Consider the following 144,179-nt stretch of genomic DNA (forward strand, 5'->3'; position numbering starts at 1 on the left):
TACACTATAATGTGTTCATTCTACCAGGTGTGCCACCACCCAGCCCTTACGAAACCCGTATTTTCATCTGAACATATGAATAATGACACAGTCCATCTACTCTCGCCACTCTCCGTCCCAGCCCCCCATGGTCTTCCCTGCTGTCCATTTTTCACTCTCTTGCCAACGTTATTTCTGTCCTGCTATTTCTGAAATTATAAATGAACTCCCTGATTCCTCTAGTCAGAAACCGCAAGGATTTTCTCTGGGTCAGATTCAGACTTATAATTATGCTTTAAGTTACAGCCCCTAGGTGCTCCTTACTTTTTGCCCATGTCTGCTACAAATCACTAGATTAATCACCTCCCTTTGCTCTGTTCCACCCATATCGTTCTTGTCATGATTTTGTCCAAGGTCCCCACTCAGCCTGGTATGGTTCCATGATTCCAACACTGCTGTCAAAACTCCCCAAGACTCTTCCATGCCCACTACCTAAATGCAATTTAGATTTGACTGGCCTTTTCAAACGGATGAGATGTGACTGACTATTCAAGTGGAGATCCGGCTTAAAGAAACGTGAACACCATTACTGGGGTGGTTGGTGTGTTACACCAATGCAAAGGACTCTGGGGAAGGAGGGTAGGGAGGACAGGAAGGGGTCTTGGGGAGGCTTTGTGGGCCCGGTGCATGATGGTAGAAAAGCATCTGAGTCGGGAATGTTCTGCAGACACCTATCATGGAGAGATGAGAAATGGTACCCCTGTGTCTACAACTGTTCTGTAAACCAGTAACCACCCTCCCCACCCCATGCCCACCCCTATAAAATGGTAAAAACAAAAGGAATGCAAGGAGGCTTTGCTCGAAACATTCATTGCCAACTCTTTACTAAGTTCTCTGATGTCCTCACATTCCATCATTGAGAAAGTCATTGTCCACTACAGGACTTCTCCTAGTGGATGTTCCTGACGTCTAGAAACCACAGCCTTAGGCCTATGGGCTCACTGCTAGGGGATTGGCCAAAGGGCAATCTTCCAAATCTTCTTCAGAGGGCTGGTGAAATAGCTCATTTAGCTAGTGCTCTGCTTTGCCATGTGTGTGACCCAGGTTTGAGCCCTGCTTCCATGGCACTGAAGGAAGCTTAGCTGCTGTGGTCTCTCTGCCTCTATCAGAGTATCTTTTATATGATGGTTAATATTATACTTAAGAACCAAGTGCCTTGGTCTGGGAGATGGCATAGTGGATCCAGTGATGGACTGTCAAGCATTGGGTCTTGAGTTCAGTTCCCAACATTGCATGTACTAGAGTGATACTTTGGTTCTCTCTTTTAATGTTTATTTATTTTGGATACAGACAGAGGAATTGAGAGGGATTGGGAAGAGAGGGAGGAAAGGGAGAGAGACAGACACCTGCAGCACTGCTACACTGCTAGTGAAGCCTCTGCCCTCCCCCCATGTGGGGACCAGGGACTTGAATGCCAGTCCTTGCAGACTCTAATGCATATGTTCAAATATGTGTACCGGGAGTCGGGCGGTAGCACACTGCTTAAGCACAGGTGGCACAAAGCACAAGGACTGGCGTAAGGAGCCCGGTTCGAGCGTCTGGCTCCCCACCTGCAGGGGAATCGATTCACAGGCGGTGAAGCAGGTCTGCAGGTGTCTATCTTTCTCTCCCCCTCTCGGTCTTCCCCTCCTCTCTCCATTTCTCTCTGCCCTATCCAACAACGATGACATCAATAACAACAACAATAATTACTACAACAGTAAAACAACAAGGGAAACAAAAAGGGAAAATGAATAAATAAATATTAAAACAAAACAAAATAAATATGTGTACCACTGCCCAGCCCTCTGGTTCTCTTTTAAATAAATAAAAGCTGAGTGGCCTTTCATTAGTTTCATAAATAATTGAGTTATATTGTGTTTGTCCCTACCTGTCTGTGAAGAATGCCTCAAGATACCTGAAATGTGAGCTACACAACAGATGAAATGCTTTCTCTGGTCAGAATTGTTTTAGGAATGATTTCACACATGCCCCTCCCTGTGACCCTCACTCAGAGAAGTGAACCAACAGTCTGGAGAGAAAAACCAAGAGCCTAGAGAATGCTGCAGAGGGCCTAGGGAAATCATCTCTGAACCCTGACACCTAATAGACTTGGCTCAACTGCATGGTTAAATGGGTTTGGACTAATAACTCCTTTGTAGGGCTCACACACCTCATTTTTAAAAACTGAAATGTCAGGGGCCAGGAGGCAGTACAGCGGGTTAAGTGCATATGACAAAAAGCGTGAGGACCTGCATAAGGATCCTGGTTTGAGCCCGCGGCTCCCCACCTGCAGGGAGGTCACTTCGCAAGCAGTGAAGCAGGTCTGCAGGTGTCTGTCTTTCTCTCTCCCTCTCTGTCTTCCCCTCCTCTCTCGATTTCTCTCTGTCCTGTCCAACAATAGCAACCAAAATAAACACAACAATAATAAGCACAACAAAGATAAAACAACGAGGGCAACAAAAGGAAAACAAAAAAACAAGGTCTCCAGGAGCAGTGGATTCATGGTGCAAGCACCGAGCCCCAGCAATAACCCTGGAGACAAATAAAATAAAATAATGTCTATAATTCTCATCTTCGGCCTCTCCCACCACTGCATACTGGAATTGTGAAAGCTGATGTTGTGTCTTTGGTTTCACAGGTCCACAACTAGAGAGCTATGTCGAGAATTAGCTATTCCTAGGAGCATCTATGTATACACACACACACACACACACACACACACACACACACACACACACACACACACACACACACACAAGCTTGGGTGTACGCGCAGGCTGGCTGCTCCAGTTCCCCCATGCCTCCTAGCCAGCAGAAGCGAGGATCAGAGCGGGCCCTTCTGGGAGTCCTGGGGTAACTGCGTATCAGGGGCGATGTGTGTGGAGAGAATCACAGACTCATTCAGCTCTGAGAGCAGCCTCGGAAAGGTGGGCAACTTGTTTATTGAAAGAAAAGGCAGGCAAATATACCCATAACTCAGGGGGGACAGTTGAGGTAGCCATTAACCCAAACACAGAGCAATACAATGCATAGTCACAGAGTATTTGATCACAAGTAAAAGGTTACCATACAAGGTTTGGTCACAAGCTTTACAATGTGCATTTTTCCAGAGGTAGATTGCAGATACTTTAGGGCGGGGGGGGGGGGGGGGAAGGGAGCGAGGCAGCTGAGTAATCAGGATGTTTGCTGGCAGTTTTCAAGTTAACCACAAACAGTAATCCATGGTTTTTAATTAAGGAAGGAAAGGGGAGAGGTGTGGCATGTGTAGAAAGGCACCCATATCCAGGGGTCCAGCCATCATAAATTCTAGAGGTCAGGGGGGACCTGCCATATCTCAACTGTCGGGGGGAAGGTTTGGGGTCTGACCCTCTCAGACGTTGTGGAAACTACAGCCTGGACTTTCACAGGCAATGAGTCCAGCTACACACACACACACACACACACACACACACACACACACACACACACACACACTTTTGTTGGAAAAGTCACAACACATTTTTTGCATAGAAAAATACTTCATAGGGGCCAGGTGTTGGTGCATCTGGTTAAATGTACATGTTACAATGCTCAAGGACCAGGTTTTGAGTCCCTAGTCCCCATCTGTAGGGGGAAAGCTTTGCGAGTGGTGAAGCAGTGCTGCAGGTGTCTCTCTGACTCTCTCCTTTTCTATCATCCCCTTGCCTCTTGATTTCTGGCTGTCTCTATCCAATAAATAAATAATTTAAAAAATATTTATTCCCTTTTTTATTTAAGAAAGGAGACATTAACGAAACCGTAGGATAGGAGGGGTACAACTCCACACAATTTCCACCACCCGATCTCCATATCCCATCCCCTCCCCTGATAGCTTTCCCATTCTCTATCCCTCTGGGAGTATGGACCCAGGGTCGTTGTGGGTTGCAGAAGGTGGAAGGTCTGGCTTCTGTAACTGCTTCCCCGCTGAACATGGGCGTTGACTGGTCTATCCATACTCCCAGTCTATCTCTTTCTTTCCCTAGTAGGGTGGGTCTCTGGGGAAGTGGGGCTCCAGGACACATTGGTGGGGTCATCAGTCCAGGGAAGTCTGGTTGGCATCAAGCTGGCATCCGGAACCTGGTGGCTGAAAAGAGAGTTAACATACAAAACCAAACAAATTGTTGAACAATCATGGACCTAAAGGCTGGCATAGTGCAGATGAAGTGTTGGGGGGTACTCATTGCAGACTCTTGTGTACTTCTGCTTTGAGGTATATAATTTTCCCTGATTTATGGACATATGTGAACATATGCACTCTCTCAGGGGACCTGGTCTATATCTAGGTTTGGGGACTTTATTGGGGAGTGGACCACCTGGAATGGAATTAGAGAATATTATGAAAGGAAAGATCTCACCTGAGTGATGAAGCTGAAGGGTTGTCATTCCACACCTGAAGTCTCTGGTCACAGTCTGAAGTGAAGCATGCTGGGGTGGCACTCGTTGCGTTGATTTATTCCCTTTTGTTGCCCTTGATGTCGTCACTGTTGCATAGGACAGGGAGAAATGGAGAGAGGAGGGGAAGACAGAGAGGGGGAGAGAAAGATAGACACCTGCAGACCTGCTTCACCGCTTGTGAAGCAACTCCCCTGCAGGCGGGGAGCCCGAGGCTTGAACCGGGATCCTTCTGCCAGTCCTTGCACTTTGTGCCACCTGCACTTAACCTGCTGTGCTACTGCCTGACTCCCTATAAATAAAGATTTTTTTAAAAAATAAAAAAATAATGACTTTCTTGACTACATATAGTGTATGTATATCTATATGCATATATACACTCTTTAATAAGGAATTTATTATTATCTTTATTTATTGGATAGAGACAGTCAGAAATCGAGAGGGAAAAGAGAGATAAGGAGAGAGACAGAGAGACACCTGTGACACTACTTCACCACTCACAAAGCTTTCACCTTGCAGGTGGGGACTGGGGCCTCAAACCTGGGTCCTTGTGCATCATAACATGTGCGCTTAACCACCCAGCCCTGTATGTATACTTTAAACATTTTATTTATTTATTATTTATTATTGGATAGCGTCAGAGATAAGTTGAGATGGGGAAGGGAGATAAAGAGAGAGAGAGAGAAAGACAGAGAGATATCGGCAGTCTTGCTTCACCACTCATGAAGCTTTCCTCCTGCAGGTGGGAATTAGGGGCTTGAACCCTGGTCCTTGTGCTTAACCACATATGCCACTACCTGGCCCCTATGTATATGTTTTATAAATATATATTTCTACATTTTTTCTTTTTTTTTTTTGCCTCAAGGGTTATCTTTGGAACTTGGTGCCTGCATTATGAATCCATTGCTCTGAAGGCCATTTTTTCCATTGTTATTGTTGCAGTTGCTGTTGCTGTTGTTGTTGGATAGGACACAGAGAAATTGAGCAAGAAGGAGGAGACAGGGAGAGAGAAAGACACTTACAGACCTGCTTCACCGCTTGTGAAGCTTTCCCCCTGCATGTTGGGAACTGGGGGCTCAAACTGAGATCCTCGCGCTGGTCCTTGTGCTCGTGCCCTATGCACTTAACCCAGTGCACTACCGCCTGGCCCCCAACTTTTTTCCTTTTTAAATGTATTTATTTATTTAGGAGGGGAAGAGAGAGACACACACCTGCAGTACTACTTCATCACTCATGAATCTTCCTCCCTGCAAGTGGGGACCAGGGGTTTTGAACCTGGGTTGTTTCACACTAAAAAGTGTGCACTCAACCAGGTGTGCCACCACCTAGCTTCCTATATCCTTTTTTTTTTCTCCCCCAAAGCACTGTTTAGCTCTGTTTTGTGGTGGTGCAATGATTAAAACTGGGACCCTTGGTGCCTCAAGCATGAAAGTCTTTTTGCATAACCTTTATCTCTACCCAGCCATTGGCAGCAGATTTAAATGATAATATTTGGATTTAGGGGATGATCATATAAATGTGAGATTTTGAGACTTTGCAAGGATGCTGTGAAGTAATGAAGGCACTAGGCACCTTTAAGGAAGGGAAATGAGGGCAGATGTGGCTCACTGGAAGGCAAGAGTGACTGTAACATGCAGAATTCTACTCCTGTGTCCCTGAGCCTCATGTAGTCTCCTCCCCCATGAATGTGGGTAGCAACTATGAAGAAGAACTAGCACTCCCATGATTAGATTATATTAAATGCTCAAAGAGAGATTATCCAGGGACCAGATGATAGCTTAAAGAAAGAGCACTAGGGGGAGTCGGGCTGTAGTGCAGTGGGCTAAGCGCAGGTGGCTCAAAGCACAAGGACAGGCATAAGGATCCCGGTTCGAACCCCGGCTCCCCACCTGCAGGGGAGTCGCTTCACAGGCGGTGAAGCAGGTCTGCAGGTGTCTATCTTTCTCTCCTCCTCTCTGTCTTCCCCTCCCTCTCTCGATTTCTTTCTGTCCTATCCAACAACAACAACAATAATAACTACAACAATAAAACAACAAGGGCAACAAAAGGGAATAAATAAATAAAATAAATATAAAAAAATTAAAAAAGAAAGAAAGAGCACTGGGGGTGGATTGCATAATGATTATGCAAAGAGACTCTTATGCCTGAGGCTCCAACATACCAGGTTCAATCCCCCACACCACCATAAGCCAGAGCTGAGCAGTACTCTGGTTTAAAGAGAAAGAGGGAGAGGGAGAGGGAGAGGGAGAGGGAGAGGGAGAGGGAGAGGGAGAGGGAGAGGGAGAGGGAGAGGGAGAGGGAGAGGGAGAGGGAGAGGGAGAGGGAGAGGGAGAGGGAGAGGGAGAGGGAGAGGGAGAGGGAAAGGGAGAGGAGTCGGGCGGTAGCGCAACTGGTTAAGCGCACATGGCTGGCGCAAAGTGCAAGGACCAGCATAAGGATCCCAGTTAGAGCCACAGGCTCCCCACCTGCAGGGGAGTCGCTTCACAGGCGGTAAAGCAAGTCTGCAGATGTCTGTCTTTCTCTCCCCCCTCTGTCTTCCCCTCCTCTCTCCATTTCTCTCTGTCCTATCTAACGTTGACATCAACAACAATAATAACCACAACAATAAAAACAACAAGGGCAACAAAAGGGAATAAATATTTATTTATTTATTTATTTATTAAAAGAGAGACAGAGAACGTGCCTCAGGTATGAAAATCTTTTTTTTTCTTCCAGAGTTATTGCTGGGTCTCTGTGCCTGCATTATGAATCCACTGTTCCTGGAGGCTGTTTTTTTTTTTTTTTTTCCATTTTGTTGCCATTGTTGTTATTGGATAGGACAGAGAGAAACATAGAGAGAAGTCAGAGAAGGGGAGAGACAGACACCTGCAGATCTGCTTCAGCACCTGTGAAGCGACCCCCCTGCAGGTGGGGAGCCAGGATCCTTATGCTGGTTCTTGAGCATCGCGCCATGTGTGCTCAGCCCACTGAGCTACACCCGGCCCCCAGGTATGAAAATCTTTCTTTCTTTCTTTCTTTCTTTCTTTCTTTCTTTCTTTCTTTCTTTCTTTTTTTTTTTTTTGCCTCCAGGGTTACTGCTGGGGCTCGGTGCCTGCACCATGAATCCACTGCTCCTGGAGGCCTTTTTTTTTTTTCTCCTTTGTTGCCCTTGTTGTTTTATCATTATTGTGGTTGTTATTGTTGTTGTTATTGCTGTTGTTGGATGGGACAGAGAGAAATGGAGAGAGGAGGGGGAGACAGAAAGGGGAGAAAAAGAAAGACACCTGCAGGCCTCTTCACTGCTCGTGAAGTGACCCCCCCCTTGAAAAAAGAATGTGTGGCCTCGGGTAGAGAGGGTTTCTGAAGGTAGGGGTGGAGGGCAGCTGTGGTGCACCTGATTAAGCGTACATATTACCAAGTGCAAGGACCTGGGTTCAGGCTCCCCTCCATCTGCAGGGGCGGGTCTCTTCACAAGTGGTGAAGCATATCTACAGGTGTTATCTTTCTCTTGCTTTGTCTGTCTCCCCATTCTCTCTCAATTTCTTTCAGTCCTATCTAATAAAAATTAGAAAGAAAAAGAAAAACTGGCCACCAAAAGCCATGGATTCAAAGTCCAGACACTGAGCCCCAGTGATAATCCTGGTGGCAAAAAAAAAAGAAAAAGAAAAAGAAAGAAAAGAAAAGAAAAAAGAAAAAAAGAAAGAGAGGAAGAGAGAGAGACAGAGAAAGTTTCTGGGATAGCAATTAAATAAGGTACCTCAGTTCTCTGATGAGAAGTAAAGGTTTTGGTTTTATAATTGGGTGAGCTTGGTTTCTGTAGTGCAGCCTCCAGAAATGAATGCCAGTAGCTGACTATCTGATCCCGCCCTTGGTCCTCCAAGCAGTGAGTCAGACTCTGCCAGACAGGCCTGTGAGCTCACACCTCCATGTTCCTCTATGGCACAGAGTTTCTGGTCATTCATGAAGCAGCAAGCCAATACAATGCAATCTTAAATCCACAGCGACGACAGGCAGCTGTAAGCATGTCTTTGTGCACTTAGAGTCCATTGTTCCTGGAATCTTCCCCTAAAGATTACTCATCGTCTCTCTCAGTGATGTTGACTTGATGGCTAACAGTCACATGCCTCTGCTCTCCAACCCCATCAAATCACATATTTCCACTTCTCTCAAACCTCCCAGGGGGAATTCTAACGCATTACACTAGTCACAACAACGGTAACTGAGCCAAATCAGAATTCGATGTGATGAGTTCAAGGAGGCACGTAGGCAGTAACAGAACACAGACCGTGAGGCTTAGACAACAGGAGTCTGGGTGCAATGGGCAGTTTGTAGAAAGGACCAAGAAAGATGTTTCAAAGATCCAACACTCAGAATAAGACAGTAGAGAAGCACAGAGCTGGGGAGACACATAATGGTTTTTGCAAAAGACTTTCTTTTAAAAAAATATTTATTTACTCCCTTTTGTTGCCCTTGTTTTATTGTTGTAGTTATTGTTGTTGTTGTTGATGTTGTTGTTATTGTTGGATAGGACAGAGAGAAATGGTGAGGGGAGAGAAAGATAGACATCTGCAGACCTGCTTCACTGCCTGTGAAGAAACTCCCCAGCAGGTGGGGAGTCCAGGGCTCAAACTGGCATCCTTACAGCAGTCCTTGTACTTTGCACCAAGTGCGCTTAACCCGCTGCGTTACTGCCTGACTCTCTGCAAAAGACTTTTACACCTGAGGCTTCAAGGACCCAGATACAAAGAGAAACCAAAGCTACTTAAAGATTATTTTTAAAAAATTAAAAAATAAACACTGAATTAAACAAAAATGATAACTGGGATTTACTGATCTAAAATATGTGAGGATGACTAAAGTATAAAGCAGATTTTTTTTTTAAATCTTTGTATCAGGATAAGAGATAATGCTAATCTCAGAGTCCACCCTCTGAAGAAGTGTGTGTGTGTGTGTGTGTGTGTGTGTGCGCGCGCGCACACGCGCACAGCATAGGATATTCTCAGTCTAACTTCCTTAAATCAGTCACACAGAATAATAGATTCTCGTGGTCCAGGAGGTGGTGCAATGGGTAAAGCACTGAATGTTCAAGCATGAGGTCCTGAGTTTGATCCCCAGCAGCACATGTACCAGAGTGATGTCTGGTTCTTTCTCTCTCCTCCTATCTTTCTCATTCATAAGTAAATAAATAAAAAAGATTTTAAAAAGATTTAAAAATAACCCAGAATAGTAGATTTTCTCCCCGAATGAACCATTAATAGGAATAACAACCTTTTCTCTCTTCATATTAAAGTGCCACCACCTATTGATTTAAGTTCTGAGTTAGAGCATGAGGGACAAACAGGCATGCACATGTTCATATTACATCACTGCACTCTACACTCAGAAAGAGAACAAGAATGAAAGTCCCTTGGCCTAGGAGTGGCACAGTAGATAAAACACTGGACTTGCAAGCTTGAGGTCCTGAGTTCAATCCCCAGCATAGTATGTGCCACAGTGAGACTCTAATTCTTTCTCTCTGCTTCTCTTTCACAAATAAGTAAACAAACATATAGCAAATGAGAGCCCTTGACATTCACAAGATTGTCTTTCTTTTTTAACTCCTTTTTTTATTACTAGCTTTATTTGACAGAGACAGCCAGATATTGAGAGGGAAGGGGGAGGTAGAGAATAAGAGAGACAGAGAGACACCTGCAGCCCTGATTCACCACTTGTGAAGCTTTCCCCATCCAGGTGGGGGCTGGGGGGCTTGAACTCAGGTCCTCGTGCATTGTAACACATGCGTTCAACCAGATGCTCTACCACGCAGCCCCAGATTGTCCTATTATCACATGTGGCTGTGCTGTTCTCTTATTAGACACAAACTATTTCAAAGAACATCAACCACAGGCAAATCCAAGACTAAGACAAAATGACACACAGTAAGGCCCCTCCATTAATTCTCTCTCTCTTTTTAAAGATGTTTATTTATTATTGGATAAAGACAGAGAGGAATTGAGAGGGGAGATAGAGAGACGGAGAGACACCTGCAGCTCTACTTCTCTTATGAAGCTTCTCCCCTGCAGGTGGGGACCAGGTCCTTGTGCACTATAATGTCAGCGCTTGGCCCCATAGACTTCAGTCACCCATAAAATATCAAACATCTCTTCACCTGGCCAAAATGACTGACGGCTACTTAGCAGCCATTTACAACTTTAACCTTATTTGAATCCTCCCTATTCATCCAGAAGACATTTTTTTGTTCACCCAAGTGTAGAATTCTTTCTACTTTATTCCTACTAGCTATCTACAAAAATGGAGCCCCCCCCAACTCTTCATCTGCACTATTCCAGCCTTTAAATTCATGATTGATCAATAATTTGTTTGGCTTTGTATGTTAACTCTCTTTCCAACCTCCAGGTTCCAGATGCTAGCATGATGCTGACCAGACTTCCTTGGACAGACAACCCCACCAATGTGTCCTGGAGCTCTGCTTCCCCAGAGCCCTTCCCCACTAGGGAAAGAAAGAGGCAGGCTGGGAGTATGGATTGACCTGTCAATGCCCACATTCAGCAGGGAAGCAATTACAGAAGCCAGACCTTCCACCTTCTGCATCCCACAATGACCTTGGGTCCATACTCCCAGAGGAATAAAGAACAGGAAAGCTAGGGAGTCGGGCAGTGGTGCAGTGGGTTAAGTGCACGTGGCGCAAAGCACCAGGACTGGCATAAGGATCCCAGTTTGAGCTCCTGGCTCCCCCCCTGCAGGGGAGTGTTTTCACAAGTGGTGAAAAAGGTCTGCAGGTGTCTGTCTTTCTCTCCCACTCTGTCTTCCCCTCCTCTTTCCATTTCTCTCTGTCCCATACAACAACAATAACATCAATAACTAGAATAATGTTAAACAACAAGGGCAACAAAAGGGAAAATAAATAAATAAATAAATAAATATTAAGAAAAATTTTAAAAGAGAATAGGAAAGCTATCAGGGGAGGGGATGGGATACAGAGTTCTGGTGGTGGGAATTGTGTGGAGTTGTACCCCTCTTATCTTATGGTTTAGTCAATGTTTCCTTTTTATAAATAAAAAAAATTTTTTTAAACACTTTTTTTTTAAAATATTTATTTTATTTATTTATTCCCTTTTGTTGCCCTTGTTGTTTTATTGTTGTAGTTATTATTGTTGTTGTCGTTGTTGGATAGGACAGAGAGAAATGGAGAGAAGAGGGGAAGACAGAGGAGGAGAGATAGATAGACACCTGCAGACCTGCTTCACCGCTTGTGAAGCGACTCCCCTGCAGGTGGGGAGCCGGGTTCGAACCGGGATCCTTATACCAGTCCTTGTGCTTTGCGCCACCTGTGCTTAACCCGCTGCGCTACAGCCCGACTCGCATAAAAATTTTTTTAAATGAAGTCCTCTCTCACAAGGGTATCTATGATGCTTCTCCACTGTACATGGACATTGGCAGGTGGATGTCCTGTCTCACACGCATATCTATGATGCTTCTCCACTGGACATTGTCATTGGCAGGTTGATTCATATATACCGCCAGCCTGTTTCTCTCTTTGGCTAGTGGGCTAGAGCTCTGGAGAGGTGAGACTTCAGGACATGTTGCCCAAGGTACAAGAACCAATTCCTTTGCTTTTCTCTCTTTCTTTCCTTTTTTATTTTTTTTTTTATTATAAATGACAAGTCCATTGGATAAGAGGAGTACAATTTCCACTGCCAGACAAGTATCATTTTTTCAAATTTTATTTATAAAAAGGAAACACTGGCAAAACCATAGGATAAGAGAGGTACAATTCCACACAATTCCCACCACCAGAACTCCATATCCCATCCCCTCCCCTTGATAACTTTCCTATTCTTTAGCCCTCTGAGACTATGGACCCAAGGTCATTATGGGATGCAGAAGGTGGGAGGTCTGGCTTCTGTAATTGCTTCCCCGCTGAACATGGGCGTTGCCAGGTCGATCCATACTCCCAGCCTGCCTCTCTCTTTCCCTAATGAGGTGGGGTTCTGGGGTTATCTCTCCATGATAGGTGCCTACATATTGCTCTGACCACCAATCCAAATCTGTCTTCACTATTATGTAGGAATGGCATGTTAACACTCAGCACTCAAACACTGGAATAAGAGGGAAAGAACTTTTAGAAATAGTTTCAAGCCAAGCCTAAGGAAAACGTTTCTGACTGAACATTAATTTTAAGGTCCTCATGCTTCCCTGTGTCTGAGGTGAAGAGACAGGACTCATCAGCATAGTGAGAGACCAGACAGCATCTAACATTCACACTGAGACCACATAAACACACCCTGGGAAACAGATACTGCTTAGCAGCTAGTAAGTATTTCAGGGGCAGGACAAACAGGGCAGACATATTGGTGTCTTTACCTGCCCGTGCTACCCTTTGCCATCATATCATTAACTTCTTTCTCTTTCTCAGTTTACAGTTGACTACCATCGTCTTCTGAGAATAATACTGCAACAAGGGTTGATATTCTTTATGGCTTTGTAAGAAGTGGATAGTCGAACTATAGGCAAATAATAAAACTGTCTAATGATTACTTCTCATTCTAATTATGCACAATCTTTCACTACTGTGTTTCTTTAAAAAAATAAATTTTTTTCCCTAAAGCTCTGTTTTACCAGAGCACTGCTCACCTCTGGCTTATGGTAATGTGGGGGATTGAACCTGAGACCTGAAAGACTCAGGCATGAGAGTCTCTTTGCATAACAATTATGTTATCTACCCCTGCCCCAAAGCACTGCTTTTAAAGCTATATTTTTACATACCAGTGATTTGCTGATGGAACCACATTGTCAAGAAACGTCTCTCAGGAGGTGTAGTCATGTTATAAATAAAGGAGGAACACTCAGCATTTATAGATGATCTAATTTTGAAAAATAGTCTTCAAACACTATGCTTGCTATTCAGATGCCTTGTTATGCAAGGTAATTGTTCAGACCTTTCATTAACAGCTACACTATCTCATGGTTATTACAGAATAATAGTATATCTTTTAGAAAAGTTAGAAAATACCAGGGATCACAGGGAGGAAAAAAAATCACCCACTTCACAATCTGGTAGATACCTTTTTTTTTTTTCCTTAATTAATGAGGAGAGGAGGACTAGGAGAGAGAGAACCAGAGTATCATTCTGGCACAAGCAATGCCAGGGACTGAACTTGGGACCTCATATTTGAAGTCCAGTGCCTTATCCACTGCACCATCTCTCAGGCCAATGTTACTGTCTTTTTTTAAATTTAAGTATTTTATTTATTTATTGAATAAAGACAGAGAGAAATTGACAGGGAAGGGGTAGACAGAGAAGGAGAGAGACATACCTGCATAGCTGCTCCACCATCCACAGAGCTTTCCCCCTGCAAGTGGGGCCTGGGGGTCCCAAACCCGGGTCCTTGCACATTGTAACGTGCACTCAACTAGGTGTGCCATCAACTAGCCTCTTTACTGTCTTTTTTCAAAGTAATATATACATATTGAATTTATAAAAAAACAAATAAAAATCATGCAAAAACTTTCTCACACCTTTACTTAAAAGTATAACTGAAATTTTCTGCTAAAAATCTTTACTGGAAGAAAAATTTGAACTTCTGAAAGGTATTCCAAGATAAGGTTTATTATGGCTTAATCAAATTCCTATTGATTTGTATTATAGCATTTCTTACTTTTGTTTTTGTACAAAGCCTATATTAAGCATTTTTACATAGAACATTTTCTCTTAAAAAATATTTTTAAGTATTTATTTATTCCCTTTTGTTGCCTTTATTTAAATTTTTGTAGTTATTATTGTTGTCATTGTTGGATAGGACAGAGAGAAATGGAGAGAGGAGGGGAAGACGGGGGAGGGGGGGCAAAAGATAGACACCTGCAGACCTGCTTCATCCCTATGAAGCGACTCCCCTGCAGGTGGGGAGCCTGGGCTCCAGCTGGGATCCTTAAGCCGGTCTTTGTTCTTTGTGCCACCTGCACTTAATCCACTGTGCTACTGTCTGCCTTCATTTTCTTTTCTTTTCTTTATTTTTTGCTTCCAGGGCTATCATTAGGGCTTGGTGACTGCACTTTAAATCCCATTTGCCATTTTCAATTTTTTTCTTTTAATTTTTTTGATAGGACAGAGAGAAAGTGAGAGGGGAATAGAAGAGAAGAATAGATAGACACCTGCATCTTTTTTTTTTTTTTTTTTTGCCTCCAGGGTTATTGCTGGGACTCAGCGCCTGCACTATGAATCCACTGCTCCTGGAGGCTATTTTTTCATTTTTGTTGTTAACCTTCTTGTTTATTGTTGTTGTTATTATCATTTTGTCATTGCTGTCCCTGTTGTTGGATGGGACAGAGAGAAATCGAGGGAGGAGGGGAAGATAGAGAGGGGGAGAGAAAGACAGACACCTGAAGACCTGCTTCACCGCTTGTGAGGTGACCCACCAGCAAGTGGGGAGCCGGGGGCTCCAACCAGATTTCTTGCGTAGTTCCTTGTGCTTCACACTAGGGACACTTAACCTGGTGCGTTACCGACCAGTCCCCTACAATATTTTCTACATATTATTGAGTCTTTTCTTGATTTTGGAAAGCAATTATTGAAATACAAATTTTAAGGTTCTTAGTGCGTAGCTCAAAATAAAAATGCTTGCAATTATTTTTATTTTATTTGTCTAACCATTTTTAAATTTGTAATTTATAGTGGTTTGCCATAATAGATTTTGTTTTTTAAATATTATACCTGTTTTACTGGATAGAATCAGAGAGAAATCAATAATCAATAGGGAAGGGTTAGATAGAGGCCCAGGTTCCACTAGCAGAAGCCAGAGCTGAACTGTTCTTTGATCCTTCTCAAATATGTGAAGTGACTCCCCCCCCCACAGGTGGGGAGCACGGGGCTCAAACCGGTATCCTTACACCGGTCCTTGGCTTAGCACCATGTGTGCTTAACCCACTGAGCCACCACCCAGACCCCTGTTTTGTTTTGTTTTTTTTTTTACTCTTCCTTGCAGTTGGGTCTGTATTGGATGTGAGGGTGACCTGGCTGTGACATTTGTCTCTGCATTAATTGCCAGGGTTGATTTGGCTGATCTGGCTGGCTAGACGGGTGTCCCCTTCCTCCTTCATCACTCCATGTGTGTCTCTCCCAAAGCTGCGTTCTCGTTCTCGGTAGAAGAGGATGGCCTTCCCTGAACAGAGACAGACCTGTTTTCGGTGGAGGGGAAACAAGTAGCTGTACTCCCCTGCTTCTTCTTCTAGCGTTTGCCCTTCTTCCGCAGCCAGTCAACAGCGTCAGGTTGAGCCTGATGTAAAGTTTCGAGACCTCCTTTGAATCTGGAGAGGTGGCAGTCGTTGACTATGTGGGTCATAGTCTGTCTGGAGCCGCAGGGGCAGTGCGGGTCGTCTCTGGCTCCCCAGCGATGGAACATAGCGGCGCACCGGCCATGGCCTGTTCGATAGTGATTGAGGAGGGCCCAATCATAATGTGCTAGGTCACTCCCCTGCTAGAACCTACAAACAATTGGGTCTCCACCAGGTTCCAGATGCCAGCATGTTGCCAACCAGATTTCCCTGGACAGATGCCCACACCAATGTGTCCTGGAGCTCCACTTCCCCAGACCCCCATCCTACTAGGGAAAGAGAGAGACAGGCTGGGAGTATGGATCAAACTGCCAACACCCATGATTAGCAGGGAAGCAATTACAGAAGCCAGACCTTCCACCTTCTGCATCCCCCAATGACCTTAGGAGCATACTCCCAGAGGGATAAAGAATAAGAAAGCTATCAGGGGAGAGGATGGGATACAGAATTCTGGTGGTGGGAATTGTGTGGAGTTGTACCCCTCTTATCCTATGGTTTTTGTCAGTGTTTCCTTTCTATAAATAAAAATAAAATAAAAAATAGTAGTAGTAGAATCATTATTCCGCCTTCCCAGGCCTTTTGCTTTGTTTCTCAGATTTCACCTACTAGTGAGACTGGCTGTTTTTATCTTTCTCCTGCTGTCTAGTTTCACTCAACGTGATTCCCTCCAGTTCCATCCATGTTTTATGGAGCAAAAAAGACGACCCCAATCATTTCTTACAGCAGAGTAATAATCCATAGTATAAATAGGCCTTGGCTTCCTTGGCTACTCATTTGTTGTTGAGTACTTGTGCTGTTTGCAATTTGGGGCTATTACAAATAGTACTACCATGAACATAGGTGCAGAGAGCTCTTCAGATAAATGTTTTTGTCCTTTGGGTAGATGCCTAGGAGAGGAATGGCCAGATCATATGCTTAATCTTTTTTTTTTTTATGGGAACTGGAACAACTTACACTCCCACCAGTAGATTAAAAAATAGTTCCTTTATCCCCACATCCTTGTCAGCACTTGTTTCTGCCCTTTGTGAAGTAGGTTATTGTCACCTGTATGAATTGGTATCTCCTTATTGTGCTGATTTGCACTTCTCTGATAATCAGTGACTATGAACATTTTTTTTCTATGCCTGTTGACCATCTGGAACTTTTATTTGGTGTAGAGTCTGAAGGGCGGGCAGTGGCACACCTGATTAAGCTCACACATTACAATGTGCTAGGACACAGGTTCAAGCAACTGGTCCCCACCTACATGGGGGAAAGATTCACGAGTGGTGAAGAAGGGCTGCAAGTGTCTGTCTGTCTATCTCCCCCACTTTTCTCAATTTCTGTCTCTAACCAATAATAAATAATTTTTTAAAAAGTCATCAGTTATAATATAAATGAATCATCACCAGTTTCACTGCTCCAGGTTGACCTTTTGAGAGAGACAGAGAGAGAGAGAGAGAGAGAGAGAGGCCACAGCATTAAAGCTCCTTCATTGCTGTGGGGGCCAGGCTCAAACCTGGGTTGCACACATGTTAAGGCAGCTACACTATCCAAATGAGCTATTTTGCTGATCATCTTTCCCTATTTTTAAATGGGGCTGTTTGATTGTTTTTTCTGTAGCTAAGTCTTGTGAGTTCTTTATATATTTTAATTATAAGCCTTTTGTCTGATGCGTGGCATGTAAATATCTTCTCCAGCTTAGTAGGGTTTCTTTTTGTGTTTAGTGATGGTTCCTTGTGTTCTGCAAAAGCTTTTCAATTTTCAAAAAATATTTATTTCATTTTAATGAGAGGGAGATACACAGAATGAGAGATCAGAGCACTGCTCAGCTCTGATTTATGGTGGTTGTTGTTAAAATTCGGAGGCTTCAGCTGGCCGGACTAGCTTCACGGGCAGGTAACAGAGACGACCAGAGACATATGGCTGGGCAGGGAAGCTGTATTTCTTTATTCAGGAACAACGATTCATAAACTAACCCAAACTAATCACCAAACAGAACTCTGTTGCCTCTTTCCCCTGCGGCGGCGCCAAGCACTCTCAAACTCTGGAACTCTGGAACTCTCTTGGGGTTCCTTGGGGCGGGGACAAGCGGGCCTGTGAAAACTAGCAGGACTGAACCAATTTTCTTGGCAGGGGGAGAGCTAAAACAACCCAATGTAAAGCATACAACAATTCCCCCTTTTCTTTTTAACTAAATGACTACAGTATCAAGGGTGTGGGGTGAACAGAAACCTATATCATACAGGCATTTAAAAAAAAAAAACTGGCACAAACATGGAGAAATATGTAAGCAAGTAACAAGAACCAGTGTGCTGCCCAGGGAAGGCCTGAGGGGGCTATCTTTTTGCCTCTGTGGGCAAAACTTTATCAGCTTAAAAAAAACATTTCTTGCCTCTGGGGGGCGTACTTGCCTCGACAGGCATTTGCATGGGGGTGGGGAACGGCCTAGAGTCCCAAAGGCAGCTGGCTGCAATTTACTTACTATGAAACAAAACTTGTTATTAGCATAACCACAGCACAATCTAAAATTTCTAATAGAGAAGGAATTTGAGACTTTTACATATCAACAACGTCTTTTTAACCTTTTGTTACACCCATTCAAGATGGAGACACACCCTAGGTGTGCGCAGGAAAGGAAACCTCAGGCATGAGAATAATTAGCATAGCCATTGTGCGATCTACCATTTCTAATAGAGAAGGTAATCGAGAGTTTTACATATCAACAAGTCTATTTAACCTTTTGTTATACCCATTCAAGATGGAGACACACCCTAGGTGTGCGCAGGTCTTTAGACCAACTTAGTTAAAATATATTGATTGTTGACTAATTTTTACCTCACTTTAAATGTAAGTTAATTTTATCTTTATGAGAATTACGTTGAAAACCTTTTTCATTTAACTTTGACTAGTAAGAATTTAGCCTTAAAGTTACTGTTTACCAAACTTTAAACATACACATAAACATGGTCATTAATGCACAAGGAGAGAAACCTTTGTTACGAAGACATGTCATTTCAAACACGAATTTAGATATGTACTGTCTTAGTTGTTGGGGGGGTGCGTTGTCCAGTGGTGGTCTCTTGGGCAGCTTCACTTCTAGGAATTGCAGGTTGCGATCTCTGGATGAATCTCTGCGTATTTTAGCTCCTCTGCCTTCAGACCCAAGCTGGAGATCTCGGCCAGTGTGCCCAGTTTTGGCAGGCGGCCCGGGGGGTCTGGGAGGTCCGGGATCATTCCAGAATTCATAGCACGAGGGTGGGCGGGCCAGCCTTGTAGAAGGCTCGGGCCGAGTTGCCCAGGGGTGGCGGCCATGATAGTCTGCTGCGGCCCTGCCCCATGGCCCTGTCATATCTGCTGCCCTGCTCGCAGTGGCTGAGCAGCATGGAGGGATCCCTTGTCCAGTGCCCTGCACCACACAGTGGAGAGCCGGCTCTGTGGGCTGGCCTCAGGCTCTTGCGTGTTGGCATCAGGCTCTTGCATGTTGGCATCGGGCTCTAGTGTGTTGGCACTGGGCTCCTGTGTGGTGGCATCGGGCTCTTGTGTGTTGGCGTCGGGCTCCTGCGGGCTGATGTCAGGCTCCTGTGTGCTGGTGTCAGGCTCTTGTGTGCTGGTGTCGGGCTCCTGTGTGCTGGTGTCGGCCTCCTGCGGGCTGCAGGGCTGCGGGGCTGAGGGTGCGGTGCGCGGGGTTGTCTGGGCGCAGCTGGCTGACTGGATGTTCCACCAGGTGGAAAAGGCAGCTCTGTGCCTCGCCTCTTGCCCGCTGGCTCTTCCCGACTCCTCTGGCTATTTTGAGTGCGCCCAAGCGAGTGGAAACCACAGAGTGGTCAAGAGATAAATGTTCTAGAAACAGCAAAACAGCCTCGTGAAGAAAGAGCAGAGGCCTTTGGAGATCTCTTCACAAGCAGAAGAGAAGGCCATAGTACATAGGTAGCCAAATTGTCTTCACTTATCTGAGAGATGCGCAGGTCAGCCCCACGTTGGGCGCCATTTGTTGTTAAAATTTGGAGGCTCCAGCTGGCCGGGCTAGCTTCACAGGCGGGTAAGAGAGATGACCAGAGACATACAGCTGGGCAGGGAAGTTGTATTTATTTATTCAGGAACAACGATTTATAAACTAAGACAAACTAATCACCAAACAGAACTCTGTTGCCTCTTTCCCCCGTGGCGGCGCCAAGCACTCTCGAACTCTGGAACTCTGGAACTCTCTCAGGGTTCCTTGGGGCGGGGACAAGCGGGCCCGTGAAAACTAGAAGGACTGAACCAATTTTCTTGGCAGGGGGAGAGCTAGAACAACCCAATGTAAAGCATACAACAGGTGGTGCTGGGGACTGAACCTGAGACCTCAGCGTCTCAGGCATGAGATTCTTTTGCATCATCATTATGCTATCTTCCCAGCCCAGAAGTTTTTCAATTTGATATAATCCCACTGCTTTATTTTGACTTTTGTTTTCCCAAGCTGTTGGTCTCGAGTCACCAAAGTCATTTCCAAAGCAGACATCATGTAGTCTTCTGCCGTTGTTGTTGTTTGTTTGTTTGCTTGTTTTTCTATGTGTCCTATGGCTTCTGGTATAACATCTAAATCTTGGATTCATTTAGAGTTGAGCTCCATGCATGGTGACAGGTGAAGACTCCGTTTCATCCTTTCAGGTATAGCGCCCCAGTTTCCCCAGTAACATTTGTTGAAAATCTCTATTCTATGTGATGTTCTGGGCCCCTTTGTTGTGACGTAGTATACCAGCCCACGACAGGGATTTGGGCACAGCACACAGCTGATGTCAGCCTGGCGACAGAGCAAATGCACAAGGGATTGTGGGTACAAGGGGACTATATAAGCAAGAGCCTGGGGCTGTTCGGGCTCTTCAGGGTCATCTCCTTCTCGGTGTTCTCCCACTGGCTTATCTGCTGACCTCCTCGTCATCTCTCTTAGACTCTCTTAACCTTCGCTCACTTTAACGCTGATTTTATGAATAAACCTCTCACTTGTTTAACGCGAAACGGAGCCACGAGTTGATTTTCAACACCTTTTATCATAAATTGATTGTCTATATACTGTGAGGGTTTATTTCTGGGCTCTCGATTCTATTCCATTGATCCGAGTGTCTGTTTTTTGTTCCAGTACCACGTGGTTTTAACTACACTATTTCCGGAATACAGCTGGAAATCAGAAAGCACCGCTTCCAGTCTTGTCTTGTTCTTTTATCTCATAATTGCTTTGGCAATTCTGGGTCTTTTGTGGTTCCAGATTAACTTCTGTAGCATTTGTTCTATTCCTCTTCTTCTCCTTCCTATTCTTATTCTTCATTTATTTATTTATTCCCTTTTGTTGCCCTTGTTTTATTGTTGTTATTATTGTTGTTGCCATTGTTAGGACAGACAATGGAGAGAGGAGGGGAAGACAGAGAGGGGGAGAGAAAGACAGACACCTGCAGACCTGCTTCACCTCCTATGAAGCGACTCCTCTGCAGATGGGGAGTCAGGGGCTCGAACGGGGATCCTTACACTGGTCCATGCACTTCCCGCCACCTGCGCTTAACCCACTGTGCTACCTCCGGACTCCCTCCCTTTCTTTTTTTTAGGTGGAAACAGAAGGGCAGAGAATTGATGAAAGAGAACACAGCACAAAAGCTTCCTTCAATGTAGTGGGGGTTGGGCTCGAACCTGGGTCCTGCTCATCCAGATGAGCTATTCTGCTGGCTCCATTTGTTCTATTCCTTTAAAGAAGTTCCATGGGATTTGGATTGGGAAGTCCTACATAGTACTTTTGGTAAGAGGGTCATATTGGTGATACTGTTTTTTCCCCCTAGGGCAGAGAGAATTTGAGAGGGAAGGGGGAGATACTGAGGGAGAGAGAAAGACAGACACTTGTAGACCTGCTTCACAGCTTGTGAAACATCCTTCCTGCAGATGGGAGCCACTGGCTTAAACCCGGATCCTTGCACCAGTCCTTGCGCTTAGTACTATGTGCTCTTAGTACTATGTGCACTTAACCGTGTGTGCTACCATCCGGCCCCAGTTATGTTATTCTTTATGCTAAGTCCATGGACAAGACAGCATGGATATCTTGTTTCTCCTTTCTTCTCCTTCTTCTTAATAAAGGATAAGCTTCTCTCTTTTAAAATTTTTTGATTATCTTTATTTATTGGATAGAGACTGCCAAAAATTGAGAAGGAAAGGGCTGATAAGAGAGGGAGAGAGAGGGAGTCCGGCAGTAGTGCAGCGGGTGAAGCACACATGGTGCAAAGCGCAAGGACCGGTGTAAGGATCCCGGTTCGAGCCCCCTGCTCCCCACCTGCAGGGGGCTCGAGAGTCCTTTCACAGGCAGTGAAGCAGGTCTGCAGGTGTCTATCTTTCTCTCCCCCTCTCTGTCTTTCTTTCCCTCCCCTCTCCATTTCTCTCTGTCCTATCCAACAACAACGACATCAATAACTACAACAATAAAACAAAGGCAACAGAAGTGAATGAATAAATAAATATTTAAAAAAAAAGAGAGAGGGAGAGAGACAGAGAGACAGCTTTAACACTGCTTCACCACTCATAAAGCTTTCCCCCTGCAGGTAGAGACCAGGGGCTCAAACTTGGGTCCTTGAGCTTTATAACATGTGGGCTCAACCATGTGTAGCCCCTCCTGTGTCTTCTTTGACTTCCTTCTCAGTGATAGTTTTCAGTGTACAAGTCCTTTGCCTCCCTTGTTAAATGTAGTCCTAGGGGCCTAATACTTTTTGAATGTCATGGTCAGTATTTCTTTCCTGATTTCTTCTTCAAGAACAAAGAAGATTGCACTGGCCACCCTCTCCACAAATACATGCCTCTTTGGGTCTGCACGGAAGAGTCTCGCTAGGGTACAAAACCCAGAGGAGAGGGATTATTAGGCTCACCATTTATGCTCATCGTCATCGTCATTGGACACTGCCAAATTGTGTTCCAAATCACCGTGGCATCTTGTTGTCATACTTGCAAGTCCTTCTTTACTGGCATATGTTTTACATATGCTATCACATGCCATGTAGTTTACATATCATCAACACATTTATTTTTCATACCATCAATGCACGCTTCTTGCATATCATCCAGTGCGTGCATTTAAAATGTACCAGCTCTAAGTCGATGTGCAGAATTATCCAACCACCACTGCCATCTAATTTTAGCTTCATCGGCGAGCGCTCTCATTCAGGATACTGAGACATATGTAAAGCTGCTGGTGTGTTCTGTCCACTGTAACCATGGAAATCTTCCTGAGAGGAGCTGGTCTGTGGAGTTTTCCTGGTTTTAAACCTGTTGTTTGAGTTGGTAGCTGGAAGGAACATTCCTAATTAGATTATGAAGATACTTAAAAGCAGGTTCCTTTTACTTGCTAAAAACAAAACAAAACAAAACAAAAAAAGAAGCATTGCTATTTATTCACCTCAGAGTAACATGACTCAGAGCTAACTCTATTTGCAGAGGGAAGAAGGAGTGCTCTCCCAAAGAAAAGACTTATTTTCTCCCAGAACAATTCTCCTTCATGCCAGCAAGGGAGGGAGGTGTGAAAGAGTATGGATGGTGGAGTAAATAGTTGGGAGAGCCAAGCACAAGCAGAGGAGAAGAAAGAGGAGAGAAAGGAAGAGAAAGCAACAGTCTGAATGATACTTCCCCACTCTTGGCAGGTTAACTTGAGCTTTTTTTTTTTAAAGTATATATATATATATATATATATATATATATATATATTTGGATAGAGACAGAAAGAAATTGAGAAGGAAGGGGAGATAGAGAAGGAGAGAGGAGAGTGATGGGGGGATGGTGGTGCGGTGGATGAAGTGTTGGACTCTCAAGCGTGAGGTCCAGAGTTCAATCCCCAGCAGCACATGTGCCAGAGCAATACCTGGTTCTTTCTCTCTCTATCATTCTTCATGAATAAATAAATAAAATATTTTAAAAAGAGAGAAGAAGCGAGGAGAGGCACCTGCAGTCCTGTTTCACTGCTTGTTAAGCTTCCCTCCTCCACCCCACCCCGCTGCAGGTGGGAACTGGGGGCTTGAACCTGTGTCCTCATGAGCAGTATTATGTGTACTTTACTGGGTATGCTGCCATCCGGCCCTGAGTACTATATTTAGGGCGCCATTATTTCTGCTGATTTCATTAGTATTTATGAGTCTCTCAGCCATCACCCAGCTGAATTTGCTGAGCTTTTTTTTTTCAAGTCCTGTTCATGTGCTGAGGTTCTGAATTAAAGACACTCTCAAGCACTGTTCACTTCAGGTGTGTGCATTCGTCAGGAAGACTGCCAAGCAGGACTGAACAATACACACTTACACACGTTGGGGGTGCATGCGGTGGGCTAGAACATATTTTGGGGAGGTGCGAAGTGGTCCCCCTGAGATAACAACAGACTTCTAAAACATTTTCTCATTAAAAAAAGAGGTGTATGGATGGGAGTATGGATCGACCTGCCAATGCCCACATTCAGTGGGGAAGCAATTACAGAAGCCAGACCTTCCACCTTCTGCACCCCATAATGACCCTGGGTCCACACTCCGAGAGGGATAAAGAATAGGAAAGCTACCAGGGGAGGGGATGGGATACTGAGCTTTGGTGGTGGGAACTATACCTCTCTTATCCTATCTTGTCAGTGTTTCCATTTTATAGATAATTTTTTTTAAAAAGTGTGTGTGTGTGTTCCCAGAGAACTGCTCAGCTCTAATTTATGGCAGCTGGTGTGTAGGATTTAACTTGTAACTTTGGAGTCTAGCTTCACAGGTGGGAGACAGACGACCAGGGACTCACGGCTGAGCTGGGCAGCAGTATCTCTTTGTTCATGTGGAGCGCAGCACAATCTAAGCCATGCTAAACTAAACTAAACTATAATCACAATCCTGTCCTATATATATACTTGCCAAGTAGGGTGTAAACAGGATGTGATGTAGAGAGGGTGGAGCGAAAAGTGACTGGTGCAAATCAGGGTGTACTACAAGAGGGGGCAGAGCAAAAAGACATCATGAACCAGTGGGGATTAAACCAATGCCCTGCAGGCAGGGTGGTGCTTAGTTAACAGCGGTTATGTAAATAGAATACAGTGTTAAGCAGGGGGGATTAAACCAATGAAACAGAAGTGGTTTTTAGAAGCAGAATTAGAAGCATACCAACTCTCTCTCTCTCTCTCCTTTCTCTCCTCTACAGGGTTATCGCTGGAACTCAGTGCTAGCACTATGAATCCACTCCTCCTGGTGTCCCCCCCCATTTTATTGGATAGGATAGAAAGGAATTGAGAGAGGAGAAGATAAAAAGGAGGAGGAGAAAGAGAGACACCTGCAGACCTTGTGAATCGAGTCCCCTGCAGGTAGGAAGCCAGGGGCTCAAACTGGAATCTTTGCATGTGCCCTTGAGCTTTGTACTACGTGCACTTAACCTGGGGTGCTAATGCCACACCACCCCTGCAACCCTGCATTTTCAAGTAAGGAACTGATTTAAGAGGTGCTGAGCCCCAGAAGATGGTCAAGTTAAATGGTTTACCTGAACTCCCCCCCCACCCCCCACTCAAACATGGACAAATGTGTCTACTGTTTCTGAGTGTAAGAGGCAAAAATACACAATGAGACAGCCAAGCCCGGGCCAGTATCCTGAGCAAGCCCTGAGCTGACACTAGCAGACCCTGCCTTCCTCCTTCTTTTGCTCATGGCCTACCTGCCCTAACCTGTCATAGTCACCAAGTCCCTCAGAGCAGGATCGTGTTAGTAGGGTTATCCCCTATTTTTTGTCCCCATGGGAGTATGGACCCAGGGTCATTATGGGGTGCAGAAGGTGGAAGGTCTGGCTTCTGTCATTGCTTCCCTGCTAAATATGGGCTTTGGCAGGTCGATCCATACTCCCAGCCTGTCTCTCTCTTTCCCTAGTGGGGCAGGGTCTTGGGGAGGCAGGTCTCCAAGACACGTGGTGGATGCCTCTGCCCAAGGAAGTCAGGATGACATCATGGTATCATCTGAAACCTGGTGGCCTCACCTGAGATCCCCAGGTTGAAAGAAGCTTCCTTGCAGAACTTACACCAGGTGTTGTCTCCAAGCTGCCATCTTGGCTCCCTCGTCCATACCAAAGTCTCCATTTTTAATAACTGAGTTGTATTCCATTATGTATATAGACCACAATTTACTCAGTGACTCATCTGTTGTTGGGCACCTAGGTAGCTTCTATTATTTTTTTAAAGAATTATTTATTTATTTATTCCCTTTTGTTGCTTTTGTTGTTTTCTTGTTGTTGTTATTGATGTCGTTGTGGTTGGATAGGACAGAAAGAAATAGAGAGAAGAGGGGAAGACAGAGAGGGGGAGAGAAAGACACCTGCAGACCTGCTTCACGGCCTGTGAAGCGACTCCCCTGCAGGTGGGGAGTTGGGGGCTCGAACCGGGATCCTTATGCCGGTTCTCCAAGGGACATTTCAGTTCTTCAGTGTGAAGTGGTAGGCTGCAGGAAGACAGGAGACCTAGGTCTAGTAGGAGATACAGAAAAGTAGGGGTAAGGAGAAAGAAAAACAAGCCAGGGTGCCCCTAAAACACATGTTGAAAGAATCTGAGTAAGTATGTATTATGATGCTTTTCTGTGGCCACAAAAACAGAAAGGACCGTGGTTGCAATCTATGCTGTAAACATGTTCAGTAGAGAGAGTGCCCGTTGAAACCTTCATATTGTATGTGACATTATAAAATTCTGTCTTAGGGGATGAAAGTTCACCTGGCAGAACATGCATTAAACCACATGCCAGGACTTAGGTTCAAGACCCTGGCCACCACATGGAAGCACCATACAAAGGGGAGGAGCTTCACAAGTGGGTGAGTAGTACTGTGCTGTCTCTGCTCCTCTCTCTCTCTCTCTCTCTCTCTCTCTCTCCCTCTCTCTCTGCCTCTCAACCTCTACCAGGAAAAAAAAAAGTCTGCCTGGCATGGTGAAACCATGTAGGTATGAAGCCTCAGAAAGGCTCTGGCAGCAACAGCAGCAGCAGAAAAATAAATGAAATTAAAATTCTGTTCTTTGGCTTGTTCCCTTTCCCAGGCTCCTCCTTATTCACAATCCAGGAGAAGACAAAGGCCTTCAGAGACCCATCAATCCCATCCTTTCATGGCACAGATAAAGGATAAGGAGCTGGCCTCAGTCACATTCATCCTCAGTGGCAGAGAAGGGACTAGAACCAGATCTCCTGACTTCTCCCCTCCCCACACGCCAAACTGGGTGTTTTTCTCATTACAACATAACAGGAGTCACAGTGCACCCCTGCCCCATCTGTAGTGAATGATTGATGGCTCTCCCTCAACCCCCATTGGGTCAGAAAGGCTGTAAGGGGGAGGCAGAGGTCTGTTTGGGGGCTCCCTGGTAAACTTGGGGTGTGAGGCACTAGAGAAGGAGACAATGGGAAACATCTCCTACTCCATCCCGAGTCCAGGAGTGTGAAGGTCACTACAGGAGAGGTTACTGATGTCACAAGGGAACCCTCGCTCCCCGCCTTGGCTAGGGACACACACCATCACACGCCTCTCAGAAGCAGCAGGCAAAGACCCAGTGGCAAAAGATAACATCTTCACTTCTCTCCCTTGAGTCTCCAGACTGCACCACTCTTCAGCGGGGGAAACCATCCTTCAGTCATGTAGATTCCAGGAGGTGCGAGACCACATCCGCCTGGATGCTTTGAAAAGCAGCCACTATCACATCTGTTGTGACTGGAGCACAGCCGCCAGCACTTAGCTGCAGATCCCTATTCCCACAACAGGAATGCAATTTCTGTGGGGGTGTCTGATCTCATGGGGCCATGTTCTTCTGTGTGCCCTTTGAGAACAAAATCCAGGACATCAAAGGATTATCCTTCTTTTTGTTGTTGTTCTGTTTTGTTTTGTTTTTAGTGCTGGGAGGGATAAACCCAGGACCATTGCACTGCTAAACTATCATATATATATATATATATATATATATATATATATATATATATATATATATCATATAATAGTATATATTATATATTATTGGATAGAGATAGAAATTGAGAGGGGAGGAGGAGATAGAGAAGGAGAGAGAGAGAGAGAGAGACCTGCAGCCCTGCTTCACCACTCGTGAAGCTTTCCCCCTGCAGGTGGGGATGAGGGGCTTGAACCTTGCACATTGTGATGTGAGCACTTAACCAGGTGTGCCACCACCTGGTCCCATCTACTCTTTATTACATATTTATTTCAGAGATGAGAGAGGGAGAGAGAGAGAGACTAGAATCTTGCCACTCCATCATCTCCTGAGCTCCGTCTACCTCTGTCATTGATGCTCCCTTCTGATGCCAGGAATGGAACCCAAAACCTTACACACCCACTCTATCTGGTGAACCCCCCATCCAGAAAATCTTATATTAAAAATATTTTATTTTAATTAGAGAGAGAGAGAGAGGGAAAGACAGACAGAGAGAGACCTGCTGAGCTCTGGCTTATGATGATGCAGAAAATTAAACCTGGCACCTCAGAGCCTTATGCATGAAAATCTTTTGCAGAACCATTCTGCCACCTCCCTGCATTTTATGATTAAGAGTTCTTTGGGAGTCAGGTGGTAGCGTTGCGGGTTAAGCGCACATGGTGCAAAGTGCAAGGACCAGAGTGTAAGGATCCCGGTTCGAGCCCCCCGCTCCCCACCTGCAGGGGAGTCACTTCACAGGTGGTGAAGCAGGTCTGCAGGTGTCTGTCTTTCTCTCTCCCTCTCTGTCTTCCCCTCCTCTCTCCATTTCTCTCTGTCCTATCCAACAAAGACATCAATAATAACTACAACAATAAAACAACCAGGGCAACAAAAAAAGAAAGAAATATAAAAGAAACTTTAAAAAAGAGTTCTTTATTTATTAATGAACTAGAGAACCACAGCATCACTTTGGCACATGTGATACCAGGGACCGAACTCAGAACTTCACACTCATCAGCCCAATATTTTATCCACTGTGCTGCCTGCTGCCAGTTTTGTCTTACTCTGGAAGTGTCTGTCATTCATGTTTTCATTCATAAGGCTCAGCACAAGGAATACATATTGAGCTTTTTGCCGCCTTCTAGGACAACAGCAATGGACAATCTCGAGTTTTTAACATATCATGTTAAATGAGATAAGTCAGAAACAAAAGGATGAATATGGGATGATCTTACTCATAGACAAAAGTTGAAACACCAGATCCGAAGGGAAAAACACAGCAGAACTTGGACTGGAGTTGGATTATTGCACCAAAGTAAAGGACTCTGGGGTGGGTGGGGAAGGTTCAGGTCCTGAAACATGATGGCAGAGGAGGACCTAGTGGGGGTTGAATTATTATGTGGAAAACTGGGAAATGCTTTTTTTTATTTATAAAAAGGAAGCATTGACAAAACCATAGGATAAGAGGGGTACAACTCCACACAGTTCCCACCACCAGATCTCCATATCCCATCCCCTCCCCTGATAGATTTCCTATTTTTTAACCCTCTGGGAGTATGGACCCAGGGTCATTGTGGGATGCAGAAGGTGGAAGGTCTGGCTTCTGTAATTGCTTCCCTGATGAACATGGGTGTTGACAGGTCATTCCATACTCCCAGCCTGTCTCTCTCTTTCCCTAGTAGGGTGGGGCTCTGGGGAAGCCAGATTGGTGGGGTTGTCTGTCCAGGGAAGTCTGTTTGGCATCATGCTAGCATCTGGACCTGGTGGCTGAAAAGAGAGTTAACATACAAAGCCAAACAAATTGTTGAACAATCATGAACCTAAAGGCTATAATAGTGTAGATGAAGATATGGGGGGGGGGGTTCCTCCATTTTGTAGATAGCTAGTAGGCATATTTTAGTTATATTCCAAAGGGCCTGTGACTATACTAGGGTTTTTTTTTTTCTTTTTTTTTCTTTTTTCCCCTGAGCCTGAAATCTGATATGCAAGTGGATCCAAGTTACTGTCTGGGGAGATGATGTCATGGCTGGAAAGGAACAGAAAGCTGGATTAGGGAAGAGAGTAGCTTCCTAATATGGGAAAGGGGTATAAATATTGTTGACTGGGGAAATGTTACACATGTAGAAACTACTGTATTTTACTATTGACTGTAAACCATTAATACCCCCAATAAAGAAATAAATAATAAAAAAAGGACATCAGGTAATCACCAAGATTCTATGAATTGTTCTGCAGAGATTGACCATTTGGGGGCTGTGAGTTTTCTTGAGTTTAAAGATCCTAAAGACCCTGGGTGAGATCCCCAACATAGCATAAAAATTAGAGAGACAAACACAAATAGGACATAGTGGGTAGGGGCTGGGTGGTGATGCACCCAGCAGAGTGCACACATTATTGTGCACACGGACCCAGGTTCAAGTCCCTTCCCAGACCCCACCTGCAGGAGGTAAGCTTAACATGCTGGGAATATGAACTGTAGTTTTCTCTCTTTCTTTCTCCCTGTTCACCTCTCCTTTCTCTCTCAATTTCTGTTTCTATCAACAAAACAAAAATTAAAAAAGAAGAAAAATGGCCTCTGAGAGCAATGGATTCATGCACTGAGCACCAGTGATAACCCTCATGACAATAAGGGTGCACCTGGTTATATCACCATGTGTAAGGAAGGACCCAGGTTCAAGCCTCTGCTCCCCACCTACAGGGGGAATGCTTCACGAGGGGCGAAACAGGTATGCAGGTGTGTATCTTTCTCTCTCCCTCCCAATCTCCCCTCCTCTTTAAATTTCTCTCTGCCCTATCAAATAAAAAAACAGAAAGAAGAAACACAGGGGAAAAATGGCTGCCTGGAATGGTGGGTTTGTAGTGCTGAGACCAAGCCCCAGCAATAATCCTGGCAGCAATTTAAAAAAAAAAAAAGAAAGAAAGAAAGAAAAAGTGAATAGGTTGGAGCCCTGGCTCTCCACCTGTGGGGGGTGGGGTCACTTCATGAGCGGTGAAGCAGGTCTGCAGGTGTCTGTCTTTCTCTCTGTCTTCCCCTCCTCTCTCTGTTTCTCTCTGTCCTATCCAGCAGTAACAACAACAATAATAACCACAACAATGATAAAAAACAACAAGGGCAACAAAAGGGGAAAAAATAGCCTCCAGGAGCAGTGGATTCTTGGTACAGGCACCAAAAGCCCCAGCAGTAACCCTGGAAGCAAAAAAAAAAAAAAGTGAGCAATAAATAAATGTCTCCTAGAAATGGCTCTAAGAACAGAGAGGAGAATCACAAAATGAAGCCTGGACTTGGTGTCTTTCACCAAAGAAAAGGATTCTGGGGAAGAAGGGCAGGAAGGGGGCCTGGGTTTTAGATCCTGGTGCACGATAGTGGAAAAGGACCAGAATTGAGAGTGAGAGTGTTTTGTGGACACCTGTCATTGGGGAGATGAGAAATGATACCCAAGTGTCAACAACAACTCACCTCTCAATAAAATGATAAAGAAAAAAAAAGGCTTTATTGATATAAACAGTCTGGGTATATGGATTGACCAGCCAATGCCCATGTCCAGTAGAGAAGCAATTATAGAAGCCAGAACTCCCGCCTTATGCATCCCCAAAAAAGAGTTTTGGCCCATACTCCCAGAGGGGTAAGTGATAGGGGAAGTAAACCAGAGGGCACGGCACCTCCATTCCACCTGCTTGAAGTGTTAGTCACCAGGAATCTTGTTTTCATACCAGCAGTGAAAATTAAGCAAATCTGGAAAACAGCTGAAGAAGCCAGGCACAGTTTCCCTTACCTGAGAGATAAGAAGGGGAAACAAAAAGTAAAGACACCCGAAAGTAGTAATAAGTGTAGGGGTCACTTAGGAAGGAAATGAAAGCAGAACTGTTGAAAAAATGGGGGAAAATATATACTTATTAGCTACATATAGATCTAGATCATCATAAAATCAGCCCATATAGGTGACCTTGGAAGAACTACCGCAGTTTTCAGTGGAGGGGATGGGGGACACAGAATTCTGACGGTGGGAACCATATAGAATTATACCCCTAGTGGTCCGGGGGGTGACGCAGTGGATGGGGCATTGGACTCTTAAGCATGAGGTCCTGAGTTCGATCCCCGGCAGCACATGTACCAGAGTGATGTCTGGTTCTTTCTCTCTCTCCTATCATTTCTCATGAATCAATAAATATATATATATATATATACCCCTATTATCTTACATCTTTTTTTGTTGCCCTTGTTTTAACATTGTCATTGTTGCTATTATTGCTGTTGTTGTTGTTGAATAGGACAGAGAGAAATTGAGAGAGACGGGGAAGACAGAGAGGGGGAGAGAAAGATAGACACCTGCAGACCTGCTTCACCGCTTGTGAAGCACCTCCCCTGCAGGTGGGAAGCCGGGAGGGGGGGGGGGCTCCAACCGTGATCCTTAGGGGGGTCCTTGCACTTTGCGTCATGTGCGCTTAACCTGCTGCACCACAGCCCGGCTCCCTTACCTTACAATTTTGTAAATCAGTATTAAATCACTAATAAAAATAGTAATTGAAAAGACTTTCTCAATGATCCGTGTCACAAAGCAGGAGAAGGCTGTGTGGCCACCGTCCCCACCCCCCTCAAACAGCTGGCGGCCCGGATGGGGCCCCTCTGGTCTCCCTCCAGATGTTCTGCTGGGTCTGGTAGACGGAGTCCCGGAAGATGCGCTGCACCTGCGTGGCGAAGCCCTGGCTCTGCTCCTCCAGCGCGTTGATGGTGCGCAGCGGGAAGGGTGTCCGCTCCCGGGGCAGGGGTCGGTTGAGGGGCCGCATGGGGATGACCGAGTTGTACTTGTGCTGCCGGTTCACCGAGTTCATGAGGGACGTGTGGAACTGGAAGTGGCACCAGGTGTCTCGGAGAAAGTTCTCGGTCAGCAGCAGGATGGTCCAGGCCGAGCCGTTGACGGCGTGGTCCAGGTTCTGCAGGTGCTGGCGGCCTCCGGGCATCTCGGCAAAGATGATGCCAGGCTGGATGCCAAAACGGCTCTGCAGCAGGTGCTGGACTCGCAGGGCCTCCTGGGTGTCATCCTCTGAGTGCAGGATGACGAATTTCAGGAAGACGTCGTCCTCGTCCTCTTCCTCCCTAGGCATCTCCTCGGGGCCCTCCTGCCCGTCTTCTGCGGTCACTGTGGCATTGCACAGGGAGATGTCTCCAGGTCTCTGGCCACCGGACTCCAGGTGAGTCTGGTTCCTATCCGCCCTAGGGCTCTTCCCCCAAAAGCATGGAAAAGGGCAGGGGTGAATTCTTGACTTTCCAACGCCCATCCTCAACATCCATGTGGGGAAGGGGTGAGCTTTATTTACTTTCCTGCATTGCTTTTCATTCTATAGGAAGGAAGTGAAAAGCAGAAGAAATGGTAAATTTTTTAATATTTAATTTTTTTAAAAAAAAAACCAGAACACTGCTCAGGGGATTGAACCTGGGACTTAAGAGCCTCAGGCATGAGAGTCTCTTCATATAACCTTTATGCTATTTACCTCTGCCCAATTTTTTTAAAGCTTTTTTAAAAAAGATTTTTTTAAAAAAAGAATTTAATTGGGAGTCTGGCGGTAGTGCAGCGGGTGAAGCACATGTGGCACAAAGCACAAAGACCGGCTTATGGATCCTGGTTCGAGCCCCCGGCTCCCCACCTGCAGGGGAGTTGCTTCACAGGCAGTGAAGCAGGTCTGCAGGTGTCCATCTTTCTCTCTCCCTCTCTCTCCTTCCCTCATCTCTCCATTTCTCTCTGTCCTATCCAACAATGACATCAATAACAATAATAATAACTACAACAATGAAAGAACAACAAGGGCAACAAAAGGGAATAAATAAATATTTTTAAAAAATCTTTAAAATGATTTAATTAATTTATTTATTGGACAGAGACAGAGAGAAATCCAGAGTGAAGGGGAGATAGAAAGGGAGACAGACTCCTGCAGCTCTACTTCACCACTTGGGAAGCTTTGCAGGTGGGGGGCAGGGACCTGAACCTGGGTCCTTGCGCATTGTAACATATGTGCTCAACCAAGTGTGCCACTGCCTAGTCCCTAATTTTAAATTTTTTTAATGTATGTATTTTGGATACAGACAGAGAGAAATTATGAGGGAAGGAGGAGAGAGAAAGAGAGAAAGAGAGAGAGAGAGACCTGTAGCCCTGCTTCACCATTTATGAAGCTTCCCCTCTGCAGGTGGGGACAGAGGACTTGAACCTGGGTTACTCAACCAGGTGCACCACCACTTGGTCCCTAGAAGACAGTAAATTTGATGAAGACGGTCAACCCAGGAAACTTCAATCAGCCTGAAAATCTCAGAGATTTAAATCTAAGAAAGATTTAGGTTCTAAGAAAGAAATGCAGGGCCAAGTGGTGGTGTACCTGGTTGGGCGCACATGTTACAGTGCACAAGGACCCAGGTTCGAGCCCCTGGTCCCCACCTGCAGAGGGAAAGCTTCATAAGTGGTTAAACAGGGCTGCAGGTGTCTCTCTCTGTGTCTCTCTCCTCTATCTCCCCCTTCCCTCTCAATTTCTGGCTGCTTCTATCCAATAAATAAATAAATAAAGATAATAAAAAAAAATTTAAAAAGAAAGAAATGCCTGGACCAAGAAGTGGTATACTTGGCTGAGCACGCATGTTACCATGCACAAGGACCCAGGTTCAAGTCCCCCCATTCCCACCTGCTGGGGGAAGTTTCATGAGTGCTGAAGCAGTGCTGCAGGTGTTTCTTTCTCGCTCTCTATCTCCTCTTCCCTGTCAATTTCTGTCTCCAATAAACAAGTAAAATATTTTTTAGTATTAAAAAAAAAGCGTTGTGATCCAGGAGATGGTGCAGTGGATAAAGCCTTGAACTCTGAAGCATGAGGTCCCGAGTTCAGTCCCTGGCAGCACATGTACTAGAGTGGTGTCAGGTTCTTTCTCTCTTTCCCTTCCTATCTTTCTCATTAATTAAAAAAAGTGTTAACTTTTATTTATTTATTTATGTATTTATGTATTTATGTATTTATTTTGACCAGAGCACTGCTCAGCTCTGGCTTAGTGGTGCTGGGGACTGAACCTGAGACCTTCAAGCCTCAAAGATGAAAATGTTTATGTAAACACTCTGCTATTTCTCTGGTCCCAAAGTGTTAAAATTCCTAGGCTAACAGATCAAGAGATCTTTTGAAATATGTAAACAGCAACCAAAAACAGAATTACAAATCCCTGTGCTATGTGCAGGACCCAGGTTCGAGTCCAGATCCCACCACACAAGAGCAAACTTCAGTGCTACCATCTCTCTCTTTCTGAAAAAGATGCCTTGAGTGGTGAAGCAACTGACAGAAAAATTCCAGTCGGCAAAGACTCCAGAAATCTATGATGTGCTGTTCCAGCTTCCTCCCAAACACTCCTGTCACCCTGAGCAGACCAGAGAGAAGGAAGTTAATGACAGTGACTGAGGAACATCTCTTGATCTCCTAACTTGAAGGAAGAGTGAGGGTAAGGAGACAGGCCAGGGGGACACTGTGTGGTGTTAGCTCTGCCTTTGCTCCCTCCTCACAGATGCTTTTTCAGCAGCTGGGTAGTGGCGCACCTTCTCTCCCCCCTGTCTTTTGAAAGCTACCGCTCTCCTCGATTTCCTTGTTTGTTGTGTACAATCTATCAGAACAAAGTTCTTACACAGAAATTGAGAAGCAAACTAAGAAGTCAGGAGAGGCCAGAGCAGGTCCACTCTGTATGGAGGCCAAAGAGGGTCCTAACAGAACCCCCAATACACTCCCTCTCTCTCCCTCCCCCTCTCCCATCTCTCTCTCTCTGAATAGTTTAAGGAGTACAGCACCACAAATAGGCAGACTTGCCAACTCCACAAAAAGCAAGGAAACAGAAGAGAGCAGTAGCCTGCAAAAGACAGAAAGGAAAGGAAGAAATAAAGAGAGAAAAAGGGAGTAAGAAAGAAAGAGAGAAAAAGGCGGTAGCGCAGTGGGTTAAGCACAGGGGCGCAAAGCACAAGGACCGATGTAAGGATCCCGGTTTAAGCCCCCAGCTCCCCACCTGCAGGGGAGTCGCTTCACAGGTGGTGAAGCAGGTCTGCAGGTGTCTATCTTTCTCTCCTCCTCTCTGTCTTCCCCTCCTCTCTTCTCCATTTCTCTCTGTCCTATCCAACAACGATGACATCAACGACAATAACTACAACAACAATGAAAAACAACAAGGGCAACAAAAGGGAAAATAAATAAATAATTTTTTTTTTAATTTTAAAAAAAGAAAAGAAAGAGAGAAAAAAAATAAAGAACGAATGAATTTCAGGGCCAGGCAGTACACTGAGCATAGCACACATCATAATGTGCAAAGATCTGGGTTCAAGCCTACGGTCCCTACCTGTAGGTGGGGATGCAGGGGGTAACTTCACAAGTAGTGAAGCAGTTTGTCTCTGTCTCTCCTTTCCCTCTCAATTTCTCTGTCTCTATTCATAATAAATAAAATAATTTCCATATTCTTGCCTTTAGGTTCAGGATTAGTCAACAATTTGCTCTGCTTTCTATCTTAACTCTTTTTTCAGCTACCAGGTTCCAGATGCTACCATGATACCAACCGGACTTCCCAGGGCAGACGACCCCACCAATGTGTCCTGGAGCCTCACTCCCCCAGAGCCCTGCCCCACTAGGGAAAGAGAGAGACAGGCTAGGAGTATGGATCGACCTGCCAACGCCCATGTTTGGTGGGAAGCAATTACAGAAGCCAGACCTTCCACCTTCTGCAACCCACAATGACCTTGGGTCCATGCTCCCAGAGGGTTAAAGAATAGGAAAGCTATCAGGGGAGGGGATGGGATATGGAGTTCTGGTGGTGGGAATTGTGTGGAATTGTACCCCTCTTATCCTATGGTCTTGTCAGTGTTTCCATTTTATAAAGAAAAACTTTTAAAAAATAAAATAAATACTTTTGTTAAAAAAAAAACACGCTAAAACTGGGTCCTTGTACATTGTAACATGTGTGCTCAACTACACACACCACCACCCAGTCCCAATAAATATTTTTTAAAAGAATGGTTTATCTTTACTTATTTTGGATGAGACAGAGAGAAATTAAGATGGAAGGGGAGATTAGAGGGAAAGAGGAAGAAGGACACCTGCAGCCCTACTTCAGCACTTGTGAAGCTTCCCCCTTGCAGGCTTGAACCTGCGGAGGTTTGAACTTGGGTCCTCATGCACTGAAGTGTGTACACCCAACCAAGTGAGCCACCAACCAGCCATTGAATAATTCTTTTTCTTTCTTTCTTTCTTTTTTAAATATTTATTTATTTCCTTTTGTTGCCCTTGTTTTATTGTTGTCGTTGTTGATGATGATGATGATGTCATCATTGTTGGATAGGACAGAGAGAAATGGAGAGAGGAGGGGAAGACAGAGAGAGAGAGGAAAAGACAGACACCTGCAGACCTGCTTCACTGCCTGTGAAGCGACTCCCCTGCAGGTGGGGAGCCAGGGGCTTGAACTGGGATCCTCACCCTGATCCTTGGGCTTTGAGCCACCTGCACCACCTGACTTCCTGAAGAATTCTTTTTCATGAAGATGGTGCTCCGGAATCAGACCATGTGAACCTCGCTCTCTTCTGACAGACTCATGATCCTCAGTGAAACAGGAAGCAAGCTCCTCCTTGAAGCCCACCCCAGACCTCCATCTCCATTTGAAACAGGATGGAGCCAGTCCCAGCCCTAGCGTTGAGTGGTCAACTGTGTGCTCCTGTCCCCCAGCATAAAGTCTTCTGTCGCTGTAGAGAGCTGAGGAAGGGCTCTATCATTTCAGACAGAGAGACCAATACAGAGAAGGAGAAAGAGAGGCAGAGAAAAGGAGAGACACCATCTGTGAAGCTTCCCCCCCCCCCCCCCCCCCGTGTTGCAATGCTCCCATGCAGTACCAGGGTTCAGACCCAGGGGGGGCTTTGCACAGGGTCAGGCAAACGCCACCTACAACTCCTGTGAGTTGATTTTTGGTGTCAGCTTAGTTCCAGCGTGGTGCTGGTGGCTTGGTCAGATACTCGCCTGAGTATTGTTCTAAAGGCTTTTTTTTTTTTTTTTTTTTTTTTTTTACCAGAGTATTGCTCAGATCTCTGGGTTATGGTGGTGAGGGGGCATTGAACCTGGGACTTCAGAGCCTCAGGCCTGAGATTTTCTTTACATAACCATTATGCTCTCTACCCCTGCCCTTAAAGGCTTTTCCCCCCAGATACTATGAACATCTCAATCAACCGGTTCTGAGTAAAAGAGACAGCCCTTCCTACTGCAAGGAGGCCCCACAAGTGAAGTCCTCAAGAGCAAGATCAGGAGAAGATTCTCAGAGAGAAAGGAGAATTCTGCTCCCAGATGGAACCGTTGAGACTCTGCCTGCTTCCAGCTTCCAGACTCCACGCTGCCAGCTCATGCCTTGCGTTTCCAGCCTGTAAATCTGGGACTTGCCAGGCCCTACAACTGCTGAAGCCAATGGCCGAAAATACCTTTCCTTCTCTTCTCCCCCCTTGTTTCTCTTTCTGTAGATAACCTGGTTCTGTTTCTCTAAGAAAAAAAATCTTAACACAACCTTCCTTAGAAATGTGCTGTCCTAAAGACAAAAACAACAAGAAACCATCTGCTGCCCTAGAATTAAGAGTTCAGATGTGTGGGTCAGCAAGATAGCTCACTTAGGTAGTTTACTTACTATGACATAAGAGTGACTCAGGGGGGGTCGGGCGGTAGCACAGCGGGTTAAGCGCTAAGACCAGTGTTAAGGATCCTGGTTTGAGCCCCCGGCTACCCACATGCAGGGAAGTTGCTTCACCGCCTGTGTCTGCAGAGGTCTATCTTTTTCTCCCCCTCTCTGTCTTCCCCTCCTCTCTCCATTTCTCTTTGTCCTATCCAACAACGAACAACATCAACATCAGCAACAACAATAGTAACAGCAAGGCTACAGCAACAAAGGCAACAAAGGGGGGGGGGATGGCCTCCAGGAGCCATTCATGGTGGATTCATGGTGCAGGCACTGAGCCCCAGCAATAACCCTGGAGACAAAAAGTGACTCAGGCTCCCACCCCCACAAATACACTGGAGAAAGCTTTGGTGCTGTGGTATCTCTTTTGTGTGTGTGTGGTGTGTGTGTGTGTGTGTGTGTGTGTGTGCTGTGGTATGTCTTTCTGGCTATCTGAAAACTGTCTGGCTTGGAGCAGTGAAACCTCAACGATGACAAAAAAAAAAACTCACATTATTTTTAACTTCTTTGTATTTGATGGGGAAAAGAGAAATTGAAACATTAAAAAAAAAAAAACCTTCATTGAGTGGTCTGGAAGTCTGTGCAATGGATAAAGCACTAGACCCTCAGTTCAGTCCCCAGAGTGATGCTCTGGTTCTCTTCTGTTCTTTATTTGTTTTGATTTTTAACCAGTTTGTTTCTGTTCAGTTTTGCCTTAGGGTTGTGCAGGGGATTGGACCTGAGAATGAAAGTATTTTTGCATATCCACTATGCTATCTTTCTGCTCTGTTGTTTCTTCTTCCCTCTCTCCCCTTTCCCTCCCTCCCTCCAACTTCCCCCCCTCCAAGACACATACACACACACACACACACACACTTGAAAATACTGACCACTTGGGGAAGAGCGGCTTGCAAACCATCAGAAGTAAATCATGGTGTGACAATGCCATACATGCATATACACAACTGTCAGCCTGCCCGTGTGTTTGCTGCAGAAACAGCTTATGATCACAGCTCTGAAATGTAAGGTTTGAAAAGAAGGTACCCTGCACCTGAATCCTTCAGCCTTGGAAAGCCTGGGAGGTTTTTTTGTTTGTTTGTTTGTTTTGTTTTTTTCCTGCCTGTAGGGCACCATCTTGTGGCGGATACATGGAAAAGCAAGGGTATTTTTTTTTTAGTATTTATTATTATTATTTTTTTATTTTATTTAGTGAGTTTTGACAGAGACAGAGAGAAATCAAAAGGGGTGAGAGAGATAAGAAGAGAGAAAGAGAGACAAGACAACTGCAGACCTGCTTCACCACACATGAAGCCTCCTCCTCCCTCGCAGGTGGGCAGCAGGGGCTTGAACTGGGGTCCTTGCGCCTGGTGATGCACGCGCTCAAACAGCTGTGCCACTGGCCAGCTCCTCTTCACCAGTATTACATTACAGTCACTTCAAATCACGTGACGATAAATATGATATGTTGATTTCAAGACACACGTCAATGGGTCACAGTGGGCAGAAAGTGCTGCCTTTTCCCTCCATGCTGATAGGAGAGGTAGCTTCCATCTTATTTTCCCAGACTTCTTCATCAAATGGGCACCATTATTTGCCCAGTTCTAACAGTCAGAAACCTGAGGCATCAGGGGCTGGGCAGTGATACGATCAGTAGAGCACACATTAACATGCTCAAAGTCGCAGGTTCAAACCCCTGATCCCAGCAGGGAAGGCAGACACTTCAGGAGTGGTCAAGTAGGGCTGCAGGGGTCTCTCTCTTTTCTCCCTTTTTATCTTCCCCTTCTCTTTCAATTTCTCTCTTTTGCTATTCAAAATAAAATAAAATAAAATAAAATAAAATAAAATAAAATATATATTGGGGGTCTGGGCAGTGGGTTAAACGCACATGGAGCAAAGCAGCACAAAGACCAACGTAAGGATCCCAGTTCAAGCCCCCAGCTCCCCACCAGCAGGGGGGGTCGCTTCATGGGTGGTGAAACAGGTCTGCAGGTGTCTGTCTCTCCCTCTCTCTATCTTCCCTCCTCCCTCGATTTCTCTCTGTCCTATCCAACAATGACAGCAAGAGCAACAATAACAATAATAACAACTATAAACAAGGGTAACAAAAGGGAAAAAAATGGCCTCCAGGGCCCCACCAATAGCCCTGGAGGCAATATATATATATATATATATATATATATAATATATTAAATATATATATATTTAAAAGATCCGAGGTATTGCCAGCACTCCCTTTCTCCCACCTGTTAATTTGTCACCAAGTCTTGTTTGGTCAACTTCTGACATACACCTTGAACTGTCCCACTTGGTCCCTCTGTCACACTTTCACTCTAAAGCAACAGCTGTCCCTTCAGTTGACCTCTTCTGCCCAGTCCTGGTCACTCTGATCCACTTTCCACTCGGCAATGCACACCCACCTTTTAAAACACATCCTCCTCCTCCTCCTCCTCCTCTTTACTTATTTGATTTGGTAGGACACAGAGAAATTGAGAAGGAACAGAGGGGGGGATGGTGGTGGCACACCTGGTTGAGCACATATATTACAATGCTCAAGGGCCCAGGTTCAAGGCCCCAGTCCCCACCTTCAGAGGCAAAGTTTCATAAGTGTTGAAGCAGCGCTGCAGGTGTCTCTCTCTGTCTCTCTCTCCCCTCTCTATCTCCCTCTCCCTCTCAATTTCTGGCTGTCTCTAGTCAATAAACAAACAAACACATAAATATTTTTAAAAATCAAGAGACAGACATCAGCAACACTGCTTCACCACTTGTGAAGCTTTCTCTCTGCAGGTGAGGGTTAGGGGGGCTTGAACCTAGATCCTTGTGTATGGTAACAGGTGCACTTAACTGCCCGGACTGTAAAAGACATCCTTTTAACCAAGTCACTTCTGCTGGCAGCTTGGCACAATGGCTTCTTACTGATGGCTCCCTTCTGGGTGGGTCGCTTCATGAAGCACTTTTCTTTATGCATTTTTCCCTTTTTATTTGATAAGACAGAGAGAGATAGCAGGAGAAAGATAGAGAATGGGAGAGAAGAGACACCTGCAGCACTGCTTCACTACTCATGAAACTTCCCCCTTGTAGATGGGGACCAGAGACTTAAAACCTAGGTCCTTGCATAAGGAAACACACATGATCCTCAACTGGGTAAACAACATGTGCTACTGGGGACTGAACTCAGAACCTCATGCTTGACAGTCCAATGCTTTATCCACTGCACCATCTCAGGGACCACTAAACTTTTTTTTTTTTTTTTTTTTTTAACCAGGACACTGTTCAGCTTTGGCTTATGGTGGGTCAAGGGATGGGATTGAACCTGAGACCTTGGAGCCTGAGACATGAGAGACTTTTGCAGAATTATTATGCTATCTACCCCACCCAATAAATCTCTCTAGACATGAAATAAAAGTGGGGAAGGTAGTACACACACTCCTGACACCATCCAGTGCTAGTCTTTGGGGGTTCAGATAGGAACTAGGCATTCTAATCCAATTATCTTTTCTCCCCCCTCAGCTTTTCATAAAGATGAAAATAGTGTGTTTCACTTCTATTTTCACACATTTTCAAAGGGGAACAGAATTTTGCTGTCACGTCTTGATAGTCATAGAGTGGCTCTGTCACCACTCAACCCAAATGCCTGTAGAGTATTTACTGAACAAGCCCCTTTCCTTTTTTCTTCTTCCCATTAAACCACCTGTTCCCGGCACCATCCAGAAAGTCTCCCAAGTTAGAGGCCATTACTTTCTTTTCTTGCTTTCTTTTTCTTTTCTTCCTTTCTTTCTTTCTTTCTTTCTTTCTTTCTTTCTTTCTTTCTTTCTTTTTCTTACCAGACCACTGCTCAACTCTGGCTTACAGTGGTGTGGGGGATTGAACCTGGGACTTTGGAGCCTCAGGCATGAGAGTCTTTTCGCATAACCATTATGCTATCTACCCCTGACCCCAGAGGCCTTTACTTTCTATTGAAGCAAAGAAATTGGGGGTAAAAAAAAAAAGCACATTCTTTTTGGGAAACTGGATAATATTTTTCTTTCATTTTCCATATTTAAAAATGAGAACTGGCATTAGAAGGCAAATCACCAAAGTAGGAACAACATTGTATAAAAAAAACAAAAATCACACAGTGTAAAGGCAAACTGTACAGCCTATCAAAATGAGATGCAAGAAAAAAATGGCCCAGCATTTTTAGTATCTGAGACTCTACCCAACCGATAGTTATATTTACTGATTTTTTTTTTTCAAGTGGCCAGGGGGTCTCAAACATTTGCTTTCAAATTTATTTCAGAGAGAGAAAACCACAGAGAAAGAGACAACACAACACTGCTCTACCATCCTCAGAGCTTCCCAGGGAGACATGCTGCTCTTGTGCGGTGCCCAGGCTTGAACCCAGGGCCTTCCTCACAGTGAGCAAGCACCTCCTGGCCCCAGCACTATTTTCAAGGAGGCATAAGTTTCAAAGATTACCAGAGAATAGCACCGAGTATCCGGCAGAACCTATTCCAAAGGTCAATTAGCAAAAGGATTTTGCAAGAGGGTTTTGGCCAGTAGCCTCTGACTTAGCATTTGAACAGGAGGTGAGGAGGTAAAGGCACTCAGCCTGAGACGTCCTAGCAGAATCTAAACCCCACCCCACCACCACCCTGCACACACACACACACACACACACACACACACACACACACACAGAGAGAGAGAGAGAGGATGACTAGAAGGATGACTCTCTGGAAGGAGACAAGATAAAAATACTTGATTAGGGATTAGACCACATAAGGCTTTGGAGCCTTCGTAAGAATTTGGTTTTTACGACTGGCCAATTAGCTTACCCAGCTAGTGCACAACCCAGGTTCGAACCCAGTGCCCTGGAGGAAGCTTCAGTGTTGTAGTGCCTTCTGTTCTCTTCAAGTCTCTGTCTCTTTCTATCTGAACAAGTCAGCCTGGAAGGGTGACATCCCAGCAAAGAAAGAGAAAGAGAGGAAGGGAGAGGTTGGCTTTTATGATTCTGATGAGAAACCACTAGAAGATCTCGGAGGGAAGTGGAAATTCAATTTGGAGGAAAAAAAAAAATCACAGCTGTTTGGAGAAGGACTGTAGAGAGGAACAAGGGCATAAGCAGGAAGGCCGCCCGTGGCAGAGACTTCACCTTCATGGAGGTGAGAGCTGTGGTTTCTGTGGGTGAGGTGGGAAACATAGGCAGATTGGAGACACATGGTGGTGTGGACAGAATTTACCAGATGCTAAAGAGGTGGGGGGCAGGGGGTCCAGGATGAGTCCCACAGTTTCAGTCTAGTTGAATGGCCGCAACCTTCACTGAGATTAAGGAAGGCAGCTGAGCGGGCAGGGGGCTTTGGCACTAGCAATTCTTTTTTTTTTTTTTTTTCTTTTTTGCCTCCAGGGTTATCACTGGGGCTCGGTGCCAGCACAAATCCACTGCTCCTGGAGGCTATTGTTCCCATTTTGTTGCCCTTGTTGTGGTTGTTATTGTTGTTATAGCTGTTGTTGTTGTTGGATAGGACAGACAGAAATTGAGAGAAGAGAGAGACAGAGAGGGGGAGAGAAAGATAAATACCTGCAGACCTGTTTCACCACTTGTAAAGCGGACCCCCTACAGGTGGGGAGCCGGGGCTTGAACAGGAATCCTTACGCCAGTCCTTGTGCGCTTAACCTGCTGTGCTACCACCCAACGCCCAACTATTCTTATTTATCTATTTATTGCCACCAAGGTTATCACTGGAGTTCATGAACCCACTGCTCCTGGAGGCCACCTTTTCTCCCTCACCCCCCCTTTCTTTTACGTAATAGAACAGAGAGGAATTGAGAGGAGAAGGGGAAACAGAGATGGGAAGGAAAAAGAGAGGGGCCAGGTGGTGGCACACCTGGTTGAGCACACATGCTATAAAGCACAAGGATCCAGGTTCAAGCCCCCAGTCTCCACTTGCAGAGGGAAAACTTTGTAAGTGGTGAAGCAGGTCTGCAGGTGTCTGTCTCTCTCTTCATTTTCATCTCCCCCTTCCCTTGATGCCTGGTTGTCTCTAGCCAATAGATAAAGATAATTTGAAGAGAGAGAGAAAGAAAAAAGAAAGACACCTACAGCATTTTTTTTTTTCCTCCTCCAGGGTTATTACTGGGCTCGGTGCCTGCACCATGAATCCACCGCTCCTGGAGGCCATTTTTTTCCCCCTTTTGTTGCCCTTGTTGTAGCTTCGTTGTGGTTATTACTATTGCCCTTGTTGACACAATTCATTGTTAGATAGGACAGAGAGAAATGGAGAGAGGAGGGGAAGACAGAGAAGGGGAGAGAAAGATAGACACCTGCAGACCTGCTTCACCGCCTGTGAAGCGACTCCCCTGCAGGTGGGGAGCCGGTGGCTCGAAGTGGGATCCTTACGCCGGTCCCTGCGCTTTGCGCCACATGCACTTAACCCACTGCGCCACCGCCCGACCCCCACCTACAGCATTTCTTTATTACTCATGAAGCAACCCCCTGCAGGTAGGGATGCGGGCGGGCGGGGGACTTGAACCCAGGTCCTTGCATATGGTAATGTTTGCACTCAACTAGGTGCACCACCTGCCCCCTTCTCTTTTACTTATTAATTAATGATATAGGAGGAGGATATTGAGAAAAAGAAGAAGAGAAGAAGAAAAAGAGGGGGCCAGAGGGGGCACACCTAGTTGAGTGCATATGCTACAATGCACAAGGATCCAGGTTTGAGCCCCTCCATTCCCACCAGCAGGAAAAAAGCTTTGCAAGTGGTGAAGCAGTGTTGCAGGTGTCTCTCTCTGTCTCTCTTCTTGTCTATCTCCCTCTTCCCTCTCGATTTCTGACTGTCTCTCTCCAGTAAGTAAATAACGATAATAAAGAAATTAAAAAGAAAAGCAGCAGAAAAAGATGAGGAGGAGGGGAAAAAAAGAAGAAAAAGAAGAGGAGGAGGAGCAGGAGGAGCAGGAGGAAGAGGAGGAGGAGACATGAACCAGAGCACCACGGTGGCACATGCAATATCAGGGATCGAACTCAAGACCTCACACAAGCTTCTCAACCTAATGCTTTACCCAGTACACCGCCTGCTGGGCCAGGGCATCAATAATGCCACATGGCCATGCTCAGTACAATCCCTCTATGATCTCTGAGGAGAGAGACTGAGTAAGCAGCCAGACATACACGTCTGGAGAGCAGCAGAGCCAGACACTGAACACGGAAGTCATCCACTTGTAGACGTCATCTGTTGCCATGAAATAGCACTGGGGGTCAGGCGTGGCTTGGGAAAAGGTATGAATGACTGCAGGGAGAATATGGACCCCGAGCTGAGTCCTGTGGGGCACGTGGTGGTTTCAAGGAGGAGGAGAAACCTGGAGACAGGGAGGCAGAGAGGTGAAAGGTCACGTGGGTGCCTGAGCAAACCAGAAGTCCAGTGGAGAAGGACTATCCAGGAGAGAGGGATCGGCCACCTCACAGGAAGATTTCACAGGCAGCCGGGAGGTGACCTGGTGGCTGGCACAGGAGGGAATCCATGATGGAGACAGGAAGCCAGAAAAGATAGGTGGCAGAGGAAACAGACCCACAGGCCAGTATTTCAAAGAGTTTGCTTTTAATTTTTCTATATTTATTTATTTATTTATTTTCCCTTTTGTTGCCCTTGTTTTATTGTTGTAGTTATTATTGTTGTTGTTGTTATTGATGTCGTCGTTGTTGGATGGACAGAGAGAAATGGAGAGAGGTGGGGAAGACAGAGAGGGGGAGAGAAAGATAGACACCCGTAGACCTCCTTCACCGCCTGTGAAGCGACTCCCTTGCAGGTGGGGGAGCTGGGGGCTCAAACTGGGATCCTTAGCGGGTCCCTGCGCTTCGCGCCACGTGCGCTTAACCCGCTGCGCTACTGCCCGACTCCCTTAATTTTGTAAAAATATTTCTTTTATTTGATAGAGACAGAGAGAAACTGAGCAGGGATGGGGATAATAGAGAGGAAGAGGGGTTAGGTGGTGGTGTACCTGGCTCAGCGCATACACTACAGTGCTCAAGGATCCAGGTTCAAGCCCCTGGTCCCCATCTGCAGGGGAAAAGCTTCACAAGTATTGAAACAGGGCTGTGGGTGTCTGTCACTCGATCTATTTATCTCTATCTCCTCCTCCTCTCTCAATTTCTCTCTGTCTCTATTAAATAATAAATAAACAAAAATATTTAAAAAGAGAAAAAGGGAGAGAGAGCGAGAGAGAGAGCAGTCCCACTTCACCACCTGTGATGCTTCTCCCCTGCAGATGGGGACCAGGGGCTTGAACCTGGGTCACTGTGCATTCAACCAGGTACATCACCACCCAGCCCATTTTTAATGAAGTAAAAGAGAGCAGATATGGGATGGGGGCGAGAAGGAGGTGCCTGATGTGTGTGTGTGTGTGTGTGTGTGTGTGTGTGTGTGTGTTTGTGTGTGTGTGTGTGTGTGGCAGGGCACGTTGCGGCGCCGGCAGGGGTGGGGGGAGATGGAAGCATTACTTACAGAGATTTACCAGTGGGTACGTGTTGCATGAACACATTTTTTAAAATCCCACAGCACCAGGTGGTGGCCTATCTGGTTGAGTGCACGTTACCATGTGCAAGGACTCAAGTTCAAACCTCCCAGTCCCTAACTGGGGGAGGAAGTATCACGAGTGGTGAAGCAGTGCTGCAGGTATCTCTCTTTGTCTCTCCTTCTCTATCTCCCTCTTAATTTCTCTGTTCTACCTAATTAAAAAAGGGGGGGCACAGAGGAATGGCCGCCAGGAGCAACGGATCTGTTGTATAAGCGCCGAGCCCCAGCCCCAGCCATGACCCTGGTGGCAACTCAAAATTTTCCATTAGAAGCAAATGAGTCAAGAAGCAGACGAGGTGAACATGACTCAACAGTCTAATGGGGTTACTACTTGAGTTTCCTACAGCTGGGTGTGTGAGTCAGATCTACTTTGCTAGGACATCCAAATGGCTTTCATTTTTGTCAGTCCTGGAGTTTTATCACGCCAGGTGGGCTTTCTTTCTTTCTTTCTTTCTTCTACATAGAAAGAGAGAGACAGGGAGTTGGGCGGTAGCACAACGGGTCAAGCGCACGTGGCACAAAGCATAAGGATCAGCGTAAGGATCTTGGTTCAAGCCCCCGGGCCCCCACCTGCAGGGGAGTCACTTCACAGGTGGTGAAGCAGGTCTGCAGGTGTCTTTCTTTCTCTCCTCCTCTCTGTCTTCCCCTCCTCTCTCCATTTCTCTCTGTCCTATCCAACAACGACGACATCAATAATAACTACAACAATAAAACAACAAGGACAACAAAAGGGAATAAATAAATATAAAAAAATTATAAAAAAAACCTGGGTTGATTGGTGTACATGACAGAATAGGCAACCTCCCAGGTAAGCTACCTCAGCCCGCCCCCCCCAACATACACACACATACACACACAAATACTTTGCCTCACAAGAAGGTTAAGAGGCCTGGGAGGGGGGCACAGTGGATAAAGCATTGGGCTTTCCAGCAGGAAGTTTTGAGTTTGATCCCTGCCAGTGCCTGTGTCAGGGTGAGGGGTGCTCTGGTTCTCTCTTCCTCTCTAGTAGGAATCAATCAATCAATCAATCTTTAAGGGTAGGAATAGATAGCATAATGATTTTGCAAAGAGACTCTTATGCCTGAGGCTTCAAAGTCCCAGGTTCACTCCCCTGCACCACCATAAGCTAGAGTTGAGCAGCACTCTGATAAAAATAAATAAATAAAATAAATTTTTACAAAGAAGAGGGAGAAGGCAGGGGAGATAGCATAATGGTGATGGAGAGACTCTCATGCCTGAGGCTCACAAAGCCCAAGGTTCAATTCCCCAAAGCACCATAAGCCAGAGCAGAGTAGTGCTCTGGTGAAAATAAATAAACAAACAAATAAATAAATGAATGAATAAGAGGTTCATCTGATACCTGATCATGTATTTTCTGATTTAAAGAAGGACTTGCTTAACTCCATTCATAACAAACTATTAAAAGTGTTCAGGAGGCTGGGTGGTGGTGCACCTGCTTGAACGCACATGTTACAATATGCAAGGACCCAGGTTCAGGCCCCCGCTCCCCACCTGCAGGGGAAAAACTTCGAGAGTGGTGAATCAGGGCTGCAGGTGCCTCTCTGTTTCTCTCCCTTTCTATCTCTTTTTCCTCTTGATTTCGAGCAGTCTCTATCCAATAAATAAAGATAATAAAATTGTATTTTAAAATGTTCAAATATAGCCTCTCCAAATAATTGTTTTTAGACTTAGAAAGAGGGAGGGAGGAAGGAAGGCAGAGAGAGAGAGAGAGAGAGAGAGAGAGAGACTAGAGCACCACTCTTGCATATATTACAGAATGGGAACCTGGGTCTGGTACATGGAAATAATGCACTCTCTCTGCTGAGCTACTTGTCCTGTCTGGTAGAAAGTCTGTGCTGGGACCCAGTGGTGGCGCACCTGGCTGAAATGCACATCTTTTTTTAAAAAAAATATTTATTTCTTTATTCCCTTTTGTTTCCCTTGTTTTATTGTTGTAGTTATTGTTGTTGTTATTGATCCTGTTGTTGTTGGATAGGACAGAGAGAAATGGAGAGAGGAGGGGAAGACAGAGAGGAGGAGAGAAAGATAGACACCTGCAGACCTGCTTCACCACCTGTGAAGCGACTCCCCTGCAGGTGGGGAGCCCGGAGGCTGGAACCGGGATCCTTTCACTGGTCTTTGTGCTTTGCGCTACCTGTGAAGCGCACATCTTATGCTTATGCTCAACTGGGTCTGAGCCCCTGGTCCCCACCTGCAGGGGGGTGGGGGGAACTTCATGAATGGTAAGGCTGTACTGCAGGTGTCTCTGTCTCTGTCTCTCTTTCTCTCCCTTCCCTCTTGATTTCTCTGTCTCTATCCAATAAATTAGAAAAAAATTAAGTCTGTGTTTTGAAAAATTTGAGAGACTCCTGAAAATTATAGTGTATAGAGAAGTCAGCATAGTAGACCTCGTAGTGCAACGGTAGCGCGTCTGACTCCAGAAGTCAGCATAATAATAATTATTAGAGCCTGAGAAAAACTATAGCATCTAAGCTTCCTTCAGTGAGGTGGGGGCTGGGCTCGAACCTGGGTCACACACATGGCAAAGCAGTGTATTATCCAAGTGAGCTATCTTAACCTCCTCCCCTTATTTTTATTTTTTTATTTTATTTATTTTTAAATATTTTATTTATTTGCTAATGAGAAAGTTAGGAAGAGAGAGAAAGCGTCAAACATCACTCTGGTACATGCGCTGCCAGGGACTGAACTCAGAACCTCATGCTTGAGAGTCCAATGCTTTATCCACTGCCACCTCCTGGACCACCCCTCCCATTATTTTTATATCTTATGGCTCATGAGGGAACAAACTCAGGGCCAGCCACATGCTTGACAGCACTGCGTGGTCTCCCAGGCCGACTGTCTTCAAGTTTTATTTAGAGAGAGGGAGAAAGGGCAAGAGAAGACGGAGACTGAGAGGACAGACAGGGCCCCTAGCACCGTGGAACTTGTCTCAATTCCACCCTCACGTGGAGCCTGGGCTTGAACCCACAACCCCACAATGGTAAGATCTACAGGAAGAGCAAACTGTCCCTCATCTCCTCCCTCCTCCCTGGGATTTTTTTTTTTTTTAAATCAAATCCGCTTTTGATCAAGAAAGCAGAAGAGAAACACGAGTCCCAGGCCGCCTGGGAGGAAAAAAAGAATGGAGGTTTTTTTCCATTTCTAGCGAGGCTGTGGTCTCAGGACTGTGCTGGGCCTGCCCCAGCAGCGCCCCCCCCGCCCCCTCCCCCCAGTTTCTCCTCCCCCCAGACCCCCCTCCCCATTAGCCCCCATCGTCATCCAGCCATTCACACAAGTGCTTCTGTGTCCCCCGCCATCCAGCGCTCCACAGAACCCCCCCCATAGCCCCCCAGGAGCGCACCCGGTCCCCTAGCACTCCAGATAACCGCCCCGCCCCCAGAACCCCCAAGAGCGCCCCCTGCACCCCACGAGCGCCCCCTCGCAGCCCAGATAAGTGCCCCGCCCCCAGAACCCCCTGCACCCCAAGAGCGCCCCCTAGTAGTCCAGATAAGCGACCCCCGGGCCCCCACGAGCGCCCCCCCGACTCCTTTGCACCACCACGAGCGCCGTCGTCTCCCCACGAGCTCCCCATGTCCCTTCTCACCCCCTCCACAAGCACCCCGGTCCCCTGGGTTCTCAGATAAGCGCCCCCGCCACCCCCCCACAAATGCCCCCTGTCCTCTCGCACCCAGACAAGTGCTCCCAGTCCCCCGAGAGCCCTACACCAGCGCCCCCTGCCCCCTCGCACCCCTGAGCGCTCCCCGTCCTCTGCACCTCCACGAGCGCCCTAAGTCCCCTCGCACAGCCCCCGCAGAGTCCCCTGTCCCCCCCGCACCCCACATAACGCCCCCAGAGCCCCCCACGTTCGTTCCCCATTCCCCTGCACCCCCCCTAAGCGCTCAGCCCTCCGGCGCCCCCACGAGCGCCCCCCAGTGGGCGAGGACCCCCTACAACAAAAGCCCCCACCCCTCCTAGCACCCCCCCCATCCTTCCACGCGCGCCTCGGTGACACCCGCGCCCGCGACTCGCCTGGCCCGCCCTGGGGGCTCCCTGATCCCCGGGTCCGGGTCCGCGGAGAGCGCGCTGCGGGGCGGCTCCAGGCTGCGGACGGGGCCCGGAGCGCTTCTCCTTTCTGTCTGGGGCCCGTTGTGCAGGCTGGGGGCGCTGCGGGGCCTGCTCCCCACCCACAACACGCGCTGGGCGGGGCCGCGCACCCCGCACCCCCGCTCCAGGGGGAGGACAGCCCCTCCCACTCGCCCCACGTAGGCTTTCCCTTTCTTTCTGGGGCTCTGTCAAGGTCGCTGCAGTTTGACCTCCTCTTTGGTCAGGGAATTTCCCCACCCCCACCCCCACCCCCAAATCAAGTCCCCCCCCCCCCACAATCGAGATACACGGGCTGTCCGCAGGTTGTTAGGGGCAGAAGCAAGTGAAGTAAAAGCAGACCCCAAAGCCCTAATTACACTTACTGCATCCTGTCTACACTGTAGGCCCCCAATCCTCCTTGCATCCCGAGAACCGGGTTCAGAAATCGCTATTCTTTCCAATTCTCAGACAAACCCACCCCAACTAATTAAGAATAAGTGATCTGGTCTGGGGGGGGGGGGCGCTCGAGCATCACCCCAGAGTGTGCTGAGCATGATCCTTTCTTCCCACAAACCACCCCCCCCCCCCAACTAACAGGCAGGCTTCTGCAGGGAGTCAATGGCACTGTAACTACTCGGTGAATCGTCCCACTAAGCACGTGTCAACACATTTCAATATCGTTTATTTTCTGCTAGGGTTCTTCTGCTGGGGCAGAAATCTGTAGAATTTCACTTCAGGCAGGCTATATATTTATTACTTATAAAAAGGAAACACTGACAAAAACCATAGGATAAGAGGGGTACAACTCCACACAATTCCCGCCACTAGAATTGCGCATCCCATTCCCTCCCCTGATAACTTTCCTATTACCTTTCATTTAACTTTTTTATTTTATTTATAAAAAGGAAACACTGACAAAACCATAGAATAAGAGGAGTACAACTCCACACAATTCCCACCACCAGAACTCTGTATCCCATCCCCTCCCCTGATAGCTTTCCTATTCTTTAACCCTCTAGGAGTATGGACCCAAGGTCATTGTGGGTTGCAGAAGGTGGAAGGTCTGGCTCCTGTAATTGCTTCCCGGGTTAACATGGGTGTTGACAGGGCGATCCATACTCCTAGCCTGTCTCTCCCTTTGCCTGGTGGGGCGGGGCTCTGGGGAAGCGGGGCTCCAGGACACTTATTTTTTTCTTTAGAAAGTGAGAGACAGAGGGAGAGAGGAATGGGTAAAGTGTGTACTCAACACAGTAAGCTTTCTACTGATCTCCTGGATTCTTTTTCATTCCACCTCTCAGCAACGCTAGCCTAATTTCTTGCTATGAAATCCTGGCTTAGTTTTTGCTGCCTTCATTACTACCTCCTTTGGCAATTGGCAATGCTGACCACTGTCTCTTGCAAAACCTTCAACAGTCCCCAAAGACCTTTAACATTCTCCCAGTGTGGGGGGAGGGTGGATTTGAACCTGAGACTTTGGAGCCTCACGTCTGAGATTCTCTTTGTATAATCATTATGCTATCAACCCCTCCACCCCCCACCCTCAGTTGTTCTTCTGACAGTTGATATCAGTGATTTTTCAATGTTTTAGTTTTTATTTATTTATTTGCCTCCAGGGTTATCTCTGGGGCTTGGTGCCAGCACTAGAAATCCACTGCTCCTGGAGGCTATTTTTTTTCCCGTTTATCGTCATTATTATTGTTACTGCTGTCGTTGTTGTTGTATAGGACAGAAAGAAACCGAGGGAGGACAGGAAAACAGAGAGGTGAGAGAAAGACAGACACCTGCAGACCTGCTTCACCGCCTGTGAAGGGACCCCTCTGCAGGTGGGGAATCAGGGGCTCGAATCGGGCTTCTTGGGCTTTGCGCCATGTGTGCTTAACCTGCTGTGCTACTGCACCCAGTGTTTTTATTGATGGACCAACAGTAACAGAGTTAACAATACACATTTGTTTTCCTTTCATCTCCCCAGTCTGCACGGTTAAGTGAACCTCCAAACTCACTGATGTCCCAGCTGGTCCCATTTCATGCTCCAGACTTTGTACAATCCATACGTTGTACTAAGAAAATACTTTAAATTACTTATGAGTTTGGTTATCTAACATTTCTCCCCAAGTTAAAAATACACTAGTCACTTATGCCACAATATTCAGGAACTGTGCACCGTGGGGCTATGTGTAAGCTTGACAGAGCTTAGGGAAAACTCCCCCCATCATTGGATGGAGGTCTGGGAAAGACACCCCCTTGTTAGTCTCTCTCACCGAGATGAGCAAAGGGGAAAAACAGTCTCTCAGACTTACTTCTTCCCTTTCAGACTCTCAAGCCCACAGAAACCTCACTGCCTCTCCCCATTAACTGCAGGCCACATGGCTGCCTGCCTTAAGGTTCATTCAAAGTTCACATAGTCACACAGTCACCTCACTTTTGATCACTAGAGACAGCATACTCCATCAAACATGTCCTTGACTTCAGTCAGTGAAACTCCAAACTTTATTTCCTTATAGCTTTGATAACTACCATGCTCTGTTTATCTTCTATCTCACCCTGCTGGTTTAACCCCTATGTTTCTTTCAAATATCTTTGGATAATTTAAGTTGTTTGCATCATGGAGACTAATTGTCTTGACCTTTATGTATCTCATCAATTCCTGTCATACCAGCCCCTTACCATAGGGACAAGCTGACCTTTAAGAAACCTGTAATTTCTGACATATTTGAAAAATGTTGTCTAAATCTTTATTTGAACCCATGTCCATCTGCCATTAAATGAGAGCGTCCCAATTCTCCCCGGTGTCTCTTGTGTCACGTCGTCTCTTGAACGAGCGAGAGAGAACCGGTCATTTACCTTCCTTGCTGGAATTCACCTCACGTAAGTGCCAGCAGAGCACTAAACACTAGGGAGGTAGTGTGAACAAGACAGAGATGATCCCTGTCCTCAGAGAGGACATCCCATCCAGGAGAGAGGCAGTGCACATGAAGATAGGGAGCGCAGTGGCTGTGTGATGGCACATGTAGTTGAACACCTGTTACAATGCACAAGGCAGCAGGTTCAAGGCCCTGGCTGCCACCTAGTGAAGCTGTGCTGCAGGCGTCTCTTTCTCTCTCCCTATGTCCTCCTTCCCTCTTGAATTGTCTCTATCCAAAATTTCTCGCCTGCCAAAATAAAAACAGTAAATACAATACTACAAACAGGCAAGGCAGTTTTAGATCTGTTTATTGATTGTAAATGAATCAACCATAGCAAAGCAAATAGGGAAGAATGCTAAACAAATCAGGAAAGAAATAGCATCTCCACATGTGAACTTATTATTTTTCTTTTTCTTTTAACCAAAGATTTGCTCAGCTCCAGCTTATGGCAGTGCTAGGAATTAAACTTCGAGGCCTCAGACCTGAAAGTCTTGCATAATCAATATGCTATCTCCCTGGCCCATGTGAAATGTTCTTATAATTGGTTTCAAAGTCCTAAAACTCTTGGTATTGTGTTGGTATTTCTGAGATCTTAATGCTGTGGCCTCCCTACCACTTCTCTGATAATCTTACACCTGTCCAGCATGTTCACACAGCAATCAGTAAAGATACACGATTTGAATATACACGATTTATATGAATATACATGATTTGAATATAAATGACCTGAACTGACTGATGGATACTAACAACCAGTATCCAACACAATTTCTGAAGATAACTTTGCGAGTACACATGAAATATTAATACAATTCTAGATTACAAAAATCACACCATGTATTTTTTTTAAACATCTTTTTATCTTTATTGGATAGAGACAGCCAGAAATTGAGAAGGTAGAGAAGACAGACATCTGCAGCTCTGCTCCACCACGAAGATGTCCTCCTGCAGGTGGGGACCTGAGACTCAAACCCAGGTCCTTGCACATTGTGACATGTGAACTCAACCAGGTGTGCCATTTTTTTGGCCTCCAGGGGTATTGCTGGGGCTTAGCACCTGCATTACAAATCTATTGCTCCTGGAGGCCATTTTTCCCCATTTTGTTGCCTTTATTATTAATATTTTTTGTTATTGTTATTGCTGTTGTCATTGCCAGAAAGGACAGAGAGAAATCAAGAGAGGAGGGGAAGATGGGGGGGGGGGGGGAGGGAGAAAGACACCTGCAGACCTGCTTCACTGCTAGTGAAGCGATCGCCCTGAAAGTGGGGAGCCAGGGGCTTGAACTGGGATCCTTTTGCAGGTCCTTGCACTTCATGCCATGTGTGCTTAACCCATTGTGCTACCACCTGCCTCCCACCCCCCTTTTTTAACCATATAACAAGTCTCAGATCAGAAGTAAAATAATCAGAAAACTGAAATAACACAGAATGTTCTCTCACAGATTAACTACTAAGACCCTCTGTATGTGGAAATTAAAAGACATATTTAGAAGTAGCACAAGTTCAGGCCAGTGACATCTCACTTAATGCACTGCTTGGCGCTGTGTGCAACCCAGGTTTGAGTCAGGCCTCCACCACATGGAAGGAGGCTTTGGTGCTGTGGTTTCTTTTATTGTCTCTCAGGAAAAAATGAAACAGAGTCCCAAGCTCAAACTATAAATCCCAGCAAAGCCTGGAAATCAGCTATCTAAATGTTCACATTAAGCAATTATGAGCTGAGGCGGGGCTACAGAGTAGCAGCAGATGCATCTCTCTCCTCTCCTAGTCAACTAAAATAACAAAGAAGTTCACCTGAGAACACAAGACAAGACTCATAATACTTTGGGAACCCTCCAAGCCAGGGGTGAGTGCAAACATGTGTGGCTCATGGACAGAGAGGGGCCTACGGAGAGATTCCTGGGGCTAAAAGCCCCTATCTTCTTGTGAGTGACTGGTAACAGACCTGCAGTTTGCCAATGTAGGCACCACGTCTGGTCTGAGTTTTATCAACAAACACTGCGGATGAAAGGAGATTATCCTCTAAGGCTCATCAAATGTAACTGAATTTCCATTGCTATTGTTCCTGGAGGCTGGAGCAGCAGCGGGGAGGCCCTGTGCTGACATGGGGGGTGGGGGTGGGGGCACAGACCTGACGGAGCAACTCAGGAAGAGACTTACAGTCCCTGTGGTCTGGAAGAGGGGCTGTGTAGTGGCAGCCTTTCCACATTGTTCTTCTAAGGAATTTGGAGACACGTTGAATAATTGCCTCAGAACTCACAGAGTACAAACAGATTTGTTTAGAAACTCACAGGGCCAAGGACTGCTGGCCCTCTTGGGCTCTGAATGCTGTCAAGCTGAATTGGGCCTGGGACTTTGGACCCTTGAGGCATGGGAGTCTCTTCACATACCACTGTGCTATCTCTCCCCCACCCTGATTTGTCACTTGGGTAGTAGTGAGTAAGATAAAAGATCTGCTTATAGTTAAAAAGCCCACAGTCTCCCATAGCCTACAGAAAAGATAAAGAACAAAAGAGGCTTTAACAACCACTGTGCTTCACTTCACCTCAACGATTGAGACATTGAAACAACTGTTAACTTCTGTAACTGAACTCTTTAAGTACCTTACATAGACACAAGTCAATCCAGGCCAAGTGTGATTAGTGGATTGAATAGTACTGAGAGAGGGACCCCATTACAATGGTTAAACAAAGAAAAAACATTGGAGAGGGAGTCGGGTGGTAGTGCAGTGGGTTAAGCACATGTGGTGCAAAGTGCACAGACCTGCATAAGGATCCTGGTTCAAGCCCCCAGCTCCGCACCTGTGCACGGGGGGGGGGGGGGGGGGGGGGCTTCACAAGCAGTGAAGCAGGTCTGCAGGTATCTATCTTTCTCTCCCCGTCTTCCCTTCCTCTCTCTCTATTTCTCTCTGTCCTATCCAACAACATCAATAACAACAACAATGACTACAACAATAAAACAACAAAGGCAACAAAAGGGAAATGAAGAAAGAGAGAAAGAAAGAAAGAGAATTGAAGAAATGAACCAGGACAAAAGCCAAGATGACCCCTCCCCAAAGGTAGAAGTACATGAGAATGAGGACAAGATCCAAACACCAACTGAGGTATTAGTCATAGGAGAGAGGAAAGTCTGAAAGTAGTATCAGAAGTGGGGGAACAGCAAATGAGAATCCTAAAGAAAACACTATCTTGAAGTGATTAGAGAGCTGAAAGCTGAAATAGCTGAGCTAAGAGCACAACTACCCGAACAAGCTAATACAGTATTAGAACAGGGTAACAAAATAGCTAAGCTACAGAAAACAACAGAGGGGAGAGAGAATAGAATAAGTGAGGCAAGGGAGTGGGCGGTAGAGCAGTGGGTTAAGCTCACATGGCACAAAGTGCAAGGATCAGCATAAGAATCTTAGTTTGAGCCCCCGGCTCCCCACAGGTGGTGAAGCAGGTCTGCAGGGATCTATCCTTCTCTCCCCTCTCTGCATTTCTCTCTGTCCTATCTAACAATGACAACATCAATAACAACAATAATAACGACAACAACAATAAAAAATAAGGGCAGCAAAAGGGAAAGTAAATACATTTTAAAAAAGGAATAAGTGAGGCAGAAAACAGGATTAGCAAGATTGAGGATGAATTAGAGAAAACTAATAAAGAAGCAAGAGATCTCAAAAAGAAATTAAGATAAGGAAAACAAAAACAGAGACATATGGGATGACTTCAAAAGAAGTAATATATAAAGGTTCAAGAAGCTCAGAGGCTCCCAAACAGAATTAACCCAGACCTAAAGACACCAAACATACCCTATTTAGAATGAAAGGAAACAAGGATAGGGAAAGGATCTTGAACACTGCAAGAGAAAAGCAGAGGAAAACTCGTAAGATTAGCAGCAGATTTCTCCATACAGACACTAAAGGCCAGAAAAGAATGACAAGGTTATCTATCAATATCAATGAGAAAGGTTTTCAACCAAGACTACTGTATCCTGCTAGACTGTCATTCAAACTAGTTGGAGGCATAAAAACCTTCTCAGACAAGCAACAGTTGATGGAATTAACTATCACCGTGCCTGCCCTGAAAGAAGTTCTGAATGGTCTCTGATAAACAGAGGTCTCTATTGCAACATCATAAACATGCCATATATCAGAACACTCTAAAAATCTACAATAATGGCATTAATGTATCTTCATTCTATTTTGTCAATAAATGTCAATGGCCTGAATTCACCTATTATAAGGCACAGAGTAGGAAGACAGATCAGAAAACATAACCCAACCATATGTAGCCTGCAGGAACCCCACCTAACTCAACAAGACAAACACAGACTCAAAGTGAAAGAATGGAACACTACAATACAAGCCAATGGAATACAAAAAGGGCAGGAACAGCTATGCTCATATCTGACATGACAGACCTTAAAATAAATAAAATTAAAAAGATAGTGATGACATGACTTAGGACTAAGAGGATCTGTCAGTCAAGAGGACTTAATGATTATCAACATCTATGCACCCAAGGAAAGACCATCTAAATACATAAACATCTACTGAAACAGCTACAGCAATATATTAACAGCAATACAACAACACCAGGGGATTTTAACACCCCTTGGATGTCAGACCAGAAACCAACAAATAGTTAGAGGAAAATATTGGCAGAAGTCTTTCCATCTAAATTTTAAAGGCATCTTCAATAAAGTGAATCCAATTACAAAAAAAAAAAAAATTGAACAATAAACACAAAGCAGAACTTGGACTGGGTCTGGTGTATTGCACCAAAGTAAAGGACTCAGGGGTGGGAGGGAAGGGTTCAGGTCCTGGAACATGATGGCAGAGGAGGACCTAGAGGGGAGTTGAATTGTTATGTGCAAAGCTGAGATATATGAACAGGACTAGATGGCATAAAGGTTATATAAAGAGACTCTTATTCCTGAGGCTCCAGAGTCTCAGGTTCATGGGGAATTCACCCTCTTCATCTTGGATGGAGCTTGAAGAAATCACGTTGAGTGAGATAAGATCAACAGAAGGATGAATATGGGATGATCTCACTCATAGACAGAAGTTTAAAAAGATCAGTAGGGAAAACTCTAAGCAGAACTTGGACTGGAGCTGGTGTATTGCATCAGAGTAAAAGACTCTGGGGTGGGGGGTAGGGTTCGGGTCCTGAAACATGATGGCAGAGGAGGACCTAGTGGGGGATATATTGTTATGTGGAAATGTTATGCATGTACAAACTATTGGATTTTACTGTCAACTGTAAACCATTAATCCCCCAATGAAGAGATTTTTTAAAAAAGAAGAAATTACGAAAAATGGGGCCAGGGAGTGACGCACTTGGTTGAGCACATGCTACCATGTACAAGGTTTTGGGCTTCAAGGCCCCAATACTCACCTCCAGGGGGAAATTTTTATAAGCAGTGAAGCTGTGCTGTGTTTAAATAAAGATAATAAATTATTAAACATTTTATATCAAATGTACCAGAGGAAGACAGTTGTCCTTACCTTTAAGTAAGCCTTGCTGGGTATGTAGAGGATGCTACTACACGTGTACTTATATATTATTTTTACTTTTTTTATGCCAGAGCCTGCTCAGCTATCTTCTGGTACAAAGGACTGAATCTGGGACTGTGCAGCCTCAGGCTTGAGTCTTTTTGCGTAACCATTATGCTATCTCCCCCAACCATATTATTTATTTTTAAAAACACAGAAGCCAGGAGTTGGGCGGTAACACAGCAGGTTAAGCACAGGTGGTACAAAGCACAAGGAACGGCCTAAGGATCCCAGTTCAAGCCCTTGGCTCCTCACCTGCAGGGGAGTCGCTTCACAGGTGGTGAAGGTCTACAGGTGTCTGTCTTTCTCTCCTCCTGTCTTCCCTCCTCTCTCCATTTCTCTCTGTCCTATCCAACAATGACAACATCATCAGCATCAGCAACAATAACTACAACAATAAAAAAAGGCAATGAAAGGGAATAAATAACAAAACAAACAAAAACACAAGAGGCCGAGAAACGGAGACACTTGTAGCCCTGCTTCAACACTGGCAAAGCTTCCTCCCTGTAGGTGCAGACTTGGGGGCTTGAACTTAGGTCTTTGTGCTCTATTGGGTACACCACTACCTGGCCTGGCCTTACCTCTTTACCTCAATAATCTTCACGTTTATTTATTTTATAACAGAAGCTGAGGGAAGGGGAGATAAGAGACAGAGACAACTGCAGCCCTGCTTTACTCCTGATAAAGCTTCAACTCTTGCAGGTGGGGCCCTGGGGCTTGGTAACACATTCTCTACCAGTTGTACCACCACCTGGCCATGGCCACCCCTGAACATTTATTTTTCCCTCACCGCACCCCCATGGGATGTGTGGGCAAAAGGAATAATGCAAACATGCTGAGGATAGTGCTGCTTGCTGTGCCAGGAGTTAACAAGATGCTTCACTTCTGGTGAATGTGCCTTCTGCTAGCATCCATGAAAACACAACAGACTAACTTCTTGGGTTCTAAATTTAATCACATTCCAGACCTGACTAATGGATAGGTGGGGTTTTTTAGTGACCTCAAATTCTTTCTCTTCCAAATATAAACTGGGTGAAATTGTCAAACACAGTCATTTGAGGGCTCTGGGAATTGATCAAAGGCAAAAAACAAATTGAGAGCCCTTAAAAAAAAAAGAAAAAGAAAAAAACTGATGAATTTTGTTTCATGGGAGTCTGTGGTTTTGTCAGAATCTGCTTCTTTGAAACCCCATCAAACCCCCAACTTGGTTGGAACAATAGCACTACCAGGGCAATGCTGAAAATGAGAACCTAGGAATCCCACCCACCGCAGGAAGGACCTAACTTGAAGTGGAAGGCAAAAAAATCCACTGGTAGTGCCTTGCTTGGGACCCAGGTTTGAGTCCAGCCACCACTTAAGTAGAGAAAGCTTTGGTGCTGTGTCTGTCTCTCTCAAAAAGGAAAATCAGTAGAGTCATAATGTAAGGGCTTGACCTGAGGAGCACCATCTTGGTCCCCCAGTGACCCTGCCAGTGTCAGTTAGTTCTAGGAAAGCTCACGCCCCACTAGTGTTCCAGTATACTTAAGAAAGAGGAAGTAGAGAGTCAGGTGGTAGCGCAGCGGGTTAAGCGCAGGTGGCGCAAAGCTCAAGGACCAGCGTAAGGATCCCGGTTCGAGCCCCCGGCTCCCCACCTGCAAGGGAGTCGCTTCACAGGCGGTGAAGCAGGTCTGCAGGTGTCTGTCTTTCTCTCCCCCTCTCTGTCTTCCCGTCCTCTTTCCATTTCTCCCTGTCCTATCCAACAACAACAGCAATGACAACAATAAAAAAAAAGGGCAACAAAAGGGAATATGAAAAAAATTTTAAAAAAAAGAAAGAGGAAGTAGTGGGTGAGGATTTCTCTGTTAAGAAGGTATGGAGGGTCAAAAGAAGAAAAGTTCGAAATTAATTAGGGTGCTAAAATTAACTGCATATATGAGCTTCTGTACCCTGCTTACTTGCAATAGTTGTGGTTTTTGCCTTTATAACCAGCTGTGTAACAAGGGTTGGGGCCGCTCTCAACAGCTCCATTGCTGTGAGACAGCCCCTGGCCGGGAAATGAACTCCATAATTAGACCTTGGTCTCTAGTTGTCTTCCTTGCTTGGACCCCACAACAGTAAAGCCCTAGTGATGACAGAAAGAAAAGTTGAGAAAGAAGATTGTTCATAGATTATGAACAATGCTATTAAGATTCTAATATCTTATGTTACTGTAATTTAGTGTGCCAATTTTCAAGCTGTATATTAATGAAGAATTGCCTTACTAACCAAATGCCAAAAAGCTTTAGTAAAAAGACAAAATATAACTGCTGTAGAAGCCAGTACATGAAAAAGGTTGAAAAGCTCTGAAACATAAGCATTTAAATAGGTGATTATGAAAAATGAACAGAAAATTGGTATGTCAAATCAACAGAGAAAGACATTTTCAGTTAATACAAAATAACCTGGTTAGGTGGGGGTGGGGGTGGAGAAAGCAAAATAGGCATAATGGTTATACAGATTCTCATGCTTCAGGCTCCTAGGTCCCAGGTTCAATTCTCCATGCCCCCATAGGCCAGAGCTAAGCAGTGATAAAAAAAAAATTAAAAAAATATTAAAAAAACAGGGAAGAGAGAGAATACAAAAGAACCTGGTTAATTAAGTATCTTGTCATAAACAAAACACAATTCAAGTGGAGGACGGAATTATATGCATTCTAGAACAATGTACAGGTAAAGACAATCCTAAATTTAGGATGGAGAATAATTTTAAAATTTTTTATATGTATTTATTTTCCCTTTTGTTGCCCTTGTTGTTTTTATTGTTGCGGTTGTTACTGTTGTCATTGTTGGATAGGACAGAGAGAAATGGAGAGAGGAAGGGAAGACAGAGAAGGGGAGAGAAACACAGACACCTGCAGATCTGCTTCACCACCTGCGAAGCAACGTCACTGCAGGTGGGGAGCTGGGGGCTCGAACTGGGATCCTTACACTGGTCCTTGTGCTTTGCACTATGTGTGCTTAACCCACTGTGCTACTGCCCGACTCCTGGAGAATAATCTCTTAAACCAGACATAAAAATGTCATGAAACAGGAAAAGACTGCTAACATTTTATTAGGAATAAAATGATAAGAAGCAAACTGTGAGAAGACAGTTGAAATAGTGATAACAAAAGGATTATTGTCCTGAATAAAGGGATCCTGCCAATCAAAAAGGATGGAAACCCAACAAACAAAAGGGCAAATGACTTGAATAAAGAATTTATTCCCCTCCTCTCTCAATTTCTCTGTCCTGTCGAGCAACAACAACAATAGCAATAACAGTCACAACAAGGGCAACAAAATAGGAAAAATGGCCTCTAGGAGCAGTGGATTCGTAGTGCAGGCACCGAGCCCCAGCAATAACCCTGGAGGCAAAAAATAAATGAAATAAAATAAAAAGATTTAAAATATAAAATTTAAAAGATAAAAATATAAACTTATTACTTATATTACTTTTATATAAGTACTGATCATAGTGGTGGGTGAACACCTCATTACAGATAGTAGACGAAGAAACTAAACTATACAGTTAAAATCACTTGTGAAAGGTCATATGATCATGACTGGCACTTGACTCTGACTCTGAAGCTATACTATAGCATTGAATTGCGATCTCAACTATACTGAAATCAGGATAGCTCAGCCTTCGGAAATCGATCCTTACTTATCTGTAAGGCAATACTGTATAGCTGTTGAGAAACACTCTGGAGTCAGTCTGCCATGGTTCATATTCAGACTCTTCTAGTTCCTGTGACATGGACAAGTCTCTGAGCGTTTTTATACCTCCATTTCCTCACCTGTAAAACTGAATTATCACGAATTCACACTGCAAAGAGGAGATCTACTGATAGAAGCAAAGCTTTAATACAGCATCTGGCATAGCATAAATGCTAACTTTTGTGTTATTTTCTTGCCACTTTTGTAGAACTGTACCTAGGAACCAGAATATACCCTGTAATTGTATTATAAAAGGGGGGGGGGGTGTGGTAAAAAAAAAAAAAAGAAAAACTGAGGTGACTTAGTATTATACAGCCTAAGGCAAATTCACATAAAAAAGAGACTTCTTAAGGATAGCTAAACTGACTTTTATAAAGAAATGCAAAATGAATAAAAATGAGGAGACTTAAAAGTGGTCCTTTAAAAAAATATATCTCTTTTAATGTGGTGGGGGGCGGGGAGAAAGAGATACTGGAGCACTGCTTTGCTCTGACTTATAGTGGGGCTGGGGAGTGAACCTGGGTTCTTAAGCCATGGGCATGAAAGTCTTTTTGCATAACCATTATGCTTTATCTCCAGCCTGGTACTTCTCTTCTTTAACCGTCTTTCTTATCCAGTTTTTATTTCAACAAAATACCAAAGACAAACACAAAACAAAAATTGTCTTGCTAAGAAACTGTAATCCAAGCTACACGTTTATAAGAAACTTTAGAAGGCATAAATACTGATAGAAACAAGTCAGGGTTTGTTGAAAGATCTTTTTATTCTACAAGAATTGATTAGTGCAATCTTGCAGAACAAACGTGTTTAGAGAAACTTCTTTTTCTCTTCAAAATAAATAAACGCCCATTTGAATTATTTATATATTAGTTTAATTTCTGGGAACCACAGTCACAGAATCTTCTGTGTCCTGATTAACTATAAGCGATATACATTTATGAACTAAGCAAAAATGTAAAGTACAGATTTAAATTAAATCTTTCAAAGAATAAAACTGATTTTTATTCCATCATTCAGTTGGTTATCATTAAGCCAAAATGAAATTTTGAACCACAAACCAATTGTTTAATAGAAAAAAGAATGTTTAGCTCATTAGCAAAGTATTAACTAAAATATATTATCACACAGTTGAGATTTTAGTATAAACTTTGTATCAAGCCCCTTTCCACTGATCTACTTAAGAAATATATACAGTGAATGGTGTGTAAGTATGTATTCTGCATTACATGTTCAAACAAATATCTGGGCAACAACGCAAACTGATGCAACAAGTTATGAAAAGATTGACAAACTGACCTACTAATTATAGAATGGGAGGAAGAAAAAATAATGTCCTGACATCACATTTATGTCTGGCTAGATATGTATAGTCTAATTTATATATACACAGCCACTTATGTTCATCAAACACCAACCAGTTTCATGCCGACCAGACTAAGCCCATACTATTTTCTCTAACAGGTAACAGTGGCAACTTCAAAATTTTTAATATATATCTATGTCTCATCAAAATTCAGTTGTAGAAGTAATCTACTTGGAAAGTTTTGAAGGGCAGAGCTCATATAAGTACATTACTTAGGCCGAACCTGGCACACTGCTGACACCTGGCTGCTTAATTATGGTCTAAGAAACTGAACAAAGCAGCGGGTAGACAATCAGAAAAGAACATTTTACATATGCCCATGCTTACCAGAATGTCAATATTAGTGTTTAAAATTTTCAGATCTAACTATGGAGGGAGGGATACTTGCAAAGCTGTAGAACAATTCCAATACAAGAACACTGATTTGCAAAAACCTTAAACTTTAGTACTTAATTCACTGACAATGGGTTGCTATTTGGTCTTCACAATTTTTTTTGAGTTAAAGGACTGAAAACACTTCCACTGGTTGCTACAATGCAGCATTTAAAATGAGCAAGTATGATGATTTGAATTCATTTTTGCTTTTGCATGCAGACGTGTACATATGCCTTCTAACACAGCTCAGAATTAAGAGTTAACTTCTAGTCACAGTGGTAAGTGATTAGAACTGCTATCCAAACAGTAATTTCTGGTACCACGTATTGAAGTCTCTACAACATGGCTGCCTTGTTCACTATTGTCACTTCTGAGGGGTGCAGCGAGGCATGGTCAAAAGCAGCTGCAATAACTGTTTTGTTAACAGCAGGAAAGCTTTAAATACACCTATACAATTTTTCATTATCTTGCATTTTACTTAGAATACTTTGGACAAAAATCTCATTTCAGTCAACTCAATCTATACAAATTACAAAATACATATTCTAAACCCTATAGTGTACAGAATAAGCACTATTTAATACTCATTAAATGCAGTACAATCCATGAAGATGATCAAATAAGAAATGTAGCAGTCTACATGTAGAAATTACGTTAGGGCTGATAACAAAAGTGTACAAATGACAGAAAAAAAAAAATCAAAAGCCAAAAAAGAGTATCTTCTTTGAGCTTCACAGAGATTATAACAAAATGTATGGCACTCTCATGACACTTAAATTACAAACATTGATATAAGCTGGGAATGAATCGGACATTTAAGCCAAAATTAGTCAATTAAAATGCTAACTTCCAACAGACTACTTTTCTTTGTAAAAGTGCTGAAGAGGTCATGTGTACAAATAGTTTCTCATTTTATCTGCTCCTAGTTGTAGTGCCTTCAATTACTCTACTTGTTATAACAGTCTGATTTTTAAGGCCTATATAAATTCTATGATGTTACTGAAATATACTATTTTTCTGTGTAGTAAGAATGTCTTTATGAAAAAAACCTATATGATTATAAATTATAAAATGAAACTAAAAACCAAAACCGTACATTTCCCCAAGCTAGTGAGAAATAAATTATACCAGGCTATATCAATTTAAAATTAGACCAATGTGTAACTAACATCTCTATAGTAGATGATTCCAACCCTTTCCCCCCATAAAACAAAACTCTGCAGAACAGGGCTTGGGTTATAACTTAATCACATTTGATTTTCTTAAAAACAAAGCTTTATTTACTATAAACAATTAAAAGACAATTTCTTCCTCCACAACACATGTAGACATTAAATCAAGGGTCTTAAAAATATCCACTACCTATAAGAAAAGTACTTTGCAATGACTAAAAGGAATCAAAATACCAAAGTTTAGTGTGTGAAGAATACATATAAACAACCAAGAAAAGGGATCACTGGTGCTGAGTATTTAACATGAATAACCCAAAATAAGTTCCAAAGTTTTTTCTACTTTTCCAAATAAAAAAAGGTGTCCTTTCCAGAGCTTGGGGATATGCACTGTTTATCTCCCCCAAGTGTGATTAAGATTTTAAAAATATGTTGCCAATATTGAGTTCTTCTGTACCTAAAATGAATCACAGGACAGCAATATTATAGTGGCAATGGTGCATCAATTTCTCAAAACGTAGTTATGATCCAACACGGGTTGTGGTGGTTCTTTTATCTGAGAAAAAGCTTTTGAGAAGGAATACCTGCCCTATGCTAACCACCAGCAGAATGAGGGCTTCTCCTACTGACCAGTAGGCCACTCTGGTATTTAGATCCTCTGCTCGGCTCCGGCCTTGGGCTTCTCTCAAACGGAAGTGAGTCTGATAGTCGATGACAGACTTCAGAGCTTCATGAATTGACACACAGGCAGATTCCATCTAACGAGAAACATTTTCAGTTGTTAGCATGTTAGGAGTACCTCTACGATCCACACAACAGAGTTATCTAAATTTCAATTTGATCGCAATTCCTCCTTTAATGGGCAATTCACCAGTTCACTAATTTCTGACAGAAAGTGCAGTCCTCTGTTCATGTCCACAATGACAACTGGTTAGGACTAGTGTTGCCATGAGGCGCTGGCTTTCCCCAAACAGAATGCCACAGCTGCGGCGTTTGTATGATGGAATCGGGAGCACTAACTGCAGCAGCAACACTTAGGAGTCAAGGCTGTTGGCTATCAAGTTCCAAGTCCCAAGTCTCTTAAAGAGAAAGAACGAACTTAGGAGGAGAGAAAGGCAGGTTAGTGAGTTTGGATAAATCCAAATCCAAATCTAGAACCAAGCAAATATGGGGTAAAAGTTGACTGAGTCAATTAAAAGTTATTTTAACGTTAAAAACGTTGGGAGCTTAAAATGGTGCAAAATCTCACTGTTTTTGAATCCATGTTTTTTTGTTTTTGTTTTTAATTCTTCCCCCACCCTCCAACCCCCACAGAGAAAGAGCAAGGGAGAGAGACCATAGCACCATTTTACCATTTGTGGTACCACGGTGGCCCCGTGGGTAGCTGGGGAGAGCAAAACCTGGCCTTGTGCGTGGCATATTCTACTGGGTGAGAGAAAGCCCAGCCTAACCTTTACTATTTTAAAAAATGTATTTACTTATTTATATGAAAAAGAGAAAGGGGTGGGGAGAGAGAGAACCAGGAGAACCAGAACACCACTCTGGCACAGGGGCCGAACTCAGGACCTCGAGCTTTAGAGTCCGACACCACAGAGTCACTGTGCTGCCTCCCAGAATGCACCCAGCCCCATTGGATCAGGACTATCAAAATTTTTTGGATATTTGTTAACTTTTGAATCTCAAAGTGACAGGTGAGAGCAGAACTGTTCTTCTGTGACTGTCTCCTAACCCAGCAGGTACTGGGTTCACAACAGGCTTTACGTTTTCATTTACTGTGTAACCAAATTGCTACTCCTCATCTAACGACACCTTACATTTTACACATTAGTAACAGCGTCTGCTTTGAGAGGACTAAGTTTTGTTCTGGTTTGAATCAAGTTAAGTATTTTTATGCTGCTAAAAAATTAATCCTGGTGATGGAGTGCATGCGTAACTATTAAACTGCACTGATTTTTATATTGCAAGCCAAGTATTAAGAACTTTTAACGCTGGGGAGATAACACAACCTATCATGCCGCAGGACATGCACTCTTGAGGCTCTGGAGGCAATCTCTGGATTCTCTCGTCATTTTAATAACAAACAGATAAATTAATCTTTAAAAAAAAAAAAACGGAAAAGCCTGAGATTGTGTTAATTTAATTTTTTTTTATTTGACAGGACAGACAGAAATTGGAGAGTAGAGACAGAGGAAAAGAGGAAAGACACCTGTAGTACCACTTCACTGTTTGTGGGGACTGGGGACATGAACCTGGGTCCTTCTGTTTGGCTACGCATGTGCTCAAGCAGATGCACCACCACCTGGCCCCAAGTTGTGTTAACTTTAACTGAGGCAGACATTAAAAATAAAGTAGGCTGGGGAGATAGCACAATGCGAAAGACTTTCATGCCTGAGGCTGTGAAGTCCTAGACTCAATCCAGCACCACCATAAATCACCATTAATAGAAAAGAAAGAATGCCAACATTTAATAAAGGTCTATCAAAATAAGCATGAAAGTAATTTGAAAGCTATTCCATTAAAGGGAAATAGCAGCTATACATCAAGTTCAAACCTCTCTTTCACTTACTGATTCAAAATAAAACTCTGAACTGTTAAGGACTCACCATTACTTTTTAATATTTTACCTTAAGTGACACAAAATATACTGTAACAGCAACTTGAGCAACACTAAGAAATAGAATAAAATGGGAGTCAGGCGGTAGCGCAGCGGGTTAAGTGCAGGTGGCACAAAGCTCAAGGACCAGCATAAGGATCCAGGTTCGAGCCCCTGGCTCCCCACCTGCAGGGAAGTCACTTCAAAGGCGGTGAAGCCGGTCTGTGGGTGTCTCTCTTTCTCTCCCCCCGTCTTCCCCTCCTCTCTCTATTTCTCTCTGTACTATCCAATAACGACGACATCAATAACAACAACAATAATAACTACAACAATAAAACAACAAGGGCAACAAAATGGAATAAATAAATATTAAAAAAGAAATAAAGAAGTAGACTAAAACTACCTTGTAGACTATCTAAATATCAGTTAAAATTTTGCTGCCATTTCTATCAACATGCTATGGTATGGCAATAACATTCCTCTATGAATAGCAGGAAATGCCTTGGCATGCAGAAGCGCTATTTAGTTTCCCTAATAATGTTACTAACTAAGCGACCGTCCTATCTTAGTGCTTACTTACTTAATTTATTTATTATTAGATAGAGACAAGAGAAATTGAGAGGGAAGTGGGAGGTAAGAGACAGAGACAGATCTGCAGCTCTGCTGCACCACTCGTGAAGCTTTCCCCCTGCAGGTGGGGGCCAGGGGCTTGAACCCAGGTCCTTGCTCATTGTAATGTGTGTGCTTAATCAGGTGTGCCATCGCCTGGCCCCTTAATGCTTATTTTCTTTACATTTGAAAGCCCATAAAGAGCTTCTGACAAGTCTTCAGAAAAAGAAGTCGAAAAGTTTTCTGTGAGCTGCTTAACGTACTGGGAACAATTAAGGTAAGTTCTATAGTATTTTTTATTTTGTAGACAGAAGAAGAGAGAGTGAAGGAGACCACAGCACTGAAGCTTGCTCCAATGCAGTGCGGGCAGAACTCAAACCTGGGCAGAGCACACAACAAAGCAGCGCACTAACTCAGCGAGCTATCGTGATGGGCCATTAAGGTAAAGGTTTTTTTGAAAGACTGTTCCTGTCAAAATTTTATCAGTGGGTTCCAGTAGGTATTAAATTATGCCTTCATGCCCTAACGGCCTACCAACATTCCAGTGTTAACTTTTCATTTACCTGGGTAAGTGCACTGACACGATTCTCACTAGGGAACAAAGGTGGGTCTTCTCCAACTTGGAAATCGAAGTACACGGTTTTGTGCGTGAAAGTAGAAAATTCATTGCTGAAGCAAAACTTGTATGTCCCATTTTTGGAGGCTGTGAACGTGAAACTATCATACTGCTTCTTCATCTCTTTGTATAACACGTTGCCGTCGGGATCTTCTAGCCGACAGTCTACATCATAGTGACCGCCAGTGATCACCTATAAAGGAAAAGAAAAAAGACCACTGCAACTAACAAGTTTGAGAAGTTAATCAGGTTTCCTGTTAAAATGGCCATATAGAGGACTTTTTTTTTTTTTTACTATCAGAAGTAATTTCATGTTTTAAATTTCCACCAGTGACCAGAACATGAGAGACGGACTTTAGTTCAATTAAAAGTCAAGTAGGAGGGGTCAGGCGATAGCGCAGCAGGTTAAGCGCACGTGGCTCAAAGCGCAAGGTCCAGGTTTGAGCCCTTGGCTCCCTACCTGCAGGGGAGTCGCTTCACAGGCAGTGAAGCAGGTCTGTAGGTGTCTGTGTTTCTCTCCCCTCTCTGTTTTCCCCTCCTCTCTCCATTTCTCTCTGTCCTATCCAGCAATGATGACATCAACAACACTCATAACTACAACAATAAACAAGGGCAACAAAAATAAATAAATAAATAAAGTCAACTAGGGGTCCTAGCTGAGTGCACAATATGCGAGTACCTACGTTCAAGCCCTTGGCCCCTAACTGCAGGGGGAAAGTGCCACAATTGATGAAGCAGGGCTGTCTCTATTCCTCTCTATCTCCCCCTTTCCTTTTGATATTTGGCTCTCTCTCTCACATAAAAAGACAAAAAAGTTGAGTAGACGAAATAAGCTTCCTCACAACAGATGATAGTCAGACAACTAAAGTAGTCGAGGGAGGTGTCCTGTCTCACTTTGTTCTCCCAAAAACAACTGTATGGGAGGTATTTATCTTTTCACTTGCAAAACTGAATTAGGGGGCCAGGTGGTGGCACATGTTAGCATAAGCAAGGACCTGGGTTCAAGCTCCTGCTTCCCACCTGCAAGAGGAGCAGGATGCTTCTATCTTTCTCCTTCTATACCTCCCCTTTCTCCTCTCAATTTCTCTGTCCTGTCTAATAAAAAAAAGGGGGGGGGAGGGGACAACCACTGGGAGCAGTGGACTTATATAGCGGCAGCACTAAGCCCCAGTGATAACCCCGGTGGCAAGAATGAAAAAAAGAAAAAACTGAACTAGAAACACACAACCATACTTGTCTGGTGACAGCATAGGCAGAACCTGAACACAAGGGTCACACTCCTGACTCCTAAGCTTTCTGCTGCCAAGTCATCTCCTTCCCTTGATTTCCTCATCTGGTTTGCTACCAGCATCTTGCAAGTGTTCGTGTGCATGGCACCGTGAGACAGGGAAGAGGTAGGGTCTCAGCGTGACCCCTCATGTGTACGTCACAGAACTTAATTTACTTTACTGTGAAATTACAAATAGGCTGACTTTCGTAAGTCCTCCTACAAGTCAGTTATATGAAATCTGACAAACTAGTATTCTCTGAACGACACAATAAATCCAACAGACTTGTGGTCCAAGAGTCTATCAACTCCTTAGAAACTTGCCTCCGGAGAGATATGAACTAGCAAACTATATTGTTTAAACACTTGTGACTAAAGGACAGCAGAATAACGTAAAAATAAACAAGTATTCTGTCTATCTGGAAAGCTTCATGAAAGAGTAAAGTTACTGAAATGCAAGTCAGGGGATTGGAACAAAAATGTGCTTCTGAAGATTTGGTGTTATTTTCAAGGGTTTACGCTTACCCAGTGACTGTCTGGGCCATCTGGGCGATGCAAATGGAGAGAGGGAGAGATTTTTCCTGAGGTAACCGGGTAAGCACAATTAGAGCGGAAAAGGCAAAAGGATTAAAGAGGAGAAAGGGCAGGGCAGGGCAGGGGAGGATGCCTGGGCTGACTGGAGGAGGCGGCGGCGGCGGTGGGGGGGGGCGCTCCTGCGCTTGGTGTGTGAAGCCTCTTGGTTAGGAGGCTAACACAGCCGCTCCAGAGATCAAACTTTGGACTTCCAAGAAGGATCGATTACTACTACTACTGTGACCTTTTCTCACCTAAGAGATCTGCTGAGTAACTCAGCTGTACGACAAGGTCATTTAAATAACTTAATGAAATACAGGTAAGTGCTTAGCTAGACAAATAAGTGAGTACTCAGGTATGAGGCACCGCGTTACAAAGTGCATTATTAAGTGGGAATTTACCCACCCTCAAGGCGATCTTTTTTTTTTTTTTTTTTTTTTTTGCCAGATCAAAGAAATGACTTCATTTTCTTGTGCCTGACCACTGCACTTCGACCAATCAAACACAGAGACTGAGTAGGAACAGAACTCATCACCCCGGCCACTTTTCCCACAGCAAACACTAAAACAAGGAATTTTAATTTCAGATAGAAGCACTCCCATCTCAACCTGCCTGGTCACATAAAACAGACGAGGGGCCGTCCCATGGGGAGTATCCCTATCTGTCCAGCAGAGCGCCCACATCTCATCTTGACTGCCTGCTCTCAGGTCATCCTTTCTCTCCCAGTCCTAATCCGCAGTCCAGAGAGGATTATTACTAACTTCTCTCCTCCCTCGGACCCAGGGTTCCTCCACCTCGATGGAGATACACCGGGGCTGGACAATTCTTTGCTGCAGGAAGGCTGAGCGTGGTTAGCAGTCTCTCTGGTGTCTAGATTCCTGTGGCACCTGTAGCCTCATACGGCACCTGGGCAGGCAGCTTGCCAACCCTTCCCCGACGCCTATGGAACATTTGTTTAAACCTTCGGAGGGAGGTGGGAGATAGCTCACCCAGTAGAGCGCACGCTTTAGCGGCCGTAAGGACCTGCCAACGCATGCAGCACCTGCATGGGGGAAGCTGCACGAGCAGCAGAGCAGTGGTGTGGCCTCTTAAAAAAAAAAAGTGGTGGAATCTGTGTCGGCGGGGGAGCCCCAGCGCCAAGTCTGGTGGCCAGAAAGCAATGAAAGAACCCCTTTCTGCTAATTCCCGTGAACCACACAAGAGCCCCAGCAACAGCCCACACCGCTGCCCACCTCTCCCCCAATAGCCGAAGCACCTTTTCTTCATGCCTGTCCTTCTTCTGTGTTCCAGAAAGACCAGACAACAAGTTCTCTGCACAAAGTTTGGCTACCGGCTGCACTAGCAGTGGCAAAACCCAGTGGCTTGGCAGCGGTCAGGCCTGGCCACACAGATGATCTCTCCCTGATCCAGATCCAGATGCGGAGCCATCCAAAAACAGCAAGAACACCGCAAAACCAGGAAATCCAGATCCCACCAGCTTGGCAGGGTTTAACCTGCTATTTGTGTTGGTGGAATCTCCCACTCTTGATGCCATTTACCCATGGGGGTGGGGTGGGGTTAGGGTGTCCTCAGCCCAGGTACGAGTCATCAAAGGCTCTGCAACCAGAAAGCAGTGCTGACAGACAGACAGCCTGCGGGACATACTGACCCTAAAGCCCCCAGTTACACACCCGCGCCTTCACAACAGTCCCGGAGTGTGTCTGAGGGTGGGCACCTCAAGCTCGTTCCGACGTGCTATGACTACATCTCACGGGGCATCTCCAGCCAGCCGACCCCTGCCCCCACTATCCCGGGAGCCTTCCAACTCCCACCTGTCCTTTCACACTCGGCACAAACACGCCCTGGGTCATGGTCTATTTCCCTGCCCACTCTGCCTTGGCCGTGGCCTGTGTGCACCTATGCTACAGTCCGTCACGTTCAGATCTACCAGATGTCAGGCTTGCCTATCTGTGGGAGATCCTGCAAGGGGCACTTACGCCTGTCACTGGGCACTGGGCACTGCATCAGTGCCACTGGCTACACTTGAAGGCCCTGAGTCTTGACCTACCTAAGCCTCCGTTTGTTTCTACAGCAGTGGAAAAGGAAGAACTGGGAAGTGCTCTACTGATTTTCGGTCTAGCTGTCCTGAAAATGAATACACCTGAAATTCCTGGCACGTCTACTACATAAAAGACGGTAACATCCTACCCCACGTTGACCAGAGTGCCGATATTCTCAGCACCAAGGACAGAATCTGCACGGATGAAAACTCAAGGAACATTTGCTAAACATTCAAGTAAAATATTGCTTGACACTTGATAATTCCCGCTGCAATCGCTTCTAGTCCTAATCCATTAAGATAAAAAGCCGAAGGGTCACCTTCACCCACCCCCCCAACCCCCGCCCACACTTACTTTTGGCCAAATCCTCATCAAGTCTTGTTGCAGTCATCTCTCAATCGCTCTTCCACGTCAACTCTGCCACAATCGTTCACATTCAAACCCATCTAGCTATCAGGAATATATGATGTGAAGCCCAGGACATTACTCAGTGGGCAGAGCAACAGACTTATAAGCAAGAGGTACCAAGTTCAATCCTGATCACTTCATACCACAGGGATGCCTTGGAAATCTCTTCCTAGCCAATCAGTCTTTATATGGAAGGAAGGGAGGGAGGGAGGCTGGGTGGTGGTGCACCTGGTTAAGTGCACACATTACAGTGTGCAAGGACCTGGGTTCAAGGCCCTGGCCCCCCCATTTGCAGGGGGAAAGTTTCACGAGTGGTGAAGCAGGGCTGCAGGTGTCTGTCTCTCTCTCTCCCCTCTCAAATTCTGATGATTTCTATCCAATAAATAAAGATAATCAAAATTGTTTAAAAAATTTAAAAAAAAGGAAGAAAGGTAAAGAAGTGAAAAGAGAATACTTGGCTCATGCCACTACACTGCTTATACCTTCTGACAATCTCCTAGACTCTTAGGGAAAACTAAAATCCTAAATATGGCCTGTAAGACACGAAGTAGTTCTTTTTCTATGGCTCTTGTTCCCCAACAATTAGAGCTCTCTCTGGTCCTCAAATCCCTAGTCATTCTATTAACAGGTGCCTTGCAAAAGCTGCTCCCTACTCCCTTTATCAAGTATTTTTTGGCTTGTTTAATTAATTTATTTGCATTATTTATTTATTGGGCAGAGACAGAGAGAAATCAAGAGATGGGGAGACAGAGAGGGAGAGAGACACCTACAGCCCTGCTTCACTGCACATGAAGCTCTCCCCCTACAGGTGGGGAACAGGGGCTTGAACTTGGGTCATCAAAGAATCAATATTTACAACTTTACAGTTCAGCCTAAAATCACTTGCTAAAGGAAGCACTCAGATCACAAAAATCTCCCTCTCCCCCACCCCACACCCAAAGCACTGCTCAGCTCTGGCTAATGGTGGTGTTGGGTACTGGACCTGTGACCCAGAGCCTCAGGCATGAAAGTCTCTTTCTTCTATCAGGGTTATTGCTAGTGCTGGGTGCCATCACTATGAGTCCACTGCTCCCAGTGGCCATTTTCCCTTTTTAAAAAATTCTTCTTTCATTCCACACCTGACATCACCTAAGGATGATGGATCCTCATATTGGAGCAGCATGGAATGTTCCTACTCATGACCACAAAATGTGAGCTCAGATCTACAGGGATGCAGAGCTCACATAGGCTCCTAAGCTGAATATGGGCCCCAGGTCACATCAGATTGATGGGGTTTACAGTAGCTCCCAAATATGGAAACCCCATATTTGGGAGCTATTCTCTTCCCTAATCCGGCTTTCTGGTCCTTTTCCCAGCCATGATGACATCATCTCCCCAGATAATAACTTGGAACCATTTGCATATCAGATTTCAGGCTCAGGGGAAAAAAGGAAAAAACAAAAAACATAAAAACAACCTAGTATAGCCATAGGCCCTTTGGAGTATAACTAAAATATGCCTACTAGCTATCTACAAAACGGAGATCCCCACCCCCCCCAGCTCTTCATCTGCACTATTCCAGCCTTTAGGTTTATGATTGTTTGGCTTTATATGTCAACTCTCTTTTCAGCCACTAGGTTCCAGATGCTAGCATGATGCCAAACAGACTTCCTTGGGCAGACAACCCCACCAATGTGTCCTGGAGCCCCACTTCCCCAGAGTCCCACACACTAGGGAAAGAAAGAGACAGGCTGGGAGTATGGATTGACCTATCAATGCCCATGTTCAGCGGGGAAGCAGTTACAGAAGCCAGACCTTCCACCTTCTGCATCCCACAATGACCCTGGGTCCATACTCCCAGAGGGATAAAGAATAGGAAAGCTATCAGGGGAGGGGATGGGATGCAGAGTTCTGGTGGTGGGAATTGTGTGGAGTTGTACCCCTCTTATCCTATGGTTTTTGTCAGTGTTTCCTTTTTATAAATAATACAAAATATAAAAAAATATTCTTCTTTCAGTTATACTTGACAGAACAGGGCAGAGAGAAATTGAGAACAGAGGGGAGACAGAGAGGGAGAGATAAACAGAGATATCTACAGATCGGTTCCATGGCTCATGAAGCTTCTCCCCTGTAGGTGGGGAGTGGGGGTTCGAACCCGGGACCCTGTGAAAGGCGCTATACGTGCCTAACAGGCACACCACCACCCGGCGCCCCGTAAAATCATTCTCTGCTCTGAAAGCTGAGTGAATGAACAAGTACTGAGCAAGGAAGGAAGAGCAGAGTGGTGCCTGCTCGGACAGCTCCTCCACTCCCAGTGATGGTTTTTATTGTTTTTGATGAAGGGTGAACAATGGGCAGGCGGGGCGGGGCAGAGGGGGTGGGAGAAGAGGCAGAGAGGAGGAGACCGGCAGCAGGGCTCCACAGCCCAGATCCTGGCACACGGGAACGACTGAGTGCTACCAGATACGCCACTCTGGCACGGGCCATGCTCATGCCCACGGCATGCCTGCAAGTCAGGAGCTCTACCACTGTGCCACTTTCCCGGCTGCACAGCTCCAGTGTTAAATAACTATGCCAGCACGAGCGGAAGCGGCTTTCCCAGCATGCCAGGAGGCAGGGGGGAGACCCTGAGGAGCGGGCTGAGAAGAGACCGGAGATGGGGAGGCGACTGAGTGCTGGTGCAGGGTAGACCCCAGAAGGTGGGTAACTCCAGAAGGAGGGTAAACCCAGAAGGTGGGCAACCCCACAAGGTGGCTAACCAAAGAAAGTGGGTAACCCCACAAGGTGGGTAACCCCAGACCAAAAGGCCCGAGTCAGCCCCACCCCAGCAGAAAGCCCACCTTGGTCTGAGTGACCGCAGATATTCCAAACCTGTAATTTATTCCAGAGAGGCCACGGATAAGAAGAAGAAACTATTACTCAGCAGCTAGATCCAGGACTGCAAAAGGCTGGGTGGCGGGGGCACACCCGGCTGAGTGCCTGCGCTTCCACAGGCAAGGACCCAGGTTCAAGACCCCTGTCCCCAGCTGCAGGGGAGGAAGCTTCACCAGCAGTTAGGCAGTGCTGCAGGTGGCTCTCTTTCTTTCTCCCCAACTTCTTTCCCTATTTCTCTCTACATATGAGGAAAAAAAAAAAAAGGAAGTGGTCATCAGGGCGGTGGCAAAGAGATAAAGCAAAGAAAAATAAGTAACTAGCAGCAAACCAGGATTGTGAAGTAAAAGGTTATAACGGTTGCAGAAGCCACAGGAGGTGACCACCACGGCGGATTCTTAGCCTTCCCCCACCCTCATCCTACTTTGAAAACTTTTTTTTTTTTTTTGATGGGGGTGGGAGAACACAATGACTTTGGGTTAAGTGCACAGAGACCCAGTTTCAAGCCCCTGGCCCCCACCTGTGGGGGGGGGGGGAGAGGAAGCTTCAGGAATGGCAAATTTAGCAGGTCTGCTGGTGTCTCTGTATATTTTACTCTCTACCTCCTCCTCCCCTCTCAATGTCTCTCTCTACCCGATACTAAATATATATTAGAATAAAAAGAGAAAGGAAAAACGTGGGTACATTCTCAGCTCAACCCACTTTGGGAAAATCGCCTGTGGACTGACTCTTCCAGCTACCTGGATCTGGGCCAAAGACACAATCCTGACCAACTCCCACATCTCAGAAGCATTTGCTTGGGGCCGGGCAGCGGCGCACACATGACCGGGGGTGCACAGGGACCCGGGTTCAGGGCCCCTTCCCCAACCCGCAGGGCTGGAAAGCCTCAGACGTGGTGGGAGCAGGGCTGCAGGTGTCTCCATCTCCCCCGCCCCCCCAGCTTTTCTGTCTCTATCCAGTAATACGGCAACAAAGGTGTTTTATAATGAAAGAAAAAGAAAACGAAGAAGCGTTTCCTCCGGCCTCCGGAGAGACAGCTCAGCTTGTCAGAGCACCAACCCGCAAGCCCAAGGCCTCGGCGGCCACAGGTCCGAGTCTAGCGCACCTCAGGCTGCAGCTGCCCGGCACCGTGGCTCCTCTCTCCTCTCTCTCTGTCTGTTCTCCCCCTACCCGCGCTCAGGAAAATAAAAAGTTCAGAAGGCAGACCTGCCACCTTCTGCACCCCACAATGGCCCTGGGTCCATACTCCCAGAGGGATAAAGAATAGGAAAGCTGTCATTTTATAAATAAAAAAATGAAAAAAGAAAAGAAAAGTTGACTGGTGGATTGCACCAAGGCCAAAGACTCTGGGGTGGGGGGCTCAGGTCCCGGGGCCTGATGGCAGAGGAGGACCTGGTGGGGTGCACTGTTCTGTGCAAAACTGGGAAGTGTCACGCGTGTACAAACTATTGTGTTTCACTGTCACCTGTAAAACGCTAATCCCCCAATAAAGAAAAATAAGCAAAGAAAGGAAAGTTGAAGGGGGCCAGGTGGCGGCGCACCTGGTTACGGGCTCACAGAACAGTGCACAAGGCCCCGGGTTCAAGCCCCTGGTCCCACCCGCAAGGGGGGTGGAGGGGAGCGTCACAAATGGAGAAGCAGGGCTGCAGGTGTCTGTCTCTTTCCTTCCCTACCTCCTTCCTCCCCTGTATCTTTATCCAATATTAAATATACCTTTAGTTTATTCTGCATTAAAAAAAAACAACAACTTTAACAAATTGGAAAAAAGAAAAGAACTCTTTCAAAGAACCTCCCGTGGGTCACAGCGGCCCTCGGTAGGTCGGTCGGTCAGTCTGTCTGTCTGTGCTCCAAGTGCGGCTGGGTGTCTCTCGTCGATGGATGGCGCGGTTCCTGCCACTGAGTGTGTGTGTGTGGGTGGGGGGGTCACCTATAGGTCAACAGTCCTGCAGGCAAAAGGGTGTGTGTCTGTCTGTCTGTCTGTCTGGGGGGACGACACCATAGCACTTCCGATCGCATCGAGGTGGACGAGTGGATTGGATTGCGGGGGTGAGTGGGCCGGGCAGCACAGGAACTTCACGAAAAAAAGAAAAAGAGAGAGAGAGAAAGAAAGGAAGGAAGGAGACAGGTACCTGCCATGAAAGAAAAGAAAACGGGGACCTGCAAAGAAAGAAAGAAGAAAGAAAGAAAGAAAGAAAGAAGACAGACAGACGGGGACTTGCCAAGAAAGAAAGAAAAAAAGAGAGAGAGAGAAAGAAAGAAAAAAAAATTTTTTTTAATTAAAAAAAAAAGAAAGAAAGAAAGAGACGGGGACCTGCCAAGAAAGAAAGAAAGAAAAGACGGGGACCTGCAAAGAAAGAAAGAAAGAAAGAAAGAAAGAAAGAAAGAAAGAGAGAGACGGGGACCTGCCAAGAAAGAAAGAAAGAAAAGACGGGGACCTGGAAAGAAAGAAAGAAAGAAAGAAAGAAAGAAAGAAAGAAAGAAAGAAAAGAAAAGAAAGAAAAGAAAAGAGAAAGAAGATGGGGACCTGCCTGCTTGGAGCTCCCCTGCCTGTCCGTGTCGGTTCTCAGAACCTCCCCGGCCCGAATCTGGGAGAGCAGCTACGGACGGACGGACGAACGGACGGGCCGACAGACAGACGGACGGACGGACGGACGGACCGACGGCCGCCGCCCGGCGCTGGAGACGCTCGGGCCGTACCTGGAACTCGAGGGTGCACTTGGTGCCCTGCGTGATGTCCTCGTAGAAGCACTGCTTGGCGTTGTCCGGCAGCTCGAAGGTGATCTCGGAGGCGCCGCCGGGCCCCGGCAGCGGCAGCAGCAGCAGCGGCAGCAGCAGCAGCGCGAGTAGCCGGCAGCCCCCGCGGCCCACGGAGGCCGCCCAGCGCTGCGCCGAGCCCGGTCGCGGCATCCCGAGGCGGCGGCGGGGAGACGCGGCGTCCGGTCTGCGCAGACTCGTCGCGCTCGGCAGGCCTCGGCTCGGGCCGCACGGCGGGGACGTGCGGCGGACCGGCTCCCGGCGTCGGAGAGACTCCGGGGAGAGGAGCGGACGCCGGGTGCGGGTCGGAGGGAAGCTGAGCGAGCCGGCCCCAGGGGGCAAGACGACGAGTCGGACGGAGGAGAGAAAGCCGGCTGAGAAGCGGCGGAAGAGGCCCGAGGTGGCCGGAAGTGGGGTGAGAGTTGGCGGAGATGGGCGAGGCTTGAGGCACCTGCGCCAGTGACCCGGATGTGCTCTCCTCGGAGGGGCGGGAGGAGCGGTCCCCCGCGACTGAATACGTGGAAACTCGTGAGGCGCCGGCTCGGCTTTCACCACTGTCTGGAAGAGGGGCGTGGTCAGCGCAGGGAGCGTGGAGGGGCGTGGCCAGCGCGAGGAGCGTGAAGGGGCGTAACCAGTGGAGGGAGCGTGGGGGGCGTGGTCAGTGCAGGGTACGTGGAGGGGAGTAATCCCTGGGGGGAGCGTGGAGGGGCGTGGCCAGCGCGAGGAGCGTGAAGGGGCGTAACCAGTGGAGGGAGCGTGGGGGGCGTGGTCAGTGCAGGGTACGTGGAGGGGAGTAATCACTGGGGGGAGCGTGGAGGGGCGTGGCCAGCGCGAGGAGCGTGAAGGGGCGTAACCAGTGGAGGGAGCGTGGGGGGCGTGGTCAGTGCAGAGTACGTGGAGGGGCGTAATCATTGGAGGGAGCGTGGAGGGGCGGGGCCAGAAGGCATCTGGGCTGGGCTTGCTGCTTCTAGGCGACTGTGGGCCTTAGGCAACCACTGGCTTTGACAGCTCAGCTGAACGCCATTGGTAGAGCTTTTTGCAATTCGCAGCTCGTCTTTTATTATTATTATTTTTTAAGTTTTTCAGAAATTCTGCCAGGAGCCTGGTGGTGGCGCACCTGCTTAAGAGGACACGGTGCAGAAGGATCCAGGTTCAAGCCTTCGGTCCCCACTTGCAAAGGGAAAGCTTCATAAGTAGCGAAGTAGTGCTGCAGGTGTCACTCTCCCTGTTTCCTCCTTTCTTCTCAACTCTGTCTGTCTCTATATAAAAAGATAAAAAAGGAAGGAGGGCAAGGGAGAGAGAGAGAGGGAGAGAGAGAAAGAGGGAGAGAGAGAGAGAGAGACAGACAGACACAGACACACACACACACACACACACACACACACACACAGGGAGAATTGTTTGGGAGAGGCAGTTTAGCAACGAATGCAAATTCTGGGATTATCCAACTGCTGGAGTTCTAATTCCTGCTCTGCAACTTTAGCTGTGCAATCTTGGGCCAGCTTCTTAATCTCTTGTCTTCATCATGTATTTATAAAATGTAATTATTACTGGTTTCAAGATTGGGTGGGTGGGTGGTTGTCATTCTGTAAGGACTAGATAAGCTTTTGTTAAGCACAAACATCTATTGAGCATCTCTCTCATCGTTAGACACTGTGCTAACTACGTTACATGTATTATGCTTTTCAGTTCTTCAAACTCACCCATAAGGAAATATTCTTATTTTACTGAAGAGAAAAACTGAGGATTATTATTATTTTGTTGCTGCTGTACTGGGGCCTAGCACAAATGATTTCACCGCCTACAGACATGGTTGTAGTTGAGCCTCAGTGTCTGCACGGCCCCAACATTCCCAGCAGCCATTTTTTAAGTAGAGGGTGAGAAAGAGAGAGACACCTGCCGCACCAGTGAAGCCCCCGACACCATGCAAGTGTGTGTGTGTGTGTGTGCGGATTAATGACTTACAGTAAATACAGTTGTTGATACATGTATAAAATTTCTCAATTTTCTGCAAAACACCCAGCCTAGGTCCTCCTCCACCATCATGCACTAGGACCTGGAAGTTCCTGCCCCCGCCCCCAGTCCTTTGCTTTGGTGCAATACACCTTTTTCCTTTCCTTTCCTTTCCTTACTTAATATATATATATATATATATATATATATGTGTGTGTGTATGTGTGTGTTTTATACATTTATTTATTTATTTCCTCTTTTGTTATCCTGGTTGTTTTATTGTTGTAGTTATTGTTATTATTACTGATGTCGTCATTGTTGGATAGGGCAGAGAGAAATGGAGAACAGAGGGAGTGGAGGGGAAGACAGAGAGGGGAAGAGAAAGACACCTGCAGACCTGCTTCACTGCCTGTGAAGTGACTCCCCTGCAGGTGGGGAGCCAGGGGCTCTAACCGGGATCCTTACGCTGGTCCTTGCGCTTGGTGCCACGTGTGTTTAACCCACTGCGCTACCACCTGACTCCCTTTTTCTTTTTTTAACTTGAGACAGCAAGAGATATCATAGTACATGCACTTCCCCATATCATGACATTGCAATGTGATTTAGGATTGAACCTGGCCGTAGGAAATGGAAAAAAAAAAAACTTGCCCTACCCAATAAGCTTTCTCTTGTAATAGAAAATATTAATAGTAATGAACAGATCCTTAATTCTTAAACACTTTCCTATGCAAATGAACATAAATTAGGTGTTACTTTTTTTTTTTTTTTTTTTTTTTAGATAAATGACCATGGTAAGACACCTGCACTTTAAGATGGTAAGCAGAGGAAATAGAGACAGGGAAATCAGAGGGTAAGGGTGGCAGGGCTAAGAGCTGGTGATGGGGAAAAGGGGATACAAGATGGCCTTCCAGCAGCCTGAGGTGCCACCAAGGAGCTGAGATTTGAGGAAGGCTGCACCTGCTAAGAATGGGGCCAGGAAAGAAGCATTATTTATGTCTGAGTAGAAGGGAGACTGAGCTTCAAAGATGGAAGCAGTCGGTTCTGTTTTAAGCTCTTGACTTTGGGCAAGTAACATTGTGTTTCTAAATATTTTTCTTCATGAATACAAATGTACCAGGAAGGAATGATGAATGCAGTACACTGGTAGATATGTTGTGACCCCCCAACAGGAGTTTGGGGCTATTAGCATACGAATGACATCAGCCTGAGGCTGGGACACAGAAGGGAAGGTATAAATGCCTGGACTTGGAGTAGATCACTCTCTTTAGCTGCTGCTGCTTCTCCTGGTCAGAAACATCTCGGTGGAGGTGTTGCAGGTATCCGCCATGGCTACTTCTCCTGGGAACTGAACATGTGTGACTCTGCTAGCCGGTAAACTTTTAGACCCCTCTACATGAGCAACCTATACCTCAGTTGATAATTGTTTATTTTATGGAACTAAACTTTTGATAACTATACTGAGACTTTATGGACCTAGCGTTCTCTTAACTGCTGATGATAATTGTTTGTTTTGCCTTTTCCTGTTTCACCCCAATAAACCTTGTATTATTTAAACCCGTTCCCAGCGCCCCGCTGTGAATTCTTTTATGCGCCATAGCTCTCCCAAACCCTTTGATAGACAAAAAATTTAAAGTACAATAATACCAGGTGTTGTTATGTATAACAGCAAGATTCTTCATACGGCACTGGTGGCAAAGTGAATTTGTACCACCACTGGAAAAGCAATGTGGCATTTGTTGTCTATCAAAGCAGGTGATAAAGGTATCTGAGGATATATTACATCTATATTTAGAATTACGTATGTTTTGACACCCTACATATTTTACTTCATACATACTTCAAAGTACATATTTTAGAGCACTGGTTCACAAACTGTGCTCCAAAGACTACCATGAGCCTCGTAAAACCTTTCAGAGTGGGGAGTCGGGCTGTAGCGCAGCGGGCTAAGCACAGGTGGCGCAAAGCCCAAGGACCGGCATAAGGATCCCGGTTCGAACCCCGGCTCCCCACCTGCAGGGGAGTCACTTCACAGGTGGTGAAGCAGGTCTGCAGGTGTCTATCTTTCTCTCCTCCTCTCTGTCTTCCCCTCCCTCTCTCCATTTCTCTCTGTCCTATCCAACAACGACAACAACAATAATAACTACAACAATAAAACAACAAGGGCAACAAAAGGGAATAAAAAAAAAAACCTTTCAGAGTGTCTTGGATTATCTGACTGAGGGGCTGGAGTTTTCATCATTCATCTCAACCAAAACAATATATAAGAGATTACAAGGGGTCTGGGCTGTGGTGCACCTAGCTGAGTGCACATGTTACAGTGCACAAGGACCAGAGTTTGAGCCCCCGGTCCTCACCTGCGGGGGAAAGCTTTTCGAATGGTGAAGCAGGTGTCTCTCTGTCTCTCTCCCTCTCAATCATCCCCTTCTCTCTCGATTTCTGGCTGTCTCTAGCCAATCAATACAATAAAATAATTTTTTTAAGAGATTGCAAGAGCAGAGGAGGACCTAACTTCTTGTAATGAGTCAAATATTAAAAGAGTTAATATAAAGCAATGCCAGGTTATTTATCTTTAATACATTTAATTGTTTTGGATAGAGACACAGAAAAGCTGAGAGAAGAGGGGAGGTAGAGATTGGGGGTCAGGTGGTGGTGCACCTGGTTAAACACTCACATTACAGTGCACAAGGACCCAGATTCAAGCCCCTGGCCCCCACCTGTAGGGGGAAAGCTTCACGAGTGGTGAAGCAGGGCTGCAGGTGTCTCTCTGTCTCTTTCTGTTTCCTCCTCCCCTACCAACTTCTCTCTGTTTCTATCCAATAATAAGCAAATAAAGATTTAAAGAGACAAAAAATAAATATAAAAATTAAAAAGAGAGATAGAGAAATCTGCAACAGGGACCCCATGCTTGAGAGTCAGTGTTTAACCCACTGTGCTACCTCCCAGACCACTATAAATGTCTTTACAGGAGTATAAATGGACGTGTATCTACAGAGCGGTAAAATAAGGGGTGGGTAAGAGGAGTTGGGCCTCACTAAAGGTGGCAGCTGATTAAACAGTGTGTGGGAAGCTGTGTTTCCTCACCAGGTGCTGAAACCGGAAGTCTGCAGAAAAGCTATTGCAGAGGGAAAGTGGACAGGGAGTGGAAGGAGAGAGGAGGGACTAGAGGTTGTGAGGACGGACGGGACGACGGGACACATCTCTCTCCACTGCCTCACAGCGTTCAAACCTTTGCTTTGACCGTTGGGTGACCCTAGGATACCTTCTTCAGGAATAAAACATGTACCTGACCTAGAGTCAGAGAAGTTTTTGGAGTGAAACGGGAATTTTGCTGCTGCTTTATCATTGATGAGAGAGAGAAAGAGAGAGGTTAAGAAGGGAGAGATAAAGAGGGAGAAAGAAAGAAACACCTTGGGGGTTAAAAAAAAGAGAAAGAAAGAAGGAAAGAGAGAGAGAGAGAAAGAAAGAAAGGAAGAAAGGAAGGAAGAAAGAAATAAAGAAAGGAAGAAAGTCCTTTGGCACTGTTTCACTGTTTGTGAAGATTCTACCCCTGTAGATCAGGACTGGGGGCTTAAACCTGGGTCCTTGCACACCGCAACACATGTTCTCTACTTTGTGTGTCACTGCCCAGCCCCTTCGTGTCTGTCTTTTAAAATGGCTCTTGGGGGTGGTGCACTTGATGAAGTACACATATTACCATGTACAAGGATCCAGGTTCAAGCCCCTGCTCCCCACCTGCAGGGGGGATGCTTCACAATCGATGAAGCAGGTCTGCAGGCATCTATCTTTCTCTCTCACTCTCTATCTCTCCCTCCTCTCTTTCAGATTCTCTCTATCCTATCCAATAAGATAGGAAGAAAGGAGGAGGAAATAAAGAAAAAGAGGAAAAAGCAGCTTCCTGAAGTAGTGGATTCATAGTGCCAGCGCCAAAGCTCTAGTGACAACCCTAGTGGAAATCAATCAATCAGTCAATCAATCCATCCATCAATCAAGTGGATCTTGGGGTTTACTAGCCTCCATTTAGCTGATTTAATGTAATACAAATACAAATTTACTTAGTGGATATTTTGTCTCATGGGGCCAGGTAGTGCACACCTGGCTAAGTGCACACACTACAATGTGCAAGGACCCAGGTTCAAGCCCCCAGTCTCCACCTGCAGAGGGAAACCTTCACAAGTGGTAAAGTAAGGTCTGCAGGTATCTCTCTGTCTCTCTTCCTCTCTATCTCCCCCTCCCCTTTCAATTTTTCTCTGTCTCTATCCAATAATAAACAAAAAATTAAATAATATATTAAAAGAAACAAATCTTTAAAAAAAGTCTCTGATAGTTTGTCTCAGTAGGGGTGGGGTGAGGGAAGAGTTTTGTTCAGTTTTGCAGTCTTTCCTCCCCCTCACTGGATAGAGACAGGAAACAAATACAACTAGGGTTTTCATTTTTATTTACTTACTTACTTAATTAATTTTTTACCAGAGCATTGCTCAACTCTGGCTTATGGCAGTGTGGGGGATGGAACCTGGGACTTTAAAGCCTCAGGCATGGGAGTGTCTTTGCATAACCATTATGCTATAACCCCACCCAGGTACTTTTAAAAATTATTTTATTATCTTTATTTACTTATTGGATAAAGCCAGCCAGAAATCCAGAAGGAAGAGAGTGATAGAGGAGAGAGACAAACATCTGCAGTACTGCTTCACTACCTGCAAAGATTGCCCCCTACAGGTGGGGGACGGAAGGCTGGAACCCAGGTCCTTGCACATTGTAATGTGTAAAGTCAACCAGGTGCCACCATCTGGCCCTGCTTTTTTTTTTTTTTTTTTTTTTTTTTTTTTTTTTTTTTTGGTTCTTGGAGACCTCTTAATCTAGTAAAAGGAAATTGAGTGCTATCTTTTCCTCCTTTTCCAGGATCATGATAAGAATTGGAAAGAGTGTATATGTGAGACAGCTTCATAAGCTACACAAATGGGTACAACTTTATGTCAGGGACACATCCAATGCTATTTATACAAATAGTTTAAGTTAACAAGCACAGCGGGGAGGGGGGTGAGTTCCAGCGGTAGCAGCGGGTTAAGCGCACGTGGTGCAAAGCACAAGGACCTACGTTGGGATCCCGGTTCTAGCCCCCTGCTCCCCACCTGCAGGGGAGTCCCTACACAGGCGGTGAAGCAGGTCTGCAGGTGTCTATCTTTCTCTCTCCCTCACTGTCTTCCCCTCATGTCTCCATTTCTCTCTGTCCTATGCAGCAATGACGACATCAACAACAACTACAACAACAATAAAAAACAAGGGCAACAAAAGGGAAAATAAATAAATAACAACAACAACAATAATAATAACCACAACAACAATAAAAAAACAACCAGGCCAACAAAAGGGAAAAAATGGCCTCCAGGAACAGTGTATTCATGGTGCGGGCATCCAGCCCCAGCAATAACTGTGGAGGTAAGGAAAAAAAAAAAAGCACAGTGTGATATGTCCGGGCTATAGTGAAGGCAAAGCAATGAGAACTTTGACCCAGAGAGAGTTTTTGAGCCCAGAGCTTCTACCTTCTTCCTAAAACACGAAGCAGAATGTAATAGGCTCGGGTCAGTCACCTGTCTGATATTCCAGTTGCTTCAACCATAAATGGAGGTAGTGAGACCTCTTTTGAAGGCACCCGAGGGGATTAAATATGAAAAAATGTTCACCTAGCATGGTGATAAAAACAGCGTTTCTCCTTCAAAAGTTTAATAAATAAAAAAAAAGCCTCTGGGGTATACACACAATGGAATACTACTCTGCTATCGAAAATGATGAAAGCGTTTCCTTTGCCTCATCATGGAGGGGACTTGAAGGACTCTTGTTAAGTGAGAGCAGTCAGAAAGAGAAGGATAAATACCACATGACCTCAATCCCAGGCAGAGCTTAAGAAACTAGGAGAGAAAGGCAAAACCTAGGGTGAAGCATGGACTAGGGGTGGGGTATGTGAGGGGGACTGGGGAGCTGAAGGGGAGAGGGAGTAGAGTGGGCTTTGGGGACCCCACACACGATACTGGAGGAGGACCTAGGTTGGTTGTGGGGTTAGTATGCAGACACCTATCACAGCAAGATGAGACATTGTGCCCATATGACAACTATCTAATAAACCATTATTTCTCTAATAAATCTGAGATGAAAAACTTCTGCTTTCTAAATATAAATACACACACACACACACACACACACACATATATATATATATATATACTTTCTATGAATATACATATTCTCTTTCTTTCTTTTTTTTTTTTTTTTGCCACCAGGGTTATCACTGGGGCTCAGCACACTGGCAATGCAAATCCACTTCTCTCAATGGCCATTTTTCCTTTCTGGATTTCTGGCTGGCTCTATCCAATAAGTAAATAAAGATAATAAAATAATTAAAAAAAAAACCTGGTGGGGGTATAGCATAATGGTTATGCAAAGACACTCCCATGCCTGAGGCTTTAAAGTCCCAGGTTCCATCCCCCACACTGCCATAAACTAGAGCTGAGCAATGCTCTGGTAAAAAAAATAATAATAATTAATTAATTAATTAATTAAATAAAAGTGAAAACCCTAGTTGTATTTGTGTCCTGTCTTTATCCAGTGAGGGATGGGGGAGGAAAGACTGCAAAACTGAACAAAACTCTTCCCTCACCCCCACTCCTACTGAGACAAACTATCAGACATTATTTTAAAGATTTGTTTCTTTAAATATGTTATTTATGTTTTATTTATTATTGGATAGAGACAGAGAAAAATTGAAAGGGGAGGGGGAGCTAGAGAGGAAGAGAGACAGAGAGATACCTGCAGACCCTACTTTACCACTTGTGAAGGTTTCCCTCTGCAGGTGGAGACTGGGGGCTTGAACCTGGGTCCTTGCACATTGTAGTGTGTGCACTTAGCCGGGTGTGCACCACCTGGCCCCATGAGACAAAATATCCACTAAGTAAATTTGTATTTGTATTACATTAAATCAGCTAAATGGAGGCTAGTGAACCCCAAGATCCACTTGATTGATGGATGGATTGATTGACTGATTGATTGATTTCCACTAGGGTTGTCACTAGAGCTTTGGCGCTGGCACTATGAATCCACTACTTCAAGAGGCTGTTTTTCCCTCTTTTTTTTTCCCTCTTTCTTTCTTCCTCCTCCTTTTATTCTTCCTATTTTATTGGGTAGGACAGAAAGAATTTGAAAGAAAGGAGGGAGCGATAGAGAGGGAGAAAGATAGATGCCTACAGACCTGCTTCATCAATTGTGAAGCATCCCCCCTGTAGGTGGGGAGTGGGGGCTCAAACCGGGTCTTTGCACATAGTAATATGTGTGCTCGACCAGGTGTATCAGTGCCCAGATCCCATCATATTTATATATTCTGAAGATAAAAGCTATCTTTCTTACTGCTCTTGTAGATATAGGGTCTCTCCTTTCTGTATGTTAGAATCTGCATCCCACAATGACCCTGGGTCCATACTTCCAGAGGATTAAAGAATAGGAAAGCTATCAGGGGAGGGGATGGGATATGGAGACATGGTGGTGGGAATTGTGTGGAGTTGTACCCCTCTTATCCTATGGTTTTGTCAGTGTTCCCTTTTTATAAATAAAAAAAATAGCACCTATTTAAAACAAAAAAAAGAGTGTCATTATATTATATTATATTATATTATATTATATTATATTATATTATATTATATTATATTATATATAACCTGAATAGGAATTCAGAGACATTTTAACTGACAAGGTTTGGGGGGAGAGGCCCCTGCTGTGATGCCCCCTGGAGTGAGCATTTGTGCAGAGATGAAGACACCAGTAGGGCAGTACCTGACATAAGACAGTGCAGCTAGAAATGGCAGGTACTTTCACTCTTTCACCTGCACCATCTGAATTCTCCTTGGAATTCTGCAACACTCCTGGGTAGCCATTGAGACACTAGAGTAAGCTTCTGTTGTACATTAGAGCTAATCTGTACAGCAGCTTTTTATTTTGCTTTATTTGCAGCCCCACGACCTGATGACTCCCAGAGATCCCACTTTTTCTTCTCATTCCTGGGGGTAGGCTGGGGGTCAGGGTTTCAATACATGACTTGTGTGGTGGTGTAGGGAAATTGTGAGGAGGTGGTAGAACCTGGCAGGGCTTGACCTGAGGGGGCGTCTGTCCTGTCAGTCTCTCTCTCTCTACGAGAAGTTGAGCAAGGGGGACATAGGAACCTCAAAAGGTTGCTTGTCATATCAAACTCCATGATATGACAAAACACCCTGCATTTTCCTGCCTCCAGGAGCCCAACATTCCTCAAAACATTAAGCCTGCTCCACCATGCATTCCTTGATACTATGGCCCATCCTTTTATTATCTACATATCAATCTTCTGCTTTGTCTAACAAATGACTTGAGGCCATCACCCTATTTCCCCACCCATTTGCTCATTTAATATATTCTTTTTCTACCCTCAAGCCTGGAGGGTATTACTAATCCTACCAGTTAAACCCCTAGCCACAGTTGCTAAGGAGGCCCCTACCATTCCCAGCCCTTTCACCTTTCTCCGCCCCTTTCCTAACCATGTATGGTATTGTCAAGTCACTTCCATTTGTAACTTGTCTCTGCCCTTTTCTGGCTGAAGAGGTGGGCAGGCAGAGCGGGAGGCTGACACCGGCCATTATAGTTTGTGCCATGTGGCTTAACCAGGTGTGCTACTGCCCGTCTCTGGGGCGTTTGGATGAATAAAGATTTGAATTGCCTTACCACCACGAACTTGATTCCTGGGTAATCTCTCACAAATGATGAAGCAGGTCTACAGGTGTCTATCTTTCTCTTTCCCTCTCTATCTCCCCCTCACATCTCAATTTCTCTTTGTGTTAGTCAATAAAATAGGGTGAAAAAATGACCACTAGGAGCAGTGGATATGTAGTGCTGGCACTGAACCCTAGCAATAACCTTGGAGGTAGTAAATAAATAAAAATAAATAAAACAACAGAATTTTAGTTTATACTCCCAGAGGGATGAAGAATAGGGAAGCTTCCAATGGAAGGGATGGAACATGGAACCCATGTGGGTGGTGGGAACTGTATGGCATTGTACCCCTGTTATTCTACAATCTTGTTGATCATTACCAAATCACTAATAAAAATTTTAAATAAATAAATAAATAAATATATAACTAAATATTTAAAAACTGAGGTTAACAGTACAAAATACACCAAACATTCTTGCTGAACATCTATTTTGCCTTTTCAAAACAGAGAGAGAGAGAGAGAGAGAGAGAGAGAGAGAGAGAGAGAGCAATGGAGGAACAAGCTGTGCTTGTAAGAAGGCAGGAGACCCAGTAATAACAGTTCAGACTGACAAGATTCCTTCTACCCCTTAACATGCTCATCTGCTCCACCAACACTGACCTATAGGGGGTGTTATTCCCTTTCTAATCTTTCTACCCGCATACCAACCCTCAATTGCTCCTGTATCATCTGGGATTTTACAGTCATGCTACTGAACTACTGAAGTGAAAACTTTGTTCAGGGTATCAGAATATCAAAAAAAGGGAGAGGAGCATGAAGAGTAACTGCCAGCGAATGGACACATGCTTCTGGAAGGTTATGTTAACAGAGTTGGTTTCCCCTGGGCAGTGCAGAGTCCATGAAGATTTTCAAGCAGAGAGCACCAATCTAGAATGGTTCTGCCCAGGAGCCTTCTGGCTACCATATGGAGACTGGATTATAGAGGTGAAAAATACAAAAACAGCCCAACTGAAAGACAGTCACTGGGGCCAGGTGGTGGCATACCTGTTCAGGCGCACACATTATAGTGCGCAAGGACCCAGGTTTAAGCCCCTGGTCCCCACCTGCAAGGGCAAAGCTTCACAAGTGCTGAAGCAGGGATGCAGGCGTCTTTCTGTCTCTCTCTCCCTCACTGCCTCCATCTTACCTCTCAACTTCTCTCTGTCTCTATTCAATAATAAATATTAAAATAAGACAGGTACAGTTGCCCAGATAAAAGATGGTAGTGGACTAGGAGATAACTCATCTGGTAGAGTGCATACCTTCCCATGTGTGAGGACCCAGGTTTGAGTCCCAGAACCATATGTGAACTTTGTGTGGCACTAGTGAAATGGGGCTATAGTGTTTCTCTTTCTCCCTCTCTCACTCTCTTCTCTCATTCTCACTCTGTCTCTCAATCTGAATGAAAAAGTGGTCCCAGAGCAGTACAGCTGTGCATGCATAAGACCCTGCTATCACCCTCCCTCCTTCCCTCCCAAAAAGAACCCCAAAACTCAGTATGTTGATGTTTGATGTTGACTGGCTGGTGCAGTAGGAGGTGAAAAGAGACTGTTTAGGAGTGACTCGATAAAGCACCAAAGATGCTGTGGAAGAAATAAAAAAGAGAATTGGTTGATTGTCCATGAAGTTGTAGAAAGATTTCCCTAACTCAAACCAAGTCGCTCAGCTATTCAGAAACCTCTAGGTGATGCAAAAGAAACCAGAGCAGCTTGGCAGCAGAGAACAGAGTGGCAAGGGTTCTAGGACAGCTGTGAGGGAATATTTCATACCTGGGCAGGTCTGATTTTCTAGGCATTGTGCTAGAAACACCTGGGAGCCGAAGACCCCCTTAATTTAAAAACTGATCACAAGGGGCCAAGCAGTGGCGCACCTGGTTGAGCACACATGTTGCAATGCGGGAGGATCCAGGTTCGAGCTCCTGGTCCTTACCTGCATGGGAAAAACTTTGTGAGTGGTGAAGCAGGGCTGCAGGTGTCTCTCTGTCTCTCCCTCTCTCTCATCCCCTTCCCTCTTGATTTCTGGCTGTCTCTATCCAATAAATAAATAAAGATAAAAAAATTAAAAAAAACTAATCACAAATGCAAGGAACTGGGTTTGAGCCCTGTGAATAGTGAAGCAGGGCTGCATTTGTCTTTCTCTCTCCTTCTCTGTCTCCTTCCCACCCCTCTCAATTCCTTTCTGTCCTGTCAAATAAAATGGGAAGAAAACAGAAAAAACGAATCATATTATAAGACAGAGAACTTGCTTCAGGGGCCAGGTGGTAGTGTACCTGGTTGAGCGCATGTGGTACAATGATCCAGTTTCGAGACCCCACTCCCTACCTATAGGGGGAAAGCTCTGTGAAGCAGTGCTGCAGGTATCACGCGATCTCTCTCTCTCTCTCTCTCAACTCTTTCTGTCTCAATTTCTGGCTGTCTGTATCCAATAAATAGAGTTAATTAAAAAAAAAGAGAACTTGCTTCCGTATTTGACACAAAATAGCTAGTAAGTAAATATTGATCAAAAGGGATGGATGGATGGAGAATAGGAATGATAATTGTGCACTGGGGAGATAGCACAGTGGATATGCAAAAACTTTCATGTCTGAGGGAAGCAGCAAAGTCCCAGACTCAGTCCCCAGCACCATCATAAACCAGAATTGATCAGTGCTCCCCTAAAAAATGATAATTATTTGGATGGAAAGCACCATTCAGAATACCAGCTTTTTTCCTTTGATATTGTTACCTATCATAATCTCATTTAACCATTTGAACAGATTAGATTTACAAAGACATTTTTAAAATTTCTTTATTGTGGAATTAATGTTTTCTATTCAACAGTAAATACAATAGTTTGAACATGCATAACATTTCCCAGTTTTCCATATAACAATACAACCCCACTAGGTCCTCTGTCAAGAATGACATTTTTAAATAAGTATATCAACACAGTTACCCTTAATTGGATCTGATCATATTTTTCACTTGCAGGACAATTTCAGATGGAAACTGAACTACATTAGCAAATCAAAGGAATAGTTCCAGGTTAGAAAGCCAGGACAGGAAGTAGGTGGTGCTGAGTTACCTGGAGAGACTTAGAGCCCATAGTTTCTAATTCCATCACACTGTATAACTGTGCCACTAGAACTAATAAGACAGTGTCTCACAGCTTAACATAAGCTCTTGGAGTAGGATTATCTTTTATTAGTATTTGTTCATCTCTTTTAATGTTTTTTTTTTTTAATCCCAGAGCACTGCTCTGGGTTTATGGAGGTGCAGGAGACTGAACTTAGGACTTCGAAGCCTCAGGCATGAGAGTCTCTTTGTATAACCATTATGCTAGCTACTCCTGCACTTGGAAAATAGCATCAGCTGTGGTCTTGCTGCATGACGAAGATAAAGCAGCATCAATTAGAAGAACATCATCAGAGTTCTCTTTGAGAAGGTCGTCTTCTATTAACCACAAGTAATTCTGTATTAGACTACTATATAAAGCACACTGAGCAGGGGAAAAAAGAGAGGAGGGGAGGGGGAGGAAGAGGGAGAGGGAGAGAGGGATAGAAGGAGAGAGGGAGAGAGGAAGAGAGGGAGAGAGGGAGAGAGGAAGAGAGAGGGAGAGAGGGAGAGGGAGAGGGAGGGGGAGAGGGAGAGACAGGTAGAGGGAGAGAAGGAGGGGGGAGAGGGAGAGACAAAGAGGGAGAGGGAGAGACAAAGGGAGAGGGAGAGGGAAGGAAGGAGAGGAGGAGAGGGAGAGGGATAGGGGAAGAGGGAGAGACAAAGAGGGAGAGGGAGAGAGGGACAGGGAGAGACAAAAAGGGAGAGGGAGAGACAAAGAGGGAGAGGGAGAGAGGGACAGGGAGAGACAAAAAGGGAGAGGGAGAGACAAAAAGGGAGAGGGAGAGGGAGAGAAGGAGAGGGGGAGAGGGAGAGAAGGAGAGGGGGAGGGGGAAGAGGGGAGGGAGAGAGAGAGAGAAAGAAAGAGAAGATGCTGTTTGTCTCTGAGCAATGGTCTCACACAGTCGTTGCCTTGTCTATACATCAAAAAAGTCTGGTGCCCTCTTACTCCCCTCAGTACTTTTTTACCATTTTGATAGTAAGAAAAAAACTCTGTTAACTTCAACCTGGCACTTTGGGTCATGATTCCCCTCATCTAAAGATGTTAATCATTGTTGCTGCCATTCCAGCCTCCTGTTCCACTGGGCTCAGGGTGTGACAGACTTGGGTCAGAATCCCATTTGCTATTTGACCTCTTGGACTGATGAATCATTGAGATGTCTGGAGTCTCCAGGCATCAGTGTTAGTACAGGCTGATGTCCAGCCCTCCTCAACATTAGAGCTATTTCTTTCACTAATAGCATGAGTGCCAAGAGAAATGACCAGAGTTCCTAGGGGGAAAAGGCTAGCACAGTTCTTCTTCTTCTTCTAGCGTTTGCCCTTCTTCCGTAGCCAGTCAACAGCGTCAGGTTGAGCCTGATGTAAATTTTCGAGACCTCCTTTGAATCTGGAGAGGTGGCAGTCCTTGACTATGTGGGTCATAGTCTGTCTGTAGCCGCAGGGGCAGTGCGGGTCATCTCTGGCTCCCCAGCGATGGAACATAGCGGCGCACCGGCCATGGCCTGTTCGATAGCGATTGAGGAGGGCCCAATCCTAACGTGCTAGGTCAAAGCCGGGTTGACGCTTGCAGGGGTCTGTGATGAGGTGTTTGTTCTTGACCTCAGCTGACTGCCAACTCTGTTTCCAAGAGTCTGGAACAGAGAAGTTCAGTGTAGGCGTAGAGGACCAGATTGGGTGACGAGACGTCAAGCGTTGGACAAGGTGGGCAGTAAGATCATGGAAAAGATGATGGCCAGCCTCTTTAAACTTCTGCTCTAGGTGCCAGGCAGTGGTGTACTCAGTTGAGTGCACATGTTACAATGTGCAAAGATCTGGGTTCAAGTCCCAGTTACCCACCTGTGGAGGGGAGTTGGAGCTTCACAATTCGTAAAGCCATACTGCAGGTGCCTCTCTTTCTTTCTCCCTCTCTATCTCTCCTTTCCCTCTCAATTTTTTTCCCCTTCACCTGGGAAAAAATGTTTTTTTTTTTTTTTTTGCCTCCAGGGTTATTGCTGGGCCTCAGTGCCAGCACTATGAATCTACTGATTCAGGCAGCCATCCCCCCCCCCATTTTTATTGGCTAGGACAGAGAGAAGTTGAGAGAGGAGGGAGAGATATAGAGGGAGAGAGAAGGATAGACACCTGCAGACCTGCTTCACCACTGCATGTGGGGAGCTGGGGGCTTGAACCAGGATACTTGCACTGGCCCTTCTGTTAAGTACTATGTGTGCTTAACCAGGTGTGCCACCATCCAGCCCCTGAAAAAATATATAAATATATATTGAAATATTTATTTATTGTTGGATAGAAACAGAGAGAAATCAAGAGAGGAGGCGATAGACATGTGCAAACCTGCTTCACCACTTGTGAAGCTTTGCCCCTGCAGACCAGGGGCTTGAACCTGGGTCATTGCGCATTGTAATGTATGTGCTTAACCAGGTGTGCCACCACCTGGCCCATATATATATTTTATTTATAAAACTGAAACATTGACTAAACCATAGGATAAGAGGGGTACAACTCCACACAATTCCCACCACCAGAAACCCATATCCCATCCCTTCCCCTGATAGCTTTCTTATTCTTTAACCCTCTGGGAGTATGGACCCAAGGTCATTGTGGGATGCAGAAGATGGAAGGTCTGGCTTCTGTAATTGCTTCTCCACTGAACATGGGTGTTGACAGGTCTATCCATACTCCCAGCCTGTCTATCTCTTTCCCTAGTGGGGAAGGGCTCTGGGGAAGCAGAGCTCCAGGACACATTGGTGGGGTTGTCTGTCCAGGGAAGTCTGGTCAGCATCATGCTAGCATCTGGAACCTGGTGGTTGAAAAGAGAGTTAACATACAAAGCTAAACAAATTGTTGACCAATCATGGACCTAAGAGCCAGAATAGTGCAGATGAAGAGTGGGAGGCGGTCTTCCATTTTGTAGATAGCTAGTAGGCATATTTTAGTTATATTCCAAAGGGCCTATACTAGTTTTTTTTTTTCTTTTCTTTTTTTTCCCCTGAGCATGAAATCTGATATGCAAGTGGATCCAAGTTATTGTCTGGGGAGATGATGCCATGGCTGGAGAAGGAACAGAAAGCTGGATCAGGGAAGAAAGTAGCTCCCAAATATGGGAAAGGTGTATAAATATTGTTGACTGTAAACCCCATAGATTTGATGTGATCTGGGGCCCACATTCAGCTTAGGAGCCTATGTGACCTCCATATATATATATATATTTTTAAGTATATATATATTTTTTTATGGCATGCCGGGAACTTCACACCTGCACTATTCTACTACTTCCAAAGGACCGCTTCCTTCCTTCCTTCCTTCCTTCCTTCTTTCCTTCCTTCCTTCCTTTCTTCCTTCCTTCCTTCCTTCCTTCCTCCCTCCCTCCCTCCCTCCCTGCCTTCCTATTCTTCTTTCTCTCTCTCTCTCTCTCTCTCTCTCTCTCTCTCTTTCCTTCATTTAAGATACAGAGAGGCATAGAGAGAGGCAGTGACAGAAGGAGAGACACCATGTCTCCTATTGCGCATGAGGGTGCCAAGGGTTTGAGCCCAAGTCTTCCTGCGTGACAGAGTGTGTGCTCTACCAGATGAGCTCTCTCCAACCCACGAAAATCTCTCTCACCCTGTCACTGTACTAGGGGGTCAATGATCTACAGTACAGTTGTTGACACATGGGTACAATTTCTCATCTCCCCATGACAGGTGACTGCAAAACTCTCTCACCCCCCCCCAACTTAGGTCCCGTCCTGCCCTCATGCACCAGGACCCCAGCACTCTCTCCAGCCCCCTTTCCCTCCTCTCCTGGAGTCCTTTACTTTCACGCAATATGAAAATCTCAAGTTTTTAATGGACTCAGGTAACATTCCTAGCCAGGAACAACCCCGGGCTCTTGGCAACCTGTTTCTGAAATTTTCCTTCGGCCTCTGTCATTCTCTTGGTTGAAAGTTGAGCACATTCTGTGACCTCTCCCTTGTTTTTCTCAGAAGGCTGCTTCTTCAGAGCTATAGATAGATGTCGGTGTCCTAGGATACATGGAATAACCAGATGCTGACCCTTGGGTGTTCTGGCTCAAGGTTTCTTACCAGCTTTGTTCAGAGACTCTTACAGCACTCCAGCAGAGTTAGCTTCATTAGCAAGGTTGACACATTTGTGAATTCTTTGGGGGGGGGAAATATGTATTCCTACCAGGGTCATCACTGAGGTTTAGTGTCAGCAAGATGATTTCACCACTTCCAGCAGCTATCCCCCTCCCCCCTTTTTTTATAGAACCAGAGAAATTGAGAGGAGTGGAGAGGGAAACAGAGAGATACCTACAACATTCCTCCACTACTTGTGAACCTGCCCCCCTGTAGGTAGGGTCTGGGGACTTAAATCCAGATCCTTACACGTGGACAATGATGGATTCTGCTATTGCTTTTGGGTCCCAAGCAACAAAGCACTGGAGTATGAGTGAGTCGAAAATTATATCCCCATGGTCCAGGAGGTGGCGCAGTGGCTAAGGAACTAGACTGTCAAGCATGAGATCCTGAGTTCAGTCCCCAGCAGCACATGTACCAGAGTCTCTTCCTATCTTTCTCATTAATAAATAAATAAAATATATATCCTCCCCCTCTTTCTCCTTTTCCTACTCCTACTCCTTTCCCTCTTCCTCTCCCTCCTTCTTGAACAATACTGGAGCTGAAAACACTGCCACCTAGAGCAGGTCCGTGGTCTCTCCCTGCAGCCCTGCCTGGGCTCTCATGGGAGGCGCCCTCCTCAGCGGCCAGGCGGAGGCTTCCCCATGGAAATCCATTTTGTCATTCTGGTCACTGATTCGAGTCCCAAACCCCTTCCTCTCCTCACCCAGAGCATTAATCGTGACACCTATGGGCATAGGTTTCTTACAGACAGGATGGACTTGTGTTCTTTGTCCACTTCAGTGAATTTCTGGCAGCCAGTGACTGGGAAAGAGACCCTCAGATTCATTTAGATGCACCCAACCACCTTGTAGGAGTCTCTAAGTAAGTGCTCAGTCACTTTGACCACTTTGTCCTTTTCCTCTGATCTGCTCTAAAATCATATGCCAGGCATTTCTCCAAAGACCTACAAAGGGATGAAAACACAAGGGGGGAATAAAGTTCAACATCACTTATTAGGGAAATGCAGATTAAATCACCGTGAGATGTCAGCTCACACCATGAGAATGCCCAACAAGAATGATCTATGTCGTGAGGATTCAGAGCAATAAGTACTTGGAAAGGTGTAGAGGAAAAGTAACTTGGATGCACTGCTGGTGGGGATGGAAACTGGTGCAGGCTTTCTGGAAAGTTGTCTGGAGATTCCTTAAGAAAAATAAAAATGGAAGCACCATACAAGCCGGCAATACCAGTTCCAGGCATTAACTTGAAGGGTATACAAACAATGATTTGGAAGGATGTTTGCAACTCCATGTTTACAGCATTATTCACAAGAACCAAGGTATGTGATTGACCTAAGTTTTGCTGTCCTGTGAAAGGGCACAGCTGGATGATCTTTATGGACTGTGTATGAAACTCTGGCCATCGTTTGGACTGGTGCTTTGTGATTATTATTAAACAGATGAATAAAGTGCTAAGCTAGTGCTCATTTAAGATTTTATGCTGATCCTATGTGAACTCTTGGACTTATCTCCAAAGGTCCTGACAAAACGATGACAGGGCACCCCTCCTGAGGATAAAACAAAATATGCTAACACACTCAGGAATTCATCTGATAATTGCACATCTTCAAGATACTTGACGACACACCCCAGTTACACAAACTCTGATAACTAATGATGCCTATTTTTGTTACCTAAGCTTGTCACTGATAGCTTGTTACATTAATGTGACTTCTGTAGAATAGAATACTAACTCCGCTAAGACAAGGGCCTAAAAGGTTAAGTAATGTCACACTATAGAAACGTGATAGAGACAACGGCAGGCTGACCTTTCCAAAATGATAAAAGAGAAGACTCTGTGTGTCATGTCTGAAAAGCAATAAATTACTATCTGCTTAAGAAATAAATTTCTTGCCAACCAGCTGACTAAGCAAGAAGGAGAGTATTCACCAGTAATTTGGCAAGTGTGCTATGCACTGTTGAGTATTCAGACTTTATGTGGTATGCCATTACTTGATTCAGGTGGAAAAATGGACTTTTGTTTTGTTTTTATTTTATTGAGAGATTTATTAACACGAGAGAACAAGAGGGAGAGAGACAGCCAGAACATTACTCTGGCACATGCAGTGCCAGGAACTTTGCTCGGGAACTCATGATTTTAAGTTCAATTCTCTTGCCACTGTACCACAACGTGGGCCATGCACTTTTATTTTTGAGACTCTTTAACTTGTGACGAAAATCAACCCATCCTGATTCCTCACTAACTGATTAAATGTTACATGTTGTTAATCTTGAGGGTATGTGAATTTACTGATATTCTTACTGCTAAAATACAATGCATAAAATATAAAACTTTAAATGGTTTTTAAAAATTAATGTTTTTTGGATGGGTGTGATGGGTTCCTTAGGATATATCCCCAGAAGAGGAATTGCGTGGGTAGGTCCATTTCTAGCCTTCTGAGAGTTCTCTAGACTGCTCTTTACAGAAGTTGAACCAATTTACATTCCCACCAGCAATGTAGGAGGGTTTCTTTGACCCCACAACCTCTCAAGCATTTGTTGCCGCTACCTTTTCTGGTATACGACATTCTCACAGGAATGAAGTGGTATCTCACTGTTGTCTTTATTTGCATTTCTCTGATACCTATGTTCATAGCAGCACAATTTGGAATAGCCAAAACCTGGAAGCAACCCAGGTGTCCAACAACAAATGAGTGGCTGAGTAAGTTGTGGTCTATATACACAATGGAATACTACTCAGCTATTAAAAATGATGATTTTACCATTTTCAGACCATCTTGGGTGGAGCTTGAAGAAATCATGTTAAGTGAAATGAGTCAAAAACACAAGGATGAATATGGGATGATCTCACTCACAGGCAGAAGTTGAAAAACAAGATCAGAAGAGAAAACACTAAGCAGAACTTGGACTGGAGTTGGTGGATTGCACCAAAGTAAAAGACTCTGGGGTGGGTGGTGGAGAGAGTTCAGGTCCTGGAACAGGATGGCAGAAAAGGACCTAGTGGGGGTTGTATTGTTATATGGAAAACTGGGAAATGTTATGTATGTACAAACTATTGTATTTACTGTTGACTGTAAATCACTAATTCCCTGATAAAGAAATAAAAAAGAAATTAAAAAATTATTTTTTGTTTGTTTGCTTGTTTAATTTTGTTTACCAAGCACTGCTCTGTTGGGAACATGTGTGAGCCTGATAGAGCTTAGGGAGAACCACTCCCATCTTTGGATGGAGGTCTGAGAAGATAACCTCTTGGTTAGTCTCTCTCAACCGAGGTGAGCATAAGGGGGGAAACTCAGACTTGGTTCTTTCCTTCTTGACTCTCAGGCCCACAGAAACCCCAGTACTTCCCTCCATTAACTGCAGGCCACATGGCCGCAGATTCACTCATTCAAAGTCACCTTCTGATCACAGAAGAACACACCTTATCACACACTTCATCACACAGCTCAGACCCCAGACAAATGAAATTCCAAACTATATGGCTTTTGGATATCCATCTTCTCTCTGTCTCACCCTACAGGTTTAACCCCTATGCTTCACTCAAATGCCTTTGGATAATTAAGTTGCTTGTGTCATGGAGAATAAGTGTCTTGTATCTCATCAATTCCTGTCATACCAGTCCCCTACCTTAGGGGCATGCTGACTGTTAAGAAACCTGTAATTTCTGGCATATTTCAACAATAATTACCTCCATTGAGTCTCTATTTAACTCATGTCCACTTTGCTAATAAACGGACTCCAGGATTCTGGGACTCTAGGACTCAGATTCTAGGCACGCTAAGAGTCCCCTGGTGTCTTTTACTTCGTGTCACCCCTGTCGTGAGCAAGAAAGAACCTGCCCGTTACCTTTCCCCTGGAGACCACCCCGCCGGAGAGGGAGAGAGATACCCCGAAACTGCTCAGCCCTGGCTGATGGTGGTGCATATGATTGAACCTGGGACTTTGCAGACTCAGGCATGAAAGTCTCTTTGCATAACCATTATGCTATCTACCCTCCCCCACAATGGTTTTTAAAATAGAACAGGGAACTGACAGAATAGCTCACTTGGATAGTGTGCTTTTTTTCCAGATTCATGACACAGGTTCAAGCCCAGACCCCACCACGTTTAAGGGAGCCTTGGTGCTGTGGTCTCTCTCTCTCTCTCTCTCTCTCTCTCTCTGTGTGTGTGTGTCTGTCTGTCTCCTTGTCTGTCTCATCTAGAAAAAAAAGTTCTTTACTGAGAAATAAAAAAAGATGAAATAGGACAAGAAGTTTCTGCATTGGTCTTTGCTATACACATGTATATTTGGTTTGAAAATTCACTTCAGAAGTAGCAGAAAGAAAAACAAAACAAACACAACAACAACAACAACAAAATGACAAGACAGCTTGTCAAAGGTGAAAAAGATAGACCAAAGGCTAGGGTCCAGATTTTAATCTCACACACATGAGCTTTCTTACCACAAAAGAAAAAAGGCAATGTGGTATGTTTCATAGAACTCTGGTCTAGATAATGGTAGTGTTATATACATATGATACCTTATAATACCACATTTCCCCCAAAGCCATGCATAATGGTACTTCATACTTACATATACAAAGAAACCATGTTTTTAAGGACTTAGAGCAAGAATAAATATTACAGACTGAGTAATCAAACCAGGAAGGTCTTCCCAAGGAGTTGAAGCTACAATGTGAGGGTAAATCAGAGCAGCAAGTGTCTCTCTCCCTCTCTATCTTCCTTCTCAATTTCTTTCTGTATCTATCCAGTAAATATATATTAAATAAAAAAAGCCATTGGCTAAGAGACACTAAGTGAATATTCTGTTCTTCCCTAGACTACATGTGTCTTCTCTAATGTGTTGTGTCAATTCTATCTATCTTTAACTTCTATCTTATTTTCCCTTTTTTAAAATATTTATTTATTCCCTTTTTGTTGCCCTTGTTGTTTTTAATTGTTGTAGTTATTATTGTTGTCATCGTTGTTGGATAGGACAGAGAGAAATGGAGAGAGCAGGGAAAGACAGAGAGGGGGAGACAAAGATAGACACCTGTAGACCTGCTTCACCGCTTGTGAGGCGACTTCCCTTCAGGTGGGGAGCCAGAGCTCGAACCCGGATCCTTACACCAGTCCTTTAGTTTTGTGCCACCTGAGCTTAACCCACTGTGCTACAGCCTGACTCCCCTTATTTTCCCTTTTTAAAAAATTTATTATTGTTATTTTTTTATAGAAGTTGAGATACAGAGATGGGGGAGAGAGACAGAGAGAAAGGGAGACACCTGCAGCACTGTTACATCTCTTGGGTTCCATCATCACCATCATCATCATCATCATCATCATCATCGTCATCATCATCATCTCCTCCTCCTCCTTCTCTTTTGTTATTGTTGCTGTTTTGGCTCTTTTTGTTTGATAGAGACAGAGAAGGCAGAGAGACAGGGTGAGACAGTGAAGATCACATCACTGGAAGCTTCCTTCAGTGCAGGGGGCTGGGGGTCAGTCTTGAACCTTGGTCATGCACACACGGCAAAGTAGCACACTACCCAGAGGAGCCATTTCAACAGTCCGCTGCTCCTCTTTTTGCAAAGCTTCCTCCCTTGTAGGCGGCACTTGGAGGCTCGAACAACTCTGGTAACATGCATACTCTACTGGGTGTGTCACACCACCCAAGCCCATCTTTTTTTCCTTTTCAATGATACACAGAGGCTGTTCCTGTTCATGTTGAGATGCCACATCTCGGTGTGTCCGAGCCCTTCTCTCTAATCAGTCAATAGTCTCTTTCTGCAATTGCTTTCAGTTCAGATTTTAAACAGCAGTCTCTTTATCATAGAATTGCCAGTGTTTGTTTTCAACACACTGGGGAAGAGGCCTGGCACTCTGTACTTTCTGTTCCAGGATTAGTGTCAGGCAACTCACAGAATGTGTGTGGAATGTGTGTGGGGGTTGGGAGCGATTACCCAGGAGGCTACAGGTTAGTCAACGGTTACTAAGGGCAAGAAATATGAATGGACTTCTTTTGCAGGGACTGGAACTGGAAATTAGAAACTTGGAAACCATAGTTATTCTGTCCTCATCCACAAGGTCTGTTGGTTTGTGTTTTGCTCAAGGCAAAGGTCTTATTCTCTCTCTTTCCAAACTGGCTTTTCTTTTCTGTTCCTCCCAGCTCATGGGAGAATGTAGTCACCCCAGGACTGAAGCTGAATACTCCTGCCAAATTATGTGCTCGGTGAAGACTGACAGCTTCTACATCCCCAGTTGAGATATGCAGCACAGCAGAAGACTGACCAGTGGGGATTTGGTTATCTTCTTTTTATCTTTCCAGAAAGGTCAGTGTGAACTTGGATTTAGTCATATTTACATGCTGAAGGTCACTGTCTGACACTACTTAACTGTTTCTGCTTCTTCTCTCAGTGGAGGATCAGACTCTATATTACTGAAGAGAGCTGCATTTAATCAGATTAAAGGTCACAGCAATCATCAGAGTCAAGGTAGCACACCAACAGTGTGAATCTAGAGAAAGCAGGGGGCAGACCAACCAACAAGGCAGCTAGCTCTCCCAGAAGTAGATCAAGGGAAGTAGTTTGCTGGGTAGGATGCATGGCTTGTCATGTGTGTGGTCCAGCTTAGAACCCTGGCACCACATGGAAAACCATCTAGCACTGGAGGAACATCTGAATCTGTGTTCTCGTTCTCTCTCTCTGAATATATATATTTAAAAAATGGACGAGAACTGAAACCATCGATCTGCAAGGACTCAGTTCTGCAGAAAATAAAGTAAGCAAGCAAACAAAACAATACACACCTACATTTAACATTTTACTTTAACTTAAAACACCCTCTTGAATATTCATCTGCAAATCTTTTGCGCTTAGTACTATGTGCGCTTAGCCCGCCGTACCACCGCCTGGCTCTCTGCAAATCTTTTGAAGCCATTAAAATCACTGCTTGGTGTTCTGCTTCACAGTTCTTGCCTGAACTAGATCCACTTTATATGAGCTCCAGATTTGGTTTATTTAAAGTGGCATATACATGATGGCAGAGGAGAACCTAGCGGGGGATGTTACTATGATGTGGAAATGTTATGCATATACAAATTATTGTATTTCACTGTTGAGTGTAAACCATTAATTCCTCAATAAAGAAAAAAAGATGAAATAAAGTGGCACAGACATGGAAAGACTCTTATGCAAAAGAATGAGTGGGGGGTGGGGCGGGACAGGCAGTGGTGCACCCGGTTAAGACCTACATAGTACTAGGCTCAGGGGACACACAAGGACCTGGGTTTGAGCCCCTGCTCCCCACCTGCAGAGGGGACATTTTATGAGCAGTGAAGGCCTGCAGGTATCTATCTTTTTCTCTCCTTGTCTATCTTCCCCTGCTCCCCACTCAATTTCTCTCTGTCCTATCAAATAAAACAGAAGAAAAAAAAAAAAGGAAACAATGGCTGTCAGGAGCAGTGGATTCTGAGTGCTGGCACCAAGCCCTAATGATCACCCTGAAGGAAAAAACAAAAGTGCAAAGTAATGTTTTCTACTCCCCCCCTTTCAGGAGTTAAACTTTTTTTTCCATTGTGTCTTCCTAAAGGATTCAATTTAGTTTTCATGGAAAAGAAATTCTCTCTCTTTTATTTCCTGTTCTCATATTTCACTGATAAATTAGTAACTATTTAATACACTCACATGCAGCAGAATCACCCAAAGGGTTAGATAAAACAGATTTAGTAGAATTTGAAGTGACATGGTATTACATGTCTTTTCCCTTTTCTTTCTCTCTTTCTTTTTCCTTTTCTTTCTCTCTTTCTTTTTCATTCTATCTTTCTTCTTTCCTCTCCTTCCTTTGTTCCTTCCTTCCCTCCTTCCTTCCTTTCTCCTTTCCTCCCTTTCTTCCATCCTCTCTCCCTCCCTATCTTTCTCCCTCTCCATTTCGTCTTTCTTTCTTTCTTTCTTTCTTTCTTTCTTTCTTTCTTTCTTTCTTTCATCCCCATAGCTCTGATCAGCTCTGGTTTATACTGTTGCATAGGACTGAACCTGGAACCTCAAGTGTTTCAAGCATGGAAGTCATCAGCATCACCATTAAGCTATCTCTCCCACTTTTAGAATTGCATTTCTTTTTTTTTTTTTTAGTCTTTAAAAAAATTTTTTTCCCTAACCCTAGCCCTAAACCCTAAACCCTAAACCCTAAACCCTAAACCCTAAACCCTAAACCCTAAACCCTAAACCCTAACTAACCCTAAACCCTATGGTATTGCATTTCTAACACATTACCAAAAGATGCTTGTGCTCCTTGTCTGAGAGCCATACTTTGAGACCCACTGTTTCAGAGTGGCCTGAGAGCTGGTATGGGTACCAGCTTGGATGTTTTCAGAGCCACCAGAGGTATTAGATAACCCAGAAGACTTGTAAGTGAATGGTGACTCTGTGAGCCCAGCTGTTCCTGTATTTCTTTTCTTTTTTTTTTTAATATTTATTTTATTTATTTATTCCCTTTTGTTGCCCTTGTTGTTTTATTGTTGTTGTCGTTGTTGGATAGGACAGAGAGAAATGGAGAGAGGAGGGGAAGACAGAGAAGGGGAAAGAAGGATAGACACCTGCAGACCTGCTTCACCGCCTGTGAAGCGACTCCCCTGCAGGTGGGGAGCCGGGGGCTCGAACCGGGATCCTTATGCCGGTCCTTGTGCTTTGCGCCACCTGCGCTTAACCCACTGCGCTACAGCCCGACTCCCCCTGTATTTCTTTTTTTAAAAAATATATTTTTGAAGATTTTATTCATTTATTCATGAGACATGATAGGAGAGAGAGAGAAAGAACCAGATATCACTCTGGTACATGTGCTGCCAGGGATTGAACTCAGGACCTCATGCTTGAGAGTCCAATGCGTTATCTACTGAGCCACCTCCTGGACCACTATTCCTGTATTTCTTAGTGGTCTTGCATATTGCTTACACAGGTGTTCTGTTGATTAGCTACAGAGGCCTAGTCCCCCTAGGAAGGTGTACAAGTCACTTAAAGTGTCACAGCCCCTAGTATATCTCTGTAGAAAATGAATACGATCTCTCTTTTCCTCTCTCTCTAAGAGACAAAGACTTATACTCCTTAGCGTGCAGCAAGCATCATGACCACGTTGACTTTGGTTCCTTTGTTTCCAGATCCCAAGGGGGTAACAAGAAATGGGCCAGTAGGTTGTTGTTCTCGCTGTAGGCTTCTGTTGAAGCTGAGGAAGACCAGGTTTGGAGAGTCCATTGTTTTATAGCAAATGCTAATCACATCTGTTCTTGGTCCCAAGGAAAAGTTCACTTGCCTCTCAAGTTGACCAATTGTATGAAATAATCCCAAAGAATAGGAAACCTTCCAATGGAGCGGAGGGGATATTGAACTCTAGTGTGGGAATTGTATGGAATTGTACCCCTCTTATACCATGACCTTTTCAATCATTATTAAATCATTAATAAATACAAATAATCCCAAGGCACAGTCCCAGTAAGATAGCATCCAGGGTTCTGTACCATCAGCAAGGACAAGAGGTCCAAGAAAGACTGTTTCTTGACACTGGGTGCTTGTGCAAAGGGCAAGGTGACACAGACACATCTTCCAACTTGATACACAAATTACCCTTCAGAAAGACTTGTGCCAAGCTACGTTTCCACCAACACTGCATGCAGGCGACCATTTCTCTACTATCTTCATCACGCTGGCTATTACCAGTGTTCTACTCTTTGCTAGCCTTATACATAAAAGGCAGAATTCTCACTTCATTTGAGTCTCTGAAGAGCAGTGAGGTTGAACATCTTTTCACACTCACTGGCCATTCGTGTCTCATCTGTTGTGACTAGCATGTGCTTCTTTTCTCTATGTGAGTTGGTTTGGTTTTGCTCAGGCCCAGGAAGGAGGCATCCAGGTGCATCGGTTTTAAGCTCTGAGCGTCCATTCTGAGCCGAGACTGTGGTTCTGCTGCACAGTAATTGGGAGGAAGTGAACTACCCTCCAGCAAAAAGCAACTGACAAATAACCAAAGGTGTTGCATAATTGTTACCCACTCACCCACCCATCCTAGGTTGGGCTCGGGATCTAGGTTTTCTCAATACTAGATATAAAAGACAGACATAGCCACTGTCCTGAAAGGACTCAGCAGCTGGAAGAGAACAGGAAAACAGAAAACTGTGAGGAGATGAAGGACTTTATATGATTTGCTTCTGTGATCACTGAGGCATACATAGGATACTCTGACAGAACTAGGACATGACAGTTGGAACCTTTGTTTTTGTTTTTTTAACTTATGCAACTGTTGACAAATAATATGTTAGAACAGAAAAGAAAAATATACAAATGCACAGTTCTAAAAAAATATAAGACAGGATGTGGGTGATGGCACATGGTACCATATGAAAGGACCCAGGTTCAAGTCCCTGCTTCCCACCTGGAGGGGGATAGCTTCATGAGCAGTGAAGTAGTTCTTCAGGTGTCTGTCTTTCTCTCTTCATCTCTATCTCCCTCTCCCCTCTCAATTGCTCTCTGTCCTACCCAGTTAAAAAATGGAAGAAAAGAATTTTCTTGGGAGTTGGGCGGTCGCGCAGCGGTTTAAGCGCAGGTGGCGCAAAGCACAAGGACAAGCATAAGGATCTCGGTTCGAGCCCCTGGCTCCCCACCTGCAGGGGAATCACTTCACAGGCAGTGAAGCAGGTCTGCAGGTGTCTATCTTTCTCTCCCCCTCTCTGTCTTCTTCTCCTCTCTCCATTTCTCTTTGTCCTATCCAACAATGATGATATCAATAACAACAACAATAGTAACTACAACAATAAAACAACAAGGACAACAAAAGGGAATAAATAAATAATTTTTAAAATGGAAGAAAAAAATAATAAAGGAAAAAAATAGCCACCAGGAATAGTGGATTGATTCATAGTGGTAGCACCCAATCCAACAATAACCCTAATGACAGGGAAAAAAATCTACATGGTATAAATATTATAATGTTATTAGTTGTTATATGATACCATAAAAAGATTACAGTTTGGGAAATCAAAATATAGAGCTGGTATTGATTTCAATCACCATAAACTACGTGAGCTGAAAAAGTTCCTTAATTATATCCTTCTCATAGGATTCAAGTGAGTTATGCAAACAATATAACTAAAGTTACATATACATAAAGTAGTCCTACGTTGTCAGGACCTGAAGATAAAATCTAATATGAATACAGTTTGAAAGCTTAAATTATTGTTCTATATTAGTCTTGTCTTTCTTGGTTTGATATGGTGTTGGGGATCGAACTCAGGCCTACAAGTCATGTGCTCTATAGCTTAGCCAACTCTCCAGTTTAGAGAAGTTTGAGTTAGCTATAGTTGACATGCAAAATCAATCAAAATTCCACTTGCTTTTTTTGAAGAAATTGCCACACTGACCCTGAAAGTCATATGGAAATGCAAAAATAGTTCAATCAATCTTGAGAAAGAGCTAAGATGGGGGAATAACACTTCCTAATTGAAAACTTACTACAGAGCTACGGTAATCAAGACCATATGTGACACTGGAATAAAGACAGAATACAGATCCACAGAAAAGAACTGAGAATTCAGAAGTAAATCCTCACATCAGTCACCAATGAGGTTTCAACAGGTTGCCAAGACCTTTCCTGAGGAAAGAAGGGTCTTTTTTTAGTACATTTTTAAAAAATATTTATTTATTCCCTTTTGTTGCCCTTGTTGTCTTATTATCATTATTGTTGTTGTAGTTATTGTTGTTGGATAGGACAGAGAGAAACGGAGAGAGGAGGGGAAGACAGAGAAGGGGAGAGAAAGACAGACACCTGCATACCTGCTTCACAGTTTGTGAAGCGACTCCCCTGCAGATCGGGAGACCTCGGCTTGAATCGGGATCCTTCCTCAGGTCCCTGCGCTTTGCACCAAGTGCGCTTAACTCCCTGCGCTACAGTCTGACACCAGAAAAAAGAGTCTTTTAAACAAATGGTGTTGGGGACACTTGGATATCCACAGGTGAATGATGAAGTTGAATCCCTTTCTCACACATAACTACATACAACTCAGAAAGGATTTACCTGAGACAGCTGAAACACCTGTGCTGCAGGTGTCTATCTCCCCCTCCTCTCAATTTCTGGCTATCTCTACTCAGTAAATAAATAAAGATAAAAAAATTAAAATGAAATGAAATTAGAAATTTGTACTTCAAGGGGCATTGTCAAGACAATTCACAGAATATTCAAAAGGGTTTATAAATCAAATATCTGACAATGAATTTACACCTAGAACATATAGAGAACAATTAATAAACCAAACTAGTAACTGTAAAGTCAAATATATATTAGATTGTCAGAGAAAGCCACAATGTATTTTTCTTTTTTTAATAAAAAATTTATTATTATCTTTCTTTATTTATTGGAGAATCAGCCAGGAATTAAGAGGGAAGGGAGTGACAGAGAGGGTGAGAGACAGTGAGTCACCAGCAGCCCTTCTCCACCACTTGTGAACCATTCCCCATGCAGATGGGAACTGAGGGCTTGATCCCGCGATCTCTAGCATTGTAATGTGTGTGCTCAACTAGGTGCGCCACCACCCTGCCCCACCACAATGCATTTTTCTATGCAAAAATGTATCATTATTTTTGCAACAGCCCAAACTTCTTTTTTGCTTTTCTTGTTGACTCCAGGGTTATCACTGGCGCTCTGTGCAGGCACTAATAATCCTCTGCCTCAGCAAACCATTTTTTTCCCTTTTTAAAAAAAATTTTATATTTATTTTTATTTTTCCGTTTGTTGCCCTTGTTTTTATAATCGTTGTTGTTCTTGATTTCTTCGTTGTTGGATAGGACAGAGAGAAATGGAGAGATGAGGGGAAGAGAGAGGGGGAGAGAAAGATAAGACACCTGCAGACCTGCTTCATCGCCTGTGAAGTGACCCTGCAGGTGGGGATCCGGAGGCTCTAACCGGGATCCTTACACTGGTCCTTGCGCTTCACGCCATGTAAGCTCAACCCGCTGCACTACTGCCTGGTCCCCTTTATACACTTTTTATAAGAGAGTAGGGAAAGATAGGTGGAGAGAAAGATAGACACCTGCAGACCTGCTTAAAAATTTGTGAAGTGAGTCCCCCGCAGGTGGAGACCTGGGGGCTTGAACCAGGATTCTTAGGCCAGTCCTTGCTTTTTGCCACCACCTGCACTTAACTAGCTGAGCTAATGCTCGACTCCCTTCCAACTTTTCTAAGTGGGATTTTATGTGATTCAAAGTTGGTATAATATTAAAGATAATGGAAATTTGAAACTACTTCTTGATGAGAACTAAAGACCTACATAATTCAGTAAAAGATACTTCATAAAATTTATTTTTTTTCATTCATCATAGCAAAACCATCTAATACTAACAGTAAGATAGTCACATAATTTACATATTAACATATTACATAGTAAGATATTTCCATATTAACAGTAATACTGGGAAATCAAATATGAAATGTAACTTCAAAACAGAAACATTTTAATGCATTCGCTCAAAAAGATAAATGTGAAAGCCAGTCATCTAAAATTAAAAATACATTTTAAAAATGAATGTTCTAAATTGTCACCTACTAAAAATTGAAGCAAAACACAGTAAAAATAAATGTAAAAAAATTTGGACCAAAGTTTTTAGAGTCAAATTTTAATTTTAAACTTAAAAACTACTAGCCTTGCTCATATGTAGAATACAGATGAATAAAGTATAAAAACTTACAGAACATTAAAATAAAATAAGTGAACTGTCTCCTGGACAGTTTTCTTTGTGAGAACTTAGGTAGTTTGTAGGAGAATTCCAGAACTTTGGTGAGTGACATGGTGAATTGCATCCATTATGTGTGGGCATTAAAATACTCCTTTGGGACTATCAGTCGACCTGCCAACGTCCATGTCCAGAGGAGAAGCAATTATAGAAGCTAGACCTTCCACCTTCTGTACCCCATGGTGATCCTGGGTCCATGCTCCCAGAGGAATAAAGAATAGGAAAGCTTCCCAATGGAGGGGATGGGATGTGGAACGCTGGTGGTGGGAATTGTGTGGAATTGTATCCCTCTTATCCTACAGTCTTGCCGATATTTTTATTTTATAAAAAAAAAAAAAATACTCCTGAAAGTTTACAAATTTTCAGAACATTCTTCAATCACGTATATAAATATTTTAAAATGTTAAACTTTATAAAATATTGTTACTCAAGTTGAACTACTTTGAGATTTTAGTATTCAAAATACATCTAGCTGCCAATGTAGATATCATTTGTCAGCAATGTTACAGCTTAGACCTCAATAGATATAGCTCAAAGAGAATCTCAGCAGTTTAATGCTGTGAAATAATTTCCAGCTGCTCTTTGCAACTGTTGCACATCTCCTGATTCACTGGTGCCTCTGGAATCAGGAATTGAAAGGTGACAAGAGGGAAGTTAAAGACCATTTGACAATACCCGGAAAGGACACTTCCATGTGAAAGACACTACTGTCTTCATGCTACTCAGAAGGAAAGCATGAGAGTTAAATTAATTGGTCATGTTTGCAACCAGTTCCCACTGCTAAAGTCCTCCTGTGTTCTGCAACAGTGCATTGCCCTGGTGTCAACAGCAGTGTACTCCACAGACAGACCTTCACATACCCAGGCAGTTACTCACTGGTTCAATAATACAGAGGAACAGGGCAGAGAAGAATTTCCCCAGGGTTGAAACAATGCTGAGTAGTAATTGATCAATGCAGCGTGTGTGTGTGTGTGTGTGTGTGTGTGTGTGTGTGTGTGTGAGAGAGAGAGAGAGAGAGAGAGAGAGAGAGAGAGAGAGAAGCAGAGCCTGCTACTCTATGGGTCCAGCAATGAACCTATAAGAGACGTTGTGTGTTGGCCTGGGAGGTGGTACAGTAGACACCAGGGCAATGCTTTGCTCTCAAGATTTAGATCCTGAGTGCAAGATCCCCAGCACCACATATGCCAGAGTGATGCTTTGGTTCTCTTTTACTCCCAGATAGATAGGTATGTTGAAGATAGACAGACAGAATGATAGATAGATAGATAGGTAGATAGACAGATAGATAGATAGATAGATAGACAGATAGATAGATAGATAGATAGATCTTTTTAAAATGTCTTTTAAGGGAGTCGGGTGGTAGCGCAGCAGGTTAAGCGCACATGGCGCAAAGCGCAAGGACCGGCATAAGGATCCCAGTTCAAGCCCCTGGCTCCCCACCTACAGAGGAGTTGCTTCACAGGCAGTGAAGCAGGTCTGCAGGTGTCTTTCTCTCCCCCTCTCTGTCTTCCCCTCCCCTCTCCATTTCTCTCTGTCCTATCCAATAACAACGACAACAATAATATCTACAACAAGAAGACAACTAGGGCAACAAAAAGGAATAAATAAATAAATATTTACAAAAATGTCTTTTAAAAAAGTAATGCCTGAGTTGGGGACAATAATGGCTATTTTTCACTCTTCATGTGACTTCATCATCAGAGAGAAGAGCAATACGCAAGTTTGTCTTCTTGAAATGGACTTTTCTTTCCTTCCGATACACCACTCCCATCTTTTTAATTCCTGAGTCGCTTATTCATTGTCTTCTTTTACAGGACCCTCTGTTTCTATCTAGCCCTCAATATTGTCTACCTGCCAATCACTGATCACTGCTTAACTACATTTGGACATTTTAAAAGACATTTCAACTCTAATATCTGCAAGATTTAATTCTAATTTCTCCGATGTTTTCTTTGTAATTTTTTGAATATTTTATTTATATATGTATTCGATAGAGACCAAAAGAAATTGGTTCCACTATTAGACATATACCCCAAGGATGTAATAACACTGATTCAAGGGGATATATGTACCCCACTATTTATAGCATCTTTATTCACAGTAGCCAGAACCGGAAAACAACCAAAATGCCCTTCAGCAGATGACTGTCTAAACAAGTTATGGAAAAGGGGACAGGTTATGGTGCACCTTATAGAGTGCACATGTTTCAATGAATAAAGACTTGGATTTGAGCCCTCAGTCCCCACCTGCAGGGGGAAAAGCTTTACCAGTGGTGTAGCAGGGCTGCAGCGATCTCTCTGCCTCTCTCCCTCTCTATTACCCTCCTTCGTCTCGACTTCTGGCTGTCTCTATCCAATAAATAAAGATAATAAAAAAAAGTTATGGGACATATACTCAATAGGATATTGTACAGCAATAAAAAGGGATGATTTTGTGTCCTTTGGGATAAGGTGGATGGAGTAGGAGAAGATTATGCTCAGTGAAGCAAGTAAGGAGATGAAGGACGACTACAGTCTAATTTCACTCACATGGAGAACATAAATACCTGAATATACCTATGTAAAAAAAAAATGTCAACCAATTTTCAAGACTGTGGGAGACCTATAGTGGTTATCTATAGGGGTGGGGATGGGGACACAGATCTTTGGTGACAGGAGTGATGAAATAAAGAAATAAAAAAATTAACTAATTAAAGAAGGAATAGGGAAGTCACCCAATATTTTTGTATCATTTTTTTCTAGTTTCACTGTTTACCCCTTTGTTGAGAGGATAACTTATTATTTTTTTTAATTTTATTAGTTTTAAATTTCTTTATTGGGGGGAATAATGGCTTAAGGTCAATAGCAAAATGCAACAGTTTGTACATGCATAACATTTCCCAGTTTTCCACATAAAAAATTCAAACCGGCCCTCCTCTGCCATCATGTTCCAGGACCCAACCCCCACCTCCACCCCACCCCAAGAGTCTTGTACTTTGGTGCAATAGACCAACTCCAGCCCACGTTCTGCTTAATGGAAAGGATAATTTATATATTCCACTGCAACCAGTCCCCTTCTCTTGCTAAGTCTGTTTATATTTGGGGTTCAGTTGGAAGGTCCGTGGTAGGGGATGAAAGGGAGGGAGAAGACTTGAGATGTTTTTTTTGCTACTTCCCTTCAAAGTTACCACAGGTTGGGGTGGGAGGGGCCTGCTGCGTCTCTTGTTCAAAGCTTTTACTTTCTACCTGGTAATGTTCTGAGTTAGATTTTCACTAACTGCTTCATTTCCTTGCTTCTTCAAGTCTGAAACTCTACTGCTAATAGTTCCAAAGAATTGCATAATTCCTCATAATTTGAGCAACTCTGGGTTTATGAAATAAGTAGTTCCTTTGTAAAAGCTCCTTTCAAATTACCCCATTTAAGTTTACTACTACTTCTCTTTCTTTCTTTTTTTTTCTAATGAGACCCTGCCAGTCATTGATAGTATAATGACTTGAGAAACTAAAGCAGAATCTTTAAAATGCTTTGGCATCCTGAACTGAGTTGTCCAATATTGGAAGAGTATGGAAGGAACGAAGCTGTGGATAAACCCTGACATACAGTACTACCACAATTGTTCAAGCTGTAGCTGGTGGTGAAATAGAAAGGAAGATATTGGGAAATCACACTATTATGGAACTTGATTGCTATGACCATGATGAGCTCAGGGATTATGGTGTCATTTGAGTTATTCTGAGGTTCATGTACGGCAGAAGTAGAGAAAAGGAGAAATGAAATAGCCGGAGGAGAAATCATGTGAACAATTCGAAAAATCTTGATGACAGCTTTAAAGGAATCTCGTAGTTTCTAGAATTGCAGGAAGATGAAGTTGAAAACCAGGCCTTGAATTTCATAAGGATGACAGCACCAATTAAAAGCCCCAACTCATGAGATCCATTATGTTAAAAAAGTGAAGGGGAGGGTTGGGGGCTAGGTGGTAGTACACATAATAAGAACTGCAAGGACTGGGGCAAGAATCCAGGTTCGAGCCCCCCCCCCCGCCAGGATAGCCTGAGGGTACTTCTTCCCGAGCTAATGCTCTCTGGGTTGGAGAGAACTCAACTGGAGCCAATCTAGGCTGCTTCGTGGGAGAGGGATCAGGAACCCGTGCCACACTAACTTCGCAGGAGATACACTCTGGAACTCTCGGAGCCGGAAAGCAATTTCCAAGTGTCTTTAATCAGAAGAGCAGCTGTTTTTATACTCTCCAAGTAGGGTGAAAACAGGATGTGATATAGAGAGGGTGGAGAGAAAAGTGACTGGTGAAAATCAGAGTGTGACAAGGAGGGGGTAGAGCAGGCGAGAATCCTATCACTGAACCACCAATGCCCTGGAGGGAGTGCTTTATGTAAATGTTAAAGTGATTTATGTAAATAGACCAAAGCTTTGAATGGGATTAAATCTATCCCTATATAGGCATATGGTTAAGCAGAAGCCAGGGGGAGCTGGCATACTACCCAACATCTCCCCCTTTCTTTTTAACTATTTGCCATAGTATCAGGAGTGTGGGGCACTTTATGAGGCAGGGAGACTGATAAGAGGCACACCTTTTTGGGGTTCTACTGTCCCTCCTTGCTCAACCTCTCCGTGGAGAGAGAGACTAACAGGATTGACACACCCCTCAGGCTCAAGCCCTTCCAAACTCAACCATATCCTCACAATTCCCCAACATCTCCCTCTTACTTAATGGCCATATATAACTGGGTCAATGTCTGTAAAAGGCTTCATCTCTGTCAGGGGAATAGCAGTGTAGGGTTGAACAGAAACCTGTTGGGAAGAAAGCAGAATGATAGCGTGTAAGTGTTTTCAAAAAGAACTAGCACAAGACAGGGAGGGATAAGTAAGAGCAGCAAGAGACAGAGTGAACCTGATGGGTGGAGGAGTGGGAGCCTGATAAGCCGAGGTGCTAGGGGGGTGATCTGGCATTGCAAAATCCCGAGTCAGCTGGCGGAAAGTTCTATGAACTGCTACAGTCATTCTTCAAGAAGTCCAGCAGTATAAAGGGAGTTTCTAGCAAGTTCTATAGAAGCATCAGTCCAATGTCAACAGCCAGGAAATAAATGCCACACATCTATCTTGATGGAGGAGGACAGCCACTGGAACTTTCTTCTCTGTAGAGAGTGACCTGGAACCGCCAAAACATGGTGGGCGAAACAGAAGCAGGAAGAGCAGACACCGATGGTTGAGAGAAAGGCAGTAGGAAAGTCTTGTCCTTTGGAGTCTGTGAATCAGGTTCTCCAGATCATGTCAGGTCACATCATGGGTTTTGGGGGATGGCTGTAATTGTGGGTGATGTCAGAGGTCAGATGTCCAAGATGGATTTCTGGGGATTCTATATGAGCAGATGCTTCTTTATGCGAAGGCTTGTCATAGCTGTAGTCAATTACTTATGAAAAAACTTTGTAACAAATTAGAAGTTTACTACAATTGATAACTCAATGATTATAATTGGTTTAGGTATCTTTATAATTTCATGTAAAGGTCATCTATGTGACCTCATGTAGCAGTCTCTATATAGCAAAATTTTCATACCGAATCTAAGTCACATATATTGATTCTTAACTATTTTTACATTGGGTTTTTAAGCAAATTCAGGTTACTAGAGTTAACACATTTTAGTGACAATTTTTTTTGGTACATTTACAATATCAGATTGATGCCAAATTTGTAGTGGATTAATTTCCACAAGATAGCTTACAGGACATTTTTGGGGGCCCTCCAAAAATGTCCTGTATAGAGGATTTGTATTTTAACTTAGGAGATGATGAATTGTCACATTGAATATTTAGAGTTTTACCTTAAACACTCAGTTACTTTAATGAATTGATTTTACCTCTTCTCGTAAGAATGTAGCTTCAAAGTTACAATTTAACTGTTAAGTTAATGTTTACCAAACTTGAAACACGCATATTAAACATATAGTTTATAACACACAGGAGAAGAAAAACTTGTAAATAAGACATATCATTTCAAATGTGAATTTAGATCTACTGTCATAGTTGAACCATCTTTACTCACACAGTTTAAGACTAAACATTTCATATTTATATCAAGACTTAAAAAAGAAATCAAAAAGAGGAATGAACAATTTTTGGACTGTTTCTGGACATCTCCAGAAACCATGGCTGCGTCCAGCCGTTTTATATAAAGTCAATTAACTTTCAGAGTACTCTGAGCACGATGGGTCGTGCAAAAATTTTGATCACTCACCCCCCAATCTGCAGGGGCTCGTTTCACAAGCAGTGAAGCAGGTCTGCAGGTGTCTATCTTTCTCTCCCTTTCTCTGTCTTCCCCTCCTCTCTCCATTTCTCTCTGTCCTATCCAACAATGATGACATCAATAACAACAACAATAATAATTACAACAATACAACAACAAGGGCAACAAAAGGGAATAAATAAATATTTTTTAAAAAGAACCAATAGTCTTCCCAGGTGTCCATGCAATATAAGTATAAGCCATGTGCTAGGTCATAAGATAAGCTTCAATACATTGAAGAGGATCAAAGTCATACAAAGTAACTTCTTGAGAATAGCAGGATGAAATTACAAATAAATAATAAAAAAATTAGAAAATCCACAAGTATATGGAAGTTAAATGATGGAGTCTTAAGTGACCAGTGGGTCAAAGAAGTCACAAGAGAAACTTAAAATTACTACAAGATGAATGAAAATTAAGAAACAGTGCTCTGGGAGGTGGTGAAGTGGATAAAGCACTGGATTCTCAACCATGAGGCTTTGAGTTCGATCCCCGGCAGCATATGTACCAGAGTGATGTCTGGTTCTTTCTCTCTTCCTATCTTTCTCATGAATAAACAAATAAATAAGTAAGTTCAAAAATCCTAAACCTAGAAGTAAACTTCAAAAAAAAAAAAAGAAAGAAAAAAAGAAAGAAAGGGAGTCGGGTGGTAGCACAGTAGGTTAAGCCCACGTGGTGCAAAGCGCAAGGACTGTTTAAGGATCCCGGTTTGAGTCCCCTGCCTCCCACCTGCAGGGAAGTCACTTCACAGGTGGTGAAGCAGGTCAGCAGGTGTCTATCTTTCTCTCCCCCTCTCTGTCTTCCCCTCCTCTCTCCATTTCTTTCTGTCCTATCCAACAACAATGACATCAATAATTACAACAATAAAAAGACAAGGGCAACAAAAGGGGATATAAATAAATATAAAACAAAAAGAATAAAAAAAAGAAAGAAAAAGAAAATTAAGAAACAGTATACCTAAAACTTCAGGGGCTAGGTAAAATATCAGCCTCAGAGAACAGGAATAAAATACCTGAAGCCCCAGAGATTCTAGGTTCAATCCTTGGCACCAAGGGTTGGATGGTGGTGCACCTGGTTAAGTACACATGGTACAGTGCGCAAAGACTCAGGTTCAGTCCCCAGGACCCACCTATAGGAAGGAAGCTTCACGAGTGGTGAAGCAGTGCTGCAGGTGTTTCTCTTCTTCTCTTCTCTATTTCTCTATGTCTGTATCCAATAAATAATAAAAGACTTTTAAAATCCCTGGCACCATCATATGCCAGTGCTCAGTGGTGCTCTGATCGCTCTTATTTTCTCATAAAAATAAATAAATAAATACTTTAAAATATACTGAATACCCTGAAAGAGTATTCAGAAAGAAATTTATAGTTGTAAGGGGCCGGGTGGTGGCGCACCTGGTTGAGTACATGTATTATAATGCACAAGGACCCAGGTTCAAGCCTCCAAGTCCTCACCTGCAGGGGGAAAACTTTGTGAGTGGTGAAGCAGTGCTGCAGGTGTCTCTCTGTCTCTCTTCCTCTCTATCACCACCTTCCCTCTAGATTTCTGGCTGTCTCTATCCAAAAAATAAAGATTAAAAAAAGAAAGAAATTCGTAGTTGTAAAAAATAAGTATGATTTTTGATGGGTATGGTGTGGAATTATACATTGTAATCTTACAGTCTTGTAACCTACCATTAATCACACAGTAAAAATATTTTTAAAAAATCCAAAAAATATAAATAAAATCTTGCATGTGTAGCCTAACCTCCATCTTAACATATTTAAAAGCAAACTAAACCAAAAGCAGTAAAAAAAACAGAAATAACAAAGATTAGGCTAGAAAATTAGTGAGTTAGAACATAAAAACAATAGAAAAACCAACAGACCCAACAGTTGTTTTTTGAAAGAGAATTATAAAAAAATATATATTGTCTTATCTTTAATCTGGTAAAAAAAAAAAAAAACCAGCAGCAAAGACTCAAACTACTAAAATCGGGAATAAAAAAGGAGATGACATTACTGAATCTAACATAAATACAAAGAAAACAGATGCACCAGAATGGAACTATCAACCTTTCCAAAGAGAGAGTGAACACAATTTTTTTCTTTTCATAATCTTATTTATTTATTTATTTTATTTTATTGGACAGAAGGAAACTGAGCAAGAGAAGACTGAAAAGGAGAGAAATGGAGAGACACCTGCAGCACTGTTTTACCACTATTGAAGCTCCCCCTCTTGCAGGAGGGGATTTGGGGGCTTGAAGCTGGGTCCTGGAGTGTGGTGGTGGGCACAATTTTTCCACCCTCTAGTTTCAACCTATGGGAAACACAGGATGAGACGTTGCTTAGGAGGTCATTACTGCAAACTTGTAAATTGTGTCAAATTGTTAGTGTCTGCCAAATATGGTCAGAACAAAAGTGATCGTAGCCTACTTACCTCAACTGTTCTCATTTCCCACCAAAAAAAAAAAAAAAAAGGAACTGGGTCATAAGAGACGATCCAAATTAAGGTTTAAATGGTAACATTCCACCCATTAGCCAAAAATAACAGTTAGACAAAAACACAATGACCCCCTCTCCCCAAAGTAAAATTACCATTGGCTTCTATTCATTATTCATGAATAACAGTAATTGAGACTGCAACCCACTCAGGCCAGCACTTACAGTGCCGATAGTGGAATTCAGTCTGAGGATTATGGAAATGCTGCTCTTTCTAGAATTTTGACGGGTACAATGGAGTTCTAGAGGACTCAGCTGCATTCCTTAGTAAGCTCTAGAAACTGGTTAATTTTCCCCACTCAAGCAGTGAAATAAGTCATAGTTGGGCCAAAGTCATTCGGAATAATAATAAAAGAAAAAGGTTCCATAGAAAATGGAGCCCCAAATCTCTCCTGTGTTTAGCAAATGCTTTTTTTGTAACCAACACGTCTCTCAGTTCAGTTACACCAGAAGCCTGCAAGAGTCGTGAGACATGTGGTTGAGCCCTACTCCTGCCTTTGGAACCTTAAATAAATAAATAAATAAATAAATAAATAAAATAAAATACAAGTGCAAAATAACACTAATAGACTGGGGATCTGTCAACCCCTCATGGCTTTCTACTGTGATAAGTCAGTAGTGTCCACTCATATGGCTTTCAGCAGCAAAGATGTGATTTTATGTCAGATTAACATTGTACAAATCATGAAAAGTATGTCCTAAATAGCAGAGTATGATTTTTCTCTCTTTTATTTGTCTATATAAAGGTGGGAGAGGAAGAGGGAGGCAAAAAGAATTGGGGCAGAAAGAGAGAAGAGCACAGAATCTTCCTTCACTTCCGTGGGGGTCAGAACTAGGCCTGAACTAGGGTCAAGCACATGGCAAAGCAGCATACATTCCTAGTGAGTGATTTCACTGGCCCAGGTATGGTTTCTTTTTTATGCTGTTTTTTTATGTTGTTGTTGTCATTTGTTTGTCTGTATAACCAGAGCACTGCTCAGCTCTGGCTGATGGTAGGGTGGGGAGGAGGGTTAAACCTTGGCCTTTGGAGCCTCAGGCATGAGACTCTTGTTGCATAACCATTATAGTCTCTACCCCTTCCCATGATTTTTTAAAGAAAAGAAATTTCCAGAATGAACTGTAATCCACTTATTCAATTAAAAAAATCTATTTTTACAAGCCAGGTGGTGTTGCACTTGGTTGAACACACATGTTCTAATGCTCAAGGACAGGGTTCAAGCCCTGAGTCCCCACCTGCAGGGGGATAGCTTTTCCAGAGGTGAAGCATTGTTGCAGGTGTTTTTCTGCTTCCCTCCTTCTCTACTACCCCCCTTGATTTCTTTTTTTTTTTTTTAATTTTTTTCTATTTATTTTTCCTTTTGTTGCCCTCGTTGTTTAACATTGTTGTGGTTAGTATTGTTGTTATTGATGTTGCTGTTGGATAGGACAGAGAAATGGAGAGGAGGGGAAGACAGAGAGGAGGAGAGAAAGACAGACACCTGCAGACCTGCTTCACTGCTTGTGAAGTGACTCCCCTGCAGGTGGGGAGCGGGGGCTCCAACCAGGATCCTCAAGCCGGTCCTTGCGCTTGGCGCCACGTGCGCTCTTGATTTCTGACCGTCTCTATCCAATGAGTAAATATAGCTAATACCCCCCAAATTAAAAATAAATAATTTTTTTTTACGAATCAATTTTTAACAAAAGTTACTTGAAAGTGTCAAGTCACAGATGCTCCTGGTAAAAGGCACATATATTTCTTGCTATTTTTTTTTTTTAGTTGCTTATAGAACTTCAGATGTCTTTCAGTTTGAATTCATTCCGATAGTTAAATATCTATAAATCTGATTCAGCCTGCTACCTCACCTTGATGTTACATGATCAGTGTTTAGAAATAAAACAAGCAAGGCTACAAATGAAAAAGAAACACAAACACATTTGTTGTCTATTTGCTGAAAAGTAGTTTGTTTTCAGAATCTTAAAAAAAAAAAAAAAGGGGGGGTGGCTTTCTTAGTCCAGTCGGAGAGGGAAAATCTATACACAAGACCCATCAAAGCCATCGTGAGAGAACTGGTTTACTTGGAGACTGCTGGATTATGGTCTGAATAGCCTCCTTCAAGAAGTTGCCCGTTTCATTAGCTAAGATTCTAATTTAGCGGGAAGAATCTTCTAATCCTCTAGAGTTCTGTCCAATTAGCCCTTAGTTTGGCATTAAGAAGAAGAAAATTCGGCTTCTGAGATTCACACCATAAAAAACTGGAACTGGAAACTGTAGCAAGGAAAACGGCAAACTTTTCTTAGGCCACGGTGTGTCTTCTGAAGGCAGTAGAGACTCCTTTCAGCATTTCTGGTGTAGAAATGCAGGCTTTTCTCTGGAGGAGTGCACATTAGAGGTGTCTCAGACATGGCTCCAGCCTGAGAACAGATCACCAGGCAAAATGGGGATTAGATCGGTATTTGTTCTGAAAGCACTGTTGCTGGAGTTGGGTCTTAATTTCATTTACTTGTGGATTCTATGGGGAATTGGAAGATAACTCCTCAAAAGGCTTGAATTCCAAGGATTGAAAAATTCATGACAGCTCAGCACAGTTTCTAAGAGCCTGGCTCTTTCTGAGCATTTGGATTGTGTCTGCAATTGTAACTCTTTTTTTTTATTTCTTTTTTTATTTATTTCCTTTTGTTTCCCTTGTTGTTTTATTGTTGTAGTTATTGTTGTTGTTATTGATGTCACTTTTGTTGGATAGGACAGAGAGAAATGGAGAGAGGAGGGGAAAATAGAGAGTGGGAGAAAAAGACACCTACAGTCCTGCTTCATCACCTGTGAAGCGACTCCCCTGCAGGTGGGGAGCCGGGGCTTGAACCGGGATGCTTATGCTGGTCCTTGCATTTTGTGCCACGTGTGCTTAACCTGCTGCGCTACTGCTGGACTCCCTTTTTATATAATTTTTATTTGTAAAATGGACACTGATAAGAACATAGGATAAGAGGGGTACAATTCCACCACCAGTTCCCACCACCAGAACTCCTTATCTCAGACATGAGGGTCTGTTCGAATGACCATTATGCTGTCTCCTCCCATCCAGAACTCATATCTCATCCCCTCCCCTGATAGCTTTCCTATTCTTTATCCCTCTGGAAGTATGGACTCAGGATCATTGTGGGGTGCAGAAGGTGGAAGGTCTGGCTTCTGTAATTGCTTCCTCATTGTAACACTTTTTTTTAAAAAAATTTTATATTTATTTATTTTCCCTTTTGTTGCCCTTGTTGTTTAACATTGTTGTGTTTACTGATATCATTGTTATTGGATAGGACAGAAAGAAATGGAGAGAGGAGGGGACGACAGAGAGGGAGAGAGAAAGATGGACACCTGCCGACGTGCTTCACCTCTTGTGAAGCAACTCCCCTACCGGTGGGGAGCCAGGGCTCGAACCGGGATCCTTACACCGGTCCTTGTGTTTTGCACCATGTGCGCTTAACCCGCTGTGCCACCGACCGACTCCCATAACTCTTTTTTTAAAAAACAATTTTATTACCTTTATTTATTTTTTGGGTAGAGCCAGAAATCAAGAGGGAAAGGGGTGATAGAGAGGGAGAGAGATAGACACCTGCAACACTGCTTCACCACTTGTGAAGCTTTCCCGTGCAGGTGGGGACTGGAGGTTTGAACCTGGCTCCTTGCACATTTTAACATGTGCGCTCAACCAGATTTGTCACTACCTGGTCCCCTGCAACTGTAACTCTTAGCAAACTATATCCTAGGCCTCTAACCAAAGGGGAGATTGATTCTTTGAGGGCCAGAGGGGATGAATGTTGTATTATAACTACTGAATGTGCATGGACCCTGCCAAATTATTTTACTCATTTCTTAAATTTAAATTTAACCCACTCTCAGGGCCTTCTGAAAAGTCCATACCAAAGTAAAGGACTCTGGGGTGGTGGCGGGGGGGGGCATGTAAGTCCTCGGACACTGTGGTGGAGAAGGACCTAGGTGGGGGCTTAGAACACTATGTTGAAAACTGAGAAATGTTACATATGTACCAATGACTGTATTTTACTGTCAACTATAAACCATTAATCCCTCCCAATAAAGGGGGGGAAGTTCCAATAAAAACTCCCACAATCAACTATAAATCATTAACCTCCTAATAGAAAATAAATACACAAGAAACCCCATGTAATCAACAACAATAAAAAATCACACATGTTGATGCATAATATAGAAACCACGTTTCAAGCCTGAATTGGATAGAAGCAAATAAAATATACTTAACACTAAAAACAATCTTTTAAAGTGAGTTGTTGAAGGAGTAATGACATTAAAAAATTGAGATGTTTTTAAATATTTTATTTATTTATTTATTTATGAGAAAGATGGAGGAGAGAGAGAATGAGAACCAAACATCACTCTGGTACATGTGCTGCCAGGAATTGAACTCAGGACTTCACGTTTGAGAGTCTAATGCTTTATCCACTGAGCCACATCAAGACCATGAACATTTTTTCTACATGTATACAGCTGTTACTTTGGGGATATTTTGGGTTCTAAGTGTAGGAATATAGAACATAATCGTTTAAGCTTGCCAGGATAGCCTGAGGGTGCTTCTTCCTGAGCAAGTGCTCGCTGGGATAGAGAGAACTTGACTGGAGCCAACCTAGGCTGCTGTGTGGGAGAGGGACTGGCCGGGCTAGCATCGCAGGAGAGAGACTCTGGGACTATCAGAGCCAGAAGGCAATTCCAAGTGTGTTCAAACAGAAGAGCAGCTATATATATACTCGCCAAGTAGGTTGGAAATCAGGGTGTGTCTAGGAGAGGGGGCAGAGCAAAAAGGGAGTATGAACCAGTGGGGATTAAACCAATGCCCTGCAGGCAGGGCGATTCTAGTGGTTATGTAAATAGACCACAGAGTTAAGCAGGGGGAAGCTGGCATACTGTCCAACATCTCCCCCTTCCTTTTTAACTAAAATGTTGGTCTGCTTCTAAATTTTGCTTCTAAGACCCCTTCTGTTGCATTGCTTGCCGCTGTGGTCTATTTACATAATCATTGTTTTCATTGGTTTAATCCCCACTGGTTCAAGCACTTTTTCCTTCTCCCCACCCCCTATCCTACATACTTCCTTTTCCTAACACTTCAGCCTCAGCCTCAGGAGATATATATAGGACAGGATTGTGATTAGAGCTAGATCACACTGCATTCCTCATCAATAAAGACTGAACTGCATCCCAATCAGCCACAAGTCCCTGGTCGTCTCTCTCCCACCCTTGAAGCTAGCCCAGCAACTGGCACCCAAACAGGGACTGGCAAAGCTAATAAACAGAAAAGCAATATTAGTTTTGGTTCCTGCCAAGCTGGACCTAGGGCTTTCAGCAATATTCCATATCTGCTTTGCTTTTATCTGTGTTGGCTTCATTCTCAAACTCTCTTCATCCTCCCCTTGGTGTTGGTCATCAGTCACTTCAACTTAATTCTAACAGGCTAGTAGTAGTCTTAAAGTCATGCTCTCTACAATGAACTTTGTGTGTTGCCAGCAGTTTGTGTGTGCATGGGTGGGTGTGGTGGTTGGTGGTTGTGTCTTGTGTCTTTACATCCCATCATGCCTCCAAAATGCCCAGCTGTGTCTGAGTGATTCTTCATTCTAAAATGGGTTTTGTGTTAGATGACTTTTGTCCAGCTGTGAACTAATGTAAGTGGCCTGCGTGTGCATGTGGTAGGTTAAGGCTAAGATAAGATTTCAGTAAATTAGTTGTATTAAATACATTTCCTCTTGTGATGTTTCAGATATATGATGGGTCTATTAGAATGTAACCCCATCATAAGCTGAAGAGGATCTGAAGAGGGTCTCTATACTGCTTTGTGGCTACGATTTTATCCATGTTGTAGAGATAATATTTCTCTTTTCATTCAGGGGAGTGTTTATTTTGTTGTTTGTTAGTTTTTAGTCCATTCTACTCTTGATACACATTCAGATTGTATATAATTTAGGGTTATTACAAATAAAGCCACAATGAACATTTTTATTGAAGTCTTTCTAAAAAATATATTTATTTATTTTTTATTGGATAGAGACAGAGAGAAATTGAAAAGGTAGGGGGAGGAAGAGAGGGAAAGAGAAAGAGAGACACCTGAAGCCCTTCTTTACTCAGGAAGGTTTCCCCCAACAGGTGAGGATAGGGACTTGAACCTTGGTCTTTGTGCTCTGTAATGTGTGTGCTTAACCAGGTGGGCCACTATCTAGCCCCTGTTGCAGTCTTTTAGTGGATACTTCCAAAGTTTCCCAGTGAGCTTTTGACCAACTTATACACTTCTACCTATAAGGTGGAGTTCATATCATATCATATCTCATCAGTACTCATTACTATCATCTTTTCTTACTTTTTAAAATTTTATTCTGGTCCTGTGAATGAATAGTCTGTTGCTGAGGACTTATTCTGATGCAGTCTCCGCCCCCAGGTTTTTCTATGCCCCACTAAATCCTAGAGTGCCCCCTTTCAACCAATCCTGGCTCCGCCCCCAGGTTTTCTATGCCTCGCTAAATCCTAGAGTGCCCCCTTTCAACCAGTCCTGGCCCTACATGTCACCCCTGGTTGTCGCCCAATAAAAAGCCCCCTCACCCCTCCCCTCTCTCTCTCTCTGGGCTCTCGGCTCTCCCTCTCTGAGGTCTAGCTCGCTGCTCTCCCCCCGTGGTCGGCCATTGCTGGCTGGCTCCACGTGGTCTGAACCAAACCTCCCCCCCATCCTATAATAAAGAGCTGTGTACCTCTTTGCTCTGGACGTCCGCTCTCTTCTCCACAGTGCAGCCCGACACCAGACCACCTCAGCAACATCTGGCGCCCAACGTGGGGCACGAACCCACGACCCTGAGATTAAGAGTCTCATGCTCTACCGACTGAGCTAAAGGAGGAACATATCCCCCCAATATCCAGCTAGCAAAAGCCTTAACTACGTTAAATCTCTTTAATATTTACAATAACTCAGCCTTACCCCCTATTATTCTTCACTGGCAAACACCATCTACCCTCCCATCTATTAAGGTGAAATGGAGAGACCCACTCGATAAAGTTTGGAAAGGGCCTGACCCATTATTGACCATGGGAAGGGGTTTCGCATGCATTTTCCCTCAAAATTTCTCTAAACCTGTCTGGGTTCCTGCCCGCCATGTCCGACAATACCTGCAGGATGGCGCTGTTATTCCTGAAGAACAAGAAATACTACAAGAGGACCAGATGCAGGATACATCCCAGGACCCGTAATACGACATGGCAGAACCTGAAAAATCTGGCTCACAGAGACCTCTCTCCTACCCTTTCCCTGTATGTCTTATGTTATAACTGGCCAGTTGTTTTTGTGAGTGAGTGTGTTAAATGACAAAATTTTTTTTCTTTTTTTTGCATGACCCATCTGCTTGGAGTACTACTCTAAAAGGTTATTGGCTTTATATAAAAATGCTGGACGCAGCCAAAGTTTCTGGAGACGTCCAGAAACATTCCAAAAAATTTTTTTTCTTTCTCCCTCTTTTGAATTTTATATATAGTTTTGGTATATATGTAAGTGTTTAGTCTTAAACTGTGTGACTAATGACAGATTTAAAATTGTTTTTAAATAATGTGTTTTTATAACAAAAGTTCTTTTTCCTCCAGCTTGTTATAACTAAATGTTTATGGGTATGTCTCAAGTTTGGTAACACTAACTTAACGGTCAGAAGTGTAACCCTACAGCTACACTTTTACCAGACAAGGTAAAAATTAATTGTTAAGGTAACTTACTATTTAGGTAAAAGTCTAAATGTTCAACGTGACTATTCATTCCCAAAACTAAACTATATAAATTTTATATACAGGACACCTTTGAAGGGCCCCCAAAGGTGCCCTGTAAACTATCTTGTGGAAATTAATCCACAACAGATCTGGCATCAATCTGGCACTGTAAACGTTAAAATCATTGTTACGAATATGCGTTAACTCTCTAAGCAATTTGAGTCTGTTTAAAATACATATTTTAGCTAAAATTGGTCTCAAGATCCTGCGGTAGAGGCTGCTACAGGAGGTAACATTAGATGACCTTTTAATAAATCATAAAGAGATCCTAAACCAATTATAATCATCGAGGTATCAACTATAACAAACCTATAACTTGTTACAAGTTCAAATTAACCACGAGAAGCAGATTGTTTGTGTTTCTTTCGCAGGAATCCCGGAAAAAACCATCTGAACCCCTGCACACCCTGACGTCACTCACTAGATGGCACGACTACCGTGGCACACCCCCCAAAACCCTAGATGTCACTCAACGTGATCTGAAGAACCTGATACACGAATTCCAAGGACAGAACTTTCTTCATGCCTGGTCACCGTTCCTGCTTCTGACCTGCTTGTTACGTGTTGGCAGTTCCAGCTAGCTATCTACAAAAGAGCAACATTCCAGTGGCTGACCTCCCTCATGCAGCGTTGCATCCCCTGCCAATTCTTCCCCTAGCCATCTACTTCGGACTGAGACTTGTATCGGACTTTCTGACATACCCTATATACATTTTACACAATTTTGAAGCAGCTTATTTCCCTTCACGCTGCTGGTTTTTCATAGACTGATCCTGAGTAATTCATAGACTTTACAGACTGTTGCCTTGAGGACTATACAATGCCAAATAGCCCCTCTGTTTGGTGGGTCATGCCTCCCGCCTCCCCCTCATTATGTACCCTTGCCCCTTTCCCCACCCAAGCAGGGAATGTTCCTTTACACACCAATCCTTCCCTTCACACCACACTGACTTTTACTTCTCCCCTTCGTGTCCCTTCCTATTTTGTTATGTCATTTAGGCTTATGCCCAAAAGGTTTCCGCCCCATGATAGTCTTTTATAGACTTTGTACATCTTTTGCAATTACTAGATAGAAAGATAGAAAAGATGTAGAGATACTGTGAAGAGATGGTTGAGTAGGCTGCGCTTAAACCTATGAGATGAGTCTCTCCAGGTAAGTCTCTCTCTCTAAAGAGGGGTTGAGCACAGGAGGACGTTTAAATCTCACAAGGTTGGCAGCCATTTAAGCCTTCCCTCCTCCACAGAAAGTCCTACATCTTCCCACCTGAGCATGGCATTCCTCTAAAACATTTAAGCCTGCTCCATTTTTCTTTACTGTGTCCATTTAGATATAAAGGGAAAGGAGGAGATGTTGCTGAGGACTTATTCTGATGCAGTCTCCACCCCCAGGTTTTTCTATGCCCCGCTAAATCCTAGAGTGCCCCCTTTCAACCAATCCTGGCTCCGCCCCCAGGTTTTCTATGCCTCGCTAAATCCTAGAGTGCCCCCTTTCAACCAATCCTGGCCCTACACGTCACCCCAGGTTGTCGCCCAATAAAAAGCCCCCTCACCCCTCCCCTCTCTCTCTCTCTGGGCTCTCGGCTCTCCCTCTCTGAGGTCTCGCTCGCTGCTCTCCCCCCGTGGTCGGCCATTGCTGGCTGGCTCCACGTGGTCTGAACCAAACCTCCCCCCCCATCCTATAATAAAGATCTGTGTACCCCTTTGCTCTGGACGTCCGCTCTCTTCTCCGCGGTGCAGCCCGACACCAGACCACCTCAGCAACAATAGTCAGTATCTCACAATTATTATTGTTGGTATGCTTCTAATTCTGCTTCTAAAAACCCCTTTTGTTTCATTGGTTTAATCCCCCCTGCTTAACACTGTATTCTATTTACATAACCATTGTTAACTAAGCACCACCCTCCCTCTAGGGCATTGGTGGTTCAGTGATAGAATTCTCACCTGCTCCACCCCCTCTCCTTGTCACACCCTGATTTTCACCAGTCACTTTTCTCTCCACCTTCTCTACATTACATACTGTTTACACCCTACTTGGCAAGTATATTAGTTTTAGTTCAGTTTAGCTTGGCTTAGATTGTGCTGCGTTCTGCATGAATAAAGAGATACTGCATACAGCTTAGCCATGAGTCCCTGGTCGTCTGTCTCTGCCCGCGAGTCCACATTTCCCTACTTACTGTAACATTTAGTGGGTTTTTAAAAGAATTTTTTAATATTTATTTATTTCCTTCTGTTGCCCTTGTTGTTTTATTGGTGTAGTTATTGTTGTTGTTATTGATGTTGTTGTTGCTGGATAGGACAGAGAGAAATGGAGAAAGGAGGGAAAGGCAGAGAAGGGGAAATAAGGACACCTGCAGACCTGCTTCATTGCCTGTGAAGCGACTCTACTGCAGGTGGGGAGCTGGGGGCTCAAACTGGGAACCTTACGCCGGTCCTTGTGCTTTGTGCCACCTGCACTTAACCTGCTGCACTACCACCCACCCAACTCCTGACTGTTGATTCTTTTTTTGCATGGGATGCCCAGTCAATATCTATTAGGTCTAATTGGTTTAGTATTCTTCAGGCTTTCTTCCCTCTGTTGGTGTTCTGTTGAGTTATTCCATTCATTTTCTTCCAGAGATCAGTAACTTTCTTGGATATAGTTCAGCAAACAGCATGAAAGGATGAGGACAGTTACTTTAGTTCTGTGAGACTCAACTATCTTGGGACAAGGTGAAGAGAGTGCAGTGACACCTGCAGTGGTAATAGGGCTCATATAGGAGATGGGTCCTTTACTGAGGAGAGGGAAGTTTCTCCTGGGCCCCAGAGGAAGATACTATCTTATTTCCTAAAGAGGAAATGCATCTGCTTTTTTTTTTTTTTTTGCTCAAAGGAGAGTGTTGTCTCTATCTTCTAGGATGATTCACATATACCAGCATTTATACGGAGATCATTCTGAACAAAGGCAGTTAGTTTTTCTGCAAGACATGTAGAAGTGTGAGAGAACCATAAAGAAATGATAAGCCTTTTTTATCACTAAAAAGGAAAGCACCGCCTGCTCCTTTCCATTCCCATTCATTGCATTGTCACCATCGTTTCTTCTACAAGCAAGTATCACAGTGGCTCCACTTGGTTGTTCCCAAGTCACCTGTCAAACCATCGCATTTGGTTTCCCTGCCATTCTTCTCAAACTCAGATTCTTGCTCAGGTTCTTTGCCTATTTTTTTTTCTATTTGCCGCTATTTTTTTTCTCTAGAAATTATGATTAAGAATTACAAGGGCTCAGATCCTGGAACATGATGGCAGAGGAGGACCTAGTGGGGGTTAAATTGTTATGTGTAAAACTGGGAAATGTTATGCATGTACAAACTATTGTGTTTTGCTGTCAACTATAAACCATTAATCCTCCAATAAAGATATTAAAAAAAAAAAAGATTTCCAGTGTCATGGGGCTGGGTCGTGGTACACCAGGTTAAGTGCACATAGTAGGAAACATAAGGACCCATGCAAGGATCAAACCCAGGTCCTTGCACATTGTCATGTGTGCACTCAACCAAGTATACTACTGGCCAGCCCCTGAACTTGAACTTCTAAATCCTTTCTGTCATTTGCTTACCAAAGGGCCTGCACTGATATATTGATACAAGAATAAATACTAATGAACATTGTGAAATATTTTGTCATGTAGTATTTATTTATTTATTTATTATTGGATAGAGACTGAGAGAAATTGAGAAAGAAAGGGAAATAGAGAGGGAAAGAGACAGATAGATACCTGCAGACCCACTTCACCACTAGTGAAGCTTTCCCCCTACAGGTAGGGACCAGGGGCTGGAACCTGGGTCCTCATGCGCTGTAATGTGTGTGATTAACCAGGTGTGCCACCACCTGGCCCCTAGTATTTTTTTTAATGTTTTTTTAATTATATTTATTTATTGGATAGAGACAGCCAGAAATCGAGGGAGAAGGGGGAGATAGAGAGGGAGAGACAGAAAGACATCTGTAGTCCTGCTTCACCACTTGCAACGCTTTCCCCCTGCAGGTGGGGACCGGGGGCTTGAATCTATGTCCTTGCACACTGTACCACGTGCACTTAACCAGGTAAGCCACCGCCTGCCCCCCCCCCCCGTATTAATTTTTTTAATATTTTATTTATTGGGTAGTGATGGAAAGCAATCAAGGGGGGGCAGATAAAGAGAAAGAGAGCAAGGGCAGAGGCATAATGGTTATGCAAAGAGACTCTCAATGAGCCTGAGGCTCCTTAAGTCTCAGGTTCAGTCCCCTGCACCACCTTAAACCAAAGCTGAGCAATTCTCATGGGGGGGGGTGGAGAGAGAGAGAGAGAGAGAGAAGATATTACAGCACTGCTTCACTGCTTGTGATGTATTCTCTCCTGCAGGTGGGGGCCAGAGGCGTGAACCCAGAACCTTGCACATTGCAACATACGTGTTCTACTATGTGCACCACCTCCCCCTTAAGTATTTATTTTGTTAGACACACTACAATAACTGAATAAAAGCCTATGTATGTGAGGCTTGAAATTCTACATGCTGCTGAGGTTAGAACCCAGAAAAACCACCCTAATTCCAGTGCTAATGTGTGGCCAGGGCATCAGTTGCCACATTTGGCTTAGATCTCTCACCAGTGCGCACATATTCAATATTTCAGGACAGATTTTTTTCCATCTGCCTAATATTAGGGTCTCTATTACCACAGCAACTGAATTCTTAGGCTCAAGTCAACATCCAACATGGCACATTGCTGTAAATTTGATCTTGTAGTCACTAATACATGATTTGCTTCTGTTACTGGGGTTTGTGTTCCTGGTTCCATTCTAATCTTCGCCTCGCCTTGGACGTAACCTGAAGGAATAGTGTTGGGTGAGATGAGTTAGGCATTGTAAGTGGGGTCGGCACGGAATTCAAGATGAGAAATGACTAAAATAAAACTTTTTAATTTTATTTTTGAGAGCCTTGCTCTGTGTGTGTTGTGAAAAATGTTAAGCTGGGGAGATTGTCAAGCTCGAGGTTTTGTGGTGGGAATGGCTCAGAAAACACCATGGGAATGTTCCAAAGAGAAATCCCACTCCTGTCTTCTGGGCCTATAATCAAACACAGCTGGGTATGGAGAGTGAAAACTGGACATTCGTCATACTAATTCACATTCTCTGACTAGTAATAAGATTGAATTGATTTTCCTATACTTGTTAGCCATACTTTCTCTCCAAGGAATTACCCATGACTGTTCTTTAATTCTGCTAAGTTGTTTTGTTATTATGTATTTTTTAGAATGTCCCTTTTTCTAATCTATGAAGTATAAATTCATTTTCTGTCACTCAAATTTTAACATTGTTTTTTCATTAAAGCCTTTAAATCTCAATCTGGCCAAAAGTACCAGTCTTTGACTTTCCTTTTTTTTTTTTTTTTTTTTTTTTGTTATTTTGAGGGTTTACCAGAATTTTGTCAAAAGATCATCAAAACTATTTTCTTCTAATTTCTAAATTATTTTTCTCTTTTTTGAGTCTTTAATCCTTCTAGATTTTACATTTTATAATTACAAAATGGTTTAGGATTATATTTTATGTTTATAAATGCATGATGAGGAAGAAAATGGATGCTTCCTCCTTAAAATGGACAGTAAGTTGCCCCCAACTCTCTCCTACTGAATAGACTCCATGATTTGAGATGGTATCTTAACTTCACATGTAAAGTGCATTTTATGCCAACAATACACAGCTTAATGTGAAGAAGCTGAGATCATCATTCTAAATAGCTGAGTAGTATTCCATTGTGTATATAGACCACAACTTACTCAGCCACTCATCTGTTATTGGACACCTGGGTTGTTTTCAGATTTGGTCTATTACAAATTGTGCTGCTATGAACATAGGCATACACAGATCTCTTTGGAGGGCTGTATTTGTTTCCTTAGGATATATTCCCAGGAGACTCCTTTGCTTTCTATATTGTAGGGAAACATTTAAGAGGATCTCCTTTCCCTCAGTAAGATAATGAAGTTTAGATCTGGTCTGAAGTTACCGATTTCCTTTAATTTTTTTTTTTTTTTTTTTAAGATCTGAGCTTCTCTGATGTATTCTTCATCTTCAGCTGATGTCTGCATCATTTCTTGTAGTCAAAAGTGAGCAAGAAGAGGGTAGCTCCCGAATATGGGAAAAGTATATAAATACCATTAACTGTAAACCCAACTGATTTGATCTGGGGCCCATATTAAGCACAGGAGCCTGTGTAACCTCTGCATCTCTGTAGGTCTGAGCTTGTATTCCATGGTCACCGCTGGGACATTCTAGGCTGTGCTCATTACAGGATCCATCTTCCTTGGGCAGAGTATGCTGACCCAACCTCTCTTTGGAGAGTGGGGCAGTCCCTACCATTGTTGTTCCACACTGAGGGCAAGATCCTAGAGAGACCCACAAGCAGGTCCATAATGCTGTTCTTGAAGAAGATGACCAGCAATGGTGGAGATATTCTTACCTTTAAGTTCCTGATTATTAAACAATTTATTCTGCTTTATGTCTTACTGCCTTTATATCAACCTGACTTCCCTGGGCAAATGACCTCACTAATGTGTCCTGGAGCCCCACCTCCCCTAACCCTGCCCCACTAAGAAAAGATAGAAACAGGTTGGGATTATGCCAATGTCCATGTCTAGCAAAGAAGCAATTCCAGAAACCAGACTTCCCACCTTCTGCACCCCATAAAGAACTTTTGTCCATACTCCCAGAGGGATAAAGAATAGGAAAGCATCTGATTATTGCTAATGGAGGGGATGGGATACAGAACTCTGGTGGTGGGAATTGTGTGGAATTATACCCCTCTTATCCAACGGACTTGTCGTTCATAATTAAATCAATAAAAATAAAAAAAATATATATTTAAAGTGAGCAAGAAGATAAGGAAGGGGAGAACTGAGCCAGTGAAGGCTGAGCCCAGTGCAGGGCAGCTGGAATCTCACAGCATACACCAGCCCTACTGAAACAGTCATGCTTCTTCAATCTTCAATCTTTCCTTTTCTTTAACCATGTTTTTCTCTTTCTTTCTTCCTTTCTTTCTTCCTTCCTTCTTTCCTTCCTTCCTTTCTTTCTTTCTTTTCTTTTTTCATTTTTTTTTTTGCCTCCAGGGTTATCACTGGGGCTTGGTGCTGGCACTACAAACTCACTGCTCCTGATGTCATTTCCCGCCCCCCCCCCCCATTTTATTGGATAGGACACAGAGAAATTGAGAAAGGAGGAGGAGATAGAGAGGGAGAAAGAAAGAGAGACACTTGCAGACCTACTTCTTATGAAGCAACCCCCCTGCAGATGCAGAGTCTGAGGCTTGAACCAGAATCTTTGCACAGGTCCTTGCACTTTATACTACGTGCACTTTTAACTGGTGTACCACTGCCCAACCCCTTAATCATGGTTTTTCTTAACATTTGTTATTTCAGGGCTGGACAGTGTGGTACTCAGTGGAGTATAATATGGACCTAGGTCCTAGAGTGCTTCTGCTATTCATATTTTTATATAGTTTCACACAACATTTTTGATAAGTTCTTCAATTCCATTGAAATATGTTATTGGTATTTTAACAGGGATTGCATTATATCTATAGATTGCTTTGGTCAGAATTACAATTTTAATGATGTTTATTCTTCCAATCCACGAATAGGGAATATCCTTCTATTTCTTTTTTTTTTTAACTCAATGTTGTCTCAGTGGTAGTGACGAATTTGAGTTAGATCATATTTCTTTGCGTCATCCTCTACTGATTTTAATAATGTTTTATAGTTTTCATTGAAAAGGTCCTTTACCTCCTTTGTTAGGTTTATTCCTAGATATTTTATCTATTTGGATTCAATTTGAAATGGAATTGCTTCCTTGAGTGGCCTTTCCTCGACCCGTTTTTTGTATAAAGAAATGCCACTGATTTTTGATTTTGTAACCTGTTAGTTTACTGAATTTATTGATTATTTCCAGTAGTTTTTTTGATAGAATTGTTGGGATTCTCTAGGCTTAACAACATATCATCTGCAAATGATGAAAAATTAACTTCATCCTTTCTAATCTGAACCCCTTTGATATCTCTCTCTTGTCTGATTGTGATGGCAAGTACTACTAGGACTGTGTCGAACAGAAGTGGTGAGAGTGGACATCTGATGCATTTTCCTAAATGTATTTGTTGTTCTTTTTCTTTCTGTAGATATTTTAGAGTTCAACTTGTGTTGCAGATACTAGTCCTTTGTCTAATCTATATGCCTTTTTTTATTCTCATCAGTGTTATCACTGAATCTCAGTGCCTGCAAAACCCCAAGCCTCTGGTATATAGTCCCCTCTCCCTCTTTCTTTTTTCCTTCCTTTCTTTATTTTGATAGAAGATGAGAGACAGGGAGCTAGAGAGGAAGAAAGAAAAAGAGAAAGACAGAGAACTGTCTTTGCAATGCTCCACCACTCATAAAACCTCCCTTCTGGGACCTGAATACAGGTCTTTAATCGTGGCTTTAAACATGTGTGCTCTACTGAATGAACTACTACCCAGCCCCGAGTTATATAACTTTTTTTTTGTTGTTGTTGTTGGGTTTTTATTTATTTATTTTATTATTGTTGTTTTTTTAACTTCAGGGTTATTGCTGAGGCTTGGTGCCTGCACTAAAAATCCATTGCTCCTGGAGGCTATTTTTTTTCCCCTTTCGTTGCCCTTGTTGTTTATTGTTGTTTTTATTATTGTTGTTGTTGTTGGATAGAACAAAGAAATAGAGAGAGGAGGGAAAGACAAAGAGGGGGAGAGAATGATAGACACTTGCAGACCTGCTTCACCACTTGTAAAGCGACCCCCCTGTAAGTGGGGAGCTGAGGGCTCAAACTGGGAGCCGAGTGGCTTGACCCAGGATCCTAATGCCGCCGGTCCTTGCACTTTGAGCCCTGTGTGCTTGGCCCGCTGCACTACCGCCCAGCACCCCCATCATATAACTTTTAACGTAGTACTCAGGAAACACATACTTATATTTCCACTGTAAATACAAAACAATATTTAGCATAGAAACAAAGATGAATACATGCTTGTTTTAGAAATGTAAAGACTGAAAACAGGGGAGAAGGGAAGATAGCATAATGGTTATGCAAAAAACTCTCAAGCCTGAGGCTCCAAAGTCCCAGGTTCAATCCCCTGCACCACTATGAGCCAGAGCTGAGTAAAAAAAAAAAAAAAAAAGAGACTGAAAACATATGCACATATGTTTGCTAATATAAGTACATATGTAACTATGTCAGTAGAGCTAGCAAGAGAGCTCACCTGGGAATGTTCCTGCTTTGCCATGTGCATGACCCAGGTTCCAGTCCAAACCCCAGAGCATGACAAGAAGCTTCAGTACTGTGAAGCTTCTTGGTCTCTTTCCTCTGTCTCTGTTTCTATCTGACAAAGCCTGTCTGAGGTGGTGAAGCCTTGGGGATGACAAATGTATATCTGGTATAAACATAAACGTTTCCTTCACACAGCACTTTGTAATCATTTTTTAAAATTTTAAAAAAATATTTATTTATTTTCCCTTTTGTTGCCCTTGTTGTTTAACATTGTTGTGGTTATTATTGTTACTAATGTCACTGTTGTTGGATAGGACAGAGAGAAATGGAGAGAGGAGAGGAGACAGAGAGGGGGGAGAGAAAGACAGACACCTGCAGACCTGCTTCACCGCCTGTGAAGCGACTCCCCTGCAGGTGGGGAGCCGGGGGCTTGAACCGGGATCCTTGCGCCGGTCCTTGTGCTTTGCGCCATGTGCACTTAACCCACTGCGCCACCGCCCGACTCCCAGGTGTAATCATTTTTAACAATTGAATTCAAATTCTTCTTTAAGCTTCACATATACAAAATGAGCTGGACTGCTATATATTTTGCTGCAGCTTACTCTTTTTTGGTTGTTTTTTTTCACTTAATATCTGACACTTAATACATGACAGGAAACATGTATTACTTTTGCTCCATTCAGCTCTTCAACTTTTCTACAACCCAGAAGAAAGACAACAAAAACACCTAATAAAAATAAAATAAAATAAAATAAGAAAACAACAACAACACATAATTTCATCTGCTCTATTCTTACCTTTGGGTTCCTGTTTATTAAACAATTTCTCCTGCTTTATATCTTACCACCTTTTAGCCACCAAGTTGTAGATGCTACTATGACACCATCCTGACTTCCCTGGGCAGACAACTTCAGCAATGTGTCCTGGAACTCCACCTCCCCAGAGCCCTACCACACTAGAGAAAGGATGAAACAGGCTAGGGGTATGGATAGACCTGTCAATGCCCATGTTCAGTGGAAAAGCAACTATAGAAGCCAGAACTCCCACCTTCTGCACCCCATAAAGATCTTTGGTCCATATTCCCAGAAGAGTAAAGAATAGGAAAGTTTCCATTGGAGAGGATGGGATACAAAACTCCAGTGGTGGGAATTGTATGGAATTATACCCCTGTTATCTTACAATCGTGTTAATCATTATTAAACCACTAATAAAAAAATAAAACACCTCTTCGCATCTACGGGAACTTTCAAGTTTGGAATATCCATTCCATGAGTGTTTGAAGTCTGAAACTGGAACCAAAACTGGAGAACAGGTGGATGAGAATGGTCATTCGAGGCCTTGGGATAAAAGAGCCCTGCACCACCAGCAGAGCACCAAACACCTCGGCTTCCTCTTCTGGTGCAGACATGTGCAAGTGGGAAGCTTCTTGCCTATCAGAACTCGTGCACAGTGGCATAGTGCACCTTCAAGAGAACCATAGGCTTCCATGGTGGCCCGTTAGTTCTCATGTACTGTCACTCAGTTCGCCATAGCAGAGTCTAGTGCCAACAGCCCATGACCACTCCAGTAAAGATGGGATCCTCCAGCTCCTTCTTTTCGTCTTCTTTTTTAAAAAACATTTATTTATTTATTCTCTTTTGTTGCCCTTGTTTTTTGTTGCTGTAGTTATTATTGCTGTCGTCATTGTTGGATAGGACAGAGAGAAATGGAGAGAGGAGGGGAAGATAGAGAGGGGGAGAGAAAAATAAACACCTGCAGACCTGCTTCACCGCCTGTGAAGCGACTCCCCTGCAGGTGGGGAGCTGGGGGCTTGAAACGGGATCTTTACCCTGGTCCTTGCGCTTTGCGCCATGCACTTAACTCTCCGCGCTACCGCCGGACTCCCTCCTTCTTTCCTTCTACCCACCCAACAACAGAAGCCTACTCCACAGCAAGCAAAACAAAACTGCCTTTTCCACTGACTGCCTGGAAAACAGTTATTTCCCAGAGGGGAAAGAGCAAAGTCATATCACATGTCCTATAAATGAGAGTGGAGCAGAAGGTACTGTTATTTGTTTCTCGGAACTGCTCTATTATTGTGCTGCATAGTGCAGAGCAACAGCGGTGACTATATGTATACATTCATCTTGCCCAGAGAGGTGAAAGAACTTACCAGGTTGACCCCCACCATGGAACGGAATAGAGAACATCTGGACTATTATAGAAGCGGACATCTCTAGCTGTCTAGATAGATTCAGTACACACACACTCCAGCTGTCTAGATAGATTCAGTACACACACACACACACACACACACACACACACACACACACACACACACACACACACACCCTAAGGGGAAGGGTGGTCTCCTAAAGAGGAGAAAAGTGCTGCTTTTTTCAAATATTATTTTCGGGGGCCAGGCAGTAGCACATGGGTTAAGCACACATGGCCTAAAGCACAAGAACTGGAATAAGGATCCTGGTCCCAGCCCCTGACTCCTCACCTGCAGGGGAGTTGCTTCACAAACAGTGAAGCAGGTCTGCAGGTGTCTATCTTTCTCTCCCCCTTACTGTCTTCCCCTCCTCTCTAGATTTCTCTCTGTCCTATCCAACAGTAATAACAACAATAGTAACAACAAGGACAACAAAAATGGAGAAAAATGGTCTTCAGGAGCAGTGAGCACCGAAGCCCAGCAATAACCCTGAAGGCAGAAAAAATATATCTATGTATGCATATATATTACTTTGTTCTTAGTAAGAGTTGAATTACTAGATACCGAGTTTAAACAATCTTGCAAAGTGAACATAGGTTGTGAGAAAATGGTTTGGTATTTCTTCCTCTGTGAATTCGGTCACATTCCTCTCTCAGAAAGTTACTGGCAACCATTGCATGTAATTTCTTTAAGCTATATATAAGGTGCTACAGAGTCAAAACCACATGCTGGCTGCAAACCAACCACTTTTATGTCTTGACCACTTAATATACAATTGTGTTGTGATCCTGAAGTTCTCAGTATTTATCTGTACTTCCTTACTGTCTGCCTTCTGGCTCTGGACCTTAATCTGCTAATGTCATTTTCCTTTTCTTAAAGAAATCCCATGCCAGACTCTTAAGAAGTCAAGTTACTCAATATCCAGCTATTCTAAGGAGCTGATGGAGAGAAAGTATTGCTCAGGGCAGAGATATTTGGAAAGCAGTGAGGCCAGAGAATTTATTTGTGGAATGGGATTAGGAAGAAGGTTAGCAGACATGCTAAATCTTTAAAAGGAGGTGGGATGAGACCTTTAAAACATATGTTAAGTAATAACTTTTTTTCTTTTTCTTTTTGCCTCCAGGGTTATTGCTGGGGCTCAATGCCTGCACCATGAACCCACTGCCCCTGGAGGCCTTCCCCCCACACACACCTTTTGTTGCCCTTGTTGTTTTATTGTTGTTATGGTTATTATTCTTGTCACTGATGTCATTGTTGCTGGGTAGGACAGAGAGAAATGGAGAGAGGAGGGAAAGACAGAGAGGGGGAGAGAAAGACACCTGCAGACTTGCTTCACCGCCTGTGAAGCGACCCCCCTGCAGGTGGGACGCTTTGCACCATGTGCGCTTAACCTGTTGCACTATCTCAGGCCTCCCAAGTAATACCTTTTAATAAAGGTATCAGTTCACTGAGAAACTCTACATGCAGAGAAAGTAGTCATACCAATACCTCCTCCATTTCCATTTTCAGAATGTGGAATCATTTTGCCCAGCTAGCTCAGTCAGAAAAAATTTTCCCTTTTAATTTACATCAGAAAAATGCTTGAATGGTTTCCCTTGTTGTTTTTATGGCTTCACCATTTCTAAGCCTTTTCTTACATTAGAGATCTTTAAATCCAGAGCTTTCAACAAGGCATATTGCATGACAGTTTCTATTAAAAACTACTTGCAGAAAGCAATCGTAATTAAAACAAAGAGATAGTGAAATAAAAAAAGGACACTTGGATCAATGGACTAGAATCAAAAGCTGAGAAATTAGACCACACATTAGAACCACCTAATTCATGATAAAGAAGCCAAAAACATTCAATGGGGTAAGATAAGGTTTCTTCAACGAATGATGTAGGGAAAACTGGACAGCCACATGGAGAAACGTGACACTAGACCAAACCTAACACTGTATATCAAAGTCAAATCAACTTGCCTATTAGACCAGAAACTATAAAATCTATAGAAGAAAACATCAGCGAAACTCTGCAGGACCTTCTCATCAAAGATGTATTGGAGACTCATGCCCCTGAGCGTGGGAAATGAAAACAAAAAGAAATAAATGGGATTACATGAAATTGAAAAGTTACACATTGATAGCAAATTACACAAGGATAACCAGGCAACCGAGTAAAAGGGAGAAGATATTTGCACATCAAACATCCGACAAGCTGCTGAAGACAAACATCTATACAGCATTTGTACTGAGCTACAAAAGAAGTCAGAATTAGCCAAAAATGTGGGACAAAGAGCTCAACAGTTTTCTAAAGAAGAGAGACACGTGGCCTACAGATACATGAAGAAAATGCTCCACTTCATGTATCATTAGAGAAATGCAAATTAAAACTACACTGAGATCCCATCTCACACTTGAGAGAAAGACTGACCTCAACACACCAGGAAATGACAAGTGTTGGAGAGGTTGTGGAGAAAAGGGAACTCTGCTACACTGCTGGTGGGAATGCAAACTGGTATAGCTCCTTTGAGAGACAGTATGGACAGTCCTTAATAAATAAAAGTGGAATTACCTTATGACCCAACAATACCACTTTTAGTGCCCAATGGACACTGAAACACTAATTAAATACATTATTGACAATAGCAAAGAATGGAAGCAACCTAAGTGCCCATCAACAGATGATGGAGTAAGTAAGTTATGAGGTATATATTCCATGGAATACTACTATGCAAACAAAAAGATGATATTGTGTCTATCTTTTGGGACAAAATGGGTGAAACCAGAGGTGATTATGCTTAGTGAAATAAGTAAAGAGAAGAAAAGCAACTACTGGATGGTTTAACTCATATGTGGAATTTAGAGACATGAAGTAAATAAAAAAAAAAAACAGAAGCAAGCAAACTATTTCTGAGACTTAAGAGAAGTATAGTGGTTATCTTTGGGTGGTGGGAGGGTGAGAATACAGAACTTTGGTGGTGGCTGTAATGTGGAACTATAAGTACAATATCAAAACCCATTATTCATCATAAATAAAAATTGGAAAAAAGAAAAAAGTGAAAAAAAAAACAACCTTATAGAGTGGTCTGGGAGGTAGTCTGGTAGATAGTGTGGCCCCTCAAACATGGAGCCCCTGAGTTTCATCTCTGAAATCTGTGTTAGAGTGATCCTTTGGATGTACCTCTCTTTCTCATAAATATATAAATAAACTTTCAAAAATATTTATTCATTGGATAAAAAGAGGAAAAATTGAGAGGGAAGGGTAGATAGAGAGGGAAAGAGACAGAGACAACTGTGGCCCCACTCCATGACTTCAGAAGTTTTCCCCCTGAGGGTGGGGACTCTGGCCTTGAACTAGGCCTTCAAATTGTGCATGTGTGCTTAAGCAGGTGTACCACCACACACCTGGTCCCCACATATAAATACTTAGAGATTATAAGAAGTCTAAAGGACCAGGGGTCAGTAGATAAGGATAAAAGGGACAACCGATCCTTAATGATTATTCCTACGAATGAAATTCAAAAAGAAATAGACTGTGTGTTACTGTTGTTTCCTAGAGAAACACTGCTTATTAGGAATCTAATTTTTTAAGTATTATCTTTATTTATTGGCTAGAGACAGCCAGAAATTGAGAGGGGATGGGGAGACAGTGGGAGAGAAACACCTGCAGCACTGCTCCCCCCCACTACCAAAGCTTTCCCCCTGCAAGTGAGGAGCAGAGATCTAATTATTCTTCAAAAAATCCTTTCCAAGTTGAGAAACTACTCTAAAGAACAAGGAATAACAAAGATCACCCGAGACTGCAACAAGACGAGACTGGGACTACTTTGGAAACTCACCAAGTCACCGACACAAGTCAGTCCAGGCAAGAGTGATCAGTGAACTGAAAAGTATTGAGAGAAGGACCTCATAACACTATAATAGTGGTTAAACCAAGGTGAAACATTGGAGAAATTAACTAGGACAAAAGTCCAGCTAAAAGGCCCCCCAAAGGTAGAAGCACAGAAAAATGAGATCAACATCCAAATCCTAGCTAAAAAAAGGGGGGGAGCAGGAACAACTATGCTCATATATGATATGATAGACCTTAAAATAAATAAAATTTTAAAAGATAAGGATGGACATTACTTAGTGCTTAGAGGATCAGTAAGTCAAGAGGACTTAATGATTATCAACATCTATGCTCCCAAAGAGAGGCCATCTAAATATATCAAATATCTACTGAAAGAGTTACAACAATATATTAATAGCAACATAGCAATAGTAGGGTGTTGGTCATCATTTCTCCTTTGGCTAATTCTGCTTCTGTTTCTATCTATGTTGGTCATCATGCCAGGTTCCCCTGCATTGCTTAACACTATGGTCTATTTACATAATCATTGTTTTGTCTGAGACCCGCCCTGCCTGCAGGGCATTGGTTTAATCCCCACTGGTTAGATGGAAGCTTGATTCCATGCTCTTTCCTTCTCCCCACCCCCTTATCCTTTGTACTTTCTTTTTTCCACCCTGCCACTTCTGCCTTGGGAGGTATAAATGCAGATTCTTTTCTGATCAATAAACATTGCATTGCATTCCAGCTCTGCAAGTCCCAGAGTTTCTCTTTCCTGCAACACTAGCCTGGCACGAGTTCCTGATCCCTCTCTCACGCAGCAGCCTAGGTTGGCTCTGGTCGAGTTTTCCCCAACTCAGAAAGCATGTGCCCGGGAAGAAGCACCATCAGTCTAGCCCGGCAGTAGGGGATTTAAACACTCTACTCTCTCAACTTGACAGATCATCCAGACAGAAAAATCAATAAAGAAATAAAGGAGCTAAATGAAGAGA

At 43.8% G+C, this 144,179-nt stretch overlaps 1 protein-coding gene across 1 annotated transcript; it reads right to left on the reverse strand.

The window, feature by feature from the left end:
• Positions 1-32,198: 32,198 nt before the first annotated feature.
• On the reverse strand, positions 32,199-80,257 carry LOC103112541 (uncharacterized). The gene is made up of 5 exons (XM_060171280.1): positions 79,640-80,257; positions 69,753-69,998; positions 66,523-66,745; positions 50,873-51,069; positions 32,199-32,950 (listed from the first exon to the last, which is right to left on the reverse strand). The coding sequence occupies exons 1-5, from the start codon at positions 79,847-79,849 to the stop codon at positions 32,207-32,209; spliced, it is 1,620 nt and encodes a 539-aa protein (XP_060027263.1). The 5' UTR covers positions 79,850-80,257; the 3' UTR covers positions 32,199-32,206.
• Positions 80,258-144,179: the final 63,922 nt, after the last annotated feature.

Source organism: Erinaceus europaeus, chromosome 2 (genome assembly GCF_950295315.1).
Source record: "Erinaceus europaeus chromosome 2, mEriEur2.1, whole genome shotgun sequence".
Lineage (NCBI taxonomy): Eukaryota > Metazoa > Chordata > Mammalia > Eulipotyphla > Erinaceidae > Erinaceus > Erinaceus europaeus.

Excerpts from the sequence above, each read along its gene's own strand:
- LOC103112541 (XM_060171280.1), bottom strand. The coding sequence starts at position 79,849 with ATGCCGCGACCGGGCTCGGCGCAGCGCTGGGCGGCCTCCGTGGGCCGC. Across the intron at positions 66,746-69,752 it reads GTGTCAGTGCACTTACCCAG|ATGGAATCTGCCTGTGTGTC; the intron begins GTAAATGAAAAG and ends GTTTCTCGTTAG. Across the intron at positions 32,951-50,872 it reads GAGCCCCCAGGGCGGGCCAG|AATGAAAAGCAATGCAGGAA; the intron begins GCGAGTCGCGGG and ends TCCTTCCTATAG.